Below are 120,181 nucleotides of genomic sequence, written 5' to 3' on the forward strand. Positions count from 1 at the left end.
ACTAAAATCTAACCAAGTTGAAATCAAAAAAGCTATTCATGAGGTGCAATCAAAAATGGAAGCTCTCACTGCCAGGATAAATGAGGCAGAAGAAAGAATTAGTGACATAGAAGACCAAATGACAGAGAATAAAGAAGCTGAGCAAAAGAGAGACAAACAACTACTGGAACACGAGGAGAGGATTCGAGAGATAAGTGACACCATAAGACGACACAACATTAGAATAATTGGGATTCCAGAAGAAGAAGAAAGAGAGAGGGGAGCAGAAGGTATATTGGAGACAATTATTGGAGAGAATTTCCCTAATATGGCAAAGGGAACAAACATCAAAATCCAGGAGATGCTAAGAACGCCCCTCAAAATCAATAAAAATAGGTCCACACCTCGTCACCTGATAGTAAAATTTACAAGTCTTAGCGACAAAGAGAAAATCCTGAAAGCAGCCCGGGAAAAGAAGTCTGTAACATACAAGGGTAAAAACATTAGATTGGCAGCGGACCTATCCACAGAGACCTGGCAGGCCAGAAAGAACTGGCATGACATATTCAGAGCACTAAACGAGAAAAACATGCAGCCAAGAATACTATATCCGGCTAGGCTATCATTGAAAATAGAAGGAGAGATAAAGAGCTTCCAGGACAAACAAAAGCTGAAAGAATTTGCAAACACCAAACCAGCTCTACAGGAAATATTGAAAGGGGTCCTCTAAGCAAAGAGAGACCCTAAAAGTAGTAGATCAGAAAGAAGCAGAAACAATATACAGTAACAATCACCTTACAGGCAATACAATGGCACTAAATTCATATCTCTCAATAGTTACCCTGAATGTTAATGGGCTAAATGCCCCAATCAAAAGACACAGGGTATCAGAATGGATAAAAAAACAAAACCCATCAATATGCTGCCTACAAGAAACTCATTTTAGATCCGAAGACACCTCCAGATTTAAAGTGAGGGGGTGGAAAACAATCTACCATGCTAATGGACATCAGAAGAAAGCTGGGGTGGCAATCCTTATATCAGATCAATTAGATTTTAAGCCAAAGACTATAATAAGAGATGAGGAAGGACACTATATCATACTCAAAGGGTCTGTCCAACAAGAAGATCTAACAATCTTAAATATCTATGCCCCTAACATGGGAGCAGCCAACTATATAAACCAATTAATAACAAAATCAAAGAAATACATCGACAGTAATACAATAATAGCAGGGGACTTTAACACTCCCCTCACTGAAATGGACAGATCATCTAAGCAAAATATCAACAAGGAAATAAAGGCCTTAAATGACACACTGGACCAGATGGACATCACAGATATATTCAGAACATTCCATCCCAAAGCAACAGAATATACATTCTTCTCTAGTGCACATGGAACATTCTCCAGAATAGACCACATCCTGGGTCATAAATCAGGTCTCAATCGGTACCAAAAGATCGAGATCATTCCCTGCATATTTTCAGACCACAATGCTCTGAAGCTCGAACTCAATCACAAGAGGAAATTTGGAAAGAACGCAAATACATGGAGACTAAACAGCATCCTTCTAAAAAATGAATGGGTCAACCAGGAAATTAAAGAAGAATTGAAAAAATTCATGGAAACAAATGATAATGAAAACACAACAGTTCAAAATCTGTGGGATACAACAAAGGCAGTCCTGAGAGGAAAATATATAGCAGTGCAAGCCTTTCTCAAGAAACAAGAAAGGTCTCAAATACACAACCTAACCCTACACCTAAAGGAGCTGGAGAGAGAACAACAAAGAAAGCCTAAACCCAGCAGGAGAAGAGAAATCATAAAGATCAGAGCAGAAATCAATGAAATAGAAACTAAAAAAACAATAGAACAAATCAACAAAACTAGGAGCTGGTTCTTTGAAAGAATTAATAAGATTGATAAGCCCCTGGCCAGACTTATCAAAAAGAAAAGAGAAAGGACGCAAATAAATAAAATCATGAATGAAAGAGGAGAGATCACAACCAACACCAAAGAAATACAAACAATTATAAGAACATACTACGAGCAACTCTATGGCAACAAATTTGACAACCTGGAAGAAATGGATACATTTCTAGAGATGTATAAACTACCACAACTGAACCAGGAAGAAATAGATAACCTGAACAGACCCATAACCAGTAAGGAGATTGAAACAGTCATCAAAAATCTCCAAACAAACAAAAGTCCAGGACCAGACGGCTTCCCAGGGGAATTCTACCAAACATTTAAAGAAGAATTAATTCCTATTCTCCTGAAACTGTTCCAAAAAATAGAAATGGAAGGAAAACTTCCAAACTCATTCTATGAGGCCAGCATCACCTTGATCCCAAAACCAGACAAGGATCCCACCAAAAAAGAGAATTACAGACCAATATCCTTGATGAACACAGATGCGAAAATTCTCACCAAAATACTGGCCAATAGGATCCAACAGTACATTAAAAGGATTATTCACCACGACCAAGTGGGATTTATTCCAGGGCTGCAAGGTTGGTTCAACATCCGCAAATCCATCAATGTGATACAATACATTAATAAAAGAAAGAGTAAGAACCATATGATACTCTCAATAGATGCTGAAAAAGCGTTTGACAAAGTGCAGCATCCCTTCCTGATTAAAACTCTTCAAAGTGTAGGGATAGAAGGCACATACCTCAATATTATCAAAGCCATCTATGAAAAACCCACCGCAAATATCATTCTCAATGGAGAAAAACTGAAAGCTTTTCCGCTAAGGTCAGGAACACGGCAGGGATGTCTGTTATCACCACTGCTGTTCAATATAGTACTAGAAGTCCTAGCCTCAGCAATCAGACAACAAAAAGAAATTAAAGGCATCCAAATCGGCAAAGAAGAAGTCAAACTATCACTCTTTGCAGATGATATGATACTATATGTGGAAAACCCAAAAGGTTCCACTCCAAAACTGCTAGAACTTATACAGGAATTCAGTAAAGTGTCAGGATATAAAGTCAATGCACAGAAATCAGTCGCATTTCTTTACACTAACAACAAGACAGAAGAAAGAGAAATTGAGGAGTCAGTCCCATTTACAATCGTACCCAAAACCATAAGATACCTAGGAATAAATCTAACCAAAGAGGCAAAGAATCTATACTCAGAAAACTATAAAGTACTCATGAAAGAAATTGAGGAAGACACAAAGAAATGGAAAAATATTCCATGCTCATGGATTGGAAGAACAAATATTGTGAAAATGTCTATTCTACCTAAAGCAATCTACACATTTAATGCAATCCCTATCAAAATCCCATCCATTTTTTTTTAAAGAAATAGAACAAATAATCCTAAAATTTATATGGAACCAGAAAAGACCTCGAATAGCCAAAGGAATATTGAAAAAGAAAGCCAAAGTCGGTGGCATCACAATTCCAGACTTCAAGCTCTATTACAAAGCTGTCATCATCAAGACAGTATGGTACTGGCACAAAAACAGACATATAGATCAATGGAACAGAATAGAGAGCCCAGAAATAGACCCTCAACTCTATGGTCAACTAATCTTCGACAAAGCAGGAAAGAATATCCAATGGAAAAAAGACAGCCTCTTCAACAAATGGTGCTGGGAAAATTGGACAGCCACATGCAGAAAAATGAAATTGGACTATTTCCTTACACCACACACGAAAATAGACTCAAAGTGGATGAAGGACCTCAATGTGCGAAAGGAATCTATCAAAATCCTTGAGGACAATGCAGGCAGCAACCTCTTTGACCTCAACCGCAGCAACTTCTTCCTAGGAACATCGCCAAAGGCAACAGAAGCAAGGGCAAAAATGAACTATTGGGATTTCATCAAGATTAAAAGCTTTTGCACAGCAAAGGAAACAGTAAACAAAACCAAAAGACAACTGACAGAATGGGAGAAGATATTTGCAAACGACCTATCAGATAAAGGGCTCGTATCCAAAATCTATAAAGAGCTTATCAAACTCAATACCCAAAGAACAAATAATCCAGTCAAGAAATGGGCAGAGGACATGAACAGACATTTCTGCAAGGAAGACATCCAGATGGCCAACAGACACTTGAAAAAATGCTCCACATCACTCGGCATCAGGGAAATACAAATCAAAACCACAATGAGATACCACCTCACACCAGTCAGAATGGCTAAAATTAACAAGTCAAGAAATGACAGATGCTGGCGAGGATGCGGAGAGAGGGGAACCCTCCTACACTGTTGGTGGGAATGCAAGCTGGTGCAACCACTCTGGAAAACAGTGTGGAGGTTCCTCAAAAAACTGAAAATAGAGCTACCCTACGACCCAGCAATTGCACTCCTGGGTATATATCCTAAAGATACAAACGTGGTGCTCCGAAGGGGCACGTGCACCCGAATGTTTATAGCAGCAATGTCCACAATAGCCAAACTGTGGAAAGCGCCTAGATGTCCATCAACAGATGAATGGATAAAGAAGATGTGGTATATATACACAATGGAATACTATGCAGCCATCAAAAGACATGAAATCTTGCCATTTGCGACGACGTGGATGGAACTAGAGGGTATCATGCTTAGCGAAATAAGTCAATCGGAGAAATATAACTATCATATGATCTCTTTGATATGAGGAAGGGGAGATGCAAGGTGGGGGGGTTTGGGGGGAGGTAGGAAAAGAAAAAATGAAAAGATGGGATTGGGAGGGAGACAAACCATAAAAGACTCAATCTCAAGAAACAGACTGAGGGTTGCGGGGGGGAAGGGGGACGGGAGAGGGTGGTGGGGAAATGGACATTGGGGAGGGTATGGGCTATGATGAGTGCTGTGAAATGTGTAAACCAGATGATTCACAGACCTGTACCCCTGGGGATAAAAATACATTATATGTTTATTAAAATAAAAAATTAAAAAAAAAAAATCTTGGGGCCCCTGGGTGGCTCAGTCAATTAAGTATCTGATTCTTGATTTTGGCTCAGGTCATGATCTCAGGGTCATGGGTTCGAGCCCCAAGGAGGGCTTCATGCTCAGCAGGGAGTCTGCTTGAGTTTTTCTATTTCCCTCTGCCCTTTCCCCCACTCACTCACCCTCTCTCTCTCTCTCAAATAAATAAATAAATCTTTAAAAAGAAAATATTCTTAAATATTTTATTTATTTATTTTAGAGAGAGAGTGAGAAAGCATGAGCAGGGGAAGGGGCAGAGGGAGAAGCAGACTCCCCGCTCAGCAGGGTTCCATCCCAGAACTCTGGGATCGTGACCTGAGCTGAAGGCAGATACTTAACCAGCTGAGCCACACAGATGTCCCAAAAATAAAATATTAAAAAAAAAAAACTGATCTGTAATGGGTTGGCCTCAGTAGTTTTCATTAAACTAACAATTGTGTAGCCAGGCTTTCTTTGTCCTCCTATAAAAATATTACCGTCCATAAATCAGCTAACATCAGTGTTGTCTATGGCTTGATCTTCTAGATCTGGATGGCTGGAAGAGACTAGTTCTATTACCTCTTTACAGTTCTGTACAGATGCAATAGTGGCATGGTCTGATCCAAGTACGAGGGATGCCGGGTTTAAGGTTTGACAGATTTCGAGAGCAATACTGGGGGAGCTAAAAGCATAGCTTGATACTTAGTCATCCCCCTGTCATCCACTGATGTTCTTTAGTTTCTAAAAGTCCTTGAACCTGATGAGGAGTCATCACTGTCAATGGCTGTTCCATTGAAAGTTTGGATACTTTTACTAACAGTGCAGCAGCTGCTACTGCTTGGAGGCATGCTGGCCATCCTTGGGCTCCCTCGTCAATGGCTTTGGAAAATATCCTACAGGTCCAGATTCATACCTGCATTTTTGTGTTAGTACTTCTAGGGCGTGGCCCTGTCTTTCAGCAATGAAAAAGGTAAATGGCTTTTTGAAGTTTGGTAGAGCTAGGACCAGGGCCACAGATAGTTTAGTTTTTAGTTGTTGAAAGGCCCCCCTGTTGCTCTTTAAAGGCTCTTCATCTGGCCCTCTAATGGACTCATGGAGTTTTAGCTGAGATTCCAAATCCTGGGATCCACAGGCTACAAAATCCAGCCATTCCTAAAAAGGTTCAGAGTTGGTTCTTTGTGGCAGGTGACCCCAATTCCATTATAGTTCTTTTTCTCTCAATGGACAGGAAATGATGTCTAGGAGTTAATTTATATCCTAAGGATTATGCCTTCTGTTTAGATATTTGAGCCTTTTTCCACGATACTCATTATCCTCTAAGAAAGTTTAGTACAATAGAATTATAGTCTGAGGCCTCTTTTGTGGGGTTATATATTAAAATATCATTGACATGGGGCGCCTGGGTGGGTTAAGCCTCTGCCTTCTGCTAGGGTCATGATCTCAGGGTCCTGGGATCGAGCCCCACATCGGGCTCTCTGCTCAGCGGGGAGCCTCCTTCCTCCTCTCTCTCTGCCCCCTCTCTGCCTACTTGTAATCTCTCTCTGTGTGTCAAATAAATAAATAAAATCTTTAAAAATAAATAAATAAAATAAAATATCATTGACATATTATACTACTGTTCCCTGAGGCCATGCAAGGAGTCTCAGTTCTTTCCTGAGTACGTTGCCAAACAAATGGGGACTGTCTCTAACTTCCTGCGATAGGACTGCCCATGGAAGTGGGCATGCTTGGTGTTCTCCTAACAGAATCCATTCAAAGGTAGATAGAGGCTGGGCCCCCTCCCTTAAGGGATTACAAAAGAAAGCATCCTTTCCATCAAGCACTGCAAACTATTTTGTATCGCTGAGAATTTGAGTCAGTATAGTGTAAGGATTTGGCACTATAGGGTGAATAGGGATGACAGCTTCATTTATTGTTCTTATACTAGTCTATATTCTCCATTAGGCTTCTTAATAGGCAAAAGAGGAGTATTGTAAGAGGACTGGAAAGGTTTAAGGATCCCACATTTAAGAAATTTATCTAGCAGTGGTTAGAGGCCAGCCCTGGTTTCTGTCTTAAAAGAATATTGGTGTTTTGTGTGAAATAGTAGCAAGATCCTTTAGAGCTATTTTGATGGGATGGACCCATATTGCCTCCCCTGGGGTATCACAATTCCAAACTTGTGGGTCTACTTGTTCCCAAATGTTAGAGGAAATTCCAGGATGGATGTCCAGTTTTTCTTTAACCAGCAAGGAGAAGAGACCGTCCTCCTGTCTAGTTAGTTTGAACTGGATTCCCAACTTCAACATGAGGTCTCTTCTCAATAGGGGAGCGAAACAGGAAGGGAAAACCAGGAAAAGATTGTATAACTAATTGATTTCTACATTTACAGGTTAAAGGAAGAGTTTGTAAGCATGATTTAGGTTCTCCTTCTACTCCAGTAATTTTACATTTGGAAAGGTCAGGCCAGAATGCTGAGCAAAGACAGAGTAAGTGGTTCCTGTTTCAATAAGTGAATCAGTGAACTTACCTCTCACATCCAGGGCTCAGCCATCTTGATGTTCAGGGGAGCTGGACCAGCCTCAGGGCCCTGTTATACCATCTCTTCAAGTTGCTGCTCTCAGGCTGGGAAATGAGTTCCTGGGACACCTGGGTGGCTCAGTCAGTTAAGCGTCTGCCTTTAGCTCTGGTCACGATCCCAAGGTCCTGTGATCGAGTCCCGCATCGGGCTCCCTGCTCAGCGGGGATCCTGCCTCTCCCTCTGCCTGCCACTCCCCCTACTTGTGCTCTCTCTTGCTCTCTCCAACAAATAAACAAATAAAATCTTAAAAAAAAAAAAGGAAATGGGTCCCTGTCTTCCTCTCTCTCTGATGACCACGGCAGTCCCTTTTCCAGTGTCCCCCTGCCCTACAGACAGGACATGGTCCTGGTGGAGGGCATTTATCAGGACATCCTTTACTCCAGTGTCCAGTTTGGGTGTAGCTATAGTGTGGGGTCTTATCTGGACTTCTGTCTGGTGCTGGCTTCTCCTGCTCTCCTGGCTTGCTGACATTGTAGGGGATCCACAATAGTGCAGCCAGTATTTAAGCCTACATTCTGCTGTGTATTTTAGCACTGTGGTCCTTTTTCTGTCTTGGAGTCATAACTCTATTATTAAAGACTCAGTGGCCACTTCCAGCAGCCACTGGTTTGGAGTTTGAGGGCCTAAGGCCATTTTTGGCAATGTACAGCCAATGTCTGCTGCTGACTGGCTCATAGAATGTGCATTTAAGATAGCCATCCCTTCCAGTGTGGCTGGGTCTAAATTTGTGTGTGTATATATATATATATTTTAAAAGATTTTATTTATTTATTTGACAGAAAGAGATCACAAGCAGGCAGAGAGGCAGGCAGAGAGAGAGAGAGAGGAAGCAGGCTTCCCGCTGAGCAGAGAGCCTGATACGGGACTCGATCCCAGGACCCTGAGATCATGACCTGAGCCGAAGGCAGTGGCTTAACCCACTGAGCCACCCAGGTGCCCTAAATTTCTATATTTATGAATTGCTTCTATTAAACATCCTTGAAACAAGGCTGGATCTTCATCATCTGCCTGGGTTACCTGCTTAACTTTATCAAAACTGACAGGTTTAGAAAATCCTCATTTCATTCCCTCCAATAAACGGGTGACCATATGGTCTCATCGTTCTCTGCCAGATCTCTCCTCTTGATGGTTCCAGTGAGGCGCAGCCTTAGGAACAGGGTCTCCTCCTACTGGACAATGATTTTTATCCCTCATGGCCAGCTCATCTCCAAACTCTTGTGCCCAGCCCAAATCTGGGCCTTTTCTTCTGGGGTATGACATTGTGATAGAATAATTTTGATATCCTGCCAGGTTAAATCAAATATTAGAAATACCTGGTGAAATCCATTATAAACTTGGTTAGATTCTCTTAGTATTGTCCTGGTTGTTGTTTTTATTTGAGCCAAATCTGACATGGAAAGTGGGACATGGATGTTAATTGTGCCCATTTCCCCATTTGCTACTTCCTGAAGTAGATACAATCCTGCCTTAGTCTAAGTGGTAAGTATGAAGCTCCACTTCTATATGTTCTGCTGGACTAGAAGTGGAAGGCTTTGAAGGTTTGTGTGGAGGGGGAGTTACTAGGGGACCTGGGCTCAACTTGCAGGCTTATTTCAACTTTTTCTTCTACTGATTGACTTTCTTGTTTGTCTGACTCAGTTGTTTTCTTTGGTGGGTAGTCTGCTTAGTCATCATCTAAAACATCCAATGGTGGAGGGACCTGGAATCCTACCAGACACATCCTCCAAGTCTGTCTTGGATCAGGATGCTGACTCAGTAGCCTAACAGCCTGAGTCAGTAGGGCAGTTTGGTCCATTTTCCCTGATGCCTATGAAGAAAGGTCTAATTGATAAATAGTACTGAAGTATTGAGGACTGGTTCATGGATCATTTTTCATCATCCTCCAGAGAATAATAAGGCCAGGCATCATTGCAGAGGAAGATGAGATGCTGCTTCTTTAAATCCTGTTGTCCACATGACTCCAATGTGCTAGGAGACAGGCTAAAGGGGAATCCTCTGGGACCGAGGAAGTTAATCCCATAGTTAATTCCTATAAAATGAAGAGAGTGCTTTAACTAACTAGGAGTCCATTACCAAAATCCCCCACAGCTTCCAAATGGTGTCCCATCAGGAATATTGCCGAAGGTTCCTGGGGTTCAGAGTGGCAGGAGGTGTCCCTCATTATCAACTGCTCTGACACCTCTGTGCCACTTGAGAAGAGATGCTGACCTCACTTCACTTCCCTGCTGCATCCTCAGCTACAGCAGAAGCTGGGGAATGGACTGAAATGCCTCAGAGACTGGGGCTGCCTCTGCCCGTTTTGAGGGAGTTGATATATTTGGCGACCAACGATACTACCCGTTGTAAGCCTCTAGAACTAGTATTAATGGATGCGGTGGAGGCCATCAGAAGGGACAGCTATTTTATTTTTAAAGATTTTATTTATTTATTTATTTATTTATTTATTTATTTATTTATTTGATACAAAGATAGAGAGCACAAGTAGGCGGAGCAGCAGAGGGAGAGGGAGAAGCAGGCTCTCCACGGAGCAGGGAGCCTGATGTGTGGCTCGATCCCAGGACGCTGGGATCATGACCTGAGCTGAAGGCAGACACTTAACTGATGAAGCCACCCAGGTGCCCCAAGAAGGGGCAGCCATGTTATATCATATTAATCATCATGTATCTAAGCTAGAAGTACTTTCAATCTGAGAGCAGGATGGAGAATGCCAAACAGATCATGGGAAAGGACAAGTGAGAAACATGAAAAAAACCCAAAGTATGGAACTCCTATCTAATCCAAGCAACTTTCTCATGACCTTTATCCATGATCCAGTCCCAAGGGAGCAGCCCCCCCTTGGGTGAGTGCCTCAACTCTGTAATGGCTCCCACTGATCCCTTTCAGGTAAGTGACAAAGACTAGGGATAAAGAAGACTTACCTAATCACACCAATGGTCTTGGATTCTCTCCATTGTCCCCATATGGGACACCAAAAATGGTGAAATACAGTTGAAAGAATTCTTGAGCTATTCTACCATGCAACTTAGTATGTTTAATTTAAGTAGTACAGGGGCAGGACCTGTGGGCAGAAAGAGCTGCACTTTGTGCTGTATGAAGCTGGTGGTCAGATGCTTTAGTGCCCAAGGAGGAGGACGCGCAGGGAATATGTGATCATAAATGTCTTTGAATTTCTACATGTAAAACTACTTTTGTAAGATTTCTCTGGTGCTTATTATTCAGTTTGATATTAACTGTCAGTGAGTTAAGGGTCATCAGACCCTTTAAGAATGCAGCAACCAGCACATATTTGATCCTTATCAAAACTATGCAGGCCATAGGTCAACCTTCTGAACTAAAGATGAACATTTTTCTGCTTCTATCCCTCATATGATACAGTATTATTAGCTATAATCACCATGCTATACATTAGATCATCAAACTTGTTAATATAATACATGGAAGTTTGTGCCCTTTGACCAATGTCTCCCCATTTCCCCACCCCAATCCTCTGGGGGCTCTTTTTTTTTTTTTTAATCATCGAACACTATTCTATTGTTGGCATGTACCACAGTTTATTTATCCATTCACCTACTGAAGGACATCTTGGTTGATTCCAAGTTTTGGAAATTATAAACAAAGCTGCTATAAACATTCATATAAAGGTTTGTGTGTGGACATAAATTTCCAACTCATTTGGGTTAATACCAAGAAGTGTGATTCCTGGCTCGTATGGTAAGACTATGTTTAGCTTTTAAGAAACTGCCAAACTGTCTTCCAAAGTGGCTGTACCATTTTGCATTCTTGCTTTTTTGGATTCTCATTTTTTTCCCTTAATGTGCAATGAGAATTCAAAGTCATTTAGAGGAAATCTGAATATAGACTCCTTCTAGATAATAAAAGTTTTATGTCAGTCATTCACAGTTATCAATCTAATTCCAGTGAATCAAACTCAATCAACCAAATCTAATTCCAATGATATTTTTTACATTATTGAGAAATTCCAAAACACCCAATTTAGAATTTTCTTCTTTTGTCCTTATTTTCTTTTGAAAACCTTTTTATCATGGAAAATGCTGTATACAGACTCTTCAAAGAGCAGATAATCAGTATAATGAAATCAATGTGTAAACACCACCTAGCCCTGTCTCATCCATAACCCTGTCCACTTCCTCTCCCATTTTAGTTTCCCAACTAGTACTTTTATTGAGACATCCCTTTATTGAGATTATTTCCTTTGAGGTAAAATTCATTTACAATAAACTGTATCCTATCCATTTTTGTTTACAATTAAATGAGATTTAACAGATATATACCTCTTGAAACCACTGCAGTAATCAAAATAGAGAACATTTCTATCATTCCCCAAATTCTCTGGTACCCCTCTGCAGTTTCTTCCCTTCCTCCTTCTGCTGCTAGTCCCAGACCACCATGATCAGACTTTTTTCACAATATATATCCCCCCTCATATTATTTTGGAGCAAATGTCAGATAGCCTATCATTTTGTTTATAAATATTTTATTGATTTTTTTAAATAAATATTTTAGTATGCATCTCTAAGACATAAGACCTCCTTTAAAAAAACCCAGCATAGGGTGCCTTGGTGGCTCAGTCAGTTAAGCATCTGCCTTCAGCTCAGGTCATGATCCCAGGGTCCTGAGAGCAAGTCCTGTATCAGGCTCCTTACTCAGCAGGGAGCCTGCTTCTCTCTCTCTGTCCCTTCCTCTGCTCATGCTCTCTCTATATCTCAAATAAATAAATACAATCTTTAAAAAAAAAAACCAGCATAACCACATTGCCATTATCACATAACACAATTAGCAATGATTTCTTAATACTATTAAAACACCCAGTGGCAGAGCAGGTGCACAGCCTGGACACTAGGTTGAAACCTCCAAAGGCTGGGAACGGGGAGAAAAGCAGGGATCACGAGCAGATCAAGCCCTCCCCTCTGGTGGCCAGATTTAGGATATAAAAATATGGGATATTGAGTTGAAGAGTTAAATTTGAATTTTAGCTAAGCAATGAATAATGTTTAAGTATGTCCCATGTAACACTTGGGACATACTTATACTAAAAAATTATTTATTTTTTATCTGAAATGTAAATTTAATAGGTGCTTATCTGAAAGTTAAATTTAATAGGTGTTTCTCTGGCGATCCTACACCTCCCCCTCCCACGCACACATACATACTGAAAAGATGCTCTTCTAGACCCTAAATACACGTCAGTTTCATGTTACTCTTCAGTGCAGGTAACCCCCCCACACACACACAAGTCTATATATGGATCACTGTCAGGAGCCCAGGAAGCATCTAGAGAGGGCTGGTAATTCAGAAAGCTGAGCTCCATCTTGACCAAGGTGGGACTAGATAGAATGAGCTCAAAATCCCCAAAGGAGATAGGACATCTCCTCCCAGTCCCTTCCTTCTTCCCCATCCTTCTTGTGGACAGAGACTGACCTCCAGATTCCTCTCATGTATTTCCAACTGGCCTGGGTCCAGAGTCTCAAACAAAACCCAATCCAGAAGTCCCCTCTGCCTTTCTTTTTTTAAAGTTTGTTTGTTTGTTTGTTTGTTTATTCAAGTAATCTCTTTACTCAATGCGGGACTCGAACTCACAACCCCAAGATCTAGTGTCACATGCTCTTTTGACTGAGCCAACCAGGCAACCCCGCCCCACCCCCTCACTCTGCTTTTCTGACAGGCTCAGAAGGATAATAAAGTAAAGCCTAATTAATCTGAGGTATGTAGGATCGAGCTTTCCCTTGCACTTTTGTACAGAGTTGCACTTGCTCTGGAAAGCTCCAAGTGGCTACTGCTACAACGTAAATGGGGTCTCACTCTTCAGCAGCCCTTTTAGGAATGCTCAGACACGTTGGCTCAAATGGCAAGATGATGTCACCAAGCACTGTCCTCCTCAGAATTTATTTTGGGTCTAATGCACGTTACCATAGTGGTGAGCCAGGATGCAGGTGCACCCGTGTGAAACATTTGTGGAAGGCAAAGAAACCTTCTGCCCCTGTGTCTCTGAAAAAGAGAGCTCTTTACCTGCCACCACAGGTGCCTGCACACCTGGCCAATAACATCCCTCACCACACAATTGCTTGTTACTGTACTTTTATTTATTGTGAACTATGTCATCCATACAGAGGAGCAAACAGAACATATGTACAGTTGCATGTGTCATCATAAATTGGACGAAGGCACCAGGTCCAGAAGAGTACTCTGCTCCCCAGGAGCCCTGTGGGGCCCATCCCTCCTCACATTCCCCTTCTCCCTTTGGAGATGGGCACCATCCGATTTTTTGCTGTTCTATTCAGTGTATCTGCTCTTTGTGTACCGCCAAACAAGCCCCTGTTTTTGAAGTTCATATAAATGGAATTACATTGTATATATTCTTTGTGACTTGTTTCTTCCTCACAATTGTTCTTAGACTAGCAATGTTTTCAAGCTTGTGGATTCAGGAGTATGCCATCCTCACAAAAATTAGTGGCCTTGATGGCATCCTGACCAGCTTTGTTTGGCCTCCTAGCTCAGCCACTTACTTGCAAACCATGTGACCCCTCTTTTCCTCCTTTGTAAAACATGAAACAAATTATACCTCTGGACATGAGCACCTCGAGACCAAGAAGTGTACTTCAGTTGTCTTTCTCTTTTCAACAGCTCAGTGCTCGATAACTGATGGATCCTGAGTGAGTAAAGGAGTTGGGGGCACCTGGCTGGGTCAGTGGGTAGAGCATGTGACTCTTAATCTCAGGGTGGTGAGTTCAAGCCCCGTGTTGTACTCAGAGCCTACTTAGAAAAATAAATAAAATAAATAAAATAAAGGAGTAGGGCTGAGGTAATACGTGTGAAGCCCTAATACCACCCCTAATTCATAGCAAATATTTAACACATGGTGGGTAAACTCATTATTACTGTCATTATTGCTTTTTTTTTTTTTTTTTTTAAGTAAGCCCTACACCCAACATGGGGCTTGAACTCAGACCCTGAGATCAGAAGTCACATGCTCTACCCACTGAGCCAGTCAGGTGCCCTCATTATTGTTGTTTATTTGAATACACACCTGCCTATGGTAGGCAGCCTCTGAAAGGGCCTCTGAATACTCCTGGTATTCTTGTAGTTGTACATCCCTTGAGTATGGCCTGAATTTGCTAGCTCAGTTCTAACAAATAGACTGTGGTAGAAGTGATGGGATGTCAAGTCCAAGAGTAGGTTATAAAAGCCATGACTTCCACCATGGATCCTCTTTCTCACTGCCTCTCAAATTGCTTCCTCTAGAGGAAGTCAGCTGCCATGTCATGAAGTAATCCTATGGAGAGGCCCAGATGATGAGGGTTCAAAGTCTGCCAACAACCACACAAGTGAGCTCAGAAGCCTGTTTCCCTTCCAGCGGAGCCTTCGGATGAGACCGTGACCCCAGCTACAGGTTGACTGCAACCTCACAGAAGATATCAGCCAGAAGCTCCCAGCTAAGCCATGCCTGGATTCCTTACCCACAGAAACTGTAAGGTAATAAATGCTTGCTGTTTTAAGCTGCTACATTTGGGGGCAATTTGTTGCACCTGATAGATAAGTCACATACACCCTTCTCTTGGATGAAAGGAGCACTGGCCAGTTTTTAGAGCATGTGACAGACAGGGAGATGCACCGCTGAGATCCCCATTTAAGGAGATCCCAAGTGCCTGATGCCAGGAGTGCAGTTCACTGATAGCCTTGAGGGGCCAGCCCAGTTTTCAAGCTGAGGTCATGCTCTTCTTGGAGTGCTCTCCTCAGCCAATGGGTGAGCCACAGTAGTGGCACAAGAACCCACCCATCTGGGCCCAAATGCGGGACTCCTTGAAACATGCAGTCTTTGCTTCAGAGCTCCATGTTGGGCTGGCAGAGACTTTGGTCTGTGCTGGGTCTTGTCCATCTGTGAGTGTAACCCCCCGCTAAACCTCTCTCATTCTCAATCCCATTTTGGCCTGGGTCCACTACAGACTCCACGCTTTCCTCACTCTGTGACCCTGGGCAAGTTACTCAACCTTCCTGAGCTTTTTCTTCTTGCATGTAAAATGGATGATAAATAATGTGGGGTTCGAGTGAGGTATTTATAGAGTGTCACAGAATGTGGAGCACAAAGTGCTAAATCAAGGATAACTATTGCACGTCCACAGACCACACACCAACCAGCCAATTTACATTTTCCAGAAACTTGTATTGGAAATCAGTTTAATATATTGTGTAGTATATCTATAGTAGATGTTTGGCATTCATGAGGATTATAGCCATTATCCTTATGGAACTCCAAACTACCAAATGCCCCCATAGCATGTACTGTCACCCATAAAATGAACCAAAGTACAGCTGAAAATTATACATGACTCTTTTAGTTCCTTAACAGTTCTATAAATAGGGAACTAAACCTTTATAAATCTGTTATGATACGCCAAAGCGATTTGGTGAATTGTTTCTCTTGTTTGCATTGGACTTCATCACATCAGAGGGCTGAGTCACCTCTGAATACCGCCCTTTTAATAAACCCAGACATCTGAAATTTAACATGCCCAAACCTGTTCCTCCCACAATCTGGCTCACTTTGGTGATAATTCCAAGCCAGAAAACAGGAAGCCATCTATGGCACCTCCCTCCCTCTCCTTCCCACCTCTGAGCCAATAGCATGCTCTGTCTATTTGTTTTCCTTTCAAAATGCCCTAAACCCACGAACCTCCTTCCAGCTCCATGGACGCAACTGGCCTCTTTCTTCTCTTTCAAGAACCTCCTAGCTGGCTTCCTCTTGCCTTTAGAATAAAGACCACAGTCTTTGCCAAGGCTGAGAGGCTCTGCATGAGCTGGGCCCTGCGCCTCCACAATACCACCTCCACTCTCCAAACACACGTGGGTGCCAAGCTCGCTCTTGCTGTCGGACCATCCCGCAGGCCTTTGCTGTGTCTGGAACTCCCCTCCACCTACTCTTGGCACTGCACACTCCTTTTCCTCCATCAGGTCTGGGCCTACATGGCACCTATTAACCACCTCCTAAAGTACGTTCCACCACGCACGGCCTCCTCCCATTACCGTCAATCCCGGCAGCCAGGTCATTTCTTTTTGTTGCCTGCACCCCAATTTGTCACGACATATTTATTTGTTTATTGACGGCTTTCTCCAGCTTGTTGCAGTTTCTTCGAGCACACCAGTCTTTCGTACCCCTTTTGTTCATCCAGGGCCAGGCCCGGCGCTGGCCATAACACAGGCCATCGGATGAATTTCCCCAACGAAGAATATCGATTTTCTCTTTAACAGTCATTTTGCCACTATTGCAAAAGCCATGCCTTTCCCTTGTAAAAAAGATTATAAAATATAGATTGAAGAAAAGGATAAGACCATGTTATTCTACATTTAGAGCTAGCTACCGTTAGCCTTCACATACATTCTTCTGGGGGCAATTGTCATGCGTCTCTAGCCACCTGTATAGGGATATATATGTTCCCAAGTCCTTCAGCTTTCTGTGGTCACTCCTTCAACAGCCAAACAGAACATCTTGGTCCCCATGCACACCCTGAGGGAAATCAAGCCTTCTGGAGGGGCTATAATGGGGCGTGGCTTCCTTGTTTACGAGGAGGAAAGAGTACAGGTGGCAGCATTCAGTGACAGCCTCTGGGGAGGTCCCCGGAAGCACGGGAGGCGCAGCTCTCATGGACAGCAACCCAAAGCTGGAGGAGAAATGGAAATAGCCGGCTCCTAATAAATGTGCTTGGCTTCGTGCTTTCCATCTTTGCCAGTTTGGATTTCCTAGTGCTTCTCAAGACAACCCGCAGTACTTCTCAAGAACTGACCCAGGCCAATTTCAGCCAACCTGCCCGGCAAGATCTATGCCGAGGCTAACAGCGTGTCCAGACAACACAGAGGGCACAATTACCAACAAGTGAGTTTAACTTCAGCCAAACTTAACCAAATGTGGGAGAAGTCTGAAAAGTCTAGGAGACCCCAGAGCTGTTTAGAATATGTATCATCGAGTGGAGTGGGGTAGGGAAGCCACTGGGCCATTCCACGGTCAGACCAGAGAGACAGGATGTGGCCAGGCACTTTTCCTGGTAGTACGTCTTCCCAACAACCCTGCAGGGGAGGTGGTTTTTACCCCTTTCACAGGGAGGTTAAATCGTGTGACTGGAGTGACACGGCTAGAGGGGCCAGAGCTGGGATTGGAACCAAATCTGTTTGACTCTAGAACCTGAATTCTTTCTGTGGATCAGGAAGATAGATAAAAGGATAGCATCAGCATTGCTGAACTCCAGGACGGTCATGGCATGATCCTGTGTCGTTAGAAAGTAATGAAAATACGGGGCGCCTGGGTGGCTCAGTGGGTTAAAGCCTCTGCCTTCGGCTCAGGTCATGATCCCAGGGTCTTGGAATTGAGCCCCACATCAGGCTCTCCGCTCCGCAGGGAGCCTGCTTCCTCCTCTCTCTCTCTGCCTGCCTCTCTGCCTACTTGTGATCTCTGTCAAATAAATAAATAAAATCTTTGAAAAAAAAAAAAAAGAAGGCGCTATTCTATTTGTTTTGCTTTTGCAAATGAGGGGGTTGAAGTACAGAGAATCAGAATAATTTGTCAAGGTCGAGTCAATACCTGTGCTAGAATTCACACCCAGAGACTCTTGCTCCAAAACACACCCCTTGAGGCCCCCCTGCTATGCTCCTTCTAACAGAAACAGAGGGCAGCAGCCTTTCAGCACTAGCTGCAACACTTCCAAAGGCCCGTCCAGGAAGGACATGACCATCCAGATAATGGAGACAGGAGCTGTGGAGTCAGTCCTGTTGAATCCACATCCAGCCAGCGACCTCCCCCAGGGGGCTGCCCCTCAGCTCAGCTCCAAGCCTGAACACTTTGGCTGCCTCCTCCTTCCTGCTATTTCCCAGGACTGTGATGTGAACCTGCAGAGGAACGAAAGCGCCACAGCCCTGCTGGGGCTCTCCTACCTCCCGTGTCCAACACCGTTCCTCTTTTGTTCACCCCATGTCAACAGACCACAGAGCTCAGCACCTCCTCAGCTTCCAGAAAGATTGTGTTCACCCACACGTACAACAGGGAGCACCACCAATTTGAATGAAAATTTGAAAGCACAGCTGGGGAAGGGAACCTATAGCCCACGACTCAACAGAAAACCATTATTCCGTTTTCATTTTTCAACTCTTCTTCCCAGCCTGCTACCCATTTTATGGTCATTCCCCTCTTGGCCTTTTTCCCACACATATTCCCTGCCCTCTGGGGTAGCAGATGGTGGTCCAGAAAGGCCTTCTCTCTTCTCTGTGTCTCTGCTTCTCACTCTCCCCTCACCCCCTGGGCACACACAGATTCCTCTTGGAGCTTTGCTTGGATTAGCCACTATCTTTTTTTTTTTTTTTGAACTTATTAAGTAAGCTCTACACCCAATGGGGGGCTCAAACTCAGGCCCCTGAGATCAAAAGTCCCACACTCTAGTAACTGAGCCAGCCAGGTGCCCCAACCACTACTTTTCTTATACAGTACATCCTTTGGGCCCTCCCTCTAGTCCAAATAATTTGTTCAAGTATTTGTTCCAAATAAGTGCTGTTCTCTCCCTGCTTGGTATGCTGGTTAATACATGAGCTCCCTCTACTGCCCCCTGCCCTCACAGAAGCTCTTTTAGAAAGAGGACAGTGGAGAAGTCTAGCGAAGCCATGGTGCCTGTGTTGGGGGGTGGGAGGGGTTGTCCAGCTGCCTTTGCCTGCACTGGCCTTTTCCCCACTTCCTCCCTTTTGAAAGGTCATCGGCTTCAAAGGTCTCAGCAAGTTTGTCCTGAGCTCCTATTTTTCCAACTGTGGGTTTCTAGCTCCTCCTAACAGCAAGAGGGATTTGTCACTGGTGACGGCTGCCAAAGGTAGTGGCAGGAATCTCTCAGAGAGCAATTACCTTGAAGAACCTTCCCGGGAGAACAGGCTCTTTCTCTTCCAAACTGGAAAATTCTCATATTGTGCCAATTAGTCCAGAGGGCGCTTGGAACTTTACCAGGGGAAACACTAACAACTCTTAAAGGGAAAGTAAGCGAGGCACGAAGGCACCCTTCCCAGGGCCGTGACAGCAGGCAGGTGGCTTTTAGAAAGCACAAAATAATAATGAGCCATTATCCTGGCTGAACACACTGGAATATAATGTTAAAGCCCATCACTGATTCAAGTTCATTGTGGGGCTCACTCCCCCCCAAGAGGGTATAGATTTCATTGCCAGTGTCTCCTTTACCCTAGAGGTGAAATATCTATTCTGAAAAAGACTTACAATACCAGAAACCTCTTGAAGTCCATACAGAAATGGACAGTTGGACCTGCTGAAGGCTGGTGATTTATCACGATAAGAGAACGGCCAAGGATGGTTGCATGTTTCTTTTTAATCACACTGGCTTTGGGCTGCATGGCATGATTTCCTTCGAGACAGATTTGCCATCTTTGTTCGGCTTCGCCTGAAACAACACTTACCTTTGCTTGCTTTCCCCAGGTGGGAGTCGTGCGGAGGTGTGCAGACTGGCGGGACTGCACGCTGCCGTGTGCAAAGTCACAGACTGCACGGCTGCTCTCCGGCTTGCTCCAGAGTGGACCGCACGGTTGTGCACACACCGGACGCTTCAGTCCGCGGTGAGTCGGGGGGGAAGAGGGGATCTTGCAGAAGGTAGCCAGACCCCTCCCATGTGGTTTGGTAGAGGGGACGGGAAGCGGGCCGTTTGGAAAAGAGAGAGAGAGACCTCTGTACACCAGAGGACATCCCATTGAGCTAACTTAATGTTCCTATTTAATTCTGGAGAGAATCACCTGGGTGCAGCTCTTTGCTTTCGAGTCTGACCCTGATTTTCACTGCTGACCAGTTCTCCTTTTGGCAGGAAGAGGAAGGCACCAGGATCACTCTAAACGTCACAGTAAAATATTGCACTCCCTTCCTCATGCCCACAAATCACTTTTTTTTCTTTAAAGTAATCTCTACACCCAACGTGAGACTCAAAATCACGACCCCAAGATCAAGAGTTGGATGCTTTACTGACTGAGCCAGCCAGGCGTCCCAATAACCATCTTTTTTTTTTTTAACTTTTTTTTTTTTTTGAGGAACAAAACTCCCTGATTCCCCAATCTTTATGTATTTTAGATCTGAGTCCCAAAGTATGTTTTCAGCAGACTTGATTTACTGTAACCGAAGTACATTCTAACACAAACTTCTTTGGACTTGGCGTTTTACTTCCTTTTTAGATTGGTATTTTTATTTTAAACTATTTTCTCAGTGGTTTCCTTTCTCCAGCCCAGATGAAAACACGGCTTGACTTGAGCTTTTTAGCAATTAAAACAGGTTATTCTTCTAGGAGCAGAGTTAAATGTGTTCCCAGAGAGATGCCAAATGCCATTTTTGGTTGTAGTTCTCTCAAGAGGGCCTTTTAATAGTTCTTGGAGTGGGGTTGGTAATCTCTGGAAACAAGATAAACCGGGAGAAGATTGCCCTGTCCCAGGTCCTTTCTTTTCCTTTACACTTGAGGCAACTCTGTTAGAGGTTAGACATCGTGAATCTCACAGCTGAACTTGGAATTTCCTGCTGCTGACACTGGCTTTTGCATTGGGATCAGGAAGACTTAAGAAACAAAACCTAATGATATGGTCTCAAAATACATTTGAAATGCTTCCCATGGCAGTAACTCTCAACATCTCCAGGCTTACGAAACAGAGGGCAGCAATGCCATTCCTAGTTTCTAAAACCAGACTGTATTAGAACTAGGTTTGGCTTGATGTGGTAGAAAACCCAAACCATCAGAGGCTTAAGATAGAACTTTCTTTCTTTCCCTTGCAAAGAGGGCAGTGGTGGAAAAGTGGGATGGTGGCTCTATCCTTCAGAGTTCTCAGGGACCCTGGCTTCTTCCAGCTCCTCTCCCCACCATGCCTGTGCTTTGGTCCTTATGCTCATTACCCCCACAAGGTGGCATCCACTTTCTAGCCAGTAAAATGAAAGAAAGGGGGAAAAGAGGGCAAAAAACACCTACGGGGAAGGTTTCTAGCCATTACGAGGAGAACATTTCTGCTTCTATTCCATTGGACAAAACTTAATCACAGGGTGGCGCTGAGCTACAAGGGAGGCTGGCAAATGTAGACCTTTTCTTCTGCACGGCTGTGTGCCCAGTTAAAGATCCAATTTCTTTGTCATATACTCTAGGGCTTCTATTCTTAAAATTCATCCATGTCTACCAATGTATCTTGAAAAAATTGGAATGCCTGTTGAGATTACTATATGACAACACAAGATGGCATAAAATCGGTATTAGAAATGCCCCACTCAGATGGGCAGGGGCAAAAAAAAAAAAAAAAAAAAAGAAATGCCCCACTCTTCATACTCTCTTAAAAGTAATTTTGCTTTTGGTAGTCCATAGTAATTAAATACCTCTAAATACAGAAAAAGTTTTAACAAATTTTTTTTTAAGATTTTATTTATTTATTTGACAGATAGAAATCACAAGTAGGCAGAGAGGCAGGCAGAGAGAGAGGAGGAAGCAGGATCCCTGCTGAGCAGAGAGCCTGATGCGGGGCTCGATCCCAGGACCCTGAGATCATGACCTGAGCCGAAGGCAGAGGCTTTAACCCACTGAGCCACCCAGGCGCCCCAATACAGAAAAAGTTTTAAACAAAACCATATTCATCACATGGTTATTTATAATCACACAAAAAAATGGAATTAGAATGTCAAAATACGGGGGATTGAGCACATCAACTATGGAATATGTTCTTAATGAACTATTGTGCATCTGTTAAAAATTAAGTTTACAAAGAGTCCACAGTAACAGAAAACTGCTTATCCTGTTAAATAAAACTACAGAGATACAGATTAGCCGTATAGTTACAACTAACCTAGAGAGAGGAAAAAAGAAACAAAAACAACCAAATACTAAAAATAAACCCCAATGACCTTTCTGGTTAATGAAACTTCTAATGACTATTTTTTATTATATTTCTGTATTTTCCAATTTTTCTTAATGATTATACTTATTGTTTTATTAGAAATAAAAATAAATCCCACTCTCTGGTCTTTCTAGGTACCTACATTCTACCCAGCTCATAGGGTTCAGTTTAGTCCTTCTTCCTATCTGAAAGCTTCCTCTGATCCCTCCCTTTCTCCCCGGCATCACTGTTAATACCACTTGTAATGGAAAGTCACCACTTTGACTTGCCAGCATCAAGGGGACTCCTCTGCTAGAGAAGTCTTGGGGTTTGAAGGGGGCTAGACCTCTGCTCTGTCCACTCATTGGCAGTTATGGTGCCGTCCTGTGACCCAAGCACACTCATCAAATAAAATAAAGCAGGCATATGCTTTAAAAATAATCCATTTTGGGGGGTGCAGTCAGTTAAGCATCCAACTCTCGATTTTGGCTCAGGTCACGATCTCAGGGCATCACGAGATTGAGCTCCATGCTGAGCGTGGAACCTGCTTAAGATTCTCTCTCTCCCTCTCCCTCTGACCCTCCCGTGTGCTCTTTCTCTCTCTCAAAAAAAAAAAAAAAAAAAAATCGGGGCGCCTGGGTGGCTCAGTGGGTTAAAGCCTCTGCCTTCAGCTCAGGTCATGATCCCGGGGTCCTGGGATCGAGCCCCACATCGGACTCTCTGCTCAGCAGGGAGCCTGCTTCCTCCTCTCTCTCTGCCTGCTTCTCTGCCTACTTGTGATCTCTGTCTGTCAAATAAATAAATAAAATCTTTAAAAAAATAATAATAATCATAATCCATTTTGGGGGGTGGAAGGCAGAATAGGTAAAATAAGTTTGTTCACGCGTTGACCATTGTCCAAACAGAGTGATGGGAGCATGGTGGTTCATTATACTATTGTCTCTATGATTGTATTTGTTTGCGATTTTCCATAATATAATTTTGTTTAAAACGGTACCTGGGGGGGAAAAAAAACGGTACCTAGGATTTACTCTTTTCTGAAACCGGCTAGTTAGGCAATAGCAACAGTTCATTTAATTAAGCATTAACAACCGCGAATAAGGCTGTGAAATTTAAGGCAGGAGGCAAATATGAGTTAGATATCACCTGTATCATTTAGGATTATTTCAGTTGCAAGTGAAGGAAAATTTCACTCAAAATGGTTTAAGCAATTCATCGGATCCCGGAGGAAAAGTGGGAGAATACTTCCCCCTTCAGATGTTATTTGATAGAGGGCTCAAATATGTCGTTGCTCTGGAACTCTATTTCCCTTCACTTCTTGGCTCTGCCTTGTGCCAAGTTAGCTTCACTGGCAGGTTTCCTGAGGTGTCTCCTGACGGTCGCATTGGCTCTGCTTCAAGTGCTGCAGATAAAAGGTAGGGGTTGCTGTTGGTGCCCTGGAGGGATCTCCCCACCCAGGCACGAGTGCACACACTATATTGTACACCCTTGTATCCCACCATCATCCAGTGCAACCCGTGCACGTGAACGGCCTTCAACAAGTGCTTCTAAAGGCTCCTTTGAATGGACAACCGTTTGCTAGCACACAGCCACGGGGTGAGCCGCCAGACTCAGAGGAGGAACTCCCTGCACCACCCTAGGGGGAACGGGCTTTCATTAGGCCTGTCTGGTGACGAATGTCTGTTAATTCCATGGAGGATAAACCATTTGCAGGCCTCCTGAGGGATTAGCCGTTACCAAAAACAAAAACAAAAACACCTTCCTCCATCTGTGGAGTGATAGCAGCTAATGCTGACTGAGGGTTTATTCACACTTAACCTTCACACTTAACCATCACAATAACCTTATGATTCATTTTCTTAAAATTTTATTTTTTTATTTATTTTAATTTCTACACCCAATGTGGGGCTCGAACTTACAACCCCGAGATCAAGAGTCTCATGCTCTACTGACTGAACCAGCCAGGGACCCCAATTATTATTATTATTATTATTATTATTATTATTATTGCTATTATCCCCATTTTACAAATGTGGAGACTGAGGCACAGGCCACCTGAGTAGTAGTGACCTGAACCAGTACTGAATCCAGGTAACCTGCCTATGAGATGATTCTTTTACCTTTCCTTCCTTCCTGTCTTCATTCTCCTCCTTCTTCTCTTTCTCTTTTTCTTTTTTAATATTTTATTTATTTGAGAGCACGAGCAGGGGGAGTGGCAGGCAGAGGGATTAGTAGGCTCCCCACTGATCAGGGAGCCCAATGTGGGGCTCGATCCCAGTTACCCTGGGATCATGACCTGAGCCAAAAGCAGATGCCTAACCAACTGAGCCACCCAGGCACCTCTTTTCAACTTTTCTGCTTCCTGGTCTTAGAGATGCTTACTTGCAAGCACTCCTGGCTAAACACCAGTTTCAAGTTTTTTCCTACTTCTCCAAGTTCTCTTGCAAGTCCACCTTCTCTGCCTGGCTGTTCCGTGTTTCAAGTTCCCATAGGATTCTTCCTGGGCCCCTCTCCCTCCTCACAGTCTGGACTCTCCCTGGGCTTCTCATTAAGGCCCTGGGGTTCAGGGGCCATCAGTAGCCTGGGTAGCATTTGACTACATGCAACAGAAAAAGTGACTATACTAGTTTAACCACATGGGGGCTTTTTTTTTCTAGGAAGACTGAAAACACGTGATGGGGGGCTGGCACAGCAGCTCTACAGTGTCATCATTGTCCCAGGGACCCTCATCCTCACAAGTAGCTTGCATTTACATGCTCTTTTTGCCTTATATCACACGACAGTTGCTCTGCCTCTAGCAAGTTTACATTCTGGGCCAACAGGGGAAAGACAAAAATGCACCCAAGTCTCATCTATCCCTTTGTATAAAGTATCCTGGTAGTCTATCCACCTACTTCTGCTTACCAATCACTGGGCAGAGCTGGCCATTCCTAGCAGCCAGGAGGTCAGGGAAGGTATCTTTAACTAGGCACACTGCCCTCTGAACAAATTAAAGACTGATGGAATGGAGAGAACTTACATAGATACAATGGAATATCATTCAGCCTCGAGAAAGAAGGAAATCCAGCCATTTACAACAGCATGGATGCACTTTGAGGGTACCAGAAGAGAAATACTGTATGATATCACTTACATGTGGAATTTTAAAAAGCTGAACTCATGAAAACAGGAAGTAGAATGGTGGCTACCAGGAATTGGGAGATGGGAGATGGGGAGGCGTTTAAGTTTACAAACTTGCAACTAGTAAGTAAGTTCTGGAGCGTTAATGCATAGCATAACTCTCCAGATCATTCAACAATATGAATGAAGCTGTATTACAAGCTTCAAAGATGCAAAGAGACTAGATCTTAAATGTTCTCCCCAAGAAGAAATGATAATTACATGACATGAAAGAGGTGTTAGCTAATGGCTACTACAGTAATCACATCGCAATGTATAAATGTAGCAAGCCAACATGTTGCACATTTACACACTGTTATATCTATTACATCTCCATTAGAAAATAAGAAGAGAGTAACTATTGGATGGACAGGCAACCAGCATGCCACTGGATACACCACTGATCCCAAATTTACAGTTCTATTTCAGACCCCTGCACAAACTGAAGGTGAATTCTGTCCCCTAGTGCCAGAGCATTACTATCCTCAATCTCCTTTATCCTAGACCTACACTCACCACTTTAATTAGGGTCCAGCTTTGTTGATCTTTGACACCATTTGTTATGAAGGCACACATTCTCCGCCCTTTCCTTGCAGGGTCTTTTTGATTCTCAAATACCTCTTCTTTTCTATCGCAAATCAAAAGCTATGGTTCCTAATGCTGCTTTCTTTTTTTCTTAAGTAGTCTCTACACCCTCACACAACCCTGAGATCAAGAGTAGCATGCTCTACCAACTGAGCCAGCCAGATGCCCCTACTTGCATTATTTTTAACAGTTCCAATCCGTCCTTCCTTCATTTATTTAAAGTAGGCTCCAGGGGTGCCTGGGTGGCTCAGTCGGTTAAGGGGCTGCCTTTGACTCATGTCCTGATGCCGGAGTCCTGGGATCAAGCCCTGCATCAAGCTCCCTTCTTAGCAGCTTCCTCTCCCTCTCCTTGCTCATGCTCACTCTCTCAAATAAATAAATAAAATACTTTTTTTAAAAAGCGGGCTCCATAAAAAATAAAAATAAATAAATAAATAAATAAGAAGCGGGCTCCATGCCCAATGTAGGGCTTGAACCCACGACCCCAAGATCAAGAGTTGCATGCTCCTGGGACTGAGCCAGCTAGGCACAGCTCTCCAGGCATTTTAGATGACCCTGGATGATCTGGTGAAGGATCATAAACTCAGTAAGATAGAGAAGAAAATCACAAGGATTAACATTTCAAAGTATTATCTTGCTGTAGATAAAGAATGCTTGTGGCAGTCAATGTAAAGAGAATCTAACATAAAGACAAATGACATAAACCATTGTAAATCAATTTCATAGAATTACTCTGAGTCTAGAAAATGAGAACTGTAAAATTTACATAAGTATCTGGAAAGTTGTTGTTGTTTTATTTACTCTTGCTGATTTGTTAGAAAAGGATGTGACTCAGGAACAGCCAAATGGAAGGAATGCACAGGGCGGGGTATGGGGTGAGGGGCGGGGAGCTTCCGTGCCCTCTCTGGGTATGTCACCCTCCCAGCATCTCGATCTGTTCACCAATCTGGAAGCTCTAATCACTGGAGAATTTTCTATGCAATACTCTTCAATGAAAAACAGGGTAGGGCATGAAATAGAAACACATGATGTTTAAAAACATATCAAAATTAAATTTCTGTAGCATTCAAAATCGGATGAGCTTATACTTCATCTCTCTAAATTGATTTCCTCATAGATAAAATGGGACAATTTTTTTTAAGGTGTCCAGTTCATGAGGTCGGGGTAGAGAATAAATAAGACAAATAATGCCTGTACACACTTGGCCCAGCATTTCATACGGGGCAAGTGCTCAATCAATGTTAGTTATTAGCGTGGTATTGGCAGTCAGAAATGAAATTTTTTTTTTTAAGATTTTATTTCTTTATTTGACAGAGGGAGAGATCACAAGTAGGCAGAGAGGCAGGTGGGGGGGGTGGGGGGAAGCAGGCTCCCTCTTGAGCAGAGAGACCCATGCGGAACTCGATCCCAGGACCCTGGGATCATGACCTGAGCTGAAGGCAGAGGCTTTAACCCTCTGAGCCACCCAGGCGCCCCCAGAAATGAAATTTTAATACGTTAAGGCAGGAAGGGCAAATTTTTATTTTTCGCAAAATTATTTCAAGGTCAAACATTTTTAAGAAAAAAATAATCACAAGAAACTTGTTTCACTTAATAAAACACCGAAGTGTCTGCTGATGACCTGATCAGAGTCCTACGTATCTCCTGCAAGACAGGACAAGTCCAGAAACATTTCCTCAAGACCCTAATGAGATAATGGAAACGATGCAGCCAAGTTTGGTTTCCATTAGGTTGATGCGTTTTGCAGTGTTGTTGGGGCACAGGACTAACAGTCAAGAAAGAATTCTTGAGACATCTTTGGTGCAAAAAGGTGGTTTTATAGGACAGGACCTGTGGGCAGAAAGAGAGGTTTCTCTAGGACTGTGGGGAGCAACTGATTATATACTTTGGGGTTAGGGAAGTAAGACAAAGGGAAGCTCTGAAAGGACTTTGATATGCTAAAGAAGATTCACCCGACTTGGGAGGTCTGGCTAAGGTTGTTTTTTCCCTCCAGCAAGGCATTCATGTTAAGATGGTTGGGAGTTCCCTGGAGGAAGGTTCTACTCTGTCTGCCTCAAGTATTTGTCCGTGGGCTACAGGTTATAAGGACATTTCATTTTATCTACATTTCTTTCTACCTTTGTTTCCCATATCAGGTTATGCTAAAGATCAAACAGGAACAGCTCTCCAGGTGATACAAAGAAGGTGCACCTGGCAGGAGGGTATCCTGAGAGATGGGTGAAAAAGGAGGTATGTGGTTTCTCATAAAGACAGCCGTCAGTGTCTGGGATGGACTGCATGGCGACGGGAAATCTGACATCACCAAAGTCCCAAATGACCCTGGACACGTATTTCTCCCTTTCTTCCATAGGCTCCATGCTCCAAAGTGATGCTGACAATTTAGTTCAGTTCAGCACAGATATATCTAGTATCTTTGTATATCTTTGTATCCAGGGACTTGGGATACAGAGACGAGTAAGACAACTTCTGTTCCCTGAAATGCTCTACAGCCCTCTGGGGGAAATAGATGATGGTGATTGCAGGGAGTCAGTCCTTCATCAGAAGCTGCCCCAGGTGACAGAGTCTTAATGATCTGGGTACGACATGGAGGGGAAGTCAGAGAGGACCTGTCCAGGTAGTTGAAGTTCTCTAAGATGTAAAATTCATTTTAAGGCAGAGAAAGCTTTTAGTTCTGGCACATTCAACCTACAGCCTGTTAATTATCCACACCCCTGCATGGATATGGACCTCCGTAATGTCCCACCTGGCAGCGGGAGCCCTAAGTCACAGCACAGTTCCATGTGAGAATTGCCCTCCTTCCTGCTGTCGCGAGGTCACTGCTCCCAAGGATCCCACCACCGGGAACCTCATCTGCCACAAGAGCTGGGGAAAAAGTGGCACATGTAAGGAGCCCAAGTTTCTGGAAGGAGGAAATGTGGCACATTTTCATAAACAGATGAGGCAAAAAGTGGATGTCATCATGGAATGTTGAAATCCCAGCCAAAGCAAGTGAGGTAGGTTGAAGCCTGCAACAGAGCCAACTCCAGGGGGCCAAGAATGCAGCTCGGGGGCCACACTTCACAATCTGGAGGAGGTCCGTGGGCTCCTTCCTCCGTCCCTGCCCTGGAATGCCAGTCAGCCAGCCATCTAACGAACAGGGAAGGCCTGCCCTGTACCAGGGACAGCAGGACATCATCACAAGAAGCCTGAGGATTACAGAGTACAGGGAGAGTGCTAAGAAGGAAAGGGAGGGGACTCTTAACCTAGTCTGGGGAACCAGAGAAGGCTTCTGGGAGGGGGTTCTGTTTCTGCTGAGACCTGAAAGGGAAGGAAGGAAGCAGCCAGGTGGGGAGGGGCAGGAGGTGGTTCGACAAGAAGGCATGTGATCGTTGCAGTGCTGAGTGTTGGGGTGAGGAGGAGAAATGCCTCTTCCCTAGCTCTGGTTTTAAGTCTTCCCTAAAGACTCCTGGCCTCTGGCCCTCCCTTAGTCCTCCCCATGGAGGAAGGGTGAGTTATTTGATGGGGATCTATTTTGCGATGGTCTGGGTGATACGAGGCCAGCAGCTAGGAATGCCTGGGGACACTCCCCGGGACCCCTACTCCTGCTGCCGGCCTCCTCTCCTCCTGCTGGAGGCCACCTGGCAGTCAGGCTGCAAGACACACCTCCCAAGACCTTCAGGGAACCTTAACCAAACCAGGTTTATTACTCACACAAGCCCTGGAGAGGACATAGTGGTCTCGGGGACACGCTCGGAGGTCAGGGGTAAAGAGGGTGCAGCAGACCTGGGATTCTGCCTTTTTGGGCTTGAGGATGGGGGCTGAGGGTTTCACGAGTTCACTCTTCACTGGTGAATTTAAAGCAAAGTTTTGAAGATCTAACACGTTGCATGACGATTACAGTCAATTGTACTATAAAGATTAAAGTGACTAAGAGGGGCACCTGGGTAGCTCAGTGGGTTAAAGCCTCTGCCTTCAGCTCAGGTCATGATCCCAGGGTCCGGATGGAGCCCCACATCGGGCTCTCTGCTCTGCGGAGAGCCTGCTTCCTCCTCTCTGCATGCCTCCCTGCCTACTTGTGATCTCTCTCTCTCTCTCTCTCTGTCAAATAAATAAATAAATAAAATCTTAAAAAAAAAAAGTGGCTAAGAAACGTAGATCTTAACTGTTTTCACCACACACACACAAAAATTACGTGACATGACAGAAGTGTTGGTTAACATTGCATAGTGCAATGTATAAATGTATCAAATGAACATGTTGTGTGCCTAGAGTTTACACAAAACTGCACATCAATTATATCTTGATGAAAAAAGAAAAGGAAAAACTTAAAAAAAATGTAAGAGAATTAGAGCACAGGAAGGGAAAGGCAGGGTGCCTCACATGGCCAGGTACGTAGGTCACCCAGGGTGCTCTAGAATGGGACTGTCACGGATGGGGCGGCCTGGCACATGCCGTCTGTATGTGTCGCCAGCAGTGCGTTATTGGAGATGGATGTCTTTGAGAGGGAAGCCTTGAAATTCAAAGCCTTAGTTAATGGCAGGCACTCCTGTGACAGTCTAAAAAGCTACCTGTCAGGCCCTGACGCTATAGTATCATTCAAAGTTTAGTGCAGGAAACAGAAAGCTCTCTCAGTGTTTTGGGTAGAAAGGGGTTGACCAGGTATCCATGGACTGGAAGGAGGGGAAGAGAGGCTCAAGGATAAGGTCTCCGTGGGAGACTCCAAAAGCCCAGGAGAAATGGCCCACAGGTGGAGCTACTACTTCCCAGCCCTCCGGTGGGCTGCTAACTGAACACAGACCTCCACAGCTGCAAGTCAGGGACCCAGACACCCTAGTCAAGACGCTGCCACAACAGCCTGTTGTTACGCGCCAAAAATGGGTCCTGGAAGGTCGCTGCAGAAAAGTCTCATGCCTCCACACGATGACTTGGCGGCAACTACAAAATCAAAAGGGGCTGCCATCAAATCTGCACCTGTTTCCAACCAAAAGCCTCGCTACAAAGGAGCCTGTGACTACAGTTTTTGGCTTTCTGAACTCTGTCGTCAGGAAGGTGCCTTTGATGGTGGGCTGGAGGTTGGAAGAGTTGAGCCACGGTGCATCACAGTGGGGTACACACATTGGTCTCCATTTCTTGACTGGGTGGATCCAGTCTAGTATAGGTCCTGGATCTCAGGATTTGGTTTCTCTTTTTCTCTCTCTACTGGGATGAGTGGGAGGCAGTGTCTGCTCTACACATACCACCTTTCCCTGACATGGGCTGGTCCAAGGTCAAGAGTGGGAATTGGGAGGTAGCAAGTAGACTTTGTCTCAAACACTGAGCTATATCCTCCAGTCTATTTCAGTCTTCTTACCTGCTGACTTTGTTTTTTGTGTTTTGGATTTTTTTTTTTTTGGATTTGTTTTTAGATTTTTTTGTTTGTTTGTTTCAGAATGTGGGTAGGGAAGAAGAATACAATTTACAGGGTCCTCCCAAAAACCCATCTTCTAATATGCTGCAGTGCAAAGAGCTGGGGGTAGAGAGACACGAAATGAGACTGAAGAGGATGATTCTGTTAGGTCTTCCGGGTTTACTTAAGGATTGTGGATTTGAACATAAGGCCATGAGAAAGCCATTGGAGAAGCATATCTGAAGGGATGAGCCTAAAGTCAAAATGCATTAGGGGTGCCTGGGTGGCTCAGCCTGATAAGCATCTGCCTTCGGCTCAGGTCATGATCCCAGGGTGCTGGGATCAAGCCCCACGTCAAGCTCCTTGCTCAGCAGGGAGCCTGCTCTGCCCCCTCCCCCTACTCATGCTCTCCCTCGCTCTCAAATAAATAAAATCTTTTTAAAAAATGCATTAAATGGACAAAGAAGCAAAATAAGGACAAAATCATTGTAGGAAGTACAAAGAGTTGGTTTCCTTATTCTGCCCCTCATGAACTGTGTGACCTCTGGATCTCAGTTTCTTCATCTGTAAACTGGACATAATGAAATCTTTATCTTAGGAGAACAAAAAGGGAAAACTGCTTAGGGTGGTGCTTGCCAGAAAAAGGTTGAATCTGAATCCAAATCCGACACTGTAATCACTAGTGAAGCAAGTTCACAAAATGAATTTGGATGAAAATAGAGTAACCTAAAGCACCCTCTCTCTGAGACCAAACCCCCAGCAATGAGTGTGTTGGAGAGTATTTGGAACTTTATATGGTGGGGGCGCCTGGGTGGCTCAGTGGGTTAAGGCCTCTGCCTTCAGCTCAGGTCATGATCCCAGGGTCCTGGGATCGAGCCCCGCATCGGGCTCTCCGCTCCTTGAAGAGCCTGCTTTCTCCTCTCTCTCTGCCTGCCTCTCTGCCTACTTGTGATCTCTGTCAAATAAATAAATAAAATCTTTAAAAAACAAAACAAAACAAAAAAAAACTTTATATGGTGGTTCCACACTTACATTGGGGAGTTGCTACTCACAGCCGTGGGATCTCAGCCAGGTGATGTGATCTTTCCAAGCCGAAATATTCTCTTCTTTAAAAGGGCACCAAATTATTATACTTCACTTCAGAAGCCTGGGGGAATTAGATGTGAAAATCCACACAAAGCATCTGGTATAGAATAAATGTTCAAAGGCTATGACCCGGTGTTCGTGTTACCTGTTGTTGCTCTGGACCAAACACGGCTCCTCCCTTCACGGCAGGAATGCAGTGTAGTACAAAGCGAGCGGAAGCAATTCCTAGGGGTCACACTACTATTCCTCCCACCTGTGAGATGGACTGTGAGTCCGGCAGGTGTCAGGACAGACGGAAAACAGCCTGGTGAGCTCACTCTTCCACCACAGGAGTGTGGGGAGTGTGGGGAGTGAGGAGAGTCCGCAAGGCCACACATCACCATGCTCTCTCCATGGACCCTGCTCCTGACAAGAAGCGATCTGAGGTGAAGATCGACAGAAGCAAGTATGAGAAGACGCAGTGTCGACCCACCATGACAGCCGGCTTCTAAATGATTCCCGACGATGGTCCAGCGCCTGGCACCCGTGCTCTTCCGGAATCCCCTCTGCTGCAGTGTGGGTGGACCTGCTGACCTGAGCTTGCACCCAAGCGCATGCTTGTGATGAGCCAGACTGTCGCGATTAGTTATACGAGACGGTGATCTTGATCCTGCCTGCACTCTGACTCCTCTCTTGCTTGCTCCGATGATGCAAGCTGCCGCACTGTGAGCTGCCCTAGAGAGAGGTTCCCAGGGCAAGTAACTGGGGGAGGCCCTCAGTCCAACAGCCCGGGAGGAACTGAATCTCGCTGACCACCTCCGGAGTGAGCTTGGAAGCATGTGCTTCCCCACTGCTGTCTCGAGGTCTTAGCCGCAGGCCTGGCCAACACCTTGCTGGCAGCCTCGTGAGAGGCCCTCAAGCATAGGACCCAGCTAAGCCATACCCAGGTTCTTGACCCACACAAGCTATCAGACAATACATGTTATAAGTCACAGTCTATGGGTAATTTATTATGCAGCAATACGGAACGAATACACCCAGCAAATACGTCCCTAGGTCTCTCCTGACTTCGCTTCTTTACCAAAGTGGTTGGTCCATCCTGCAGCAGAAAACAACAAAATCTCAGTGTTTCTGCCATTAGTAGGCCACAAGGAGTATGTTTCCAGTAATTACTGCCCAACCAGCGAGCATCCACCTCCCTCAGGCAGCAGAAGCACTAAATGGGTCACATAGATCCACAATATCCAATTTTCCTGAATAAGAACTAAGTGGAAAATCTAAGAAATAACCAGATGAACCGGATGGGGAATTAGAGGACTCCCATAACCTCCTTCATTCAAACAGACGGAGGCACCAAAAAGGAAACGTGAACATGAAACACACACCCAGAACTGAAACTCAAGAAGTGAATGCGAGATACGAAAGATATATGAGGAACATTCTTTTGAAGGTTTCTACTAGGAAAGTCTAAATACTTTGTTCTGTCTCAAGGAGATTAAAGCAAACACAAGTCCAGGAAATAGGAAACGAAGAAGCAGACAAGGAGACTTCGGTCAAAGGTGAAACAGCCGCTGCCATAACTGAGGAAAAAAAGGAGAAAGACAATTAAAGAAAACAAAAGCGCTTTAGAAATGTCAAAACCTGACCAAACTTGGGGCACCTGGCTGGCTCAGTTGGAAGAGCGTACGACTCTTGATCTCAGGGTTGTGAGCTCAAACCACAGGTTGGGTGTAGGCAGGACTGGAGTGCCTGGGGGGCTCAGTTGGTCTTTGGCTCAGGTCGTGATCCCAGGCTCTTGGGATGGAGCCCCACATCAGGCTCCCTGCTCAGCGGGGAGCTTGCTTCTCCTTCTGCTGCTCCCCCTGCTTGTGCTCTCTCTGGCTCAAAGGAATAAAATTTTTAAAGATAAATAAACTTTAAAAAAATGACCCAAAAAATTGACCAGAGTTTACCAGAAATTGAAGTAGTGATGTTAATGTAGTCTTGTTTTTCTCAGCTCTTTTTTTTTTTTAAAGATTTTATTTATTTACTTGATAGTGAGAGAGTGAGAGAGAGAGCACGAGAGGGGAGAGGGTCAGAGAGAGAAGCAGACTCCCCGCTGAGCAGGGAGCTTGATGTGGGACTCGATCCCGGGACTCCAGGATCATGACCTGAGGCAAAGGCAGTCGCTCAACCAACGGAGCCACACAGGGGCCTCTTTCCCAGCTCTTTTTGAGATATAATTAACACACTGTGTGAGTTTTAGGTGTACACTGTATTGATCTATTTATAAAAGTTACAAAATGGTTAGCACCATGTTAGCAGGTAGTAACCTGCTGATGGCAGTCTCCGTTAAAAGTACCCAGAATGGGGACGCCCGGGTGGCTCAGTTGGTTAAGCATCAGATTCTTGATTTTGGCTCGGGTCATGATCTCAGAGCTGTGAGATCACGCTCCCTGTCGGGATCTGTGCTTAGCACAGAGATTGCTTGAGACTCTCTCACTCCCTCTCCCACTGCTCCTCTCCCTTCACTCTCTCAAAAAAAACAAAAACAAAAACAAAAACAAAAAACACAAAAGCTCACTACATATTGGGCAAAATTAATTAAAAACTATACACATGAGGGACGCCTGGGTGGCTCAGTTGGTTAAGCGGCTGCCTTTGGCTCAGGTCATGATTCCAGCGTCCTGGGATCGAGTCCCACATCCGGCTCCCTGCTCGGTGGGGAGCCTGCTTCTCCCTCTGTTTCTGCCTGCCACTCTGTCTGCCTGTGCGCGCTCGCGCGCGCGCGCGCTCTCTCTCCCTCTCTCTAACCAATAAATAAATAAAATCTTTAAAAAAAAAAAAAACTATACACATGAGTGTACCATCTAAAGTTACCAATCTACAAGATTAAACAAAGAAGTGTACAGCATCCAGGTACCAAAATTAACCATTTACAAAAGTTAAAAAACAAAAACAAAAAGCAAAACAAAAACCCAAAACCCAAAGTCAGGTTGGTTTCAAATTCCTCAGCAACAGCTGATGCCAACAACGAAGGTGAGATGTGACCCAGGGCTCCGCATCCGATGAAGCTGCTGCTCACACGGACAGAACAGAAAGGCATTCTCACACGTGCAGACTCCAGCTGTGGGAACTCTGAATCCATTAAAGAAGAACTCTGAATCTAATTTATGGAATCAGTCAGGATTCGACCAGAGAAGTGGAACCGTGTGCGTGCACGTGCGCATGTATGTATGTGTGCATGCATGTGTGGGGATTTGACTCATGCAGTGTGGGAGCTGGGTAGGCAGCTTTCCCCAAAATGTGATGCTGGGGATTGAGGGACAAAGGGCTACCAGTCAGGAAGGGACAGTAAAGTAGAGAAAGGACAAGAGCACTCTGGATCCAGTGAGCTGGAGTCCGTGAGGACAGTCCCTGGGACAGAAACTCGTGTCCGCTGAGTCCTCTTCACAGAGCTAAGCACACTCACCTGGCCCAAGAGGCAGAGATGCTCCAGGAGGATCCAAGGGAATGTGAAGCTGTGGCGGGCCTGACTGCGGAGGGGCTGAGGCGGCAGAGAAATGACAGCACTTTGAGCTAAAATTGGCTGCTGTCTCATTTGCAGCCTCCAAATCTCCATGAGAATCTCTAGTCTCGTGGGCCGTTCTAATAAAAAACATACAGGAAAGATAATTCTGGAAAAATATAATTTGGACTAGGCAAGTGGAAACATTACAAAGACCCCATGGCCCATCCCTTTTCCACTTGGCACCTGGACACGTTGCCTTAAACCACACTTACTCTCCAAATAAAGACAGTAACAGAACCACACTTGTGTATAACACAACACAATATCCCCCATACAGCCAAAACCACACTGACCTTCTCCCCAGAACAGCACCAGAGTCCCTGGTTTGTCTCCGGAGAATGGGCATTCTTTTCTGAGCTGGTTCATACTCCCTTTTTGACATCTTGATACTTAAATACTTACACAGAACGTTATTTATTGCGAGCACATCTTAAATTAGGAAATAAAGGATTGAGAGATTTTTTAAATTTGGTTAATATTTATTAAAATATATTCACATCACCATAAGGGAGAAATACTCATACTATTACAGTATGAGTATTTTCTACAACAGGTCATGAGGTCACGACTCATGTTTGTAACTACCATCATTCACCACTTACTCCTTATTCCTTATTGTCCTCAGCAAGCACCTCGGTTCATCATAGTTCCTCACCTGGTGGAATGATCCAAACCTTTGTGGAAGGTGTGAGCCATTACCAGTATAAATTGGGTTATTACTGTTTTCCTTTGACTTGAGTCAGAGGCTATGGGAGTACTATAAGGTACTGCAAAGGATCTCTGGCATTCTCCCTCATTATCCCTACTGTATAGTAACAACCCAATTTCCCTTTGATAGTCAGGATCAGTCACCCCAGCCTGTACTTTGCCTGTTTATTCAGTGCCCAAAGACACCAGATGGCAGCTTCCAACTCCACTTCAAGGAAATCTTTGCTGTGTGTCCTGGTGAAAGCATTTCTCCCTTTGTAACTAAGACTTCCAGACCAGTAGAGCCTCAAGCTGTAGGAATGAGAAGCAAAAATTTGACTACTGGATCAACCGGGCTGCTAGGGAGAGGAGCAACTCTCATTTTTGTGCCTTGATTCCCAGACTCCCAGATCCAGGGTGTGGGAGACGCACGATGCCGACTGACAGCATATACCACATGCTGAAGAACTCGGCCTCAGCCCTTCAAGGGATCACCACCTAGCTGGTACTGTGGTTACTCACTCAACCACGTGTCAGGGCAGTTGCTTCAGGATGGTGGGGGAACATGGTAAAACCAGTGAATGCCAAGAGCATGAACCCACTTCTGCATTTTGTGTGCTGTGAATACCATGATGGCAGATGACACATTCCCTAAGGCCACAGATGGCAGTTTTGGCAGAGGCATTGTGGGCAGAGAAGGCGCATCTAGGTCCACAGCAAGTGTCGATTCCAGTAAGATCAACCTGCTGCCTTTTTCGTAATGAAAGTGGTCCAATGTAATCAACCTAACACCGGGTAGCTGGCTGACCCCTCCGGGCAAGAGCGCCCTATCAGGGGCTCAGCATTGTCCCTCGCGCTGGCGGTTGAGGCACTTAGCAGCTGCAGCCAGGTCAGTCTTGGTGAGCCCAAGTCCACTGCTCTCACTATGGCCACTTCGGTTGGCACTGAGTCCACAGGTGTTGCTGGGGAAGGAGGCTGTCCCGTGTCCACAGAACGGGCGATTCTAGCCATCTGATTATTAAAGATCTTCCTCTACCCTTTCTTTGGTGAGCATTCACCTGGAACACAAGTTAGCTTCATAATCTGCCATTCAGAAGTCTATCCTCATACCTCTTCCTCAGGCCTTGTGATTTTTTAGTTGTGTTCGTTCCAAATCCAATTACCCAGCCAAACGATGCCTTGGTGTGGACCCTTTCTTCTGACCATCTCTCCTTCCAGGCAAAATGAACAGACAGGTACCTTGTTCCAAGTTCTGTCCGCTGGGAGGACTTCCCCTCTGTCCGCTCCCAGGTGATGCATGCCCGCCGTGCAGAACGATCTGTAAATGAAGCCCCAGACTTCCTTCCCATGTGAACTGATCACAGGGAATTTCCCATGAAGTCATGGCTGTGGGTTGAGAGAGAATGTAATGTAGCAGGAGGAGGGCTTTGGGCATCGTGGAATTGGTGATAGGCTCTTAAGGCAGGAGAAGATTCATTTCCTCAGGCTGGGACGGAAGGGCTGCGTCTAGTGGCAAAAAAAAGGTCTGAGGTCCCTAGCTTCACTGGAATCTGCCCATGTGCACATCCTAAATGTTCAAACTCAGATCCCTTCCCAACTAGTACCCTAACTTCTTTTCCTCTTTTTTTTTTTTTTTTAAGTAGGCTCCATGACCAGCATGGGGCTTGAACTTAGGACCCTGAGATCCAAAGTCTCGTACACAACTAACCGAGCCAGCCAGGTGCCCCCTAACACCCTAACTTCTATGAAAGTGATCCTGTGAGGTTGGGAATTCAACTGTGTTGTAACTCAGTGCCAGAAGGACTCACAAGACTCAGTAAGTAGTTATACACACAGCTACATTTTCTTCCAGCAAAGGACACCCAGCAAAAGCAGCAGGAGAATATGCACTGGTGGGGTCCAGTGAGACCCAGCATAAGCCTGTCACATTCTTCCATGTCCAAGGGCACACAGGAGTGCTTTCTCCCCAACAGCAAATCATGGTTAAGTGCACGGTAGCCCTGCCCCAGGAGCCCTGCCCTAATCTCAGGTCCGAGCCCCGGAGAGGGTCACGTAGACTTAACCCACTATTTCTTTTTTTTTAATTTAAATTCAATTAGCCAGCATATAGCACATTGTTAGTTTCAAATGCATAACCCGCTATTAACACTCTGTTCCACAGGAAGGCTCTGGGTTTGGTTTTCAGTATCTCAGCCCCACAACCACAAGACCGTGTTTCTTTCAGGGTTGTCACAGAGGCTATGACGTCCCTTCTGCAGACCGTGAGCCGCAGATGAAAACTTGAAAGTCCTGACTTTTAAGTTAAAGACATCATTTTCATTTTAAAAAGAGAAGTTACAGTTCTTTGACTAAACCATTGTGCCTTTAGGAATCTACCATACGAAAATAAGGAGGATATGTATAAAAATATAACTGTCAAGATGAATCACCAGAGCACTGTCTCTAGCAGACACCCCAGGCGCTGCTCACATGAAACCGTTGTGCCTCACGGTACATCCACGAAATGGAATGCTCGGCAGCTATTAAAAATGTCACAGGAGAACATTTATTGACATGAAGAGGTGATAGGACAATTGGTATGTATGCCAGGTAGTCAGACAACATACAGTAATGATTCCATTTCTGTAAAAAATATATATGCATATACGGCAAAAAAAAAGACTTACAAGGCTGGACAGTAAAAGGGTAACCGCGCTTGTCCCAGGGAAGGGAGTAAAAGGGTGTTTATTCTGTTTACTTGTATTTCTTTTTTTCCCCCATAAATCACATCATTTTGTGGTACCAAAATGTCAACCTATTTCAACACTTCATTTTGATTAAATCAAATCCATCGGGGGGGGGGGGGATGGCAGTTCTTCAGAAGCAGAAATGATTTCCAAGTTGCCGAGGAGACAGCGAGTGTGTTCTCAGGAGACGCGGGCGGGAACCTTCACACTGACAGGCAGGCGGGGTTCCGTGGGAGATGGGCAGGAGGCCGGTGCCTCCTACAGCGTCAGGGTCCTGGCTCTGCCTCCCGTGCCCCGGGGCGGAGCAACTCACCGCCAGTCGGTCCTACTCCTGCTGAGTCACCATCCTCATCATCTTCAGAGCCATGTCCCCTTGGTCAGAAGGAACCTAGGACCAAACAGTCTCCTGAGCCCACACTCCTGGTTCTGGGTTCAGGGGCGATATCCTGAGACCCTGCTCCCAGGAGGAGTGCCGGCTCCGCGACAGCAGCCTAGGAGGACATCGCACCTGAGTGCGCCCTTTACGGGAGGGTCCCATCTCTGGAATGACCCCTGCACAGGACAGAAGCTTGTCAGATTGTAGGGGTCTGAAGAGGTCAGCATTTAGGAGAGACCCTGCTCCTCCATTTGGGGCTGATCTGTTGATTTATTTATTTTTGAAGAGAGAGAGATAGAGTGAGCGCGAGTGCAGAGAAGGGTGGAGGGAGAGGGAGAGAAAGAATCCCAAGACGACTCTCCGAGGAGGTCAGAGCCTCAGCCAGGACTTGGTCCTAGGACCGTGAGAGGAATTCAAGAGTCGGACACTTAACCCACTGAGCCCCCCAGGCGCCCCTGCTGATTTCCTTATCAGACCTGCGCTTAGGTGACCAGGACGCAGCCTGTTCAAGGAAGAGCGGAGATTCTAACAATTTAAAGGATTCTCTGGGACTGGAGTACAAAATAGCCAAGAGGGAAACTAACAGCAGATCTGTCAACAATACAACAAACAAACAAGACGCTTTTTTTGGGTGGCACCCTATTTTGGTATTACTGTTCTTATTCAATTTTCTTTTCTTTTTCCTTTAGATTTTTCAGATAGGTTCCACACCCAGCGTGGAGCTCAAACTCATGACCCTCACATCCAGAGTCACATACTGTACTGTCTGAGCCCACCAAGCGCCCCATCCCTTAGTTTTTTCAGATAATTCCTTTATAAACTCCCTTCCCATACACCATCGAAAAGGGGAGGGACAGCGGCCTCCGTTTCTCCCCCACAAGGATGGGCGTCCTGTTGATGGTCCCAAGTTCTGAGAGCCCATGGCTCCATGATTCTCCACAGCACGCTGCTGTCCCCTAGGTCCCCTGGAGGCACAGGCACAGTGGGGTATACCAAAAAGACATTTCATCAACTAAAGGGGAAGTGGTTGGGGGTAATTTAATAACAGTTTCCAGGAGCTATTTTAAGGCTGCCCCAACTGATGTCTTGCTTCTCTCGGTGACAAGCCAGAGGAAACGGGCCTGAACTCCAGCACACATGCTCTCCTTCCCTCCCTATCCACCTTCCCCTCCCACCTGCCCCTGCAGGGCCCCTTCTCACAGTACTGTGCCCTAAGACTTCCTACTAGCTCCCTCCCTTGTTGATGCTGAGGGTACTGAGAATATCTAAAGCCCTAACAGGGAGGCACCTGGGTGGCTCAGGTGGTTCAGTGTCTGCCTTCGGCTCAGGTCATGATCCCAGGGTCCTGGGATCAAGTCCCGAATGAGGCTCCCCACCTCAGTGGGGAGCCTGCTTCTCCCTCTCCCTGCTGCTCCCCCCTACTCTCTAGCACTCTCTCTCTCTCTCTCTTAAATAAATAAAATCTTAAAAAGAAAAGAAAAAAAAGCCGAACAAAATGTCCTCTTAACCCTGGGTGCTGCTGCCTTGCTCACGGTCTCTCCACATCAAGTTTCTTCAAAGGGCAGGCTACAACCTCCGTCCGGTTTCTGAGAGGAAGCTGTCTTCCACCCCCTCACTGCTCATTCATCTGCTCCCCCCGTCCATGCTGGCTTCCGGGCCAGCCGCGGCCCTGAAAGCGCTTGCCACGAGCTCTTCGGATACCACTCTGCCCGAATCCCCGCTGACACTTCGCTCCTTCATCTGAGCTAGTGGCAGCTTGTGACACCGCCAGCCCCTGGCGACTTTGTGCATGTCCAGGTCCCTGGTCTCCCTCTTCCTTTTTTGGCTGCCCTTTCTCAACTCTCATTTGTATGTCCTTCTTTTACCTCCTGCCTCTTTTTTTTTTCCCCCCAATTTATTTATTTGACAGAGACAGAACGAGCACAAGCAAGGGGAGTGGCAGGTAGAGGGAGAGGGAGAAGCAGGCTCCCCAGGGGAGTAGGGAGCCTGACGCAGGCAGGACTCAATCCCAGGACCCCCGATCATGACCCGAGCCTAAGGCAGACCCCAACCGACTGAGCCACCCAGGCACCCCACCTCCTGCCTTTTAAATAGTGGTGTACCCAGGGCCTGTCCCCAACCTTTTTCATATTCGACTCCCAAATCTCAGTCTCCAAGAACAAAAATTTGACCCCGGATCATATACACACAGTGTATTCAGTTGCCTTATGAGCGTCCCACCTGGCGGTTCTACAGGCAAACAGGTACCAAGTCCAGCCAGTTCTCCCTTCTGACACTTTATCAGACCCTCTACTTCTCCTCCTCCTGGATTACTATAAGAGCGCCTTAGAGGGGCGCCCAGGCGGCTCAGTGGGTTAAGCATTTCTGCCTTCGGGTCAGGTCACAATCCCAGAGTCTTAGGATCAGCCCCGCATCTGGCTCCCTGCTCAGCGGGGAGTCTGCTTCTCCTCCCTCTGCTGCTCCCCCTGCTTGTGTGTGCTCTCTCTGTCAGATAAATAAATAAAATCTTTAAAAAAAAAAGTGCCTTAGATTGGGTCTTTGCCCCAGTCTCATCCCAGGCCCGTTGCTGCTAGAATGCTACTTCTTAAACAAATGTGGCGATTTCACTCCTTTGCTTTAAGACCCTCACTGGCACGCTGTTGGTTTCAGGATACGTGTGAGCTCCCTAACAAGGCATCCCCAGCCTCATCTCTCCCCAATGCCCCTCCTGAGGCTCTGGACCTGCCCAGGTGGTTCTCCTTGCTCCTACACCTCCTCCTTGCCTAGCTAATACCCCTAAGGAGTTGATTTCTGGAGAGGGCACTTTAGTCCCTGCTGAAATCTCTCTTAGCATCTCCTCGGCCATCCAAGTAAATACACTATGTGGGCTTGATGTACAAATGGAGCTTACAGACGCGTTTTCTAGCCAGACCACAGCCCCTCAGCGCCTTCTCTGTGGAGATTCTGTCCTAAGCACCAGGGGGCCAGGCGGAGAGAGCTTTCCAGAAGGCACCTTACCACCCCTTTCAATGAATCTCCTCCAGGAAACCACTGTCCTAGGAAGAAGAGAGACCCTGCATTTAAGCGGCCAGACCAAAGCCTCACCGTGAGGGAAGCACCTGACCCCGTGGGCACCTGTGCAGGTGTCTGCGTCCGTACGTGTACACCCACGTGTGTTTACAGTGGATTTATCCCTCCAGAATCTCCCTCAGCCTGTGGACAGCCATTCAGTAAACCTACGACCTAAGGGGAGATAGTGTGTTCGCTTGGCACGTGAAGACCACCTCATCTTTGCACACAAAGCCACTTCCAAACTGCAAATCGGGAAGCTACTGCGGTTCAAACACTCCCCCACACCTTGTCCCATGCACTGCAACTCGGCTTTCCAGGGCGCAGAACTTTGGTTTTCGCTCCCCGAAAATGTTAGGGAAAGACAAGTTCTCCCTTCTTCCCCCAAGACAAACAATTAAGAAGAAAGTAACATTAAACTCATTTGAACTAAAGAGTCAAAGATAGAGAGCCCGGCTTAATGCTCTCAAAAGGATTTAGCTTTTTTAAATTAGACTCTCTAAATCCAAAGGAATAAAGCACTAATAGCAGGACTTCAGGAGACACCTGGAAACCCTCCCCAAACCAAAGCATTTCTTCTAAGACCAATCCGGGCACTGCACTCATGCATCATCAATCACCCATGGCCTCCCTCTCAGGGCAGCTAAGAGTCCACGACCGAGGCTGAGGGACACGACCTCACCATGTGCCCAGCTCTGAGGATCCAGTAGAAAGCCAGGTTCTTGTAGGACTTGACGAAAGCAGACGTTTCCGAAGACTTAGGGTCACTGTACACAGCCTTCCACTTCAGCTGCTTGAATTTGGGCAGCTCTGCCCACTTCAGTTTCCGCACCCAGGCCTCCTGACCTGGCGAGAGGGACAGAGTAGGGCCTGGCATCAACAACTGGTTGGGGTAGAAACAAAAATCTAGATCCCATCGCTTTGCCTTTCCCAAACTAACATGCAGAGAACCCATCCCGAGATCTGGTTAAAATGCAAACTGGGAGTCGGTAGGTCGGGGGGCGGGGGGGTGAGACTCTGCCTTTCCAGTGAACTCCCAGCGATGTCCAAGATACCCGGGAGAAACCTAAACGCTGAGAAGCCTGACTACGTTTGCCTCTGCCTTTCCCACCACTGTATGCTCTGAAGGAAGGAAACTGGGGACCTCTGCACGTGGTCTCTGAAGGAGACTCTCTGGAGGACTGTGAAGTCTCAGGGTCAGGAGATGCTAACGCGGATCACCTGGGCAGGTCATGGAAGAAAACACAGAACCCTTTCAAAGTGGCCTTAGTGCCCTTGGCTTACAACTGGTGGAAATATTCAATCCCACTGACCTTAAGAGGTGCATCATAGACCTGTCAGACCATGTGCCTCGATTTACCTGCTCTGAGAACCTGCCACGCAGTTCTTATCTGGTCCTACTGAAACAGAACCACAAAGGCCATTGGGTCTTCAGGTGTAGAGCCAGCAGGGTTTAGTTTCAATTCGGCCTGCAGAGCTTACCACCTACTGGGCCCGTGACAAAGACTCAACTCAACAGCGCCTTGATCCCATGGCCAGGAAAAGGTCTCCCTTTCTATTTTTGGCAGGAGTAGGTGTAGTGTGTTTCAAAATCTGGCAGGCCCAGGCTTCTCTAAGGGGTCACCATGATGAGGGAGCAGGAGGCTAGCTGAGGGCAAGCAGAGGCTGACCTTCCCAGCCTCTGACCTTCCCAGCCTCTGACCTTCCCACCCCCAGGCAGGATCTGGGACACATTCTTCAGGCACTCCTGGCTGCCTTAAAGCTAAGGGAAGGAAAAGCAAATGATTCCCTAACAGAGATCACAGTCCGGCAAGACCTGTGCTTCCCTCAGTTTACAAATGTTTTCATGATTTACAAGAAAAAAGCATTCTTAGCAATCACCTAATTTCCAGAACGAAACTCCCAACTGTCTTAATGTTAATGCTTTACGAGAGGGAGAAACTACTAGAACTTGACAACAGCAAGGCCTCTAATACCTTATAGGTCCTCTTTAGCATACAAAAGTTCTTTTGAAACCCCCCCCCTTTTCCTTACCCCCAACTCCAGAGTATATATAATCAGTCACCCCTCAAAAGCCCAGGGCAGCAGCTCTTTCTGCCCATGGGTCCTGTCCCCGTGCTTCCAGAAAATCACTGTTCTGCACCAAAGATGTCTCAAGAATTCTTCCTTGGTGGTCAGCTCCAGACCTCACCCCACCAAACCTTACCTACATTCAAAAACTGCGTCAACACCTCTGTTCTCTTCAAAGAGGTCATGTAGATGAACGGAACACGAAACGGCCTTCTTCCTGGCATTTCAATGTCACCAGCCCCAAGAACTGCATGTCTGCCGGTTCCCTTCCAGCTCAACCTACCGAACTGCTCTGCATAGGCCGCTCAGAGTGCTTTCCTACCTATGGTGTCCACAATGAGATCGAGCTGTCCATTATAGATGGTCACATTGACCCCGGCTTCCAGCAGTTCGTCCACGATGCTGATGACCGGCTTCATGAAGTCGCCCTCCATGTTCTGGAAGACATTGGCAGACTGGCCTACACATGAGGAGAGAGAAAGAGGTAAGAGCCTGCAATCTGCCAGCATAAAGGGCACCTTTGAGACCAGAACATCCTAGGCTCTGGCACCCGAAAGTAACACCACTGTGCTTCACCTAACAAAGGCTGAGCCCAAGTGCTCCACCATCAGGGACCAGCCAGTCCAGAAATCCATGCCCTGAGCCAGTCACCTGAAGCCTAGTACCCAGGCAGATAGAGCTTGCTAGGCCGGTCTTCTCAGGGAACAATCTCTGCTTTGGGGCACATGTTCGTTTCCCTCCTTAGCTAAGTAACACCAGGGCCACACTGTAAGTCCTGCACAAGTGGAGCTACCCTACTAATAGACCAAATCAGACCCAAAGCAATGCGGAGCCTCCCCGCCAGGGAGCCACAGCGAGGAGGAGCCCCAGGCAAGAGAGGAGATGGTTGGCACCACACCCCGGCAGATTCCTGACCGTCATCTGTAACACTGAACCCCACAGTGACACCCCACAATGACAGCAGCTACTACGCATTTCTGTCCGCTAGTCACTGGGTTAAGCAAGCACTTTACAAACAACATCGAATTTCCTCTTCACCAATCCCGGGAGGTAAGGGGTCCTAACCTGTGCAGTGGTTAAAGCAGATGAGGCTCCAAGAGGCTAAGAAACATGCCCACAGTGACAGAGCTGGTCAGTGGCAGGCAGGGCTGTGAGTACAGGCCTGGCGGGCCCCACAGTGTGTGCGGAGCCTTAACTGCAAACCCGAGCTCAACACCCTGGGTGTGGGTATCAGGCAGCCAGTTTGTCCTTTCCCAGACACAGCTGGAGCCACAGAGTTTTCTCTATCACTCATCGTCTGCCAAAATGTAGTCTCCTTGCCCATCCAGCTGCAGGGGGCAGGGAGGGTCGCCGGAACCAGAGAAGCTGGCACTGGAGAACACAGTCACAGGGATCAACGAAAGGGGCAGAGCAGGAGAGGGGCTCTTGCAGGCTTGACCTTAGCTGCCTTCCTGTGACCTGTAACGGCTCACACCCCTATTCTCAGTGCCACCCGGCTCCCAGGGGAGGGGGTACCCCCCGAAAGCTCTGACATTGGATTATTTTCATTTGATCTAATTAACTCCCTCCACCCCCACCCCCATTTCTAGAAAACTCTAAGGGGTGAGGCAGAAATGAAGACACCGGAGCTGGGAGGAGTCCTCTGCGAACTGTAATTTGGGAGGAGGGCCCGTGCACCCTGAGGAAGCCAGGGCTGGAGCCACATCTTAGCCTCTCCGCAGCTGTCAAGAAAGGCATCGCTTTGGGGGAGCTCACACATAAAGGAAGCCCTCTTCAGCTTGGCCTGTCTCCCCTCCAGGGATCTGGGAGTCCTACTGGCTCACAGCCTCCCTATAGGACTGAGTTCTGATCTCTGGTCCTGTTTTCTCAGGACCCCCAATAGTTCCTAATATGGCCCCCAGAATAGAAGGCAGTAGACCCTGGAACCACATCCGGTATGAGGAGGCGGGGGTGGGGGGTCGGGAGGACCGAGAGGGGGTGGTGCGGTGGGGGTGGGGGCTGGCCAGGGAGCTGGTCAAAACCCACCCCAAAGGACCCTGGTCTGGAAGTCACACCCACAACCCCCGGAGGCTTTAGGCGTGGCTTTTTATCTCAGTTTTTTTTTTTTTGTTTTTTTTTTAATGGAAAACCTCAAACTGATAAGAAACAGTCCGACGAGTGAGAGGATTCCCAGGTGCCCACAATCTGGCTTCAACAATTATCAGTGCCCCCCCATCCTCTCATTCCCCTCCCCACCCACTTCCCTACCAAGGTCTAACTCTGAACCAATGTTGGCAGGTTATTTACTGTCTCTGCATGTGCTTGCTCACCTATAAAACGTGGCCAGTGATGCTGTCCTATCTGCAGCCTGTCCTCACCATCAACAAAGCCCATTCTTCAAATTCAGGCCTCTAAACCCGCACCTCTACCGCCCCACACCCCACAGAGGGCCCTTTATCAGGTCACCAAAGTACCTACCTCCCCAGGAGCAATCCTCAGGAATAATTTTGAGCTTCTTCCTGATGGGACCATTCATGAGCTGACTCAGGGAGTCCTGCTGGAGGTGTCTCACATAGCGCTGGTAAAGATGAACTGAAACAAACTGGTACCCGGTGAGCCAAGGGACTGGAAATACCACCCAGAGGTCTTCCCCAGAGGCTGGGACAGTGTCTAAGAGGGAGGCTTTCAGCTGGAAAATGGAAAGCGTCACCTTCATTCACCCCAGATGAAGGAAGAAAGCCAGAAAGCCACTGAAAGTGTCGAGATGCTTTATTAATTTTGATCGCTGCACTTTTATGTACTTTGGGGCCATTGAGATTATCCAGCACGGCCCAAGGCAGTCAGCTGAGAAGTGGAATGTAGAGGCTCCCGCAGCCTTTATAGACCTACGGAGGGAGGACGCCGGGGCGTTCAGCATCCTCAGCAAAGCTGGCTCAGCTGAAGGACAGCTCAGTCCAGCCTTCAGAAGGACTGTAATGTTCAATGGGCAGAAGATGGTTTCCAAATGTCAAAAACAAGTGAAAGTAAAAAAAAATAAAAATAAAAAAATAAACAAAATCTTTAAAAATTTAAAATTTAAAAATTTAAAAAAATTAAAAATAAAAAAATTTTAAAAAAGTTTAAAAAATAAAAAATATTTTAAAAATTAAAAAAAGAAAAACAAAAAGCAAGCGAAAGAAGCCAGATGCAAAAGACCACCCACTGCATGGTTCCATTTAGACCAAATGTCCGTTTCTAGAAACACAAACAGATTAGTGACTGTCTGGGGCTGGGTGTGGGACCGGAAACCAACTGCCTGCCAGGAGACACGGGATCTTTCTGGCATGATGGAAATTTCTAGAACTGGACTGTGGTGATGGCGGTGAGCAGCTTTGTGAATACACTAAAACCACTGAATCCTACACTTAAAATGGGTGAATTTTGTGGCATGTAAATGTCACTGAAGTTAAAAGAATTGATTCTCTCTTGCATGGAGATGGAGACAGGGGTCTTGCAACGTCAAGGTTCACTTACCTAGGGGGCTCTGGGTGAATTCTAGGCTCGACTTCACCGCAGACGTGGGAGTGCTTTTAGTTAAGATGTTATAGAAGTTCACGCCATCTGTGTTCTGAAATACAGAATGGTAATTGGCTGTTTGTTTATTTATCTATTATCGAAGCTGCATAACAGAGAGGCAACTGGCTTTCCATCATATCCGAGGACAGCTTTAACTTCATAAATTTGCCAGGACCAGAAAGAAATGCAGCTCTGAGGGCTGAGACCAGCCGTCAGCCTGATCCTGGGGCAGGGGGAATGAGCAGTTTATCCACATGGAGCTCAGATGCTGGAAAAAACCAAGGGACCATGTGTTATTCTACATGGAGAACAGGGCTAAGGAGGGTCCTGCACACTCGTCCTCAGCTGTGCATTCTTCCGTCCTGGCTTGCTGGGGGCAGAATGTTGCCTGGCAAGGATTCAAACATTCACTTCTTCAAGACATAACATTTCTCAGGGTGTCCGTACATTTGGTCAAGGGACAAGCAGGTCTGGCAGGCCTGGGGTGGCTTTCTGACCTCATCACTGATTTATCAGCTTTATTGTTTAGCACGTGACCCTTTTCAGATCTGCGGGGAGTCTCAGAATAGACCCAAACCTTGGTAGCACCAACCAGGGGCCCTGGATCCACGTGGGAACAAGGCAAGCGGGCTGCCCCCAAGTGTGTCCCATTACCTGTTCAATGACCAATTCTGCTTTCCCCCACAGCTGGGTGGCCTCTTTGTAGAGCCCCTTATTCACGGCATCCAGGACATCCTCTGCAACCTGAGACACCTCTGCCAGGCCTTGGTCATCGAGAAGAGACTGGAATGCAAACCGAGAATGAGAAGGCCCGCTCTGCGCAGAGATACAGACCCGGCATCACCACAGCTGGGGACAGGTGACAGAAAGAGAGCGAAACACTGGCAGAGTCCAGATGGTGGGTATAGGGGTGTTCATGGGATCTTTCAACATTTCTGCACGTGTGAAAATTTTTCTCATAAAAAGTTGGGGAGATTTTAAACACGATGTTTCTTATACCTGGAGAAACAGGGAACTAGGCTGATGACTCATTCAGTTTGCCCCAAGGGTGCACTGTCAACTTTGTAGGCAAACCCAGCTAGCCTGTCTGTCCTGGGGATAGAGCCAGGAGGGGTCTGCCGGGCTGCTTACCACGGAGGGTGCCGAGGTAGGGACTCATCTACTTACCACGCTGTATAGGAATGGTCCCCAGGAGAGCACCGAATCTGAAGGAAACCACACAGGTACAAAGTAAGTCCACCGTGGCTCTCCCTTCCCAAAGAAAAACCCAACTAGCTTCCCTCTCAAAGCGGAGACAGAAGCAAGAAAGCTGGTGGCTTTGGGGCTATAGGCTCCTTAACTCACTGGTGCTCCTGGCAGGGCTGCGGGCTCCCCCACTTGGGAGGTGGGATGATGTGGGGGCCTTTCTGTTGACTCAGAGCTAATGACATGTTAATTTGGCCTGATCTTGGAGCAGCGAGTGCGTCCAGGGCAGTGATGGCATCCCCCCAGGCATGGGGTGTGTGTGTGTGTGTGTGTGTGTGTGTGTGTGTGCACGCACACACGCACACAGGTTCCTCTCTGCTAGACCTCTGGCCTTTCTGGCAGCTTAGAATATTCCCCCCACCCTCACATTTCTGCTCTATATTTGCTCCTCCAGTTTGGGGACACTCGCTTCTGCCGAGGAGCTAATTAAGGTGGAAGACTATGGACTTTGTAATTCAAGCGCCTAGGACTACACTATCAGCCAATTCTTTTCTATTCCACGAACATACTGAGAATTTACTAAGGGTCTGAAGTCAGCAACGAATTTTAGAGATACAAATGAGTAAAACAATGCCTGCCCTCAGAGAGAACAGCTGGGCTTGGTCTGACAGATTCGCAGCTCCCATAACTCTACGTAAGGCTAGGACCACTGAGATGTGCCAACAAAGTATCAAGGACCGCAACTTGCACATTGGGTATGTCATTACTTTGCTTTTAAAAAGACTTCAATAGTTCCCTGAGGCCAAGCATCTCAAAGTATGTTTCAAGGAGCTTCAATACTGCAGGAGTTCAGCCTATGTATTAGAGAAGAAAAAACGATTCTTCAGTTAAGTATCTATGAGGCTATGCAAAACAGAGTATTTTCCCCCCCTACAGGAGGGGGGAAAACAGGCCTGTGAAGCCTTGAGAAGGTGGAGCCGGTACTGAGCCCTGGCAACTTACTTGACCACGAAGCCCTTTGTATAGCACCTCACTGGTCTGGTATTCTTCGGGGTACACCCTGAGGCATGCAGGTGTACCAGGGGACCTCACTATCCTTCATCTCTCCAACTTAACTATCTAAAGTTTGTGCCTTAGTTTCTTGAAATACAGATTCGTCTGCAACTTTCCAATGCGCCCATTGCCTGCTGGATCTAGACCAGGGAGGGGCAAAACTTTTCTATAAAGGAACAAACAGTACACATTTTTTGCTTTCTAGGCCAGGCGGCCTCTGTTGCAACTACTTGACTCTGTTGCGGCAACCTCCAAACAGCCACACGCAACATGTAAACGAATGGGCGTAACTGTGTCCCAGTAAAAAGCTTCTCTCCCAAGGGAGGGTGGCAGGACAGCCTCAACTTGTACGCTGTAGTCTGCCAACCTCTGATGTGCAACAGAAGTTTCTGAGGTGATGGAAATATTCTCTATCTATGTGGTCCAGGATAACTCAACAGTCATGTGTGGCTACTGGGTGCTTGAAATGTGGACAGTGCAACTGAAAGATTAAAACTTTTATTGTAGGGGCGCCTGGGTGGCTCAGTGGTTAAAGCCGCTGCCTTCGGCTCAGGTCATGATCCCAGCGTCCTGGGATCGAGCCCCGCATCGGGCTCTCTGCTCAGCAGGGAGCCTGCTTCCTCCCTTCTCTCTCTGCCTGCCTCTCTGCCTACTTGTGATCTGTCTGTCAAATAAATAAATAAAATCTTTAAAAAAAAAAAAAAAACTTTTATTGTATTTTAATTAATTTAAATTCAGCTACATATGGCTATGGCTGCCATCTTGAACTGTGTAGATCTTCTTGAAGACACGGAGCCCGTCTGTGCATCCTTCCTAGCACCTAGCAACATGGCTACTACCTAGCAAATAATAATTGTTCATATAAATTAACAGTATTTCTCTCTCAAAAAACGAGTACTTCTGGGATGGTAGGGTGAACTTAAGTGGATCTGAAAGGAAGGATTCAGATCTGGGCAGAAGATTTCTTTTTTTTTCTTTCTTTCTTTTTTTTTTTTTTTAACTGAGAGAGAGTACACAAGTGCAAACAGAAAGTGGGGGGTGGGGGGAGGGAGGGGCAGAGGGAGAGAGAGAAAGAGAACAAACGGGGCTTGATCTTATGACTCTGAGATCATGATCTGGAGCCGAAATCAAGAGTCAGATGCTTAATCCAATGAGCCACCCATGCGCTCCTGGGCAGGACGATTTCTAAGGGGAAGTTCATTACAGTAAGGAGAAAAAAGGTAGATTTTGGATAGGATGAACGGCACTAGTTTTTTTTTGTTGTTGTTGTTGTTTTGGTTTTTTAAACTTTTTTTGTTTTTTGTTTTTAATTTATTTGACACAGAGAGAGAGAGAGAGAGAGAGATCACAAGTAGGCAGAGAGGCAGGCAGAGAGAGAGGGAGAAGCAGGCTCCCTGCTGAGAAGATAGCCCAATGTAGGGCTCGATCCCAGCACCCTGGGATCGTGACCTGAGCTGAAGGCAGAGGCTTAACCCACTGAGCCACCCAGGTGCCCGACGAACAGGACTTGTAAAGCCTCGTGTCTTGTGTTGGTAGTGCAGTGTAATGGGTGAGTGCATAGAGTCTGGAGCCTGCTGCCTGGACAAGAATGCTGACTTTAGCTGTGTGACTTTAGGAAAATTGTTCAACCTCTCTGAGTCTCAGTTTCATCATCTCCAAAACTGTGATAATAATAGCATCCATCCCATGGAGCTGTCGTAAGTGTTAAATGAAGTTAATGCATGCCAAGTGTTGAGTGCTGTTAGGAAACTGTGATGAGACCCCAGAAGGTAGCATAAGGCCCATGGCTGTGATTTTGAGTGAGACAGGGGACCTTACACTTCTGATCAAGGCTTCTGAAGCTTTACGATGTCCTAGGAGGTCTATCCAGGAAGGAAAAACAAAAGAGGAGCTGTTCTTCCAATGCTAACTCCAGAGCTCTCACTTATGCCATTTCAGCCCTGGATGACACCAAGAATAAGGGCAAGAGATACCATTCCCACCAGCAGCATCGGGATATCCCGAATCCATTAGAGGCATGGCTCTGTAACAAACTGAATCCCCATCTTTAAGGAGAAAAATATTGCTTTTTACAAATTACTATTTTTAAAAACAGAGGCATCATCACACATCAGAAATCATACATGCCAATTTAGATGTTCTGATGATGAATACACACACCCACATAATGACCACCCCAATGAAGACAGAGAGCACACACAGACTAGAAAGTTTTCTTGGTATCCCTTTCCAGCTCATTCCCCTCCCTCCTCCAGAGGTAACTTCTCTTTGAATTTCCTACTTTGTAGTTTGGTCTTGCCTGTGAAAAATCACCTTCTGTTGGGTTCCAGTGGTTCTCAACCAGGAACATCAGGAGGAGTGTGTGTGTGTGTGTGTGTGTGTGTGTGTGTGTGTGTGTGTGACACTGGGGTGGGCATCCTGCCATCTGAAGGGTACAGATGCTGCTAACACCCCACAATGGACAGGACAAGTCCCACAACAAAGAATTATGTGGCTTCAAATGTCAACAGCCCTGAGATTCAGAAATCCTGTGTTACAGTTAACCCCACCACCGTGACTATTTCAGACATGAGAAGCCACACCCCAGGTCTCTGCATCATAAACCACTTTTATCTGTTGTCCCAAAGAGGACACTCTGGTCCTGAAACAATGAACCTGAGCGGCAGGACCTAATGGTAACATCTCACCACCACTGTGAGCAACAGATGGGAATTCCACCCCATATGCTCATATAGACTGGGGTTTGAATCCTGATGGGGCTACTCGTGCTGTTGTGTCAGAGGGCAAATTCCATCACCTCTCTAGTCTTTAAAATGTTTTCAACTGTAGGGGCACCAGGTGGCTCAGTCAGTTAGGCATTGAAATCTTGATTTTGGCTCAGGTCATGATCTCAAGGTGTGTAAGATCGAGCCCTGCCTTGGGCTTGTGCTGGGCATGGAGCCTACTTATTCTCACTCACTCTCTCTCTCTCTCCCACTGCACCCTCTTCTCTTAAAAAAAAAAAAAAAGTCTTCAACTGTAAAATTTGATTCTTTTAGTGTAAGAATCAAGTAAGAGAATTAATCTGGCCAGCAGCAATCCATGGTAGGAGCTCAATATATATGAGTTCTCATCCCCCAATTTCTTGGACACTCCTGGAGCAAACACTTTCTGCTTTGACATCTCTAAGGACCCAGAAAATTCTGTTTCCCTGTTTTTTGATCTGGACCACACAGCCCCAAGTCCCAGGGAAGGATGGAGAAAAGGAGTAAAGCATCGAAGGATTCTGGACTTACCAACAGGGGAGATCCACGAGTCACCCAAAGCGACGCCGGCAAAGTTGCACTGGATGGTCCCTTGCTGAATGGCCTGAAAGAAGAGCCCAGAAACATTCTTGCCAAGGAAACCCAGAGACCTCTGTCCCTTCTTCAGCAGGAGGGAGCCAAGCCTTTATGCACCACCTTTCCCGAGCACAGAAAACTTCTGCCCATCCTTTCTAAGACTCCCTGGGTATCCGAAGACCTAAGAGACCCAGCGGAGAACAAGAGCAACTCTCTCCAGCTGCCATTTGCAAAATGAGGAAGAACCACTCAAGTTTCACTCTACTGTTTTCACGGGAGTGTTGGCAGGATGTGCGTGGGGTCTGGTGTGGCCCTAGCTTCTTTCCAAGGGTCACTGGCACTCTTTCCCCTGAGGTCTGGGATCCTTCACAAGGTGCTGGGGTGGGGAGGACCTGGGTACAGGTCACTGTCCACATGGCAGTTGCTGAAGGGGTGGCGGTCCTCCTCAGGAGGTCCTTGAGGGAGGGAGGGATGCCTCCGAAATATACTATTATTTGTATAAAAATGAGAAAAGAAGAATATAGAGTGGACCCGTGAACACAGGTTGGAACTGCACAGGGCCACTTATACACGGATTTTTTCCAACAAATACAATACAGTAATGTAAAGGTATTTCTCTTATGTTCTTCTTAATAGCATTTTCTTTTCTTACTTCACTATAAGATACAGTATATAATATACATAACATATGTGTTCTCAGCAAGGCTTCTGGTCAACAGGAGGCTATTAGTAGTTAAGTTCTGGGAGAGTCAAGTTATATTTGGATTTTCCATAGTCCAACTTATATGAGAAAATGAATCACTGTTACATACCCGAAACTAATGTAACATTGTGTGTCAACTGTACTCAAACAAACAAAAAATTTGTTTAAAAAAGATGTATGTGGGGCACCTGACCTATTATAATATATGCTATCCAAAACTTTTTTTTTAAAAGATTTTATTTATTTATTTGACACAGAGAGAGAGAGAGATCACAAGTAGGCACAGAGGCAGGCAGAGAGAGGGGGAAGCAGTCCCCCCGCTGAGCAGAGAGCCCGATGTGAGGCTCAATCCCAGGACCCTGAGATCATGACCTGAGTCGAAGGCAGAGGCTTAACCCACTGAGCAACCCAGGTGCCCCTCTTTTTTTTTTTTTTTTTAAATTTTATTTATTTGACAGAGAGAGAAACACAGCAGAGGGACAGGGAGAGGGAGAGGGAGAAGCAGGCTTCCTGCTGAGCAAGGAGCCCGATGCGGGGCTCAATCCCAGGACCCTGAGACCATGACCTGAGCTGAAGGCAGGCATTTAATGACTGAGCCACGCAGGTGCCCCTGTTATCCAGAAATTTTACCTTGAATATATTAGACCTTTGGATCTAACTTACAGTTTCACAGGAAATACAACAGAGAGAGAAATAAGCTAAATAAAAAAACACAATGAAGATGTTACCAGACAAATCCAGAAAAGGAGACAAGCCATGGTCTGGCTTCTTCACCAAATCAGAGTCACAATAAAGGGGCTGCGCTAGATGAAAACAGACTTTAGGGACACCGCAGCCAGATGTAATTCCTGCATCTGGTTTGAATAATGGCTTAGACTAACTGGCTATCAAGGACACGCTGCGATCATTAATATTTGAGATGAATATCTGAGATGAAAAAGTACTGAAATGGGAAGGTGAGGACTAGCGACTAAAGAAAGAAGGCTGTAGACATTATGCCTAAGATGATCTCATATTGGTTTCAAAAGCATTTTATTACAGTGCAGGAGCAGAAGTAAAGGCCATCCACAAAGGTGCTAGGGGGGCTCTCCACCTGGTGGGAAGGTGATGTTTTAAGCTTTAATTTGTGCTTGCTGTATTTTCTAATTTTCTGTTATGCACATATACTATTTCTTATGAAGGTTCATTTTTTTAACAGAACTAATAAATCTTAAAAAAGTAAAGGTCATACGAGCTCACTGGAAACAAACTGGAGCACCGCAGGGGACAGGAGAAAATGTGGCAAAACTTTCCCCTCTGTCCCACGTGTGACCTCCTGCTCACCAGTCAGCCACAGTTCATGTGGCACATACCCTAAACCCTTACTTTGCTCTCACAAGCTTATACACACACGTATATAAAGAAGCATCCATTCTTTATAATGGCTGCAAAGAGTCCCATGGAAGGATACACTTACTTTATTTAACTAATCCTCTAGGGATAGCCACTGACCTTGTTTTCAGTTGATGGGCACTATAAACAATAGTGAATTAAACATGCTCTGATTTGGGGCACCTGGGTGGCTCAGTCAGTTAAGTGTCTGGCTCTTGGTTTCGGCCCAGGTTGTGATCTCAAGGTTTTAGGATCAACCCCCACATTGGGCTCCACGCACAGTGCAGAGTCTGCTTAAAACATTCTCCTTCTCCCTCTGCTCCCCCCCCACCCCACACTCTCACTGACTCTCTCTCACTCAAATAAATAAATAAATAAATGTATGTTTAAAAAAAAAAAAACAAAACCCCTCTGACACACACACATATAAGAATTCCCAAGGACAGGTTCCTGGAACTGAAACTATTGGGTTCAAGGGCATACAGATTTTAAAAGTTGACAGAGACTGCCAAATTGCCCTTTTATTTATTTTTTTAAAAGATTTTATTTATTTATTTGACAGAGAAAGAGACAGACAAAGAGCACAAGCAGGCAGAGCAGCAGGCAGAAAGAGAGGGAGAAGCAGGCTCTCCGCTGAGCAGGGAGCCCGACTCGGGACTTGATTCCAGAATCCTGGCATCATGACCTGAGCCGAAGGCAGTCGCTTAACCAACTGAGCCACCCAGGAACGGCCCCCCCCCCCAAATTATCCTTTTAAAATGCCAATTTTCATTACCACCAAAAGTACAGGAGAACACTTATTTCCCTGACTTCTTACCAAAACTGGGTGTCACCAATATTTAAATACTTATAAGCCTTATAGATTTGGTTACTAACAAAAGTTGAGCATTTGTCCTATGTTCATGGCTGTTTGCATTTTTTCTATAAATGGCTTGTTTATATTTGCTCATTTGCTACTAGGATATTGTCCTTGTTTATGGTTATCAATATGAACACTTTTTCTATCATATATTTGTGTACATATACATCTTTTGAAATTACCAATGGAACTCAAGTTTAAATTTGCATGGGGTCTAAATAAGTCAACCTCATTCTTTTTGGCTTTTTGGGTGTTCCATCCTATGACGGAGAGCTTCAGGGGCTCAATCAGTTGTGTCCAACTCTTGATTTAGGCTCAGGTCAGGCTCTTGGGTTTGTAAGATGAAGCCCCATGTTGAGTTCTGTGCTGGGCATGGAGTCTGCTTGAGATTCTCTCTCTCCCTCCCTCTGCCCTACTTCCTTCTCTGGCTCACATTCTCTCTCTCTAAATCATCATCATCATCATTTAAAAATTAAAAGAAAATTAAAAATTAAAACAATGAAGGAAAGCTGCAGGTTCTCTTACAGTTTTGGTTTTTATGCTTAGATTTTTTTTTTATGTTTAGATTTTTAATCTTGAACCGATATTTTATGAGAGAAAGAATTCCACATGATGGTTTTTCAAAGTGAGAGCCATTTGTTTCCATACCATTCACTGAGTATCCTATCTGCTGCCCAATGATTTGAAATGCCATCTTATCATCGCATATGATTATGCCATATGATCATATGCACAACACCTATATGTTACTTACATACACATATATACACATCATATCCTGCCACACTTAATCCATTAGTCTGCTGCTGTGCTAGTACCACATTGGTTTACTTGCTGTAGCTTTCTTTTTTTAATTAATTAATTAATTACTTTATTTGATAGAGACACAGCGAGAGAGGGAACACAAGCAGAGGAGTGGGAGAGGGAGAAGCAGGCTTCCCACTGAGCAAGGAGTCCGATGCAGGGCTCAATCCTAGGACCCTGGGATCATGACCTGAGCTGAAGGGAGATGCTTCACAACTGAGCCACCCATGCGCCTCATGGTGTAGCTTTCTTTATAGCCTGTTCCACATCTGCTAGGGCAACCTTCACTGTTCTCTTTGAAACCTTTTGTGGTTATTACAGACTTTATACAAGGTCTCACTCAAAGTATACTCAATATCAGGTGATACAGAAAGGAACACAATCAGTTTTTGTCTGAAACCAAAACAACAGTCCTCTCCCCCGTTACCTTATAAAGTTCTAGACCAATGCCGGCTGCCATTTTTCCTCCGTAGGACTCTGAGAAAATGTAGAATGGAATCGTCTAGCAAGAAAAGGGATTTACAAAGAATTAAATATGCCGAATGCCTTTTTTTTCCCCACATGAATTCATTTCACATTTCTACTGCATGTAATGGCCAGACAAATCTCTTTTCTTGGTCTTTTCCCCCATATCAAGCTCAAAACCACTTTTAGAGGTGACAGAAACAAAAGGCCACAACCTGCTCTCGGGTGCAGAAAGGTTTTCTCTGATAACAGCTGGACATTGAACTCCTGGGGAAGTCGGAGCTAATTCAGATGGCTACAGCAGTGTGACTGCTACCCCCTTTGCTTAGCCATCCCCGAGTCACGGCTCACCTGAAATTCCTTGTGGCAATCGAAGAAAGTCTTCAGGAGAACCATCATGTCTGACGCCACGGTGGCGAGGTCTTTGGCATACGCGTCACTCCTGTTCACGTAACTGAACCCAGTGCCCACCGGGTTATCCACGAATAGGAGACTGGCCGACTGGAGCTACACGTCACACAGGAAAGTCAAGTGGTACAATCAGTTAGTCACCGACTGTCTTTTCACCATCTTTTTAAAATTTATTTTCATTTTTTATTTTATTTTTTTACTTCCACCATCTTCTATGCACTTGAACCCAGGCATGTGAAGATATCAGTGAGTTTACAATCCTACTGCTAAAAGAGATTTCAAAAAATAGTAAGGGACAGGACAGGCACCTGGCTGGCTTAGTCAGTAGAGCTTGCAACTCCTGGCCTCAAGGTTGTGAGTTCAAGCACCGCACTGGGCCTGGAGCCTACCTTAAGAAAATAAATAAGAAGGGCCAGGAATGTAGACTACTAAGGCAAAGAAAGGCAAAGAAAAGAAGAGGCGTGTCCAGATACACAGGGACCAAAGCATCTAAGCTGTCACTTTCACACAACACAGTGTCCTAAATGTAATCCGTGAGCTCAGGTAGGACCACACAGTGTCAGCAGGAGCCACGGCTCGAAGCAGAGACAGTACATCCCGGGTCTGAACATCACCCATCAGTTTTCTTCAAGATGAATCCAATTTCCACACCAGCCTGGCCTCCAGAACACCACGAGCACAGAATTTATCCTAATACCTTTTCCAAAGAGGCTCAGGGCTATAGACTCTTCTGTCTGGACAGATGGTCCCTGGTGACACAGTCCAGCCATGTCCTTTACTGATCAGGGAATTAAAGTCCAGAAAAGACCCAGGACTTGTCCAAGGAAGGTCACAAAGCTGGACAAATAATAGCAGCACCAGCACTCAGGCCTGGCCTCCTCACTTCCCATTCAGACTCTGCCGAGTCGTACTACGCTCTGAGTTCTGGGAAACTTGTGAACGAGCCAGTGTGGTACTCCGCTACTACACACGGGAGTGATATTTCAGTCAAAAGCAAGTTCAGGAATGTTCCAGGCCAAGGGAACAGCATGTGCAAAGATCCTGAGGCAAAGCTAAATTGCACTTGAGGAGGACTAGCAGGGAGACGGACAAAGAGAATCCAAGGACTCCAAGGGAACCTTGAGGAAGAGGTGGTCCCACGCTGAGTCTTGAATGATAGACATGAGTATGGGAAGGCAGGAGAGAGTGAGGGGCCAAAGGAATGAGGTCCACACCAAGGAACTGGCCAGGCAGAGGCCTGAAGGGAGGGTGTACAAAGACAGATGTTGGGACATGGGGCAGGAGATAGGCAGAGACCAGCTTATGCCCAGGAATCTAGCTCTGATCTTCTGGGAACTGGAAGATATTAAACTAAGGAACGATTTGCATCAGAGAGGCGCTCTGAAAGCAGCCACTAGAGAGGATGGGAAAGGGAGGGATGAAGAATGTTAACAACACTTGGGGGTCTAACATAGAGTTACCAGATGACCCAGCCACTCCACTTCGAGGTAGATCCCCCCCAAACCAAAAACAGGAACTCCTACGAATGTTTGTGCCCCAGGGTCTCCTGCACTCGTCATCAGAGCCAAAGAGTGGAAACAACCCAGCTGTCCATCAACAGATGGAGAGACAGAATGTGGTCCATCCATACAACGGAACATTATTCAGCCATACAAAAGTGGCTCTAGTGGCACATACGACATGGATTACCTTGTAAATATCACAAGACATGAAAGCCGCCACACACCGAAGGCCACATACTGTATGACTCCATAGTTTCAAGACGGCTTACCCAGCCAAGTCTACAGAGATGAAGGTTGATGAGTGGCGGCCTAAGGAGAGACTAGTGCTTAATAGCTAAGGGGTATGTGGTTTTCTGGGATGGGAGGGTAGTGAAAATATTCTGAAATTGACCGTGGTAATGGTTGTAAAACTGAATATACTGAAAGCCACTGAATCATACACTTTCAATGGGTGAGTCGTATGGTATGTGAATTTTATTTCAATAAGGCTATATTTTAAGAATTCGTTTTTAGGAACGCCTAGGTGGCTCAGTCGGTGAGGCATCTGCCTTTGGCTCAGGTCATGATCCCAGGGTCCCGGGATCAAGCCCTGCGTGAGACTCTGTGCTCAGTGGGGAGCCTGCTTCTCCCTCTGCCCCTGCTCGTGCTCTCTCTCACTCTCTCTCAAATAAATATAATCTTTTAAAAAAATAATTCATTTTTAGGTAAAATTGATTGGACAAGCAGGGTGAGGGGCAGGGGAAGACAAGGATGGATCTCTGGTTTGGTTCAGGCACCTGACAGGATGGTGGTACCATTCGCCACAACAAGGGATGATGGAGGTGGCTGGTTTTGTGGGTGGGCCGTCCGGTGTACTAATGACTATAGTTTGGGGTATGTTGAATAGGGGATTATGAGAGACATTCACGTGGAGACATCCCAGAAGCAAATGGAGAAAAGTTCTGGGGCAAAAGGTTCTGAGCTAGAGATAGGGACTTAGGAGTCATCACCTTCTATGTGTGATTAAAGGAGTCTGAGAGGACAGGGCTGCCTAGAGAACACACAGAAGAGAAAGTTACCAAGGACAGAGTACGGGCCACAGAGTACGAGGCAAAAAAGTCCATGAAAAGAATCCCATGCAGGATCTGCCAGACTTGGGACGGGGAAGCCAGCAGGGCCCTGGGGACAGGCGCTCCAGCAGAGTTATGGGGAGAGAGTGAAGTGGGTTAGGACAGGGCTGCCTAGCCTCGTCACGGCGACAGAGACTTGCGTACTTCCTCCTAGGGCTACTGTGCATTGCGTTCCCTAGCACCCACTCTCCCCTGCCCCCAGCCCCAGCCCCCAGCCCAGAAAGCTCCAGGCGAAGGCTTAAATAGGAGGTGAAGATGGCACACCTCATTTTACTGCACTTTCTATAAATTGAAGGTTTGCGTGCAGCCCCGCCTCGAGCAAGTCCGCCGGCACCATTTTCCCAAAAGCGCCTGCTCTCTTCATGTCCCTGGGCCCCATTTTAGTAATTCTTGCAATGTTTCAAACTGTTTCATTATTACTATACTTCTTACGGCGCTCTGTAACCAGTGATTACCACTCAGGGAAGCTCAGATGATGGCCAGCACTTTTCAGCAATAGCGCCCTTCTTCATTAAGGTATGTACATCGTTTTTTCACACGTTACTTCAGTGCCCACGGAACAGACCACAGTCTGTTCCATGGGCATAGGGTAAGCATAACTTGTATATGCCCCGGGAAGCAAAAAAAATTCATCTGACCCGCTTTATCGTGGGGGTCCGGAGCGGAACCCGCAGTATCTCCAAGGTATGCCCATATAACGAATTCTTTAAAAAAGGGAGGGAGCTGGAGGAATTGGTGTGGGAGGCTGGGGAAAACCCGTGCATGTCCATATCCCAGGGAGAAGAGTCTAGAGACAGCACAAAGACAGAGAAAGGTAGTAACTATCTGAGTGGAATTTGGAGGAAGGGACATTAGCAGAGAGGAGCCTCATGTGTTGTTCTGAGATGGGAGGAGGCTAGAAAGGGGTAGAGAGGTCAAACCTTACTAGCAAGGATAGGGGCAGCTGGTCGCAGGGGATGGCTCTGTTCTCTCGGGGAGGCAGGGAGACAGGTCAGGCAGGGAGGGGAGGGGAGTTGCAGCACACAGTGGAGGCGGCCCCCTCAGCCCCCGCGAAGCCCACAGCCAGGTGACAGCCCCACCCCGCCAACACCGCCGTGTTGCCCACCAGGGCTGGGCACTTGGGAGTAGGAGCCAAGCTGGCGGACAGCAGGACTGACCCACGCTTGGGGGTGGCAGGGCTGTTCCAGGAGAAGGATGAAGGAGCCAGGGGTTGAAAAGAGAGGGGTTAGGGCAAGAAGTGAGACTAAGAATGAGGGAGGGAGGGAGACAGAACTGGAGGCACACCAGAAAGGCTGAGGACAAGGGGTCTGAGGTCTTGATGGAGTCAAGAAGCAAGGCAGGTGAGGGGAGAGGGGACAGGACTGGGGGGTGTGGCCAGAGGCAGGGACCCTACAGTTGGACTACAGAGATGGCCAAGATGTAGGAAGTGAGGAGGTCCAAGCTGTCAGCTAGAATAGGCTTCTGCTGCCAAGTGGAGAGAAAGGTCAGGGATGTGGGAAGGCAAGAGAGGAAGCCTGTGGTAAGTAGGCAAGGCCCCAGGACACATGGGGAAAGGGACCCGACAGGATGGCTAGACTTGTGACCCCGCCCGGAATGGGTCAGGCCGGGTGGGGCTGAGCCCTGGGGAGGCCAAAGGGCACTTGCAGTTAGGGGCTGTGCTCACGGTACCCAGGTACTTCTTCGTGGTTTGAGATCACTATCAAGGGGCCCAATCTCCTCGAAATTTCCAAATCCAGTGCTGGAACCACCCGGGCCACCCTGTGGAAGAGAAAATAAACAAAAATAAACCCAGAGAAAACATGGGTCAAATCATCATTACAACGACGACCACATTCATGACAACAACACATGATTTAGCAATGGCTGGGGCAACATTATACCAAAGACCCGACTGACCTGGTGACCTGGGGTGTCTGGACTAACAGAGCCCCCTCCTAACTGCTCAAGCCTTTTAAAGGGAAAAGACCCAGGGACGGCTGGCTGGCTGAGTCCACAGGGCCCGCAACTCGACTCAGGTTTGTGAGTTTGAGCCCCATGTTGGGTGTAGAAAGTACTTGAAAATAAAATTAAAATTAGGGCGCCTGGGTGGCTCAGTAGGTTAAGCAGCTGCCTTCGGCTCAGGTCATGATCCCAGGGTCCTCGGACCGAGTCCCACATCCGGCTCCTTGCTCAGCAGGGAGCCTGCTTCTCTCTCTGTCTCTGCCGGCTTGTGCGCTTGCGCTCTCTCTCTCTGACAAATAAATAAATAAAATCTTTAAAAAAATTAAAATTAAAATAGTAAATAAGTGAATAAATAAATAAACAAATAAATAAATAAAGTAAATGGAAAGATGTGGCCAGAGAGCCCCAGAGGGAACCTTCCTACTTCCAATCCTCTGAGGTTGAACCCTGGCCTGCCATGGGGTCACTGACCTTCAAAACACCTCATCCGTCCCCCCTCATTTCCCAGAAGAGCAGTAAGGGCCAGGGAAGGCGCATGGCAACGCGGAGTCTGCCAGGCCCAGACCTGGGGCCCTGTGACTCTCCACCCCACCACCCTCTCCTCAGTGTCCCTGCGGACTGACAAGGGATGCAGACTTGATCACGTGGATCTCCAGGATAGAATTTAGCAAATGCAAAAGTCCCAGAGCAGGGAGGACCCAATACTGTTGTGTACCCAGGACCAAGGGTGGGGCAGGATTGTGACCAGAGCTCGGTGCTGGGGCCCAACCATGAGAGGTGGAGGTCCTGTGGGTTGTGAAGGGCTAAGTGAGGGAGGGAGGCCCTTCTGGAGATGATCAGGAGAAAGCACGGTCAGTGCTCTTTTGGACAACGTCTTAGAGGCCAGCTGAGCTGAGGGCATAGGCCTCAAGTAAAAGGATACTGTCTCCCTGTACGTGAGCAAGGTGGATAGGAAGGGGAGACACAAACATGGAAGGACTATCTCTGGCAAAACAGAAGCCAGGGCTATCTGTATAGGGAAATCTAAAGGGAGAAAAAAAAAAAAGTCAGGGAGCCTGGGGCGCTCAGTCAGTTAAGCAACTGCCTTCAGCTCGGGTCGTGATCTCGGGGTCCTGGGTTCGAGCCCCACATTGGGATCCCTGCTTTGCGGGGAGCCTGCTTCTCCCTCCGCCTGCTGCTTCCCCTGCTTGTGCACTTTCTCTCTCTGTCAAATAAATAAATAAAAATCTTAAAAAAAAAAGAGAGAGACAACATAGGGTCAGGGTTTAGGGGTAAATGGAAGAGCCCAGCAGGGAAAGACTGTACGAAAGTATGCAATATTTTGAACCTACACCAAACTATTATAAAGCTGGGTGGCTATAAATCCCTCTAATTATATGCCCTCTGTATCTTAGGTTTTCCTAAGACGCCCACCAGCGAGAGGCGCAGCTCATCACAGTGATGCCTATAACAGTGAAAGGATGCACCTCTAATGTCCCTCACTTGGGAACAGGTTAGTAAATTACGACACGTCTACAAGACGGCCATTTAGAATGGCCATATTAGAAACGGCCATTTAGAACCATAAACAATAGGAAACTGTGTGGCAACACTGAAAAATGCTTATAATGCAACACGCAGTGAATTAAGAGCAAGTGTGTATCCTCCGGTGAACGCTGGGCCCCTTTCTCCTAGCTGACTAACTGGGAGACAGGGGGACAGCACCAGAGCGAAAGGAGTGAAGCTGGGAATCCTAGGGGGCTTGAACTTGCCGTGACAAATCCCAATTTCCTGTCCCGCTTTTGATAAGCTGTGGTTGGCATCAGGTGACGACACTCCTTCCACTGTCCCCCCACCCCGCCCCCACCAATGGCAACGAGAAACCGGCTGGAGGATGTTTCTGTTGTTTGAGAACATCCCACTGCAAAATCCATTTTCCTTTGGAACTTTGGGAAGGGGTGCTGTCATGGCCCAGGGACTACCAGTGACTGAAATATGGGAAATGTGTCAGCAGATCAACCAAAAGGCTTCAATGACTTGCGGGTATACCTAAAATAGCTCACTACTCCACTCAGAACTACTTCACTCAGGTGACATGACCTCAACTCTCAAGGACCTACCCACAGAACGCAGTATGTGCATCGTCAGCAAGCTGCTAAAACTGATCTCCTTTTAATTTAAATTAATTATCTCTTCCCTAATCATAGTCTTTTTCCTTCTCCCGGGGGGCTCTGAGGAAATGAAAGGCAGGCTGGTTAGCTAGCCTGTTGATAACCTTCAAACAGTATCTCAGCTCAGAGTGTAACCCTAAACAAAGGCCACAAACTGGGCAGCCTCCGGGGGCCACGGCCACTCAGCTCTGGCAGAGCAGGGTCAGGCCCCAAGGGGGCCAAGTCTCCTGATTTCTGGAAAAAGGAAAGAAGTGCCTTGAATTTAAAATGTTGCCAGCTGGGGTGCCTGGGTGGCGCCGTCTGTGGTGCGTGAGACTCTTGGTTTGGGCTGTGATCTCAGGGTCAGGAGCTCGAGCCCCGGCGGAGTCGGCTTGGGATTCTTTCCCTCTCCCTATCCCCGCCACCCCCTCCCCCCGCAAATAAATAAATAAACCTTTAAAAAAAAATCCTGGCATAATTCAGATAGAACAACCACTTCACTCTACAATCAACCAAAGGGAAGGTTTGCAGCTTCTGAAACTGGAGAATTTTTACATTCCTGAGAGTCCAGAAAGTGCCTCAGGGCAGCACATGACAAAGGGGAGCACCAGGCCTATACACCAGCACTTCTGCTTTCTGCTCTGGCTCCAAGCATCAGCTTTCACTTGAGGGTAGAAAAAGTCCTGCTGATTAATAAAAAAGTTCAACACCCTCAAAATCCCTCAGACTAAAAAGCCAAAGCTCAGAAATGGAAGTGGCCGCATCTCCACCCCCCCCACCCCCCCAGCCCCCAGCAGCCTGGGGTGGACAGAAGTTCCTGGGATACACACATGGGATCTTTCCTCAGACATCTTCCTATCTCTACCCTCAGGCTGGGCCTCACCTCCAGCCCCCAAGGAGACAGTTGTGATAATGCTAAAAGAGAAAGGGCCCTCCCTACAAAGGATTCCTCTGAGCTCTACCTCACCAGAAACAGTCTACAGGGGCTAGCTGAGGAGGCCAAGGCCAGGGCACCTGCAGGGTGCTTGTGAATACTAACATTTTGGAACAAAGTGACATCTAAACCCCATGGAGAGGAGCGGCAGGACACCCTCTTTATCGATGAGCAACCTGGAGCCCCATCCAGGCCACACGTCTAGTTTCCAGAGGCTGAAGTGGGAGCGCGTTCCTCCACCCCTCCCCAGAGCCTGGTCCTCCAGGTGAGCGTGGGGCCACCTCTAGACAGGTATTGTAGGAAGTCAAGAAACGATCCTCTGCCTGCCCCCAAATGCCCTTCAACTAGCTCCCTGCCTTCCATCCTACAATCAGAGCTCGAGATTAAAAGGCAGGGTGCCTGGGAGGCTCACATGGTAAAGTGTCTGCTTTCGGCTCAGGTCATGATCCCGGGGTGCTGGGATCAAGTCCTGCATCGGGCTCCCTGATCCTTGGGGAGCCTGCTTCTCCCTCTGCCTCTCTCTCTCTGTCTCTCAAGAATAAATAAATAAAATCTTACAAAAAGAAGATTAAAAGGCAAACACACTCAGGGAGAAGGATAGGGTGCAACATTTAATACTAAGCTACACAAGGCTGAGTCCTTTCAAGATCAGCTTTTCTGCAGGCGAGGAGATAGGGTTGAGGAAGGACTGGGAACAGAGGGAGAGGGAGGGCTGCTCAGGGTACCTCAACCTTTGGTTGGGAACCTCTGAAAACATTTCTGTCAGCACAAAGTTGAATGTGAATTTAGAGCTTCCACAAAGGCGTCTTGCCACTGACTGGGCTTAATATAGGAACACCCCTGTAAAGGCTAGAACCCCTCACTCTCTGATCTGGCCCCCTTGGTATACCATGGCCTTTGCCTGCCTCAGTAGGACACCGAAGCCTGAAGCCTTGGCGATCCCCCACTGGCCACTGGATCAGATCAGTCCTTCACCGCTGAGCTGTAAGTCCTTAAGAGCAAGCAAAGTGGCAGGTGGGGAAAGCTGACCAGGCAGCCCAGCCACTGTTACCTGAAGCCACATGACCAGGGGAAGTTCTGAGAAGTTCTTGCAGGGGTTAGTGGCATAATAGAGCCACCAGAACATGTGGGCATCCTTGCGGACGGTCACATAATTCCATACTTCCTTTCCCTCCTCTGCGGGCTGGTCCGTGGCCGCTCCTGAAACAGAAGCACAACGTGATCTTCCTGAAGGATGTGTAATGTCCAGGTAAATTCTAAGCCCATGGAGATGGCCACGATAAACTGGAGATGATTTGGTTTCTACTTTAGGCACTTTACTCACTCTAATATATTGCAGAGATAAGGAAAAGCACTTCACTTGGCATAAAGCAAACCTGGAGGGCTTGGGTGGCTCAGTCAGTGAAGCATCTGATACTAGATCTCAGCTCAGGTCCTGATCTCAGGGTTGTGAGTTCAAGTCCCACATCTGGCTCCAGGCTGACACAGAGTCAGCTTGAGATTCTCTTCTTCTACCCCTTCCCACCCACTCTCTCTCTCTAATAAATAAATAAATCCTAAAAAAAAAAAAAAAAAAAAGGCAAACCAAACTTAATAGTGGCTGGAGGCTTTCACTTCTTCCTCTGCACCCCCTGTAATATTCAGATGCTTAACAGCAAGCACGAAACACTTTCTTTTTAAAAAGATTTTATTTATTTATTTGACAGACAGAGATCACAAGTAGGCAGAGAGGCAGAGAGGAGGAAGCAGACACCCCGCTGAGCGGAGAGCCAGATGCGGGGCTCGATCCCACAACACCGGGATCAGGACCTGAGCCGAAGGCAGAGGCTTTAACCCACTGAGCCACCCAGGCACCCCAGCATGAAACACTTTCATAATTCTGTTTTAGAGAGACAGATTCACCTTTCTGGAAAAAAATAAAAATTGCAAAATGCAAAATGCTGGCCTTTATATCTCATTTAATATATGATTAAAGAGGTATCCCAGATGAGAGGGACCAATATTCACTATCTTATGCTGGGAAAAGTGTTAGCTTTTGTGAAGGAGAAATAAAATGTAGGTCCTTATCTGACACTATAAACCAAAATACATTTCAAGTGAATCAAGTATTTCAATTTTAAAATTTAGATATTAAAAATAATACAAAAATATAATTGAGGATGTCTGGGTGGCTCAATTGTTACGCATCTGCCTTTGGCTCAGGTCATGATCTCAGGGTCCTGGGATCAAGCCCATTAGGCTCTTTGCTCAGTAGGAAGCCTGCTTTTCCCTTTGCCTGCTGCTCCCCCTACTTGTGTTCTCTCTTTCACTCACTCTCTCTCAAATAAATAAATAAAATCTTTAAAATACATATATAACATTGAATTTTTCTTAATCTCTGGAAGGGGAAGTGATGTAAGCATACCCCAGAGACTATAAAGGAAAAGGTCAACAGAGTTGAGGACAGACTTGTTATATTTTCTGTACAACAAAATGTATGTACATCAGAAATAAAATTAAAAGGCATACAACAATGACATGCAACAAATACAAAAAAGGGTGATTTTTTTTACTCGTGTGGATCAATTTCAAAAAGGAAGATCCTAATAGTCAAATGGGTGAAGGCTCTGAAGAAATAATTTATGAAAAGTAAATGTGAATGTCTGATAAGTATGTGAGAAAGAGCTAACATCACTAATACTTAGTTATGAAAATCAAACCAATATGAGGTCACACAGAAAAAACTTCGCTTATGTGACAGATAAAAAAAAAATAATGGCAGGTGCCCAATGGCCACAAGGAGACAGGAGAGCAGTCCTCATCACTGCTGGAAAGAGCGCACACTGGCATCACTTTTGGGGAAGGCAGCTTGGGTTTGCAAATATCAAAAGAAAGATATTCCACAGATCAAAAGCTATATATATATATCCTTCAATCCCACAGCTCCTATTTTCCCTAGTTAACTCTGTAGCATCTGCAAAATATGTATTCGGAAAAAATAGGTTCAATACATTTTCCACGTCACCTTTGCTAAAGTAACAACTCTTGAGTTACTGTTCTTTTTCTCAAGTACCCATCTGGGTGAAAGGCTGCCATTCAAAGATGATGAGAGGTGATCCTCCATGAGGGGAGTTTCCTGCCTTCTACTTCCTCTTTTCTTAAATTTCAAGCCCCCATGACAAGGAAAAGCACAAGAACTGGTCTCAAAAAGAAGAGAAGGGAGTAGAGGAGACCGGAGAAGTGAGAAGCGAGAAGGATGTAGATTAAGAAAACCAGAAAGTGGCTTGAGGAGCAAAACAGAGTGGCTAGATCATAGATGTGGTTGTAAGATTGTCTGTACAAGTGACCTAAGATTACAGTCTCCTGGAAAATGACAGATATGGCTCGGGTCCCTTTTCACTTAACCGATGGTCCTCCTCCCTTCCCTGGCAGTGACTGCTGTTAAAATGGGGGGAGGGGGTGGGGGCAACAGTTTTGACATTTCCCGGACCCAAACTGAAGGGCCAGATGATCCCAGTTTACAAAAGGTTAAGACGAGAACTCTTAAGCACTCTGCGTAAGATCACAAGGCCGGTGTGTGGCCAGTTCGAATTCTCAGATCTTGAATCAGACCACGGAACACTTTGCTGAAAGGCTAAAAATCGATCTGCAAGTCATCCTATTAAACGCGAGTTTGTTTTTGTCAAAAAGGATCGCAGTGGGCGCCTGGGTGGCTCAGTCGTTAAGCGTCTGCCTTCGGCTCAGGTCATGATCCCAGGGTCCTGGGATCGAGCCCCGCATCGGGCTCCCTGCTCCGCGGGAAGCCTGCTTCTCCCTCTCCCTCTACTGCTCCCCCTGCTTGTGTTCCCTCTCTCGCCATGTCTGTCTGTCAAATAAATAAATAAAATCTTTAAAAAAAAAAAAAAAAAAAAGGATCGCAGTGAGGGGAGATACTATGCTGTCCGTTCTGATCAGGAGAGAGAGAAAGACCTCGTCTCAATGAAACGTCCCATTTGTGGCGGAGTTGGTATTTCTGGGTCCTTCGCCCCACACGTTTCCGCTCAAAATAAAAAGTCCTCATTAACCCCACTTAGCTGCCAATCACCGCAGGAAAGGGGAGGTGGACTTGGGATCGTGGAAACCTCATTGATCAGCAGTTTCCCCCAGTCATGTATTTTGCACAACTCCTTCTACCTCGGGGTAGGGAAGAGAGGAGTACCAGACCACGCAGAGCCAGAAAGGGGTAGAGAAAGCACTTAGCACTTAAAAAGAAGAAGAAGAAGAAGAAGAAGAAGAAGAAGAAGAAGAAGAAGAAGAAAAGAAAAGGAAAGAAAAGAAAGAAAGAAAGAGCGAGGTTCTAAAGCAGTGTAATTACGCAAGGTGGAAACTGGGGGAAACAGATTTGCTTTCAAAAGCACAAACCCACTAACAGACGTTCATCCCTGGAGAGAGGAGGAGGCACCGGCCGCTGATGCAAATTTTGCCCGAACCTACCGGTGCTCGAACCCAGATGCAGCAGGAGCAGCAGCAGCAGCAGAGACAAGGGACAGGTCCGGGGTGCCGGCTCCATGGCGAATACCGGGCGGCCTCACCAGCCGCAGGCTGGACCCCGCGCCCCACCACGTGACGGCGGTGGGTGGGACCGGGCCGGGCCGGGGGCGGGGCCTTCTGAGGGGCCCCGGGGCGGGGCCGGCGGTCTGGGGGCGGGGCCTGGGCGGCGGGCGGCAGCTAGTGTCCCGGTTGCGCTTTGCTGGTCTGGCCCACCGGAAGCCGAGTGGCCGCGCGCGGGGTGTTGTATCTGCCCCGCCACGTCCTCCTCTGCGGCTTTGGGGATGGATCAGAGAGTTTGAAGCGTTTAATGCATTTGTCTGACTTGGGTCGTGCGACGGGACTGAAACGCTACGGAGAAATAACCACGAGAACCGTCTTTCCTGCCCGGCTCATCCCTTCCTTCCCCAAAAATACGCCTGGCATTTCGGAAGCTACTGCATGACCTCCAGGCAGATGAAGCTTGAACCACCTGGTCGTAGAACACTGCGATTCCATTTTTCACAGATTTAGCTTTAAAAGTATTTTAACTATAAAATTACATATATCATGGACATGTTGGAAATTACTAAAATTTTTAGTTCCTACAAAACCATTGTTGGCATTATATATTTTTCTCTAGTCTTCATCTTTGTAAGTACAATGAATAAAAGTTCTATTGTTTTTTTCTGGGTTGATAATTTGTCATTCACATAATTCTGTGTTAACATTGTCTTCCGAACAGTCATTTTATTTTATTTTTTAATATTTTATTTGAGGCAGAGAGAGAGAGAGTGTGTGTGAAGACAAGCAGTGGGGAGAGGGAGAAGTAGACTCCTTGCTGAGCAGAGAGCGTGCTGTGGGGCTCTATCCCAGGACCTCGGGATCATGCCCTGAGCTGAAGGCAGAGGCTTAACAGACCAGGTGCCCCCACAACAGTCATTCCTAGATGGAATTCTAGGTTTGGGTAGGGGAAGGGAGGAAATGAATGGTAGAGGGGTGTGTGTGTGTGTGTGTGTGTGTGTGTCTAAAGGTTATTTTTTTTTCCTTAGGATATACTAAATAACTCACCTCATAGAACTAGGACACAAGATAATACAAGGACAGGTTATTGCTAAATACTGTATTTCAAAAAGTGCTCATGACAGAAAACAAAACTGAAAAACAAAGTCCATGTGACAACTCCTTTTTCTGTCCCCCTCTGTATCCCTCTCCTCCTCTCAAAAATGGACAGATGTTTTTACCAGCAACCTTGTGAAAAGAGTCCTGCCAGTGAAGGGCAAGGGCACTGAGATTTGGACCAGAGAAAAGAATTAGGCAACCAGGTTCTCGAAAGCTTTGGCTTGGTTTGGTCCTGGAATGTGTTAAATGCCATAATGAGAGTACTGGGGATAAGCCACTTCTAAAGGAACATTTGAAAAATATACACACAGGAGTGACTGGGTGGCTCAGTTGGTTAAGCGGCTGCCTTCAGCTCAGGTCATGATCTCAGGGTCCTGGGATCAAGCCCTGCATCAGGCTCCCCTGCTCAGTGGAGAGCCTGCTTCTCCTCTTCCGTCTGCCCCCACCCCCGCTTGTGCTCTCTCTCAAATAAATAAGATCTTAAAAAAATAAAATAAACATGCAACTATCATATGACCCATGCAATTGCACTCCTGGGCATTTATCCCAGGGAAATAAAGTCTTACGTTTACATAAAAATCTGTCGATGAATGTTTATAGCAGCTTTATTTGTAATAACCCCAAACTGGAAACAACCCAAATGGCCTTGAACACGGCCAACAGGTCTTCAATGCAAATGGTTAAACAAACGGGGGCTCACCCATGCCACGGGATACTGTTCAGCAATAATAAGGAGCAAACTATGGATATACAACAACCTGAATGAGTCTCCAGAGAGTTATGCTGAGGAGAAGAAAAGCCAATACCAAAAGTTTACTTACTTCATGATTTCACTCATATAACATTCTTGAAATGACAAAGTCACAGAAATGGAAAGCATAGTGGTGGCTCTAACAGCAACAGGGAAGATCACTGTGATAATGGAACTGTTCTGTGTCTTGGCTATATTCATGTCAACATTCTGGTTATCACTGGGGGAAATTGGGTGAAAGGTACACGAGATCTCTCCATTATTTTCCACAACTGCATGTGAATCTATAATGATCTCATACTTTAAAAAAAACTTAATATTTATTTATTAACTATTTATTTATTTATTTGTCATAGAAAGAAAGAGACAGAATGCACAAGCAGGGGGAGAAGCCTGCAGAGCGAGAAACAGAACTCTGGGATCATGACCTGAGCCCAAGGCAGACTCTTAACAGACAGAGCCACCCTATTTATTTATCTTAAGTAGGCTCCTCCTCAATGTGGGGCTCAAAATCATGGTTCTGAGATTAACACCTGAGCTGAGATCAAGAGTCAGACATTTAACTGACTGAGCCACCCAGGTGCCGCCCCCCAAAAGCTTAATTTTAAAAAGGAAAGCAAATAGAAGCATAAAACATATAGTGCTCTGCGCCTTCTCTTTTCTCTCATTATATCCTAGGCACATTTCCATCGAGGTATATTTGGAACCAACTAAATAGGCATAACTTTTGATACAGTGGAATTCTATACAACCATTTGATGTACACTAACTTTATTCAATCAAATCTATAGATGGGTATTTACTTTGTTTCTTGTTATTTGCTTTTACAGTGTTTCGGGAAACATTGTACAGGAGTCTCTGCTCATTGTATTAGTCTATCTCTAGGATAAATGCCTAGATATGGAATTGCTAGGTCAAAGAGTACATGAAAAAAAAAGGTACATGAATTTATGATTTAGAGAAATGTTGTCAAATGACCCTTTGGAAGTTTTTAAAGGATCATTCAACAAAAGAATAGTTAAGTCCTTTCTATAAATTTTTGCAGTCATGAACATTGTAAAATGCAGATAAACACACAGAATCAGGTACCTACCACCCAGTCTTATTAAAATAATGTTAATACTTTGGTTCTGAGTCTTAGATTAGATCTGATCAGATTTAATTGGCTCACATCTAGGACTAGATCTGACTCTTAGATTTACAGTTTGGAATCAATCCTTTGTCATCACTCTAGGTTTCCACAGTAAAGGGAATGGTGGCATTTCACCTGTCTCCAGGAAGGAAACAAGAATAGGCAGGCAAGTACTTAAAAACCACCTGCTACTTAGGTAACTTTCCACTTTTGGAGGACTGTGGGCAAATCAGTCCTGAAGAGTACCTGAACACATTCCTTTTTTTTTTTTTTCTTTTTAAAGATTTTATTTATTTATTCGACAGACAGAGATCACAAGTAGGCAGAGAGGCAGGTAGAGAGAGGGAGGGAAGCAAGTTCCCTGCTGAGCACCCCGCTGAGCAGAGAGCCCGACTCAGGGCTCAATCACAGGAACCTGAGATCATGACCTGAGCAGAAGGCAGAGGCTTAACCCACTAAGCCACTCAGGAGCCCCATACACTTTCTAAGGAGAAACGGGCATGCACAGTTTTAAGAGAATCAAGTTACATCTCCTTCTTTCACTTGAACTTCTTCTTGAAGCTGATTGCCTGAGAATGTGACTGCATGCTGCTTTCAGTTCTCCCAAAAGAAGTATGTCTCTTTATCTCTCCTGTCCCAACTATATGGGCACCTAACTGTACTTGGTTATTCATTTCTACAAGGTATTATTAAATTTACATTAACTTTAGGGAAAAATGTAGTGCATTCTACTGTAAATAATGCACATAACAGCAGTCATTGATACATAAAATCAAGTAATGCCCTGAACTTGAGAACATCTTCATTCTATTGGGATTAACTCCTTTCTTTTAGATATTGTTATGCTCTTTCAATTCAAATGCGTTCTTATAAACATAATTGATTTCAACTATCTTATTAAGTTGCTGATAAATCTATAACAGTTCACAAATGTCCATCTCCCTATCTGTGAATGTGCAAGCCTTTGATTACAATCCCCATTTTATGGAATTGTCATTTTTACCCCAGTTTCATCTAATTGTAGTTCCAGAAACCCCACACCTCTAAGTATAATAATCACTTAAGTCTTAGTGGAGCCTTCCCAGATATTGAGAAGGTAAATAACTCTAGTGACTTGGTAAACACTCCTTTGGAAAGTCAGGTGTGTGTTTGTTTGTATTTTTTAAAAATTTTATTTATTTATTTGACAGAGAGAGAGAGAGAGAGATCACAAGCTGGCAGAGCAGCAGGCAGAGAGAAAGGGGGAGAAGCAGACTCCCTGCTGAGCAGAGAGCTGGATGCGGGACTTGATTCCAGGACCCTGAGATCATGACCTGAGCTGAAGGGAGAGGGGCTTAACGCACTGAGCCACCTAGGTGTCCCTCAGGTGTTTGTTTTTAACATTTGTTACATTTGAACGATTCTTTGTTTTTTTTTGTTGTTGTTGCTTTTTTTTTTAGGGAAGAAAGATTCTTTTTTTTTTTTTTTAATTTATTTATTTGACAGAGATCACAAGTAGGCAGAGAGGCAGGCAGAGAGAGAGGAGGAAGCAGGCTCCCTGCTGAGCAAAGACCCTGATGCGGGGCTTGATCCCAGGACCCTGGGATCATGACCTGAGCCGAAGGCAGAGGCTTTAACCCACTGAGCCACCCAGGTGCCCCACGATTCTTTGTTTTTAACATTATTGAACATGACTGAATTGTTGGCTGATAAAGTACTGAAAATAATTTTTAAAGGAAGATCCCTAAGTAACTTTAGCATTTAACTTGGCAGGAGTTTAAGGAATTGGCTGACATTGCCAACAACATAATTCCTTCAAGTCTTGTCTACTTATGTAATGAACACGTTTTCTTAGGACTTTACATCTACAAAAACAAAAAATAGATCCAGAATCCATTTAAAACCCTGTCTCTATTGTTAAATGAGACACAATATTCATCCAGAGAGACTGGGACTAATTAAAAAAAAAGTAAAGCTCTATTTTGTTAATAGATATGTTTCCATGTCCATTTTATTTTCCCTGTTTAATAATTATGTACCAAAATGTGTGATATTTTGTGCTATTTTGGTCAGCTGGGTACCACTCATAATAGTAATGATAATTCAATCAGAAGACTTCCAGGATAAGGTTAGAAGAAAATAAAACTTACAAAAAAATTTTTTTTCAATGTTTCCACTGACTACGAATATTAGCACTTACTAGTCCAGTGATCTTAGGTTAGTAGCTTAGTCTCTCCGAACTTTTCAAAAAACTTTCAGCATGGGAATAGTAATAGCTTATCTTTGTCATGAAAACTAAAGGAATTAATATACTATGTGAGAGAATGGAAATTCAAATGATGTGCAATTTGTGATTTACTTACCTACTGGCTAATAAGAGGGCTTATTTTTATATTTTAAAGTATGGATGGTGGTAGGTATTATACTGCTCAGGTCTCTAATTAATGGTTTTATTTTAAAACGTCGATATTTACAATATATTAAAAATTACATCTTTTCCAACTCTTTACAATGAAAAATTTTGTCAATTAAATGTATTGGGAGTGACTGTTTTTTTAAAATTCTTTTCCGTATAAAAGCAAATATCTGAGAAGACAGCTACTAAGAAATGCTTGTTTATCCAGAGAGTTGCCTAAATTCGGACGCTGCACAGAGTTCAGCGGAAAAGGAATTCACGTAGACTCTGTCCTAGCCCAGTGATGAACAGAATTGAATCGAATCAACCCCGCTCCGCGTTCTCCCCGGTCACGGAGCCTGTAGTAGCCACTTGGAGCCAATAGGGGGCATACGTTAAAAGGCCCTAGGGGGCGGGCCTCCGAGCACGCCTCTCGGTAGCCCTGTGGTGTCTCTGGGCTTCCGTTGAGCATCGGGCAAGATGGCGGCCTCCGAGACGGTTAGGCTACGGCTTCAATTCGATTATCCGCCGCCAGCTACCCCGCACTGCACGGCCTTCTGGCTTCTTGTCGACTTGAACAGATGCCGAGTGGTCACGGATCTCATTAGTCTCATCCGCCAGCGCTTCGGCTTCAGTTCTGGGGCCCTCCTGGGCCTCTACTTGGAGGGGGGGCTGTTGCCCCCCGCCGAGAGCGCGCGCCTGGTACGAGACAACGACTGCCTCAGGTGCGCGCTGCGCGGTGTCGGGATGTCTGGGTGGGCGGCGGGCCGGGGACGCGCCTGCGCACGCCCGGGGCGCCTCGGGTACCTGGAGGCCGCGCGTGGGTGGGCAGTGGGGGCGGTGGGGAGTGGGAAGGGGGGCTGGGGGTGGGCGTGGGGTGGGGCTGTCAAGCTGCACGTTAGTGAATCTAGGAGATGCTGATTGGACTAGGCAGGTTTGGGGCTCAGGAATCCGCTGGGTAAGGAGCATCCTTCCCCGGAGTGCTTCTGAGCCAGGTGATCGGTGACCAAACTTGGAAAGACCCTGATTTTGCGCGTGGGCCCGGCCGGTGTTTCTTTCAGCCCTGGTTCAGCGGGCACTCACTTAACGAGGCACTGTGTTACGTGCTCATGGCACACATGTGCCTGAGACCCGGCCTTCCCCTGGTGGCTTTCAGGGTCAGGTGCAGGGGACCCAGGCAAACGGGAACAGTCGTTATTTCTTCAAAGCGTGCCGTTCGCCCTACCTACGTGCTCCTGCTAGGTCTTCCGAGACTTACGGTGTCATTCTTGTCATACGTGGGTGTTTTGTGGTTCTTTTAAATCGGTCTTTGGGACCTTTTTGGGCTGTGAATTGGGAAATAAAATAGTTTTAAATATTTTGGAAGTTAAAAATAATGATACTAAGAGGAGTATCAAGGAGCCATTGTGGTATGGATTGCCCAGGTGTGGTTCATTTGTTTCAATAAAATGGTAAGACATTATCATATCGGTTTGAACTTTTTTGACTAATTCACTCAGGTCTTCTTTTTAAGGTCAGCTCCAGTGAAAAAATTCTAGAGTTATGAACCAGCCTACTTCCTCTGCTTGCTCTTTGTTGAATAGTCTGCTCCTTAGAACATGTCAGATTCACAAGATTTCTTCATAAGATTTCTTCAGGGAATTCAGTTCAGAACAATAACCACATCTTTGTGTGTGTGTGTGTCTTAAAATCAGGAATGCTGTGATTTGTTGAGAATGTTTAGCTGTTTCTAAAGACAATTTGAAGTAGTCCAAATTTCAAAAAAAAAGTTCTTTTTCCTTTTTCTTTCACTGTTAACGGCTCTCTATTATTTCTGCAATTCAGGGACTACTTAAATATTACAGTTCAATTGCAAGGACTGCCTCTCCTCCTGTTAACTCTCCTTTCTGGACTATTCCCGCCTAATGAATTAATAACTTGCTGCTCACTAACTGCAGTTATACCTCAATTAATGAATCATCTGGGAATTACACTCTTTATAATGAAGTTAATGTCAAAAGCAAGCCATGACAGCTGTTAGAGGAAATAAATACAGCACAATGGCAGGAAGAATTTCTCCTAAACACTTCAGATGTGTGATTGTGTGCGGTAAGATGGCCATCTTACCGCACACAGTCACACATTTGAAGTGGTAAATGGGGCAGACCTTAGGAAAAAACTGAATTTGGGAAAATTTTGTATATTTTTGTGGTTGCCTGTTTTCAATCATTCTGTCTTCCAGCAGATTCACCTTTCTCCAGAGCTACAGAAGAAAGCATAGTCTCTTTTCTTAAAGGTTTCTAGTATGGCAAAATAACTAGTTTCATGGTTCAGTATATTATCTTCTTGTGTGATGTCAGCAATCAGCCTGGACAATTATATTAGGTTGTGCTGCTAAGTGCGGAAGATGATGGAGAAGGGAGAGATCATCATGGAACACAAATGGTCTGGGAGTCTCGCAGTTCCTTGATGGGCATGTTACAAATGGAAATGCTAGATGGCCCAAGGAGAGTTGCAGAGGCAAACGCTAGCCTGACTTGGTGAAGAGATAAGTCTGACTGCAGAAGGAGTCTGTAGGGACTGCTGGGAGTATTGAGGGAAGTCTCACGAGGAAAGGTGGAGCCAGCTGGTGGGAGGCTTGAGAGGCTGCTTCCTGGTGGCCATTTCCTCACAGCCCATTCTCTCAGGACCCAGAATCTGACTTTTTCTGCTCTGACGGACCAAAAAAAGTTGTACTTCAAAATAGTTCAAGGGAAGAAGTCCCTTATTTCTCTTCTCCCATTCTCTTCCCACACCCTACTCTCTAGAAGTATCCTCAGTTAAGTTTGGGGTCTATCTTCCCAGATTTTTTCCATACACGTGCAAACATGTATACTTACCCTTTTTAAATATACATGTTATCATAATAAACATAGTGTCCTGCACCTCACTTTTTTTTTTACCTGACATATCATGGGTATCTTTCATTTGAGTGTACATTATTCTTTTTAAAATTTTTTATTTTGTATTTTTGGGAGAGAGAGAGACGGAGGGAGGGAGGGAACGAGCAGGGGGAGGGGCAGAGGGAGAGGGAAAAGCAGGCTCCCCACTGAGCAGGGAGCCTGAAGCAGGACCCTGGGATCATGACCTGAGCCAAAGGCAGACTTTTTTTTTTTAAGATTTTATTTATTCATTTGTCAGAGAGAGTGAGCACAGGCAGACAGAGAGGCAGGCAGAGGCAGAGGGAGAAGCAGGCTCCCCACTGAGCAAGGAGCCCGATGTGGGACTCGATCCCAAGACCCTGGGATCATGACCTGAGCCGAAGGCAGCTGCTTAACCAACTGAGCCACCGAGGCGTCCCCCAAAGGCAGACTTTTAACTGACTGAGCCACCCAGGTGTCCTACATCATTCTTTCTAAATGCCACGTACTGTCCTTTTGTATGACCATGTCAATTTCTTTAACTAATCTCTTACTAATGGACCTTTTAGGTTGTTATCTGAGCTCATTTGGGCTGCTATGATAAAAATACCGTAAACTGGGTAGCTTATAAACAACAAGAATTTATTTCTCACAGTTCTAGAGGCTGGGGAGTCCAAGATCAAGGGGCCAGCAGATTCAGTGTCTGGTGAGGTTTGCTTTCTGGTTCATAGACGGCACCTTCTCATTGTGCCCTCACTGTGGGAGGGACTAGGGAGGGCCGTGGAGCACTGGTTTATGAGGGTTCTGACCCCATGACCTAAGTGCCTTCCAAAGTCCCCACCTCCTAATTCTATCACCTTAGTGGTTAGGGTTTCAACGTATGAATTTTTCAGCGACGCAAACATTTAGAACATGGCAGGTTTTTTTTTTTAAGATTTTATTTTTAAGTAATCTCTACATCCAGTGTGGGGCCCAAACTTACAACCCTGAGATCAAGAGTTACACGCTCCATTGACTGAGCCAGCCAGGTGACCCCCTCATGATGGTTGTTTTCTGTTTTTCACTGGTACATACTGCTGTAGTAAACATTCTTGTACATTCTTGTGTACTTGGGCAGTAGTTCAGCAGGATACATTCCCAGAAGAGGTACTTTTTGGTCAGATTTTAAAAATTGGTGAGTATTGTCAAACTGGCCTCCAGAAAAGTACAGATCTGTACTTATGCCAATAATATGTTGAGTTACTTTTGTTCAGTATTGTGTGAAAGGTAAGAGAGCAGAGCGATTAAGAGTTTAGGCTGTGGAGTCAGACCCCTAAGCTTGAATCATCGCTCATTAGCTGTGTTCCCTTGGTCAAGTACTTTTTTTTTTTTTTTTGGTCAAGTACTTTTACCTCTTTGAAGGTGATAATGCAGCAGCCAGGCAGGAGGGAGGCTGCAGGGAACTGAGGGGACCCAAAAAGGGTGCAGCGCTACCTTTTTACTCTCCTTGTTGATATTCACCTCCATTTGGTGGGACAAATTCATTAAAAACCCCCCAACTCCTGGCCTCAGAGGACCAACAATTATTGTATTAATAAAAATTAGAGTTAGCACTTGGGTAGTTCTTGCTCTGAGTCTGGCACTGCTCTAAACATAGATGATAGCTCATCTGAATATTATAATTATTATCACTGTCCCCGTTTTTACAAATGAGAAAGATTGAGGTAATATTTAAAAATTTTACTTAAAGTGGCAGAAGAATTTGAATCCAGTCACTTTGACCTTGGCAGGCTGTGGGTTTGGGGTATTAGGCTGTGCAGCTGGGTGTGGCTGTATTTCTGTATGATAGAATCCTAGAAGTGAAATTGCACATTTAAAGGGAGTGCCTTGCATTTTGGGGTGCCTGGACAGCCTAGTCGGTTGAGTGTTGGACTTGGTTTCTGCTTCATTTATGATTTTATGGGCTGTGAGATTGAGCCCTGCAGTTGGGCTCCATGCTCAGTGGGGAGTCTGCTTAAAGATTCTCCCTCTCTGCCCCCCCCCCCCCGCCACTTGCTTGGGCACAGGCTCTGTCTCTCAAATAAATAAATAAATCTTAAAAAATAAATAAAGGGAGTGCCTTGCATTTTGTTAATACCACCCAGCTTGCCCTGAAAGAGTTTGCATGAACATCGAAGAGTCTGTTTTAAAAATTTCTTGGAATTAAATCTCTTTTATTGCTAATTACGTAGGTAATTCACTTCTCTTCGTACAAGGACAGCTACATTTATTGTTTGTGATCCAAGAAGAGAAATGAAGGATATTCCTAGGGAAAGTGTACACCCAGGAAGGAATGATAGCTCAGCAGACCCTAACGAACCATTCCTTATCCTCTGGATGGCGGTTTGTCTCAGTCTTACTGTGTTCCAAACAGAAATAATTCTCCTCAGGAATAGCAGATAGTGAGTGAGGCTGCAGCAATCACAGGTCATACCTTTATGCCAGTAGCCCCAGATTCAATGTCTTCAGCATAGGTGAGGTGATGCCAAGGGCTGCTTGTTGAAAGCGTGATGGTGTTGCAGCAGGTACTGTGTTCCAGGGATCTAGTAAACCAGTGACTGAACTGAGAGCCTTGCAACCATCTTCACAGTTTGATGGGAAATTTGGTCCAAACTGGTTGCCTCAGGATTGAAGCTTGAATCGTAACATTGCTACGAGTAAAACAAATTGATGAAGAATGTCAAGGGACAATCCAATATACTGCAGGTTCCTTAGTAGTTCTTAGATTCACAGGATGCCAGCCTACTTTTTGCCCATTTGAGTATTACTCCCTTGCTGCTACATGCTAAACTCCATCCTGGGCGTAGAGGGTAATGTGTTTTTATAAATTAAATCCCTGATCCTTCAGACTTTTATTTCTGTCTATCCTGATATCAGCAGCTTTGATTTTACTTTGCTTTGTATGTGTCTGTGTATTTGTGTATTCTGCAGAATAATCTGGTATGTTTTTTTCAGCTACCACGTGATAAATCATAGGATTACTATCCCATAAAAATTTTTTTTAAATGCCTGCATCTTCTTATTCTCCAATTACACTTTTTCCCTCCAAATATGATTATCTAACCTTTCTGTGGTCACTAAAAAAACTTGATAAAATATATAGCTGGATAAAAATGTATTAAAAATATAATGTCTGTTTTTAGCAAGCAACTTTAAGCACCCACTATGCACTTGACTTTCGGGACACTCTCACCTTTCCATCATTGGACTGCACATGTTAGAATTAGCTGTTGCCAGTTCATGGAACAACAGAGTTTCTTTACTATGATAATAATTTTGGATGAAGTGTGTTAGGGCTCTCCAGAGAAACCTAGAGGAAAAGATAATAGATATATATAGATGGGAATTTGTTTAAGGAATTGGCTCATGAGATAATGGAGGCTGAGAGGTCCCAAGATCCACAGTTGGCAAGCCGGAAATCTAGAAGAACCAGTGATAAGGTTGTACTCCAAGTCCAAAGACTTCAGATCTGGGGAGTCGATGGTGTGAGTTCCAGTCCTGGTCTGAGTCTGAAGGCTGAGGTCCCAGCTCAGACACGTGGGCTAAGAGAGGGAATTCCATTCAGGCCTTCAGTGGATTGGATGAGGCGCACTCACCCACTGGGGTGGGCAATCTGTGTGACGTAGTTTACCAATTCAGATGTTAATCTCATCTAGAAACACCCTCACAGACAAACCCAGAACAGTGTCTAACCAAATGTCTGGGCACCCATGGCCCAGTCAAGTTGACATACAAAATTAATCACAGAATTGAATTTTATGATGGCTTGTCACTATCCCAGAGAACATAAACTGTTAGAAAAATTTCCCCCAAATTTCAACAGAATAAAAGTAAAATCTGATTTTAAGAAAAAGCAGCTCACAATTATTTTTAAATTATTTTTATTTTTTTAAAGATTTTATTTATTTATATGACAGACCGTGAAGAGAGGGAACACAGGCAGGGGGAGTGGGAGAGGGAGAAGCAGGCTTCCTGCTGAGCGTGGAGCCCTATATGGGACTCATCCCAGGATCCCGGGATCATGACCTGAACCTAAGGCAGATGCTTAATGATCGAGCCACCCAGGTGCCAGCAGCCCACATTTAAAAACAAAAATAGAGGGGCGCGTGGATGGCTCAGTGGGTTAAAGCCTCTGCCTTCGTGATCCCAGGGTCCTGGGATCGAGCCCTGCATCGGGCTCTCTGCTCAGTGGGGAGCCTGCTTCCTCCTCTCTCTCTCTGCCTGCCTCTCTGCCTACTTGTGATCTCTCTGTCAAATAAATAAATAAATAAAATCTTTAACAAACAAACAAACAAAAAGCAAAAATAGATACTCTGCATTATCACTATTTGGGATAGGCAACGTAATAGAGTGGAAAGATTGTGAACTTTGAGGTTAGACAAACTGGTTTGAATCCCATTTCTGCTGCGTATTAGCTGTGGATCTTGGGCAGGTTACATGTCTGAACTGTAATTTTGTGATCTGTCTTAGAACAAAGGATACCTACTTCATGGTGGCATTTAGATTAGAGAAAAGGTCTAGAAAATATTTGGGATGCAGTAGATACTCAAGAAATAGAACTAGTCATTAGAAAGTTGACCGTAAGTGATACCATATAGGCCATTTTTTCAAAATGAGTCTTTTGTCCTTAAGTGATTTGGCATTTTTTCATTGCCTGGTGGCAGGGTTAGCTTGCAATCATCTCCCTATATAACTGTGTCCTGGAGACGTGCTTGTCCAGGAGACATACTCACTGTGACTTTCTCTCTTGTTTTGACAGAGTTAAATTAGAAGAGAGAGCAGCTGCTGAGGATACCGTGACAGTCAAGAATGGTGATGATAGTCATTTATTACCTAGAAAAGCAAAGAAGAGGGCATTTAAGTTGGAGGACGGTGAAGAAACTGAACTAGATTACAGAAATTTAAAGAAACAGTGGAAGAGACAAGAGAACAATATTGATGAGAAGACCTTGGATCTGGAACCAAAAGCCGTCACAGATCCGAGCGTGAGGAAAAAAAGCAAGAGGAAGAGCAAAGCCATGTGTAGTGTCGTGGATGGTGATGACGAAGGAACCAAAAGAAAATCACCAAAGAGAAAGGAGAAATGTGAATATAAAAAACAGACGAAAAACTCCAAGTCTTCCAAAGCACAGACAGTGAAGGACTGGGCTGCCCCGAACTGTGGTCCTCTGAAAGGCTCGCCCGCTAGAAATAGCCTTGTCAAAGCCAAAAGGAAAGGTGGCACGAGCATTAGTACAAAAGATAGTCCCATTTCCTCCTCAGAGTCTGAGTCTTACCATGAATCAACCAGTGATGGTCTCAGCCATGTCATCTTGGAGGTCAGAAATTCTTCAGAGAAAATACCAACTGAGTCATCAAAGGAAGGACCCTCTACCAAAAACACAGCTGCAAACAAAGTGACCGCCAAAACTGGCTTCAACTCTACCGCCGTCAAGGGCAAGATGACCAGAACATCATCTTCTAGTTCAGACTCTAGCTCAGAGTCAGATGACCAGAGCACGGTGTCCAAGAGCACCCTGGAGCGCGCTGCTGGCTTCTTAAAGCCGGTAGGCCTCTTTGCAGGACGAGGCTGTCCAGGCCCAGGGCCCTGCTCGCAGCCTCCCACTGCTGCCGCCTGGAAGCATTCTGACGCCAACAGTGCCAGACCGGCCCCTCCTGCTCCCCCTCCCAATGTGACTCTCCCTGCCGGTTTGGGAAGAGGTTGGGGGAGAGGAGAGGACCTTCTTTCTTGGAAGGGGGCTAGGGGCCGGGGGTTGCGGGGGAGAGGCCGAGGCCGAGGGCAGGCCATTTCCTTTGTGTTAAATAGAAACGTGGACTACCAGAAACACCAGCAATTAAATGAAGTGGTCACGAACTCATCTACTATTATCCAGGCAAGTACGATTTCTTCTGAGCGTACCTCTTCCCCTTCTCCCACGGGGTGTGTCTGGAGTGGATGTCACGGGTTCGCTTTTTTTCACCAGTAACAGACTCCCATGACTCATGCTGTTTTTCAGAATCCAGTAGAGACACACAAGAAGGACTACAGTTTGTTACCACTGTTAGCAGCTGCTCCTCAAGTTGGAGAAAAGATTGCGTTTAAGGTATATTTTAAAACCACAACAATTACAACAGAAAGATTATCCTCCCTCCAAATAGACTTAATCATTAGCAGCTCAGGATTATATATGTATATAGACCCTTTTCCAGATCATATGTGTCCTGTTTTTGTACCTGGCATGCAGTAGGTGCCTACTTACTGTTTCGGGAACGAATAAAAATGGCTTAGCCCAGTGTCTGGAACATAGCAAGTGCTCAATTAAAAAAAGGGTTCTAATTCATGCACACTCCACCACAACATCCTCCCCCAAACCAAAGAAACCTTTCCCACTGGAACCCCTGTTTTGCCACCAGTTCATGGTAGGACCCCCAGGGTGGTGGGGTGGGCACCCTAACCCGGCATATTCTCCTAGGGGCGGAGGAGAGGAGCCGCAGAATTTGTGTATTTGTGGGCTCTTTCTTCTTTTGTAGCTTTTGGAACTAACGTCTGATTATTCTCCTGATGTCTCTGATTACAAGGTAAGGCTTTTTATTTAAAAATAACTGTTAGTATATTAAAGAAGCTAAAGTCGTATTTAGTGCTGCTAATATGGATAATTTTGCTTTTTTGGAGTAAATAATGTTGTAAAGTAGAAAATGGGAACATTATCAAAATGTATACTTTTTAGTAGTATCGCTGGAGCCTCCAGTGTCGTTTTCCTTGCACTTGAGGGTGAATGCAGGACAATGATGAGTTTTAATGTTTTTAAGTTATTTTTTTCTAAGCAGCTTAGACATTTGCATGCTTATTTGAAGCCACTCCCCCAGGATCCTAAACTTTGAAAGGAAATAATGAATAGCTGTTAGCCAGAAAATTTGATTATTTTCATCACAGGAATCTATTTTATATAATTGTGAATTACTGTAGATTCTTGTGGTCTAACACAGCCCCTTTTGCATTATCTGTTAGCCACAGGTAACTCACAAATATTATCCTTGAAATTTACTCACTAAACATCTGTGTGGGACTTTACATTAGCATGAGCTTTATCATAGTTCAGTAAAAGCTTAACTCCAGTGGGATTACAGAATTGCATGTTTCCTTTTTCACCCATTCAAAATTTTGTTAAAATGCATAATTTTTTATTTTGATGTAATATATGGAATATAAGTCCATTTAAAAAATAATAATTGGTAATGTTAACATAGTAATGCGGATAAAGTACAAGGAGATTTGATTTCAGCGGAGTTGATACCTTGGAAGACTTTTTTTTTTTTAAACCTTGGAAGACTTTTAAAATCCTGTTAAGAACCTTTCCTCAAAAGCAGACTAGAAGAAGAATCAGTTCATGAAGGGGTTTGGTAGGTCAGTTCTGGATAATTAGTATTTCATTGTATTTTTCATCTTAGCCTCTTATTATAAGTAACATATAAGTTATCATCTAAAGCAGGATACTTGTGAGTGAAAAGGATTAATATTATATTAGTAACTATCCTGGAAGGAAATGTAAATGGGCCTGTCTTGGGCAGACCAGGATTTTTTTTTTTAAGATTTAATTTATTTATTTGACAGACAGAGAGAGATCACAAGTAGGTAGAGAGGCAGGCAGAGAAGAGGAGAAGAGGAGGTTCCCCGCTGAGCAGAGAGCGCAATGTGGGGCTCGATCCCAGGACCCTGAGATCATGACCCAAGCAGAAGGCAGAGGCTTAACCCACTGAGCCACCCGGGCATCCCAAACCAGGATGTTTTGTCACTTTATGGTAGATAAGGACTTTAATGCTACGATATGTGGGGAGGTGGATAAATACAGAATTAATATATGTCGTACAGCACAAATTGTGAGTCTAGATACTGATTTTTTAAAAAATGCATATTAAATTGATGTTGGTCATAGTTATTACCCTGGAAAGCTATTTGCTTACTTTTCCTGGTATTTTTAGGACTTTCTGGAAATTATTTTCAAAACCATTTGCAGAGTGAAAATCAATCCCAGTTTTTGCTTTGACCTCAAGTGCTGTTATCTAGCTTGATCACTGGCTTTATTCCTGAAGCTTGTCTTCAGAAGTCAAATCTGTCTTCAAAGAATGTAGTCTCCTCCACCCCTGACCCTGTCTCATGTGTATGCACCTACCTGCGGGATTTTAACCGATGGCAGTGACTGAGTGACGCCGCAGAAGTCAGTGCAATGAAAGAAGACTTTATTACTTACATTTCCCGAGAGAGCAGGGAATGCCATGTCGTGCAGGCCCTTGGGGGAAAGTACCTGGACCTCACCTGGATCTCATTCAGAGGCAGAAGCAGGAGTGAGGAGAAACTGTGTGCCAGGGCCTTTACTGGGGTTTCCTTGGGGTAGGCAAGGCAGGATGGGGGAAACAGTTTAAGATCGGCTACTTTGAATAATTAGCAGGCTTTGGGCTGTAGGGGCTGTCCCTAGTTGTGTGGTACTTGCCTCTGGGATGATTTCGACCAGGGAAAATAGTGGCTTGAGGTATGGGAGTTCTTTTTCTTCTACAGGTGGATTTATTTTAAAATTTTTTTTAAAAGATTTTATTTATTTATTTGAGAGAGAGCATAAGTGGGGCGTGAGGAGGGGCAGAGAGAGAAGGAGAAGCAGACTTCCTGCTGAGCAGGGAGCCCAACTCAGGGCTCGATCCCAGGACCCTGGGATCATGACCTGAGCCGAAGGCAGATGCTTAACTGACTGAGCCACCCAGGCGCCCCTAAAAGAAGTTTTAATATTGAGATAAAAGTTGTATAATGTAAAATTCACCATTTTAACCATTTTAAAGTATAAAATAATAATTAGGTGGTTTTAATATATTCTTAATGTTTCACATGTTGGTTTTTGACTTGGACTTTTATTTTTGAAAGGAAGGAAAAATACTGAGCCACAATCCAGAGACCCAGCAAGTAGATATAGAAATTCTTTCATCCTTACCTGGTGAGTCTTCTAGAAAAGAATTTGAAAATTTAGGCTCTTCATATCTACATTGGTTTCTAAATAGCTTTTATACCCAGGAGCTGCTCTCTGCCTTGGCCTCCATGACTAACTCTCCACTTCTCCCGTTGGCACAGTGCAGCCCTGGGGACCCGTGCTCCCTCTTAGTGGAGGTGTGTGTCCACTAAGGGTTGTTGGATTTGTTTCCAAAGCCATTAGACAAGTTTTCATAGTCCTATAATTATGTAATTTCATAAAAATTACATAAACTGATAAGCACTGATTGCAAAAGGAATTATTTCTATGTAACCCAAATCAAATGCTGACCCAAGAGTGTAACTAAGAAATTTGTTGGATTATGGATCTGCCAAAAGAGATTAGGAGGAATCTGGTAAGAAATCTAGGAAGATTTCCGACTTAGGCTGCCTTGCTAGTGTTTGCATTCTTGTATCCCTTTTAAAAAAACTCAGAACTGGAAATTGTAGAAATAGCAGACATATATTAAGTATATGGTTTATAGAAGAAAGATAACTGTAGTCAGCAGGCTCCTAAGACCTACTCAGTTCTATTTCAAAAGAATTGGTAAATGAATATACTTTTGTGTGTTAAGTCAAAATAAAATGTTTAAAGTACATGTGCCATCCACACTCTCACACATTATTTCAAATGCTTCCCTGCTTTATCCCTGATTCACCTCACTCATTATTGGTTCTAAAATCTGGGAATAAGAGAGCTTTCACTGAATATGGCTTCACTTGGGTCATATTGGCCAAAGAGCAGGGAAGATCCCTTTTTCTTTAGCAGCCCCTAAGGCAATTAAAATGTTAATAAATGACTAGAAATAACTTAAATTGGTTTTCCAGCTTTCTTCTGATTAGGTTTTATTTGAAGAAATCTCTCTTCCTAGGAATGGTGGACAGAGAGGTTTGTCCATGGTCAAATTCATGGATACAGCCTGATCACTGTTTGTCAGGTGATTGGCAGTGAGAACATCCAGTTAGAACTTTTCTTTTTTGGAGCATCTAGAAGTGGCTTTATCTATTCAGTAATAGAAATACAGGTAGTCCTCACTTTGCATGGTTCTCATCATACATATATATAGGAACTTTTGTTCCCATGGTTTGGTTACATAACACCAGTTCCCAGTGACATCAGATATGCTGTTAGCTGTGAATAACCACATAAAGTACTGCCAGCTTTTCAGTCTGCAGGTCACTATGTCAGTAACAGATGCCCATCATGATCAGTGACTAATGACATCACTTCCAGGTCTCCTGGTGATTGGTCACTGTGCGTCTGTTACTCCATCCCCAGACACACTGCTATGCGTGTGGTTTGCTGCCTCCTTGTCTCTCAGGATAAACCCACATGGCATTTTACAAAAATGGATGTTGAGGTAGGGAATTGGTCAACAAACCTGAAAGTACAACAAAGAAACAAAAAGTGATGATTCTGGAGGTGACATGCAAATGGGTTCAAGTGGAGTGGGGTCAGAGGGAACAGCTGACCGCGTGGATGTTGGCCCTGCGGTTCATGTGAACTTCTTGACATAAGTGAGGAAGGATGGTGGTGACGGAAGAGCTATTTCATGATGATGATAAGAGCTCAAAGGATAAAATCCTGAAAGCTGATGCACACTTAGGAAGGAGTCTGCTGCTTTTGCAAGTGTGGAAAAGACTCTCCCTCTATGTTGTCGTTACATGGCAGGAAGGCAAGCACTGTTTAAACACCACTCTTGCTAATAGCTTGTTCTTTTCTTTTTTTTTTTTAAGATGTTTATTTTTAAGTCATCTCTACACCCAAAGTGGGGCTTGAACTCATGACCCCAAGATCTAGAGTCACATGCTCTACTGACTGAGCCAACCAGGTGCCTGGATAAGTTTTTTTTCCTTAAGATTTTATTCATTTATTAGACAGAGAAAGAAATCATATGTAGGCAGAGAGAGAGAGGGAGAAGCAGGCTCCCCGCTGAGCAGAGAGCCCGATGTGGGGCTCAATCCCAGGACCCTGAGATCATGACTTGAGCTGAAGGCAGAGGCCCAACCAACTGAGCCACCCAGGTGCCCCCTGGATAAGTTTCTTAACAAAGAGAGAGAGCACTGATTCTTTCTGGTAGTTGAGATTACAGTGTACTACATACATAATATTTTTGCTATTTTTCATCTCCCAATAGAGATTTTAGTGTTTTGACAGTTTTTAAAAATGTCTTGAGGCCATCATGATTTTTCCCCATCGATTATTCAGATTGTTCAGCCTGCCATGGTCATTTTTATGACCCCGCACTACCGTGCAGAGCGAGGACTGCTGTATTACCAAGTAGTAAGTATGTTTAATTTTGAAGACAGAGCAAGATAGACAAAATTTTTTTTAAAGATTTTATTTATTTGACAGACAGAGATCACAAGTAGGCAGAGAGGCAGGCAGAGGGAGAGGAGGAAGCAGGCTCCCTGCGGAGCAGAGAGCCCGATGCAGGGCTCGATCCCAAGACCCTGGGATCATGACCTGAGCCAAAGGCAGAGGCTTTAACCCACTGAGCCACCCAGGTGCCCCAAGATAGACAAATTTTGCAGAATTCAGATTACCTTTCCCGGCTGGAACTTATCAGTAGTCTTTTGGGTTATCTAATGGTTACACCTATTCTTTTCTGAGAGTACTAATAACAGTGTATCAAGCTCATTTCTTTTTTCGATGAAGAAAAGAGGCTCTCTGATAAATGGCCAGGAAGCTCCCGTCTGCTGTTACGGGGCTTTCTCAGGGTCTCCTGTCACCGAGCACTCCATACTTTCATGTGTGTACCCAGCCTCCACATCAATGGACAATTTGTTTGTGGTTGTTTTTCTAATGATGTAAATTCCCTTAAAAATGTAGAGGAACGTTTTCACTACTGGGAAATGACTTATTGTCTCTCTTTCCTACCGTCTGGTTTCAGCCATGAAGGAACCTGGGAAATTTGATTTGGTTTATCACAACGAAAATGGAACTGAAGTAGTGGAGTACGCTGTGACGCAAGAGAAGAGGGTAGGCGCGCTTCGCTTCTTGGGATTGCTTGGTCGTCCGTTCTCTCAACTGGCTACTGGTGGTCTGGAAGGTGACATTGCAGCTTCCTGAACTGCCTATATTAAAGTCATAAAAGCTCTAGGCTCTGGGATCCCTGCTCTGCCTACAGGGTGGCAGTGTCCATGCCCAGTGCCAAGTTAGGGTGCCATCTTGGATCTCAAAGAGCCAACAGGACAAGGTGCACAAATAACAAAATCTTACTGAAGATTATAGAGTTGCATAAAAACATAGATATGTAAGGGTTTCATTAGGGAAGAGTAGCATATTTTAAAAACTTCATCGATACATACTTTGAGTAAAGTGTATATAGTATATAGCTTGAAGGATTGTCATAATTGAACATACCCATGTCACCAGCACCTGGGTCAAGAAGCAGAACATTAACAGCCCCCCTGGAAGCCCCCATCATGTCTCCTTGCAGTCATTACCATCTCCCAAATGTTACTGTGATTCTGACTTACAACAGCATACATGGTTTTGAAGAATGACATAAAAGGATGATTCTGTCTTTTGACTTTTGTTTAAATTCTTAAATTGCCATTTTAGGAAATATCTGGTTTAGAGGTTTTAGGCAGTCAGACTTCCAGAGTTGCTGGCAACGCCTGGCTCATTAGGCTGTGCTAGCATTAAACTAAATAGAATTTATATTTAAGAAAGTGCTTCCTCTTAAGGTATTTATATTTGAAATTTTATGGATATTATTCTGTAACTTTCAGTATTGCAAACTCACATTTTAGAAATGTAAACTTGTAGAAACCCTAACCAGACTATGATTTGCTTTATCTTTAGGATAGATGACACTCTTAGGGATTTATTCCAAAAACACATTTTTAGGGTCTGTGGTAGGATCAGCAGATTTGGCCAAGTCTCCTGTACTTCTTTATTTGCAATGTGTGCCTCTTCACTTTTTTGTTGAAAGGTATTCTTGGAAACTACACTGGAAAATTAACCTTGGAAGCTTTCCTCTCTATGCCTTATTATACAGGGGCTAGAAGCGGAGTCTGTCATTACCATTCTCCGACACTAGATGGTCCTCATGATTCATCCACATGGCCCTAGTGTTGGCATTTGTTTGCTCTCTGTAAAACACGAGCTGCCTCCTAGGTTTAGGCAGCACAGAGTAGAGCTGTGCAATGGAGCATTAGGAGTCCACTGATAACCCTTAAGGGCCACATCTGCCTGTGAAGAGTCCATGGGCCGCCAAGCCACAGGGTCCTGCTGGGCAAATACCCTTGACCCTGGGTAACCAGCTGCCCCACACCCCGGCCCATCCCATCCCTCCCCGTGCTCGAAATAAAGGAAAGGTGCAATGTGTTTAATGTAAAGTGTAGTTGCATTCTAGGTAAACAGTTCTTCTAGCTAATTGGACTCATTTTACTGGGACTCAGGTCATTCCAGGTCTTCAACCATTCTGCACAAATGGAAATTTACATGACTGAAGTTTTTAACCAAGTGAAGCCTGTATGATCTCAAAATGAAGCCTCTAAACCAAATATTTTGTGTTTTTCCTCAGATCACTGTTTTTTGGAGAGAATTGATTGATCCAAGATTGATTGTTGAACCTCCGAGTACCATACCAAGTACAGAGCCTGCTTGAGGATGACCTCTCCATCTCATAGTTTATAAATGTCTTGTTTATGAAAGTGACTATAACCTGAACTTTAAAAAAAAAAAAAAAGATTTGAAAGTTGTATGCATTTTTTGTTCACTTTACTGCATAGGAAAAAAATCTACCTCATCATTTAAAATAACATGGGTGTTGCTTTTTGTAGATCTTTTTTTTCTTCTTCCAAGCTTAATTTCAGTAACAAAATTTAAAACATGACATTCCCTGCAGGCATTGTTACATATCAGTATATATGGTTTCTTCTCTTTTTTATTTATTTTTTGACCATCAAGTAGCCATCGTCAGTAGGAGTTTATAACACCAAGTACAAGAAAATGCTGCATATCTTGTCTTAGTAAGTTTTATTAAGTAACGTTCTAAAACCTGAAAGCATGTTACTTGACCTAATTTTTTAACATTTGAGTTCCATTAAATATGGAACATCTTACAAATTGCAAGTATTTTATACTTGTAACTGTCAAGAATTAAGTAGCTGGGTGAGAATCCTTTCACATTTTTCTCAACTTTAAAATTGAGGATTTTCAGAGTCCTTGTAGAGCAGTGAAAATAAGACCTCGTGTTTTTGCCTGGGTTGAACTGGTGTTCCTCCTGGGTGAGAGGATTTCCTGTGAGTTCAGACCAGGGAGCATGTTATCTTGCTACAAGATCCCAAGCACCTGGCTGAGTGTGCTGGAGTGAGGACTGAACAGAAACGTCAGTTTCTGTTATTATTCAACACAAAGCTAAAATGGAAAAATAGCTAAATCTATACTGTGAAAATTGCTTCCTTTTACAAAAGATCAGGTTCCTCCTTCAGCTTTGCAGATTTTTAAATAAAATCCGATTGAACTATACTTCCCTGCTGAGTCATCGTGTTTGGTTGAGTATTGCAAATTGCTGTCTTTTGTCACAATAACGCGACAGATACAAATGTTCCGTAACAGGAAGCTTTGCTTTGACTGGAGAGTCTGGTGTTGCACAGTTCAGTCCAATGAGATTCATCAGATCTAAGAGCTATTGGGCCAGTGATGCTGTCGTCTTTCAACCCGCACGACACTGATGTGCATCAAATGTGGATTTATTGATTTGTAATGAGGAGTATTACTCCAGAAAGTGTGAGGTCTGTGAGTAATGGGATCTCGGCACTGGGGTTCTTGCAGAGCACACTTTCCTTCCAGGGTCTAGAAAACAAATTAAGGTAACTAGCAAGCACCAGCAGACATATGAATAAATGCTCAACATCATCATCAGGGAAATGCAGATCAAAACCACAATGCTCACCTCACAGCTCTTAGAATGGATGTTGTCAATACAAGGAATGATGAGTGTTGGTGAGGGTGTGGAGACAAGGGAATCCGCTGTGCAGCCACTTTGGAAAACAGTATGCCCTCTGTTCGTTGCGGCATTATTTACAATAGGCAAGATACAGAAACAAATGTCCATCGACGGATGAACGGATAAAGAAAATGTGGTATATATACGTATGTATTTGTTATTCAACCATAAAAAGGAATGAAATCCTGCCATTTGAGGCAACATGGATGGACCTTGAGAGTACTATGCTAAGTGAAACAAGTCAGACAGAAAATGATAGAATGATCTCACCCATATATGCCATCTAAACAGCCCTTCCCCCCCCCCCGAAAAAGGGGAACTTAGATACAGTGAACAGATTGGTGGTTGCCAGTGGTAAGGGTGAGGTTGGGCAAAATGGGCAAATGAAGGTAAAAGGCACTAGCTTCCAGTTATAATAAGTCACAGGCATGTAACATACAGCATGGGGACTATAATTAATAATACTGTATTCCATATTTGAAAGTTGCTGGGAGAGTAGATCTTAAAAATTCCCATAATTAAAATTTCCATAATTATGGAATTTATTTATTATATTTATTTATTTATATTATTATATTTATTATATATTAATAAATATGGAATTTATTATTATTTATTATGGGATTTCCATAATAGATGTTACCTACATTTATTGTGGTTATTGTTCTGCAATGGGTATATACAAATACAGAGTCATGTTGTGTACCAGAAACTAACGTTCTATGTCAATCATACATTAGTTAAAAAAGATAATTAGCAAACATTGACTAGATCAAAGGGAAGTGTTGATCTCAGGGTGTGTTTTCTTTAGATTATAATCCACTTATGATCCCCTTTTTCCTCTGTAGTTGTGTTTTTCAAACTATGAACAGCAGCCTACTAGAAAATTGGGGGTCATGATCTCTTTGAAAGATGCACTACCATAGAAAAATACTACATCCACTAAATTTCAGTTTTCTTTATAAAACAGAACTTATAGGGGTGCCTGTGGCTCAGTCAGTTTAGCGGCTGCCTTCAGATTAGGTCATGATCCTAGGGTTCTGGGATCAAGCTGCATGGGGCTCCCCGCTCAGTGGGAAGTCTGCTTCTCCCTCCCCATCCCACCTCCCACCCTGCTCGTGTGCACATGCTTTCTCTCTTTCAAATAAATAAAACCTTAAACCCCAGAATTTACATATAGCTGTGTGTGTACAGGATCACCATGTAAAATGTAGCTGTATTTACTCTTTTTTTTTTTTTTTTTTTAAGATTATTTGAGAGAGAGTGAGTGAGAGCACAAGCAGGGGGAGCAGCAGAGGCAGAGGGAGAAGCAGGCTCCCCAATGCGACGTGGGGCTCGAACCCAAGACCTTGGGATCATGACCTGAGCCACAGGCAAACGCTTAACTGACTGGGCCACCCAAGCGCCTCTGTAGCTCTAATTACTCTTGCTTGAAATCAGATCATGGTCCGATGCGGACACTTAACTATGCAGTGCATTCCAGGAGTGAGAGAGAAGAGGGGACATGAGGAAAGGGGCTGGGCAGAAAGTACCGGCCAGCGACTAAGTCTTTGCCTTACATGTCCTGGACTGGTGGTCCTGTTCTAGACGAGGAAATAGCAAGTACTCAGAGGCCAGCTCTGAATATTACAGGATTAGCCTGTGGGTTTCAAGCAGTGACGCATCTAACTCCTCTCAACGTAATATTGAGTAACTTGCCAGAGACCACACAGCTAGAGGAGAGAGAGAGCGCGTCCAGTGTAATTTTTCAGAGCAGTATTTTTTCCCCAAGGTGTTTCAGTGGCTGTCCCAACGCTCTTGTGTCCTGGCCTGACCGTTAGAGTTGGGCGCGCTCCACACCCTACCCCCACGGCCGCCTGTGTTCTTGGGAACAGAAAACTTCCCTGCTCATGACCTTTCTGCCCCTATGACTCAGTCCCGTCCGTCTTCCAATTGTCTGTTCACCATTAAGTTCTTTTTTGTTTTTTAATTGAGTATCTGTTTTATACTGTTTTTGTTTAGATTTTTAAAATTATTTTAAAAACGCTTGATTGAGGTAGGAGTGATACCCTGGAAACGGCAGGTATTAAATGTGTTCCCTCTGATGAGTTTGAACACACGCCCAAGCTCCTGAAACCGTTACCACCATCAAGCTGATAAGCAGCGCCTTCCAAAGTTTCCTTGTACCTTGTTTTGTTTTTGTTTGTTTTCTGTATGTTTGTCAATAACACTTAACTTGAGACCTACCTTTCTAAATTTTTATACGAGTGGAATCTGGTGGCATTTGTCCCTTGTGCCTGGCTCATTTCACTTAGCATGGCGCCCTTTGGTTCATCCGTGCTGTTGCGGATGACAGAATGGCCTCCTTTTAGGCTGATAATACTCTGTTGTTTGCAGGTCCACGCTTACTATCCATTCATGTGTGGGTGGACATGTGGGTTTCTACATCTTGGCTGTTGTAAATAATGCTGCAGTGACCACGGTCACCATTAAATCCTAACCTGCTCTAGCTCTTAGGCCTTCAACTCTGTATAAAAAGACTGTGACCCTTACTTAATCAGTCCAATATCCTACAAGATCTTTGTTCCCTTCTTGTGAAAACTGCAGGTTCCCCAGCTCTATTTACGACCCTTGATACGGCCGATCTCCTCTTTGCTGTCCTCCTCGGGGGCATCGTGCTGCTAGCTTCTTACCTGCTAACTTTTTTTTTCTTTTCTTTTCTGTTTTAGCTACTTCCAAACCTGGATTATTTAAAGCATTTGTTCCCAACCTTCCTAACTGTTCTGAAGGGATGACATCACAAAAACTCTTCCCAGGTGAGAGATCTATGTACTCTCAAAATATAGGCACTATTTGGTTCTAACTTTTAGCTTCCTTATTTCTACCCGAAAGAGCAGTCGCAGACTTTCTCCTTCAGCCCAGACCCTCCTTCCCCCATGTCAAGTAGACAGTTCTTGCCACTCACCAGGATGAAGAGGACCGGCGGGAAGCCGCTCCCCCTCACAGTAATGACTGTATGGTTGGTTTTTCTTCCTGGGGCTTTATTCTCAGCACAGGCTTGCAAGGCCTACTGTATCAGGCCTGATCCAATTGGGAGAGAGAAACCGCACAGTAATTCAAAGAGGAAAAGTTTAGTACCCAGAATTACTAACTCTAACAGGGACTGGAGTAATGAAGGACCGGCTAGTAGGAAATAAAGAGGGCACTAATGGAATGGTGGACATGACAAGCAGCTACTCCCTGAGCTGCGACAGAGCCCCCTGGGGTAGAGTCGCCAAGACCCCCACCCCGGGGCACTCATGATGAGGCCCTGCTGGGAGGTCATGGCCATCCCTCACTGAAGGGGAGGGTGGTCTTTGTGATGTTGTACTGGCAGAACTCGCCAGAAATCTGCCCTCTCCCACACATTTAATTATGTGGTTATTTTAAACTTGCATTTACTAATATTGCCAAATATCTCGTCAAACCAGTCTCTGAGTATTGGGAAACTGTCAGCTCACTACAGCAGACACATTTCCAAAATTCTGATTTGTGCTTGAAAGCTCCCACTTTTTCACTGGCAACTGACACAGTTGCTCTTGAAGGGAGAGCCTCCTTCCGTTCATGGTCAAGAAGATGTCTGCCAGACCGCGTCTGAATGATCACAGCCTGTCTGCCCGTTGGTATTCTGAGTAATGACGGTGGGGCACAGAAGGTGTCTGCCATGCAGCATGCCTCTCTGCAAGAAAACCACGCTCTCCAGTTTGCAGCAGCAAACGTGCCTTGAGAGGTCATGGTTTCATAACGGTACTTGTCCCCGCTCTCTCAGGGACGTTCCTTTTCCTGCCTACGGCCCATTCGGGGCTGCGTGGTGCCCCCAGCTGGGTTCCCGCTGGGTGCCGCACTTTGGGGCTTTCGCACCGTCACCGTGGATGGGATGCAGTGCCAAGACACCACCTTCATAGTTCGGACCTCACAGGCCCCGGGACCCACAGGGGTCCACAGACGACGCTCAGAGACCTGCTGGCCTCGTGGAAGGAGACGGGTTTTGAACTCCGGGTTGGGGGTCCCATCTGAGCCCCAAGACAGAGTGAGTGTCTTCATGACTGCGATGGACCTGCCCCACCCTCAGTCTACAATGAAAAGTCAAAACAATGTTTGGAAAATGTGACACCATTCAGGAAGGCTTGGTCCACTCTTAAGCCTCTAATCAGACTCAAGAGAGGCTAATTAATAAACGCCAACTCATTAACATTCAGAAAGAAAAGTCACAACTGAGTATTAGCGTGCGATCACCTTGACGGTAGACTTGGTTCACTGCAAAGGCGATGTCGATTCAGTCAAAAGGATCTGCTAAACATGCCTAAAAACCCTGCACCCTGCTGGAAAATGTTCTTGCATCAACAAGAATGCAGTTACAGTTAGCATCCGGCTGTTCCAACAATCCAGGTGTACCCATGGAGTGTGGCAGCTATGACAAGGGACTTGAGGGCAGTTGAAGCTCTGGTCAAAGCCTTGAGTCAAAACCATGGGTGCTTACTGGAACCTGAGCACCCAGTCTTGGGGCACTGGAGGTCTTACGATGTTAAAGCCAGAAGGCACCCTCAGAATAATGAAGCCCAAACCCCACCCACCCCTGCTCACCTCCCCCCCTTTTTGTTTTTTAGAGATTGATTGATTGATTTTAGCAGGGGAGGGGCAAATGGAGAGGGAGAATCTCAGGCAGGTTGCTTGCTGGGCTGGGTGTGGAGCCTGAGAGGGGGCTTGATCTCATGACCCTGAGATCATGACCTGAGCAGCAATCCAGAGTCAGTTGGGTCCCCTAGTGGACTGAACAGCCCAGGTGCCCTCTGAATCTCCTTTTTACACCGACAGTGGAGCTAGAGGGAGTGACACGGCAGAGGCAGTATGGAGTTAGAACGTGGGCTCTAACCAGTTACGGATTCTGTCTCTTTCTCTCTTTGTGGTCACTCTGCCTTCAGCCAGCCCAGTAGCCTCTGTCAACCTCAGCTTTCTCGGCACGGTGCCTGCCCCGGGGGAGTGTGGCCAGGCCCACAGGAGAGAACAGCTCATGGGAAGCATTTAGGGCTTCCCGTGAGCACCAGGCACACAGTAGATGCCTGTTGAGACGTTAGCTGTCATTTATTCATATTCCCGTTATGGGGCATGCCCGAGGTCCGGCTCTGAATTTTGGGCAGAATTTGAATCTCCTTCTTTTGAATTTATCTTAATTTTTAAATTTTATTTTTATCTGTTAGAAGCAATTTGCGCCATAGTTCATATTACAGCTGCCATGTTTAGACGTTCCTTAATTACATCTTTATTTTATTTTATGTTTTAAATATTTTATTTATTTATTTGAGAGAGCAGGGGGAGGTGCAGACAGAGAGGGAGAGGGATAAGCAGACTCCCCACTGAGCGCGGAGGCCCTGTAAGGTGGGGGGGAGGCTCAATCCCGGGACCCTGAGATCATGATCTGAGCTGAAACCAGGAGTCTGAATCTCAACCAACCGAGCCACGGGGCACCCCCTTAATTACAACTTTAGGTGGGAGGAAGTGAGTCACCTAATTCCGATTAGTGATGCTTTTATTCCAGGAGGCTTGGGAGATTTCTGCTCTTTGTCCATCCATTATCTCCAAACTTTTGGGCTTATCCTCATGCCCGAGTAGTATAGTTTGCCCCCCTGGCTTTAGCTACTTAGACACACGATCCCCACTTTCAAAGAATCAGTATTAAGAAAACATCTCAGGATTGTGCTTTGTTTGTTTGTTTGTGTCTGTTTCTCTTCCTCCCCAGCCAACAGGAGGAAAAGTCATTCGGAGGTGAATAGTGAGGGATTACAGCAGAACCAGAACAATGAAACCTGAGAAAAATGGACCGGGTCTCTGTTGAGACTGGTGATTGGCTCCTGTCCCCTGCCATCTTGTTAACCTTGCAGTAATACAACCCCTTGTGTCAAACAGCTGGATTTGGGGACATCATTTATAGGGTTTTACTATATACAAATGTGGCTACAAGGTAATATATGATTAATTGATTGACTGATTGATTGATTTTGGACCAACCAACCATGAGAGAGTCTAAAGGCTGGGGCACAGGTTATATTGCATATTTCTGCTGAAACTGGTCAGTTTCGCTGAGATACACCCTCAAGGTCAATGGCACATGCCAGCCCGTTGGCCGCTGTGCTGTCTGCCAAGGAAGCCTGGTTGAGCCTTAAGGGAAGGCGCAAGGCTGGCTGGACCAGAACCTTGCTGCTCCCGTGGGTCTGCCAATAAGCAGCCTCCACTTCCTGGGAGCTGGTTAGGAAAACGGTGTCCCAAGCCCACCAGACCTGCTGGATTGGAGGAGGTATTAACAGAACCCCACGTGACATGTGCACATGAAGTTCTGGGATACGCTGAGTTAAGGGAGGACACAACTGGGACGCTGGCGCAGTTTCCTGCTCATCAGACTAATAACAGTTACTCCTGCTTGACTAAACCTGGTCTCCATGAGGTTTTTCTTGGGGGCTGACCTGGCAAACCTGAGATTCTCTTTCACTGTAGAGGGAAAAGGGAGTGACACAGCTGCTGCAACAAGGAGCTGGCTCAGGGGTCTCAGAAGGATAAAGGTTTTATACTGTTTTTATTATTTAAAAATGTTTTTAAGTTAATTTATTTGAGAGAGAGAGAGAGAGCAGGGGGAGGAGCAGAGGGAGACAAGCGGACCCCCGCTGAGTACAGAGCCTGATGCAGGGCTCGATCTCACGATCCTGAGAGCATGATCTGAGTTTGAAACCAAGAGTCCGATGCTTAACCAACTGGGCCACCAAGCACCCGTTAAAGTTTTATTTTGATCAGGACTGACATTTAGTTAAGTGCTGTAAGTAGCGCTTCCTGACATTTTTCCTATCAGAGCACACAGAAAATATTTGCAGGCACACTGGGATAAGCAAATAATGCTCTCAGTAGCCAGAGGCAACCAATCACCTAGCTTCTGGCTGCACCAGAGCTGGAGGGATCAAAGTCTCAGAACACAATCAGCAAGCTGGTTGAGCATACCAGGGTTTCAGGACACAGCGGCTAGTTCAGGGTGGGAGCCGGAAATGGAGGCAGCATGCCCTGAGCAGTCCAGAGCAGCCCCAGCACCATGTTGGACTGGTCACCATCCCAGCCCTGCAGGAGCACCGCCCCAGACGGAGACCCCCAGTTGGAGATGAGATGATCAGCACAAGGAAGCTCTGGAGACTAGAAATGGTAACAAGAGCTATGCCAGCTATTTTTCTAAGCGGTATACCTGTGTTAACTCATTTAGGTAATAAGCTGACGAGTGAAGTACTGTTTCTATTTCCCTTTTACAGAGGAGGGAACCGAGGCACAGAGGTGCAGGGCTTGCCCATGGTCGCACGGTGAGCGAACGAAGGAGGTCTAAATCTGGTTGTCTGCACCAGAGTCTGTCCTCTTGCTGTACCACCTGCCCGCAGTAGAAGATTCCAGGGAAGAAAGAGATGGTGTCCGAAGTGAAAAGGACACCCAGACCTGTCCGCATCCAGTCCGCCGGCTGAGGCTTTCTCTGCAACCCAGGCTTGCTGGGTCCCTGCCACCAGATTAGGAACAAACAAGAGGAAACAAACGCCAAATTCCACATTAGGAATTGGGGGAAAGGTTTGGAGCTGAATCCTTTCAGAGTATGTTCTTATAAACACTGTTAAACGGAAAAAGTGAACCACAAATGACTTCAAGAATGTGCTTTCAGCCCTCTGACAGATAATTAGGACCACTGGCTCTTCCTCTGTATCATGAATAAGGCGCCTGGTGGTTTGTTGTTTTGTTGTTGTTTTTTATTTATTTGACAGAGAGAGAACACAGAGACAGAGGCGACACAAGGAGGGGGAGTGGGTGAGGGAGAAGCAGGCTTCCTGCCAAGCAGGGAGCCTGATATGGGGCAGGCTTGATACCAGGACCCTGGGATCATGACCTGAGCCAAAGGCAGGCGCTTAATGACGGAGCCACCCAGGCACCACTGTTTTGGTTTTTTCAACCTGTTTATAATAATGACCAATGTGTGCAACTGCCCCTCAGAACAATGTGTTACTTAAACTATAACCCCTGGAGGATTTTACTAGTTACCAAGCACATTTAGATACGACCTTAAGAAAAACACACACCGGCAACAGGTCTTTGGGGGAAAGGACGATGTACACGACCCTGGCGCTGAGCCGCTGGGGACGCCGCCCGCTTCCTGGAAGCCGAGCAGCCGGGGACGCCCAGCCCACTCCCGGCTGAACGAAACACCGCCTGCTTCCCTTTTCCGTGATCGCTCCCTCCTCCTCCCCAGAGCGCCTGTTGTTAGTTAGATGAGTCCTTTGAATGTCCCTGGTTAACTATAAACTTTGCCCTCCTCCTTGTTTGTCCACAAGACAGGTGACTAATGTTTGACCTTCATCGGCTCTTCTGTGGACTGTTGTTTCTATCTAATAAAAGCGAGACTGAGGAGTTGCTCGGGGCCGCAGTCTTTTCGACTGTGGTCCCCCGCTCCCTTTCTCTTGCAGCTGACGTGTTTGCCGCCTCATTCTTCTCCCGTTCGCCGACTGGAAGCGGCAAGTGGCGCCCAAACAGGGACTTGAAACGAAACGGGAGAAGCAGCCCCAACGTGAGTTTTGCACGGCCGTGCCTTTTTCCCGCTGGTGAGTTGTGGGTACTTAACGCAGGGTATGGGGAATCTAGAGAGCACAAACGATTATCGCCCTTACGTTTGCTTACGGAGACGGTTCCTAAAGGCGGGAGGAGCAAAAGTCAGCGAGGGCTAACTTATGGAGCTTTTAAAGGTAATTAAAGAACACTGCTCCTGGTTCCCTATGTGAGGGACTTTAGATTTACAAACTTGGGAAAAAGTAGGTCACGAGTTAATACTTTTGCATGCTAAAGGAAAACCAATTCCAATTACTATATGGCCTACTTGGACCCTCATTCGCTCCTTTCTGGAGCCTTTACAAACCCTTGATTCGGAGAGCGATAATGAATGTTCAGGAGAAACTAAAAAAGAGGAACCTGAACGTGCCATCCAGGAGGAGAAAGAAATTACTAAGGCCACCAGAAAGGAATATATAAAGGAGAAATCTCCTCCTCCTCCTCCAATAACAGAACAAAAGGTGCCAATGGCACTGTTGCCATCAGCTCCACCATTCTATAAGAAGGCACCATTTAATGAAAAAGATGAAAAATACATGCTATCAGCCATTCATTCAGAAAGGCCTCCTTGAAGCACAGCGAGCAGGAGACCTAGATGCCTTGCATTTTAATTTCCCGGTTATTATTACAGAACATGTCCTTCCAGGACATGATCCTAACAACCCTAACGGTGTCTATGAGGCCAGGCATGAGCCATTTCCCTTCAAATTATTGAAGGAACTTTAACAAGCAGTACAAAATTATGGAGTTAATTCTCCGTTTACAACGGGAATCATTCAAGGCACTGCAGAAGGCAATTGACTTATTCCGACTGATTGGTCATTGTTAGCAAAAACAGTTCTATCTCCAAGTGAGTTCTTACAATTTAAAACATGGTGGCAAGATCATGCAGAAACAGTAGCTGCCCATAACAGAGCTCGTAATGTCCCTATTTCCATGGAACAGCTCGTGGGTATTGGGCCATGGGCCCAGGTGCGAGACCAGGTACTTATGAATGATCAAGCTATTGAGCAGCTCTGGCGTTGCTGTTTGAGAGCCTGGGAGAGAATAGAATCCCAAGGAGAGAAGTGCTCTTTTTTTCAAAAAGTGATACAAGGTCCAAAAGAACCCTATACTGATTTTATTGCAAGATTACAAAAGGTTGTCAAAAGACGGATAAAATAATCTTGAGGCTGCAGATACCATTCTGCAACTATTGGCTTATGAGAATGCCAATTCTGATTGTAAGAAATTGATAGCACCCTTTAAAGGCAAGGGAACATTGACAGATTATATTAAGCTATGCCAAGGAGTACGAACAGAGACCTATAAAGCTGATTTGTTAGCTCAAGCAATGGCTGCCCTTAACACAAGAGAAATTACTTACTTTGCAAGCCTTAGTAGAGGAACAGATAGAAAAAGGACATATTGAAGAATCTCACAGTCCTTGGAATTTGCCAGTTTTTGTTATTAAGAAAAAATCAGGAAAATGGGGACTTTTAACAGACCTGCGTGTAGTTAATTCTGCTATCCAACCCATGGGGTCTCTCCAACCCGGATTGCCTTTGCCTAATCTAGTCCCACGCAAATGGCCAATAATTATCATAGATTTACAGGATTGCTTTTATACTATACCACTTGCTAAGGAAGACGTCCTCATTTTGCTTTCACTATTCCTAGTGTAAATTTAAAAGAACCAGCCAAACGATATCAAGGGAAAGTTCTTCCACAAGGAATGTTAAATAGCCCCACTATCTGTCAGGAGTATGTGACAAAAGTTATACAGCCAGTTAGAAATCAATTTCCACAGATTTATCTTATCCATTGTATGGATGACATATTATGTGCAGCCTCTGACAACGTGCAATTGCAGGATGCATTCAGAATGCTTCAGTTGCAATTTGGAAAATACAAATTAATCATAGCTCCAGAAAAAATCCAAGCTTCCACACCTTTCTCATATTTGGGGTTCGTTATGGACAGGACCTCAGTTAAACCCCCAAAAGTTCAAATCCGTAGAGATAAAATTACAACCTTGAATGATTTGCAAAAGTTATTGGGAGACATTAATTGGATTAAGACCTAAAATTGGAATTCCCACCTATGCTTTACAGGATCTATTTGCCTCTTTAAAGGGAGATCCCAATTTAAACAGCCCTAGAACCCTATCGAAAGAGGACTTAAAAGAATTACAATTTGTTGAAAGCCAGATTCATTCAATGCAAACGGATAGAGTCCAACCTGAGAAACCGTTAGATCTTCTCATTTTTCATACCCCACATACACCCACTGGGTTAATTATTCAGGAAAAATTAATTGTAGAATGGATTTTTCTCCTGAATAATACTGTTAAAACACTCACTGCCTATATAGACCATATTGGCAGTATTACTCAATTAGGAAGAAAAAGAATTCGCCAAATACAGGGGTATGATCCGCAGGTTATTGTTCTGCCTTTAAATAAGACACAAATTGAAATGGCATTTCAAAATAATTTAAATTGGCAAATTGCTCTTAGTGGCTTTGCTGGAAACACTTCTTCTCATTATCCCTCTTTACCTGCTTTTTCCTTTTTAAAACATACTGCTTTTGTCCTTCCCAAAATTCTAAAAATCCAATAACAGATGCCCCTACTTACTTTTCTGATGGCTCTGTCAAAGATAAAGCTTGTTATTATGGTCCTACTTTGAAGGTCATATCTACTACTGGTCTCTCAGCACAAAAATCAGAATTAATGGTGGTTATTGCATTGTTTCAAGATGTTTATTCTGCATTTAATCTGTTACCTGATTCTTTGTATACAGTATATGTTTTACAGCATATCAAAACTACTACTGTTTCTACGTCTGATGTAATATGATGACTAATCACAGTAACCGTAAGTTTTTCTGGATGTTATGCACAAATTACTTATTGGGCTTATATACCCAATCCTCCCCTGCTCTGTCCAGTAGAGTGGGGAGAAGATATAATACCAATTTATTTGAATGCCTCAAAATGGGTACCTGGAATTTTGGATCCTAGATTGCCACTGTTGCCCTTAGAGGAGGGCACAAATACTAATCTTACCTTTGGTTATCAAAGTAGACCAATTATGTATCGGCAGTCATTCCAGTTGTCTTATCCCTGATGATCAAAGATAGTTGGTGGGGGGCCCCTGGGTGGCTCAGTGGTTGAGCAGCTGCCTTCGGCTCAGGTTATGATCCCAGGCTCCTGGGATCGAGCCCCACGTTGGGTTCCCTGCTTGACGGGAAGCCTGCTTCTCCCTCTCCCACTCCCTCTGCTTGTGTTCCCTCTCTCGCTGTGTCTCTGTCAAATAAATAATTAAAAAAAAAAAAAAAGATAGTTGGTGGACTCTCCTACTGATACTTATCTGATTAAAGCTCAGTTACATTTACTCTCCACTAAAGGATTCCTTGCCAAGGAATATTGGGGTCCTAGCTCTAACACAGCAGCGCCCCCTATTCCCAAATGCAAACTAACACAAACATGGTCTGATGAGGGAATTAGCCCTTTATGGGAGGATTGTCAAGCTTCTCACCCCAGTATTGTTATTAATGATTCCTATGGAATTGTATGGGACTGGTCCCCTAAGGGGATGGCAGTCACCAATTGCACTGCGAGACCCTGCTCCTCTCATCGAAATTTAAAGTGGCAAGTTTTTGATGATCCCATTTTACCGCAGACCTTAACCTCAGGAGATGCACCTCTGGTCTGGCTTGGGCAAGGACTTTCTATGCCATCTCCTTTTGTTAATTATCGTAAAAGACAAAAGAATTTATGGAAGGTCACCACCTCTTTAAATCACATAAGAGTTTGGAATGGCTCTTACATTCATCAGTCTAATGACTCTGCATTTTCTTTTTTCCTTACGGATAAAGAATGGGTAAAAGCTTGTGATAGAGATCCCTATGTTTTTTTATTGAAAAAATGACTTTTGATCATAGCCATAGAGAAATAGACTGTCTCAACTGTAAAATGTTCACCTGTGTAGATGAGAATGTTTATACAGACAACTCTATCATTCTCTTAGCTAGAAGAATAGGCATCTGGTTACCGGTGAAACACCACCGTGTATGGGAAAGCTCTCCACATATACATACACTTTTAACAGTTTTGAAGGACTGGGTCCATAGAACAAAAAGATTTCTTGGGTTGCTTATAACAGCTATTTTAGGAATTATGGCCGTTACTGCTACAGCTACCACTACAGGAACAGCCTTTCATCAAACTGTACAAACCACACTATGTGGGCAGAAGTGGCACGAGAATGCTAGCCAGGCTTGGAATCAACAAATGATCATAGATCAAAAATTAGATGAAAGTATCTCTGATTCAGAAACAGCCATGATACATATAGGAGATGATCTTCAAAATACAAAACTTAGACTTCATATTTTGTGTGACTGGAATGTTTCTTCTTTCTGTGTTACTCCCCGTGCCTATAATGAATCAGAAATATCTTGGAGCAAAATTCGCTGGCATATTACTAATCATGATGGTGATAATCTAACTTTAGATGTTAAACAACTTCAAGATACTAAGATTCTAAGTTTTACTCACTCATCATTACAATCAGTTCCAGGAGTGAGTTTTACTCAAAGAATTAATGATATTCTGTCTGATTTAAACCCTTCTACTTGGATCAAACAAACTGGTCTTGGCATTATAGGTGGAATGATTATTCTTCTTATTGCTATAATCTTTTTATGCTTAGTCCTCGGAAGCACGCGAAAATCCCTCCAACGACTGAAGAATCAAGAAACTGCAAAATCAACTTTTCTACTCCTTCACAAACAAAAAGGGGGAGATGCAACCGCCCCTCCGAACAATGTGTTACTTAAACTATAACCCCTGGAGGATTTTACCAGTTACCAAGTACATTTAGATACGGCCTTACGAAAAACACATGCTGGCAACAGGTCTTTGGGGGAAAGGACGATGTACGACCCTGAAGCCGAGCAGCCTGGGACGCCCAGCCCGCTCCGGGCTGAACGAAACACCACCTGCTTCCCTTTTCCGTTATCGCTCCCTCCTCCTCCCAAAAGCGCCTGTTGTTAGTTAGATGAGTCCTTTGAGTGTCCCTGGTTAACTATAAACTTTACCTACCTTCTTGTTTGTCCACAAGACCTGTGACTAGTGTTTGACCATCAGCACTTCTGTGGACTGTTGTTTCTATCTAATAAAAGCGAGACCGAGGAGTTGCTCGGGGCCGCAGTCTTTTCGACTGTGGTCCCCCGCTCCCTTTCTCTTGCAGCTGACGTGTTTGTGCCTCATTCTTCTCACTGGAAGCGGCAAATGTGCAATATTTTAAAAGTTTTATCTCCCGTCAATATAAATTTAAATGTATGTTATTTTGTGTCTGATCATATTAAGATTTTAAACAATGACATAATAGCATATCCTCCCCTTCCATCCCATTTTTATAAAACAAGTGCTGTGTTGGGGCATCTGGGTGGTTCAGTCTGTTAAGCGTCTGCCCTTGGCTCAGGTCATGGTTCCAGGGTCCTGGGATCAAGACCCACATCAGGCTCCCTGCTTAATGGGGAGTCTGCTTCTCCCTCTCCCTGCCACTTTCCCTGCTTGCACTCTCTCTCTCTGTCAAATAAGTAAATAAAATCTTAAAAACAACAACAATAACAAACCAACAAGTGCTGTCTTACAAAAACCCTTGGAATTTCAAACACTTACTCCATTAATGCTATCAGTTTGCCAACCTTCTTTAGACCTCATTTTCAGAAAAATCTTGAGAACCCTTGTCAAATAATCACAGCAATAACAGTAATAAAAAGATAGCTAATAGACTATTTGAATTCTCACCTTTTAAGCATAGATTTTAAATTCTGGAAACAGCCAAGTTTGGTGACTCCTAACCCATTTTTAAAAACAGACTTTATTTCTGGAGCAGTTTCCACAGCAAAATGGAGCAGAAAGTTCAGAGTTCCTATACCTCCTTTCCCCATTATCAACACCCCACACCACAGTGATACATTTGTCACAACTGACGAACCCACACCAACACATTATCACCAAAAGTCTGAAATTTCCATTAGTATTCGCTCTTGGTATAGCACACTCTGGGTTTTCCTAAATACACAATAACATGTATCCACCATTATAGTGTTATACAGAATAATTTCAATGCCCTAAAAATTTTCGGTGTGTGCCTGTCCATTCATTCCTATCTCTTGGCCCCTGGCAACCAGGGATCTTTTACCGTCTCCATATTTTTGCCTTATCCAGAATGTCATAGAGTTGGAATCATACATGTGGCCACTTGAGATTGGCTTCTTTCACTTAATAATATGAACTTAAGTTTCCTCCATGTCTGTCTGTGGTCTTATGGCTCATTTATTTTTAGCACTGAGTAATACTTCATTATTTGGATGTACCATAGTTTATGTGCCCATTCAGCTACTAAAGGACATCTTGGTTGTTTCCAAGATTTGGCAAGTTTAAATAAAACTGCTATAAATACCCGTTTGCAGATTTTCATGTGGACATAAGTTTTCAGCTGCTATGGGTAAATACCAAGAGGCATGATTGCTGGATGGTACAGTAAGAATGTATTTAGTTTTGTCAGGAACTGCTAAGCTGTCTTCCAAGTGGTCGTGCCATTTGCATTCCTTCCGACAATAAGTGAGAGTTACTGTTGCTCCACATCCTCACCAGCATTTGCTGTTCTCAGTGTTCCAGATTTTGGCCATACCAATTGGTATAAAGTGGTATGTCTTTGTTGGTCTCACTTGTAATTCCCTGAGGACATACAAAGTAGAGCATCTGTCCATAAACTTATTTGCCATCTGTTATCTTCATTGGCGAAGTACCTGTTCAGATCTTTTGCCCATTTTTCATTTGAGCTTTTTTCCCTGTTAAGTCTAGAGTTTTTGGTACATTCTGAATCACAGTCTTTTGTTAGTGATGTATTTTGCACATATTTTCTCCCATCCTGTGACTTATCTTCATATTCCCTTAATCCGAATCCCATTTTTAAGATTGGAGACAGAGTTGGGGGCACCTAGGCGACTCAGTTGATTGAATGTCTGCCCCTTGATTTTGGCTCAGGTTGTGATCTCCAGGTCATGGGATCAAGCCCTGTGTTGGGCTCTGTGCTCAGCATGGAGTCTGCTTGGGATTCTCCTCTCTCCCTCAGCTTCCCCCCACCAACTCTCACTCTCTCTCTCTCAAAAAAAAAAAAAAAAAAAAAAATGGAGACAGAGTGAGAAAAAAATGCAGAAAAAAAACAGGAGAGAGGGTGGTACTAGAGTATCCAAATAGTGGGCTAGGCCCAAGTTCAGGGCACCAGGAAAAGGATTATCAGAAACATGAGAGGGACGCCTGGGTGGCTCAGTTGGTTGGGCAGCTGCCTTCGGCTCGGGTCATGATCCCAGAGTGCTGGGATCGAGTCCCACATCGGGCTCCTTGCTTGGCGGGGAGCCTGCTTCTCCCTCTGCCTCTGCCTGCCTCTCTGTCTGCCTGTGCTCATTCTCTCCGACAAATAAATAAAAATCTTTAAAAAAAAAAAAAAAAGAAACATGAGAAACAAAATATTTTGAAAGAATTTGATGTCAGATAACACCCACCTTTGGCTATAACAGAGTCATTAGTACAAGAACTGCCCACCCACCGAACAACTACAAAATTGAATAAAATATGTTATGCAACTTTTTTCAAGCATTGGGCAAAAAGTAATGTAGGACTTTGATCCTGCAGAGAAGGGAAACATGTGCCGTAAGCCTCACAGTCACCCTGAACTTCTACTGCGGTATGGGAGGGAGGTTGGTCACAAGTGGAGAGTTATTTCGCTGAGCTGAGGAGACAGAGATTGGGTTAGTGGGATACTGAAAAATTAAAAATTAGGAAGGTTACTGAAGAAAAGGAAGCTGTGGGGTGGGGGGAGAAGATTCCAGAGGACCCTTTGTCCAAGAACAAACAAATTAAAAAATCAACAGAACAGATTCCCAATTCACCCAAATGTTGGAACTATCAGAAAGGATGTTTAAGTAGTTATTATAAATATTTTTAAGGACTTAAAGGAAAATATAGTCAAAATGGGTGGATAGATGGGAAATCTCAGCAAAGCAATTGAAACCATAACAAAAGAACCAAGTGGAAATCCAAGAATGGAAAAATAAATATCTGAAATTACAATGTAACTGTAGGATATTCACAGCAAGTTGGAGACTTCGGAAGAAAGACTGAATAAACCTGAAATCAGATCAGTAGGAATTATCTCTCTATTTTTTTAAATGCTTTTCTTTCTTTTTTCTTTTTTTTTTAAGACTTTATTTATTTATTTATTTGACACAGAGAGATCACAAGTAGGCAGAGAGGCAGGCAGAGAGAGAGGGGGAAGCAGGCTCCCAGCTGAGCAGAGAGCCTGATGCGGGACTCGATCCCAGGATCCTGAGATCATGACCTGAGCCGAAGGCAGAGGCTTAACCCCCTGACCCACCCAGGCGCCCCAGTAGGAATTACCTTATTTGAAAAATAGAAAGAAAAAAGATTAACAAAACTGCAGCAACCTGTGGGATAATATCAAGCAAGCTGACATATAGTTAACTGGAGAGAGAGAATGAGACCAAAAATGTTGAAGAAACAAAGTCCAAAATATTACCCAAATTAACATTGAAAACATTCAAGTTACAAATCCAAGAATTCTAGCAAACTCCAAGCAGGATTTAAAAAAAAAAAGACACCCAAGGACATCATAGTTAAAATGCTGAAAATTATAAGGAGATAATCTCAAACCTCACCAGAGGAGATAAAATACCTTCAGAGAAAGACCAGTACAAATGGTAGTTAATGTCTCATCAGAAAAATGGAATCCAGGAGACAATAGAATTTTTTTAATATATATATATATTTTTTTAATTGATTTATTTTAGAGAGAGAGTGCAAGCAGGGGGAGAGGCAGAGGGAGAGAGAGGGAGATGATCCTCCAGCAGACTCCTCACTGAGTGTGGAGCCCAACATGGGGCTTGATGGATCCCAGGACCCTGCGATCATGACCTGAGCTGAAATCAAGAGCCAGCTGCTTAAGGAACCAAGCCCCCCAGACATCCCTAGAATGACCTCTTTATAAAGAGCTGGAAGGAAAGAAAGTCAACTTAGAATTATATATCCTGTGAAATTACCCATTAGAATTGAAATGAAAGAAAAGCATTTTCAGATAAACAGAAGCTGTAAGAATTCATTGCCAGATGGTCTGCCCTCCAGGATATGCTGCAGTAAACTGCTATCTGTAAGAAGAAGGGAAGAGCCCTGGGATTGGTAAATATGTGGGGAATTTATCTATCTTTTTATATGTAAACATATTTTCTTCTTTAATTTTTTAAAAAAATTTTTGGAAGTTAACTGATGTTTAAAGTAAATGTAATAATAGAATACTGTTAAAAGAAAAACTGAGGCACATTACATTTTTGAAGAGTTCATTTGAACAAACATTGATTTGTATCAGGCAATGGCCAGACATGAAGTGGTTACAGGTGCTCTATTGGCAGGAGCTGGGAGAAAGTTTGTGTTATTTAATTATAGCTTAAGTAGTTGCCTTATTTGGGAAAGCCTAGTTTACTGTTTGTGATTGATTGTTCTTAAGTTTTGCTTTCCTAACTTCAAGGCACTTACAGGAATGGACTCTGGCATAGGTTTTAGCTTGCTAATGTTGGCTGCCAAAACATCAGAGCCATCCCACCCTAATGACTTCCTTGTTTAATGACTTTTACAATAGTTAATAACTACATAATAGTTATTATGTAAGTATATATGATGTATATGGCAACAACAGCAAAAGAACAACAATAGCCAAAGCGGTGGTAAATGAAATTTTAATGTAATAAGATTCTCATATTTTATATGAATTACTAATGCAATATTAATTCTAAGTAGACTGTGATAAGCTAAAAATGTATATTATAACCCATAGAAGACTACTAGAAAAATAAAAAGTATAGGTAAAAGGCTGCTAAGAAGAAACAAAAATGAAATGTATAGTATATATGTATATATATTGAAGATTTTATTTATTTGAGAGAGGGAGAGAGAGCCCAAGTGGGGAGGGAAAAGCAGAGGGAAAGGTAGAAGCACACTCACCGCTGAGCAAGGAGCCTCATGTGGGCTTCAACTCCAGGACCCTGGGATCATGACCTGACTAGAAGGCAGATGCTTAACTGATTGAACCTCCCAGGCACCCCTGAAATGTATAGTGCATTTGATTAATGCGAAGAAAGACTGGTAAAGAGGAAAAAAACCCCAAAGAGATAACTAAAAAGCAAGTAGCAATTTGGCAAACCTAAAAATCAATATGTACATTAGGGGCATGTGGGTGGCTCAGTGGGTTAAGCCTCTGCCTTCAGCTCTGGTGGTGATCTCAGGGTCATGGGATCAAGCCCTGCATTGAACTCTCTGCTCAGCGGGGAGTCTGTTTCTCCCTCTCTCGCTCTGCCTGCCTTTCTGCCTACTTGTGGTCTCTCTCTCTGTCAAATAAATAAATAAAATCTTAAAAAAAAAATCAATATGTACATTAATTACAAATGGACTAAATACTCTAACTAAAAGGCTGAGATTTTCAGGGTCGACAAAAAAGCAAGAACCAACTATGTTCAGTCTAAAAGAGACACTCTTTAAACATAAGGACACAGAGAAGTTGAAAGTGACAGGATAGGGACGCCTGGGTGGCTCATTTGGTTAAGCGGCTGCCTTCGGCTCAGGTCATGATCCCGGCGTCCTGGGATCGAGTCCCACATCGGGCTCCTTGCTCAGCAGGGAGCCTGCTTCTCCCTCTGCCTCTGCCTGCCTCTCTGTCTGCCTGTGCTCACTCTCTCTGACAAATAAATAAATAAAATCTTAAAAAAAAAAAAGAAAGAAAGAAAGTGACAGGATAGAAAGCTATACCATGGAAAGAATAAGGTAATAAATCTGGTGTGACTCCTGCTATCAGACAGAATAGATCTTTTTTTAAAAAATATTTTTATTTATTTATTTGACAGACAGAGATCACAAGTAGGCAGAGATAGGCAGAGAGGCAGGCAGAGAGGAGGAAGCAGGCTCCCTGCTGAGCAGAGAGCCTGATGTGGGGCTAGATCCCAGGACCCTGAGATCATGACCTGAGGTGAAGGCAGAGGCTTCAACCCACTGAGCCATCCAGGCACCCCCAGACAGAATAGATCTTAAGAGAAAGATTATTTTGAGAGATAAAGGAGGACTTCTCTTTTTCTTTTTCTTTTTTTTTTTTTAAAGATCTTATTTATTTATTTGACAGATAGAGATCACAAGTAGGCAGAGAGGCAGGCACAGAGAGAGAGAGGAGGAAGCAGGCTCCCTGCTGAGCAGAGAGCCTGATGTGGAGCTCGATGTGGAGCTCGATCCCAGGACCCTGGGATCATGACCTGAGCCAAAGGCAGAGACTTTAACCTACTGAGCCACCCAGGTGCCCCTTTTCTTCTTTTTTAAAGACTTTTCTTTTAAGTAATTTCTACACCTAATGAGGGACTTGAAACCACAACCCCGAGATCAAAAGTTACATGCTTTACTGACTGAGCTAGCCAGGTACCCCAAAGGGGGACTTTTCATGACAGCAAAGGGTTTAAATAATAAGAAATACATAAAATCCTTAATGGCGTGTACCTGTATTAATTTCCTAGGGTTGCTATTATAAAGTACCACAAACTAGGTGATACAAAGCAACAAAATTTCCTTCTCTCATGGTTCTAATTTAAGGTGTCATGCTCCCAGAAGGATGCATGTTCCCTCTGGGACTTGTAGGAGGGACTCTTCTTGCCTCTTCCTAGCTAAGAAACCAACACGTTCATTATCATATTGAAGAAATTAACATCTCCTGTCACAAATTGGTAAAACCACTAGACAAAGATTGGGAAGGATACAGAAGATCTGAGCCTTGATATAATTGACATTTATACATTCAATAAATGGAAAACACACTTTTTTCAAGTACACTAAGAATGTTCATTAAGATAGACCAAATGCTGAGCCATAAAATAAGTCTTAACATATTTCAAAAGACAAGCGTCTGAGATAGTAGAGCAAAGATTGCCTTAAATTAGAAATCCATAACAATAATATACCCAGGGATGCTCCAGATACTTGGAAATGAAACCATATCCTTATAAGTAGCTAATGCATCAAAGAAGAAACTACAAAGGAAATTAGACAGTATTTTGAATGGAATGATAATGAAAACACACATATTAAAACTGGTGGAATATAATGAAAGCAGTGCTTAAAGAGAAATTTATAGTTTTAAATGTCTTTGTTAGATAGGGAAAAAAAGTTTAGCAATAATAATCTAATCATAAGCTTTAAAAAGAAGAACAAATTAAGCCAAAAATAAATAGGAGGAAATAATAGATAAGAGAAGAAGTCAATGCCAAAAAAGAGTATATACATTACAGAGAAAATTAAAGCTAAAAGTTGATTCTTCAAAAAAAATCAGTAAAATTAATAACATATTAGATAGATTAATCAAGAGAAAAAGAAAGAAAACAAAAATAGCTTATATCATGAATCAAAGAGGGGTTATTACTACTGACATGGTGACATCAGCAAAAATGACAGAATAAGAATCTTTTAGGGTTAGGGGCGCCTGGGTGGCTCAGTGGGTTAAAGCCTCTGCCTTCGGCTCGGGTCATGATCCCAGGGTCCTGGGATCGAGCCCCGCATCGGGCTCTCTGCTCAGCGGGGAGCCTGCTTCCTCCCCTCTCTTTCTCTGCCTGCCTCTCTGCCTACTTGTGATCTATGTCTGTCAAATAAAGAAATAAAATCTTTAAAAAAAAAAAAAAAAAAAAAAAAAAAAAAAAGAATCTTTTAGGGTTCCTGAACCTAATTCTGATATGGGTGGGGGATTCCCCCAACAACACCAAGCAATTCTTGGACACCAGCAGGGTGTCTGGGAATTCGACTCAGCTCTGACACTTTCTACCTGGAGATAGCACCAGATTCTATAGGTTAGGGGCTCAGTCCTCTAAGACTGCTCCCCATCTGTAACATCAGTTGCCAGTCACAAGTCCCAGATTTTTCCCTGCACTTCTGACCAACTGGCTATAGACTGGAGGTTCCAACAAGCTCCTCCTTAAGTTTGATTAATTTGCTAGAGTAGCTCACAGAACTCAGGGAAGTTACTTAGTTAATGTCTACCGGTTTATAAAAGAATATGATAAAGGATATGACTCAGTAGTCAGATGAAGAGATACATAGGGCAAGATCCCAAACAAAGGGGCTTCTGTCCCCTTGGAGCTTTGGGGCCTGGCTCTGTGATACGTGAAAGTGTTCTGGTTCCCCAAGCATGGAGGCTCTCTGGAAAGGATGAAAAAGCTGCTCTCTTGGATTTTTATGGAGGCTTTGTTATGCAGTCATGAATGACCAGGTCACTGGTCATTGGCTGATTCAACTTCCAGCCCTCTTTCCTCTCTGGAGGTGGGGACAGCGGGGAGTAAAATTTCCAACCTTCTAATCACTTGGTCCTCTTGGCAACCATTCCCCATCCTTGGGTGGGGTCCCAAAGTCCCTTTTGTTAATGACAAGCCACCCATTTCACCTTTTTGACTCTGAGGTGTTTTCAGGAACTGGGTGGAGATCAAATATATCTAGAAATACATTTTGGTCATTTGAATGACCAAATAGATATTTCTTATAAATCATTATATTGTGAAGGACCTCTGAAAATTCTTCTTCCATAGAAGAAAACTAACAAAATTGTCAGGATCCAGGTTTTCAGAACCCTGGAAATTAGTGAAGAACTTGCCACAAGTCAGGGAATGCTTATTTAAGAGAAGTGGCTTAATCCTGGTGAGGACAGCAAGTTTGGGTGTTTTAACTGGCTCTATTCTATTTTTTACTCCCACCCCCAGCTCAATGGTACTCTTTTTTTTTTTTTTTAAGATTTTATTTATTTATTTGACAGACAGATCACAAGTAGGCAGAGAGGCAGGCAGAGAGGGAAGGGAGGAAGCAGGCTCTCCACGGAGCAGAGAACCCGATGCGGGGCTCGATCCCAGGACGCTGGGATCATGACCTGAGCTGAAGGCAGCGGCTTTAACCCACTGAGCCACCCAGGCGCCCCTCAATGGTACTCTTAAAAACCAATGGGCTACAAACAAGTCTGAGCCCTTGGAAAATATTGGAAAAATTATTGGTTCTAGGGTTTTGTGGAAATCTCCATCCAGTCATTAGGTGATCACTAAGCCAACTGAGCTGGGACTCGGTATATAGACTTTATGGAATTAATTCCAGAAAGTCACTAAACAAAAACAGTGACAAACAGCTATAACAACAAATCCTGGGGAGGGGGAATCCAGTGTCCACAGTGCCACACTGCAGTATTTTAAATGTCCAATTTTGAAAAAAAAATCACAATACAAAGAAACAAGAATGGCCCATATAAGAAAAAAATCAATAGATATTGTGTCTGAGGAAGTGCAGGTGTTGGACTTACTAGACAAAAACTTTAAATCAGTCAGCTATTTTATTTTATTTAAAGATTTTATTTTATTTATTTGACAGAGAGAGAGATCACAAGTAGACAGAGAGGCAGGCAGAGAGAGAGGGGAAAGCAGGTTCCCCACTGAGCAGAGAGCCCGATTTGGGGCTCGATCCCAGGACCCTGAGATCATGACCTGAGCTGAAGGCAGAGGCTTAACCCACTGAACTACCCAGGCGCCCCCAATCAGCTATTTTAAATATGTTCAAAGAGCATTAGGAAAACACATCTAAAGACATCATTTTCATACAGTGAAGTATGAAAATGATGTCTCTTTCAATAGAGGATCAGTAAGGAGATAGAAAAAAATATTTTTTTAGAAAGATTTATTTATTTTTTTGAGAGAGAGAGAGAGAGAGAGGTGGGAAGGGGCAGAGGGAGAGGGAGAGACAGTCTTTTTAAAAATTTTTTAAATTTTTTATTAACATAAAATGTATTATTAGTCCCAGGAGTACAGGTCTGTGAATTGCCAGGTTTACACACTTCACAGCACTCACCATAGCACATACCCTCCCAATGTCCATAACCCCACCACCCTCTCCTTCCCCCCTCCCCCCGGCAACCCTCAGTTTGTTTTGTGAGATTAAGAGTCTCTTATGGTTTGTCTCCCTTCCGATCCCATCTTGTTTCATTTATTCTTTTCCTATCTCTCAAACCCCCCACGTTGCCTCTCAACTTTCTCATATCAGGGAAATCATATGATAATTGTCTTTCTCTGATTGACTTATTTCGCTAAGCATAATACCCTCTAGTTCCATCCATGTTGTTGCAAATGGCAAGATTTCATTTCTTTTGATGGCTGCATAGTATTCCATTGTATATATATATACCACATCTTCTTTATCCATTCATCTGTTGATGGACATCTAGGTTCTTTCCATAGTTTGGCTATTGTGGGCATCACTGCTATAAACATTTGTGTGCACATGCCCCTTCAGATCACTACAATTCTATCTTTAGGGTAAATACCCAGTAGTGCAATTTCTGGGTCATAGGGTAGCTCTATTTTCAACTTTTTGAGGAACCTCCATGCTGTTTTCCAGAGTGGCTACATCAGCTTGCATTCCCACCAGCAGCATAGGAGGGTTCCCCTTTCTCTGCATCCTCGCCAGCATCTGTCATTTCCTGACTAGTTAATTTAGCCATTCTGACTGGTGTGAGTTGGTATCTCATTGTGGTTTTGATTTGTATTTCCCTGATGCCGACTGATGTGGAGCACTTTTTCATCTGTCGGCCATCTGGATGTCTTCTTTGCAGAAATGTCTGTTCATGCCCTCTGCCCATTTCTTGATTGGATTATTTGTTCTTTGGGTGTTGAATTTGATAAGTTCTTTATAGATTTTGGATACTAGCCCTTTATCTGATATGTCATTTGCAAAGATCTTCTCCCATTCTATCAGTTGTCTTTGGGTTTTGTTGACTGTTTCCTTTGCTGTGCAAAAGCTTTTGATCTTGATGAAGTCCCAATAGTTCATTTTTGCCCTCACTTCCCTTGCCTTTGGCGATGTTCCTAGGAAGAAGTTGCTGTGGCTGAGGTCAAAGAGGTTGCTGCCTGTGTTCTCCTCAAGGATTTTGATGGATTCCTTTCTCACATTGAGGTCCTTCATCCATTTTGAGGAGGGAGAGACAGCCTTAAGCACACTCTGAGCTAAGCGTGGAGCCTGACATGGGACTCAGTTTCACAACCCTGAGATCACGACCTGAACTGAAACCATGAGTTGGATACTTAACCCAGCTGTAACAGGTGCCTCCCACACCCTCATTTTTTTTTTTTTTAAAGAACCAAATGGAAATTCTGGAGTTGAAAAGTAAAAGAAATGAAATGAAAAATTCACCACAGGAGTTCAATAGCAGATTTGAGCAGGTGGAAGAAAGACTTTGTGGATCTGGATATACAGATCAACTGAGATGATCCAGTCCTCAAAACAGAAAGGGAAAAAAATCGGGGGAAATGAACAGAACCTCACAGACCCGTGGAACACCAACAAGCATACCCACATACACAGAATGGGAGTTTCTGGAGGAGAGGAGGGCAGAAAGAATATTTGAACAAAGGAATAAAAATAGTACACTAGAAAATATTTAGCACAAAGGAAGGCAGTAATGGAGAAGCAGAAGAACAAAAAAAGATATAAGACATAACAATAAATGGCAAATGGCAGATGTAAACCCTACCTTATCATTAATTTAAGGTAAATGGGCTAAACACTCCAGCGAAAAGGCAGAGATTGGCAGGATGCATAAAAACCAAAACAAAACAAAGCAAAAAAACCAAAAAACATGATCTGACTATACGCTGTTTACAGAAGCCACACTTTAGATTCAAAGACACAAATAGGTTGGAAGGACAAAGATGGGAGAAGAGGTACCATGCAAACAGTAACCCACAATAGGATAGACCACATTTAGGAAATAAAACAAGTCTCAGTAAATTTTAAAAGATTGAAATAATCCAAAGCCTATTCTCTAACCACAATGGGATGACTTTAGCACCATAGTGATATAGGCAGACCTGGTCTGAGGACCCACTGGGGGCCCTCAAAGGACCAGTCAGGAGGGCCCTTGGATTCAGGCAGGAGAGAAATCAAATGTGAGCCAGGAGGAAGTGAACACAGGGTTTACTGAGTAGGGATATGGTCTAGTAAACAGAGTGTCTGGGAGACTTGGAAAAGGAAAAGTGAGTCTCCTTGTCACTTGTGGCTAGGGGTTTATACAGGAAAGGGGTCCAGGGTACGTGTCCCTCCAGGAATCCAGGTAAGGGTCGATCAAAGGGCATGTCAGGTGAACAACAGGTGTTCTCCCATTCGTCACCAAAGGCAGGGATATTGATGCCAGTGTGGGCCGAGGGTTGTTCAAAGCTAATGTTTGGGACTCCGTTCTTCTCAGATGTTATCAGGTGTTTAGGGGCCAGGATGAAACTCAGAGAACAATTCTGTTCCTTGCTTCCCCCTTGGAGTGGGAAGTTAGCGTCTTTGGTTTACCCAGACGCAAGGTGAACTATAGAACGTGAGAAAATGGGGCCTTTCTTCAGCTTCCCTATCTCAGTAGGTCTTAGCAAATATCTACTGCCTGGAATTT

At 44.6% G+C, this 120,181-nt stretch overlaps 2 protein-coding genes and 1 long non-coding RNA gene across 5 annotated transcripts; 2 read left to right on the forward strand and 1 right to left on the reverse strand.

The window, feature by feature from the left end:
* Positions 1-38,386: 38,386 nt before the first annotated feature.
* SCPEP1 (serine carboxypeptidase 1) lies at positions 38,387-70,874 on the reverse strand. Its single transcript, XM_080826756.1, has 13 exons — positions 70,736-70,874; positions 67,335-67,483; positions 62,948-63,037; positions 58,609-58,764; positions 58,220-58,294; positions 54,011-54,083; positions 49,665-49,702; positions 49,152-49,280; positions 48,456-48,549; positions 47,421-47,534; positions 45,286-45,423; positions 43,576-43,739; positions 38,387-39,857 (listed from the first exon to the last, which is right to left on the reverse strand). The coding sequence occupies exons 1-13, from the start codon at positions 70,809-70,811 to the stop codon at positions 39,795-39,797; spliced, it is 1,359 nt and encodes a 452-aa protein (XP_080682882.1). The 5' UTR covers positions 70,812-70,874; the 3' UTR covers positions 38,387-39,794.
* Positions 70,875-76,603: 5,729 nt separating this feature from the next.
* Positions 76,604-93,521, forward strand: COIL (coilin). The gene is made up of 7 exons (XM_080826790.1): positions 76,604-76,872; positions 83,804-84,917; positions 85,041-85,127; positions 85,555-85,602; positions 87,935-88,004; positions 90,931-91,019; positions 92,572-93,521. Exons 1-7 carry the CDS (start codon positions 76,628-76,630, stop codon positions 92,653-92,655), a joined length of 1,737 nt encoding a protein of 578 aa, XP_080682916.1. The 5' UTR covers positions 76,604-76,627; the 3' UTR covers positions 92,656-93,521.
* A 7,470-nt stretch (positions 93,522-100,991) lies between these two features.
* LOC308356453 lies at positions 100,992-107,870 on the forward strand. 3 transcript variants are annotated; one of them, XR_013968100.1, is made up of 4 exons: positions 100,992-101,196; positions 101,301-102,626; positions 105,414-105,487; positions 107,327-107,870. It is a non-coding gene; the product is annotated as an uncharacterized lncRNA (long non-coding RNA). The 3 variants fall into 3 exon arrangements; XR_013968099.1 differs by having other exon boundaries at positions 105,414-107,870; XR_013968101.1 differs by lacking the exon at positions 105,414-105,487.
* The last annotated feature ends 12,311 nt before the right edge of the window (positions 107,871-120,181 follow it).

This window comes from Martes martes, assembly GCF_963455335.1.
Source record: "Martes martes genome assembly, chromosome: 16".
NCBI lineage: Eukaryota > Metazoa > Chordata > Mammalia > Carnivora > Mustelidae > Martes > Martes martes.

What these genes read in the sequence shown, in the direction of transcription:
- SCPEP1 (XM_080826756.1), bottom strand. Translation starts at nt 70,811, where the DNA reads ATGGAGCCGGCACCCCGGACCTGTCCCTTGTCTCTGCTGCTGCTGCTG. An exon ending in AACCACGAAGAAGTACCTGG is followed by an intron (nt 58,765 to 62,947) that starts GTACCGTGAGCA and finishes TGTGACGTGTAG; the next exon opens with CTCCAGTCGGCCAGTCTCCT. An exon ending in TTGGTCTAGAACTTTATAAG is followed by an intron (nt 54,084 to 58,219) that starts GTAACGGGGGAG and finishes CTCTTCTTTCAG; the next exon opens with GCCATTCAGCAAGGGACCAT.
- COIL (XM_080826790.1), top strand. Translation starts at nt 76,628, where the DNA reads ATGGCGGCCTCCGAGACGGTTAGGCTACGGCTTCAATTCGATTATCCG. An exon ending in CGAGACAACGACTGCCTCAG is followed by an intron (nt 76,873 to 83,803) that starts GTGCGCGCTGCG and finishes TTGTTTTGACAG; the next exon opens with AGTTAAATTAGAAGAGAGAG. An exon ending in CTGTGACGCAAGAGAAGAGG is followed by an intron (nt 91,020 to 92,571) that starts GTAGGCGCGCTT and finishes GTTTTTCCTCAG; the next exon opens with ATCACTGTTTTTTGGAGAGA.